Below are 144,179 nucleotides of genomic sequence, written 5' to 3' on the forward strand. Positions count from 1 at the left end.
AACAAAAATTATTATACCATAATTAACTGAAATAAATTCTGATAAAATTTAAACAAATACACAAAAATAATAAGTTACACAGAAGATTGCTCTAATTCTCTCAATTGCAAAGTGCCCGCTCTTTTCAGGAGCAGACTAATAGAGATCCAACCACATGTACACAAGTCTAAGTTGAATGATTATGTTAGGCACATGATGTTACCACAATGAATATCATTAACTAAAAACATATAAGGTGAGAAATTTATATTTTCAGATCTTCTTGAGCACCAAGATTTGCTAGAGTTTTTTTTATTCGAAGAGCCGTCAGACGTGCTGCTGAATTATGATACCAGCATTCCTTCATGACTTTGGATATAACTCTCAGGGCCTATTAAAAAGAAAAAATAATAAGTATCAATTAGAAATCAAAACATAATTTATTAATTTTAAAGATTTGACGTCAGAAAACAAAATGAAATAGTTTGAATTATGAACTAAAAGGATAAACTGAATAAAAATGAAAATAAACTATCGAAAATTGTCGGCACCATGCTAAAGTATAAATGTGAAAAAAAAAAAAAAAAAACACCATTCAGGAGTGCCAAAAGAATATTTTTTTTGCCACCTGATGCATTCACTTATTTTCAATGTTTTAATTTTTATAGATAGCTTTAAGGATTATGGATAAATGATAAGCCTTAAGGCTTATCATTTGAAATAGTTAAAACCAGTAAGTAGGCCATTTTTCATCATGCTACATCAAACTGAATGCAGTTTTGTGGGAACCTGGAATTTTGTAGCGTCACTTTCGCGCAAAGCAGTATTAGCAGGATGCCAGCTAGCAGTGATTCAGAGATTTTGAAGGAAAAGAAACGTCACACAGTGTTTCGATTAATACAAGCTAGTTGGACAAAAGTCAAGTTTAGAATTCATCATTTCATCACACTAAATTAAAATGCTCCTAAATTCACATGATTTAATTGTTCAAGATAAATATCATTTATACTAGTAAGTGCTTTTTCTTTTTCATAATTTAATTACTCTATCTGATAGTTAAACAATATTTGAAAAAATTTTAAGGTAAAAAAAGGAGTTTTTGCTTGTTTAAAACCTTTCAAGTGATGGTAATGATTTTACCTGTTTGTAGAGGGTAAATTTTCTCTATATGATAGCTTCACTTTTCCCATTATTAATAAGGCGTATTATAGTCAGCACACACTAGTACAATATTTTCTTTCGAGTAAAGATTTCTTTGAAGAATGATTGAAGCACCCAAAGCTTTGGGTAAAAAAAGTATGCCGTACTCAAGTGTGCTGACTGTAATAAGTCTTATTAATAATGGGAAAGCTGCAGCTACTATATACAGAAAATTTAGTCTGGGTACAAATGGGTACAAGTCATTACCATCACTTGAAAGTTTTGAAACGGGCAAAATATCCTTCGTCCATCTTTAAAAAAATTTTTAACATTGTTTAACTATCAGATAGGTTAATTAAATTAGGAAAAAAAGCACTTACTAGTATAAATAATATACATCTTGAACAATAAAATCATATGAAATTAGTAACTTTAATTTTGTGTGATGAAATAATGTCTGGAACTCAACTGATTCATTCTATTACAAACGGATTCGTACTTTAGAACCTTATTACTCACGTGACGGAAGGGAGTTAGACATAAACAAATAATTAAGTATCATGTTTTGGTTTATAGTTAACGTTAACCCAGTACCAAAGTTTAGAATTTTGAAAATGACTTTTGCCCACCTAGCTTGTACTAATCGAAACATTGTGCATCGCTGTGAATTGATGTTTTAATTCTTGCAAAGCAGTATTAGCAGGATGCCAGCAAGCAGAGATCCGAAGATTGTGAAGGGAAAGAAAGGTTGCTGTGAACTGATTTTTTAATTAATTTCTTAGCTAATTAAAAAAGGTGAGATTAAGTTTATAACGTTAACTGAAAAGTTACAAATCTTTTGGAACAGTGTGCTTTTGTTGTTGAGGAGTTGGGATTACATACATACATACCGGGCGGTAAAGTGTAGTATCTGCAGAAATGCATTTTTGAGATATTTGAAGAAGCAAAATATGGATTCCAAATACTAACAATTGGGAAATGTTGAAATTTCGAGTTTTTTTCTGCTTTTCTTCAGGGGTAACCAAACAAGCAAGCTTGCACAGTAAAGTTGAAGTATAATATATGACAAAAATGCAAAGAAAAAAAAAACATTGCAGATACAGAGCTTTACCTTCCCACGGCATATATACAAATATAGACATGATGGAATTTTAATATAGCAGATAACACACACACACAGAGACTGCTGCAACAACTTAAGTAACTTAATATGAATGTTCGTTTAACATAGCTTTTCAGCTTCAAATTTACGTATCGTTATGAGAAAGCAATGCATTTTAAGTGAAAGTGAAAATATAAACATATGACAGTTAAAACAAAATAAAAATTTTTTATTTGAAATCAAATCTTGAACTATATAGAATTCAATAATGAACAATTTAAAGAAGATGATTACACATTTTTAGAATGATTTATTTCTAGGCAGGAATTAAAAACAAAAAGAAAATATTTCGGCAGGAAAAAATCTATCAACAGCTTACAATTGGAAAGAAAAATTGTATCTACAACACTTAAATTTTTTACACACTCAAAATGATTGCACGTTAATAAGCCTTGGATAGTTGTACACTGTTTAGCAACTTCCAAGGAGAACTACATTCTGTAGTTCAAAATGATGTGAAACAAATAATAAGGTGATGATATGAAAGGCAATATGTGAAACGCATAAGCAACATTATAAATTGGAACTTTTTTAATCAGTGCTTTCTAAAATGCAAATACAAAAGTGACGATTAGCAACAGGCTGTGGGTCCAGTTATGCTATTCCAAGTCAGTTTCAATCTTTTACTTATGATTAAAAATTGAATAACTTACTGGACTAAACTAAATGTTATATTTAGTCTCACCCTCCTTTAAATAAAAAAAATATCTTTCTTATGTAATACTGAAAATGCAAAGCAGCTGAATTCAAAACTAAAGATGCAAAGTAGTCTCCAAAATGAATGCACAAGAAGGAGGTATCTAAAACAAACCTTGTAGCAGGACAGCCCGTGAGGGCCAAGGCCTACTGTGCACAACTCAGTTTTCCTGACCAGGGGTTCTGGGGTGCAAGGCAGATATTCCGGTTAGGTGGTCAGCCTAATGAGGAACCCCCAGTGTTTGGTTCCCAAGCAAGCTTGGTACTCATTTTATTGACCCACTGAAGGGACGAACGGCTGAGTCAACCATGCCTAACTCGGGAAACAGAACTCCAGCCTGTGGCGTGGGAGTGCAAAGTGCTACCACTGAGCTACTGGGCTTTGAAGGAGGTATCAATTGTTTCAAATTTTTCGGAAGTGAGATCACTGGTAACATAGGAAAATATTACACTAAAATAAAATGAAAACAATTTAAACACACTTGTAGCAAAAGTGGGTAAAAAATTAAATCAAGATTTAATATAACTTAAAAAAGCAAAATAACCATATGTTCAGCATACTTTGCCAAGGCATGCGGCTTGATATTTTTATCTATTAAAAATGGGAATGCCATGAAGTATCAGACAATTTTTTGTCATATTTCAAATATGAAACCTGTAACAAATTTCCCCAATGCAAAAGGTGGTAATACTTAGTCCTTAAACCTTGTTATATCTCGAGAAAAAAATATTTAAAAAAAAAATCTCTATCAATTTTTTAAAATCTCTCTTAAATTTTAACTGGGAGTGAGATTTGCCCACTTTTTTTTCCTCTAAATAACCTAAACATTCTCTCAGGGACCTGTTATTCATGTTATAAGTATCAATAAAAAGGACGAAACTTTTTTAATGACACCCATCTTATTCGTACCTGGTAAGAGAATATCTAAAATCCATTAGCTTTTAAAAATTAATGTTACATGTATGTTGATATTATCTTACAAAATGCTTAGATGGATTTGTAAGAGGAGATACTTTTTGACACGAAAATTCATAACAATGCTTAGTAATCACAGTGCATGTGCATACAATTTAACGTGCTAACTGTTATACAGGGCCCAATTAAGGCACAGGCTGACTACACCTAGACCAAAGGCTCTCTAATATCGAGGGCCCTCAAATTTTAGTCATTTAAAATCTAATTGAAATTATGAAATATTTTGTATAATAACATGGACACAGTTTTAAATTTAGAATGGCATATAAAAATGATTCAAATATTTAACTGTAAAATTTATATAACATTTAATTAAAATTCATGAGTAATTACAATATAAAACACACAAAATTTGCTCAAAATTCAAGTATTTGTAAATTCTATAGTATTGATTTTCATAATTTTAATTTCAGCACATAGATTTTCCATGCCTTGCAACCTTTCATTGTTCTGTACTCCACCCGACTCAGTGACATCTCCGATGCTTGCATATCAAAATATGTTAACAAAAGATATAAGGGAAAACAAATAGTACAAAAAACAACCTTTTTTTAATGCATCAACTAAAATCAACTATTAAACAGAAAAAGCAAATCTAACCTCACATGACTGCCATCGATTTGGAATTGGCGGCCTTAGTCTATCAAAACAAACTATTTTCCTCATTTCATCAATGCTAGGATCTGAAGGCACCATATCATAATATGGTAATTGGTAATCTTCGTGAATTCCTAGAATGAAAAAAACTGTCAAACCATCATAAAAATTTTTTTACAAAAATCCAGAAAAAAAATTCTGAATGCCATTAGTTATGGGTTTAAATAAAATTATACATTTTATTAATCATGGGAGTGAATAAACCCAGAAAATGAAATTTTATTTGGGAGGACTTTGAAAAAAAAAAGGTAAGTAAAATAGGGGAATCAGGAACTTTTACCATTGAATTCTGTGTATGTACTTATTCATGATTTTTTAAATCCTTCTTTCAGAGTAAAAATTCACCTCCTCCCATCCATTAGTAATTTCCTACATACATTAATTATGACCCCCCCCCCCCTCCCTCGCCTTAAATGATTCTCCTTATATGCCCCAAGGCTGAGGCATATTAGTTGTTTAGTCAGGGCAAAATGTTTGGATTAACAGTTAATGTGAGTTGGTGGTGAAATTATTTTTTCTGTTGTTGATATGTGTTTCTGCAAAAGGCTCTTGCTCCTTAGTGCACTTTCTTTTAGGGTTCTTAAAATCTTTAGTTATCTGGAAGCATTTTTTCATTAAAGAGCAGCTTTGTTGGAGCATAAGATTTGCACATCTACAAAGTCTAAATCAGAATTTATTCACTTCAACATGTCAGGAAACTGAGTTGTGGCTGCATCATAAGCTGATAATGTTCCTCACGAAAAAAATTTGACCAACACCCTACCTTTATTGACACCTCTAAAATTACCCATTACAGGCTTCCAAGTCAATTTCTTCATTTGGTTTCAATTTTGCTAGTGTGTGCTCCTCTATTTCCAATGGACCTGAAGCTCCAATCTGCTACAGCTAACTCTGATTACTAAATTAACTACTTCAAAGGAATCAATTTATTCATCAGTGGAGTAATGAAAGGTTGATAAATGCATCACAGTGCTGTATTTAGGAGGAGTCTGGGCCTGCTTCCCATTGGCAACTTCAGAAGGTACCATATGGTAAAGCGGGGCTAGTTGAGCAATTTTTCACTTGAGTGGATATGTGCTCCTCAACGATACATCTCAATCAATTGTTATACAGCCTGATGGATTAGTAATGTATCGCTTTTCAAAAGTGTCCATAGTAATTTGTTGCTAATAGCACACGTTTAAGAGCTACAGCAGCTGTTGGAATGCAAAATGTCAAACTTGCTCAACATACCGCATACATGGGGTAAGTTGAGCAAGGGTATGGGGCAAGTTGAGCAGTTATAATATCTATCCAAACCATAGGATAAATGATAACTAGAGATGAAATAAAATTTCTGTTTGACAATCAACTCTTTATTTATCGTCTTTTAGTGACAAATTAACAAAACTTAAAAGTTTTTTCTTTTTTTTTCAAATAAACTGAAATGGTTCTGGTTTTCAAATGGATAGTTACGGATTTCATTTTAAAAACTTTGTAAGCCAATCTTTTCCGGCCATCTTATTTGAAGTCTAGGCGGATGGAATTTTAATGCTAAACTTAACAGCACACTCATTGGCAAGGCGACCAACGTCTTTTGGGGATATATCCATAATTGATGCCATTTGCAGCAAGTATTTTTTTACAGAGTCCTCTTGTTGAGAAGAAAAAACTTGCCTTGGTTTTGCATAACCCACGGATACATCACCAACTTTTAATTTCTTCAAAAATTTTGTCAAAGTCATCCGTTTGATACCGAATTATTTTGTGGCAGCATCCACTTTTTCCCCCATCATTGACAGCCTTTGCAGTATTATTCATGTCGTCAGTAATGTAAGAACATCGTGTATTTTTTCTTTTATAAGTTGGCTTCCTAACAAAAGCAAAAAACATATTACTACTTTTGTTTTGAGTTGTGGGGGTCAATTGAGCAATACTTGCTCAACTAAACCCAAACCAAAGTCTTAAAATAAAAGTGAGATTACGAAAAAACGGTACGAATTATACCCAGAATCTCTATACATATCAAAAGTACAGTAAATTTATGAAAAAATAAAACTTGTTTAACAGAAAACAGATAACATTGGACTAATACAGACGAAACTTGCAGCAAATGAGTTTTTTTATTTTTTTGTCACAAAATTAATAATGTGCACTTCACTCATTTTTTGAGCTGTAATTGAAGATTGTGAGATGAGCTCCCCTCCCATAACCCTTTCTTTCCGCCATTTGATGCATACACTTATGGTAAATAGTTTTCGAGATATATTGACTTCTCAACCTGTCCCTATGCTCTACTAGCTCCGCCCTACCCTATTCAAGTGTGGCTCATAGCCTAAAATTTATTTCAATTTTGAAAAACTTCCTCGGAAACTCAAATCTTCACTTTCACCTATCTTTACCAAGAAACTTCAATTTTCATCATTTTTTTTTCAAAATTTACAATTTTTTGCTTCAATTTTGAAACCATCAATGAATCCTCTCCTCCCAATATCCTCTTTTTTCTAATACTATGAAAGATTGACAAGAAAAAAATGGGGTTTTAAAAGTTCAAACTTAAAAGTTTGAAAAATTTCCCTGGGGACTTTCACTTTTGCCTCATCCTCCATCTTTCTTCTCCTGTAACCAAAGTCATCTAAATGAAAAAATAAAACTTAATGTAGAAACTTGAAGAAAGAGGAATAGAGTAGTAGTTTCAAATCTTGGCTCCACCTCCAAAAAATTGAAGATTTTGCACTGATGCTTCCACCTCCAATGGCTTTTCGATTGCCAAAAAAAAAGTGAGGAAAGCGAGGGTGGGAGCAAAGCTTGTTTATACTACCAACACAATTAAAATATATTTTTGCCACTGTAACGAAATGTTTTAAAGTTACCTTTAAAAGTTTTCATTAATTTCAACTATTGTGATTAGAAATCTAAAATCTTACCTCCAATATCACATCTTCGACCTACTTCCCAAAGGACTAATCCAAAAGCATAAATATCAGCACGTTTAAAGGAATCAAAGTGATTTGTGTTAATTGTTTCATCCAAGACTTCTGGTGCTAAATAGCGTTTTGTTCCAACTCTTGGATTTGGTGGAATGTCAACAGAGTTGGTGATAGAATCAAACCGCACTGCCAATCCAAGATCAGCAATAGCACAAGACCCTTTATTTTTTACCAGAATATTTTTACTTTTCAAATCTCTGTGGGCAATAGCTGGTTTTCCTAAAATAAATGGAAAGTAAAAAATTAAATCATGTGAAAACAAACATAACAAATTGCACATTAAAACACATACAATATTTATATCCACAAGCACCTTTAGTTTACTTTTTAGTACTTGCCTTCTGAACATATTTTTAAACATAAATAATCTGAATTCATGTCTGATATGTAAAAATTCACATGAAATTGAAAAGTGCAAGAGATTGACAAAAATTAAACCCTGGCAGAATAAGTTCTCTAATAGAATAGCCCAGGCAGAATAGGTAAAAGGTGTCTCCAACTTGATGGAAACTTAGTCAACATCATAGGACACCAAAATTCAAATAAAATTTTTGTAAGATTCAAAGCAATGAATGTCTTACCTTGAGTGCCTAGAATTTCCATATGCAAATGTGCTAATCCATTGGCAATTGAATAAGCCATTTTACACATCCCAGCAGTATCGACTGTAGTTTTATTGAGGTAGTCATATAGTGATCCATTTTCATGATAATCAGTAATTAGCCACAACTGTGTCCAAGTGCCATTGTCTGAAATTGAATTTAAACCAAAACACTTAATAAATAAATAAATAGATATTTATGAAACCAAATGTAAGCACAACAATTCAAACTTGAATGTGTATATTAAGAAAAAAATATTTAATTTTCAGTCTACACATAAATCATACATCTTTCTAAGATAGATTAGTTATTAGTTAGGACATAACGAATAGTATTCAGCAACAGTTATGCATTCAGAACAATGGAATAGAGCTGCTAAGACAAACCACACTCTCCTTTACTCCCCGCTAGTACTCAAAAATAAAAATTTTGTTAGTAGTACCTCATTTAAAGGTTGTTTAGTTTAAACCACATTGGTTTAAACCAAGTGGTTTTTCTTTTAAACAAGTGGGTTTTTTTTTTGAATATATGTGGTTTTTTTGAAAATAGTTTTTTGAAAAACTAAATTGTTTTCCCCCAAATGTTTCCATGAATTTTACATATGATTGAAGATGTAAAATCCAATTAATGCAAAGTAACCAGCAAAGCTTTAGAGATAAATTGCATATTAATAAATTTGCAAACTTTTTTTTTAATGTAATGCTAAAATTTGCTAAATATTTTTAATTCATTTCTTAAATCAATGCAACTTTTCTTATTAGGTACATAAATACACTGGTGGACAATTGCTAAGGATGGATCACAATGGGTTATGCAAGGTGCAAAAAAGTAAGTGTAATTTAATGCCAAGTGAAATAAACTAATGTCAGAACACTAGAACATTACAATGACGGTAATTTATAGTGCTCTGAAATCCAGAAAGCATTGAAAAGTGTTTAAAGGACAAAACGATCATTTTGTGCTGAATACGTAAAAGTAAAAAAATGTTTACAGTCCACAGGTTTTCTGGGATAGGGCCACAATGGACCCAGTAGCAGAAACTTTCTAGTCAATCTGCGACACTATTTTGGGCAGTTGAAAATAATCTGCAGCATTATAATTATTTTTAATTTAAGTTTTCATAAAATACACAAGTCCCTTGTAAAGCTCAAGATTCAGAAATTTTCCAACTGGCCAGTGGCCACTAGACCCGAAAAACTTAGTGGACACCACTGTCGCCTAGTTTTGAAGTATAAAAGAGAGGGGAGGGAGGCAGTCTTCACTACTTTCATAAAAATCAATAGAATTTTCACGCTATGGAGGAAAACAACTATTCAACGCATATTTATTAAAATATGGAAAATTTAAGTTCAAATAAGTTTTTGATTTTTTTTTCTTCAAAAAAAGTATAAATAAATAGAGTAAATGAGAAGTTGGCTGGAAACTGCATTTTGGATAAAAGTTTTAGTCTATAGCAAAGCTCCAAAGAAATGATCAAATACAATTGTGTAGATAATAATTCACATTTGTCATAAAACTAATTTCAATAAAAACATGATTTATTGAACATTTTATGTTATTTTCAATAGTTTACGTTGAGATAAACATCCTATTATTTTTTTGAAAACTTAGTAAGTAATAGTCTCGTCTATTTTCATCTTGCGAATGGCCAAACATGCCGTCTACGCGAACAATTCATGATTATAAATAGATTTTTGAACTTGTTACATCATAAAGGTAGTAATAAATTCAAAATCCTTAAAAAGCTACAATTTAGATGAAATAGTCAGTTTTTAGCATATTAGCCTCTTAAAGCAATGAAAATGATATTCAAAAGATGAAATTTTGCATTTTTCAAGATAATAATTCAGAATTATCCGAAAAAAAACCAGCACATTTTGCATAATTTTCAATAGTTTGCATTGCAATAAACATCTTATTCCGTTTATGAAAACGTGGGCACTTAAAGAGTCTTCCGTTCTTGCGTACCAACATCTTGGGAATGACCAAACATGGCGGCTACGCCAAAAATTAGGATATAAATTTCTAAAATTTGTTGCAAAAAAAAAATTAAAAATAAAAATCCTCATAAGACTACATTTTAGTTGAAAAGTTTTTAGCACTTTTGCTTACAAAGCAATGAGGATAATGTAAAATTTTAAATATAAAATTTTTCATTTCTCCAGAAATTTTTTTTTAAAAATCCAAAAAAAAAAAAAAAGGCCAGACGATTTACAGCACATTTTTCGTTATTTTCATAAGTATGCGGTTAAAACATCCAATTCTGCTTTGTTTTTGAAAACTTAGGCACTTAAGTATCTTGTCTACTTCGATCTTGTGGATGACCAAATAAGGCAACTATGTTTCTAGTTGAAACTCTGAAAGCAGTGCCTTTCCGGCCAAAAAACAATCTCCAAACGATCTTTGTCAAGTTGTATTTAATTTTTTTTCTTTTATTTATTTATTTTTTTTCTTTCTTTCTTTTTGTTCTTTTGTGAAATTATCTGCAGGCACCTGAAAAATCTGCGACGCACGTCTCGCGTCTCGCAATTTCTGCTACCGGGACAATAGAGAGCAATACAAGCTTCCAGACGTCGTTTGCTACTTTCCACAACAGTATCCAGCGGCTGTTGGGGTAATTTATCCCGTTCCTCTATCAGCCACGGATAAGGGTGTCCTTGTTTATAGGATGGTGTTGTCGACCAGCAACACTGCTCTACAAAGCATTCCAAACATTTTCAATAGAAATCACATCTGGAGAATGTGCTGGCCATCCAATCGGGTTGAATTTTCTTGCTCTCTAGACACTCCTGGACAGCTGCTGTACGATGACATGATGCGTTGTCATCCATGAAAACTAATTTATCACCCACAGCACCACGGAACATGTAAACATGAGGTAGCAGAACAACATCAATGTATCACTGGGCAGCCATAGTCTTTTTGGCAGAACATAAGCGAAGTAGGGCCATTGTCATAATCCCAGTTCACACCATGACACCACTAGTAGGATATTTGTCCTTTTCTTTATGTTCTTCAGGCCTGTATTCAGTATTACTCTTACGCTGGATCAGTTGTCATCCACAATTAGACAGACAGAACCTGCTGTCATCTGAGAATGGTACACAAGCTCAGTTGCCTTCTCTCCAATTGTGATGCTGATGACATCATTACAAACGGGCGAAATACTGACTAGTAGGCAAAAGGGTGTACAAATCAAGCTGTCGGGCATGTAGCACTACTGCTTGCAAACGCCTGGTTCCTTTTTTTTTTGTGATATATGCTTGCTAGTAACGGCAGGAACCGGCTTTGATACCTCAGCAGCTGTGTTGCGCCGGTTCATTTCTGTTGCTAGCATTATCGTACCAATCTTCTGCTTATGTCGTACCGAGTACACGACCTCCCCCATGACATTTGTTACACATTCCATTTGTTTGAAATGATTTTTAAACCTTTGATACTAACCTGCGGCTAACGTCAAACTCCATGGAAACAACTGATACTTTTCCCCTTCTTCAAACTTACCAGCAACACGACCACCCGTAAAATCATCTACGGGAAGTTGGGAAAGCATACTGAAAAATTAAAGTTCGTCAACTGATTCTTTCCCGCGAAATTCTGCCTTTGAACAACAATGGTTGTGACGGACCAAATCCTCTTTATATCCCTTATCAGCGCTATCACGTGACGAGCAACGTCGTGAATCTAAAATTAGCATATGCACAACACGTCTTAACGTATTCCACACTTATGCTAATTTTCATATTTCTTTGCCTTCCACTTTGTGGTTCCTAACGCTGCTATTGCTATCCGTCCTTAGCAATTGTCCACTAGTGTATAAGGCAGACCAACTAGGTTTTTTTAAAATTAGATAGGGAAAAAATCCTAGTAGTTTGTTGCCTTCTTTATCTATTCATTTATTTTTCTTTCATTTCTCCTTTACGTTTCAAAATAGCCCAAAAAGCATATTTCAGCCAAAATATCATTTTACTACCTAGTTTGCTGAATAACTTAACAGTTATAGAGATAAATCACAAATCATTTGAGCAATCTGTAGCGTATATAAATCTTAACTCTGTAGAGTATTTAGATGACAAGGAAAAAAAAAGTAAAAAACTTTGCACACTTTTTGACATCTATAATAGACAATGCGGTTAGAGGAAGAAAAAAGATGTATAAATTTTTGAAAGTAGAAAGTATTTGTGTAACTCTGTGCTTTTATAACAAAATGTAATGTCAAATTTTCACCTCTTAAAAACTTTTTGAATACCACTATAGTAAAAGGATGGTGTATGAACAGTAGAAGAATAAATTATCATTAATTTTTAATAGTAAAATACCTTCATTATTGAAATGTTGTAAAAGTATAGTTTCATTATTTGGATTTGTATTGTAATAAATACGGAACAAATTAGGATTGGGAAAAAAAACAGATTTTGACTTTTTATTTGAGGGTTTTAGTTGAAATGATTTTTAAAAAAAAAGAAATTGTATTTCTAAATGCATTAAACCAGGAGAAATAATGTCTATAATGAAAAACATAATGATTTTTTTGAAGCCTATGTGTCCTATCTGTATAAGTATTTCCAATTGATGCATTTACATAAATTATTAGGGGAGACTGGGGATACTTGATCCGCACTTTAGTTTTTTATTTTTTTCTCTGCTACAAATTATCAGTTTTTTTTAAAAAAAAGTACGAGAAGAAAGGTAATTTTTTCCTATATCTGACAGTATTTTTTTAGATGAAATGAAGCAGATAGTTTTGGTAAAATAATTTTTTTCAAAAATTTCATAAAGGGATCATGTATCCCCACATCTAGGGATACATGATCCCTTCATGGGGGATCCTTGATCCCACTGAGAAAATACATAGTCTTTTCATTAGATCGGCAATTTATTTATGGATTTCAGTTTTCTACATAATGTTTCTAAAAAAACACAATTTCTAATTTTCTTAATTAGATTATAATAATGTGAATACAAAATAACATAACTTCAAATTTCACTAGACATTTATAAAAAAGAAAAATGTAGACAACTTTCATGAACTTATGATGCTTTTGATCAGCTACTTATTATCCAATACAATTGTGAACAATACTATATTTTATAAATAAAACTAAAAAAATTTTTGAAGTAGCGTAATGAAGCTAAAATTACAACAAATAAAAAAAATAGGATGACAAGCACGAAAATCATTTTATTTGCTTCTTGTCTTGCAATAATAAAATTAAAAGAGTTTCATCATTTTAATTAATTTTTAAAAAGAGGGGAGAAAAATGTAAGTATCAGTGTACTCATAAAAAAGAAATCCTAACTTATATATTTTCAAAACTTGAAAAGTCAAATGCAAACAATTCGTTTGTTGTAGTTCTTTAAGTTTTGCTCAACCCAACTGGATGTGTGCAGCTTAACATATTTTGTCAATTTTTCAGGAAAAATAGATTGATTAAACATATTACCTTTTTGCTTCAGAAAACCTATTACAAACTCTAGAAATCCAACTTTGCAATTTATCCACTAATGGGTCAACATAATGGGCAACTCACTTTTTTGCTGTAAATCTAACCATAGTAAAATAATTTATTTTTTCTTTCAAACAACGAATTGACTTCTATTTCAACTTGTTCAAGCTCATTTGGCTGATCGGAACATAATTTATAAGTAGAGTTAGTTTATGTTTAGATGTTTGAGGTGTTATGAGGGTTACAAGTGAGAACTGATATTTCAATTGTTTAGCATATTTACAGTAGGGATTGTTTAAATCTATCATTCAAACTATGATTAATTTTATTATGTTAACATGGTTTTTTGAATGCTTAAAGTTAATGTCAACTAAGTAAACAACATTTATATTGTTTTTATTGCATTTATATTGTCATATGGATACTTGATCCCTGGGATCATGTATCCATATGACAATACCATACAATACCATATGACAATACCATATATTGTACCATATGACAATAGTGGACCATCTGGGATCCTCCAAACAAAGGGATCAAGTATCCCTAATATGCAATTTTTGCAAACATACTTATTCTATTATTAACAATCAGTGGCAATTTACTTAAAATATGTCTCAATTATTAAAGACTGTCTATACTTTAACATTACACTTTGGAATTTTTTTAAAGTTGTATTTAATGATTAATGTAAACTTCAGAACGCTTTCCTTAAAAAAAGTTTCCCTTGTCACAGTCAGACGATCATTTCTTGAGCTAAAACAAAATGGCTGAAAGAAACAAAATGTTGCCAGTTTTTATGTACAAGTATAACTTTAGTATGAGTTATACTTGTACATAAAAACTGGCAAACTATTTGTCAGGTTTCAAATTTCTACCTAATGATTTTGGTACATTTTTGGCTATGGGATCATGTATCCCTAGGGATCAAGTATCCCTAGTTTCCCCTACATAACCTGCAACTTTCTTTTTTATCTTTAAACAAAATATGTGTTAAACTTTTGATTTTTAAAGTTGCGTAATGTACGTCAGACTTGTGATTCATTCGTAGGTTGTGATGTAAAATACCTGGGTATTTATTTTTAGGGGTAAATACCCACTATTGTCATATGGTATGGTCCACTATTATGGTACAATATATGATATTATCATATGGTATTGTATGGTATTGTCATATGGATACATGGGTATTTATTTTTAGGGGTAAATACACAAAATGGGTATTTACCCAGGTATTTATTTCAAAAATTTTTATTCAACTAAAATACATTTCTGTCTATTCCACTATGTATATATATATAACCAACCATATACAAAACAATAAATTTTTGCCCAAAGATTGCATTTTGATCACATATTTAAAGAATTATTGTGTCAAACAACTTAGCAATCTAGTATGATATTCACATTAAATGTGTTGGATATGCCTAATCAATGTCCCCATCTTTCTTTTTTGTTTTTCACTTTTCAAAGCAAAATTTAAAGTTTTACCAATACAAATACAAAGTGAATGACAAACTAACGCCTCCTAAATACTAAATGCCTATCGCGTTCTCCCTTTTAACATAGAGCAAAATGATCCCAGTAAGCATATTTTCGGTCTTCTGGCTACTGCCAACTATCGAAGGTCGAAAGCATTAGAAATTAAAAGCGGAGAAAACAATTAGTTAACTTCTAAATTTAAATTTTAAAATTAACCAATTAACGATTTGATTTGAATAGTTTGGATCCATCGTCATAGCAACACCATCCATGTATTGCCGTCAGGTAGTAGCGTTGTTTGTGTACAGGCGGAGGATCACTTTTAAACAAATGTGATAGGCATTTAGTATTTAGGAGGCTTTGGACAAATTGATTACAACTCAAAGCCAAAACTAACTAGTAGCATGATATTATGAAAAATCAAAGATGAAAAGTTGTGCTAGCATCATCTATGTGACAAAATTAAACTTAAATCCCTTTGCTTTACCCCATAAAAAATTAAATTATCCTGCTATCCTATTTAAGTTTTAGAATAGTTCATTCTAAATTTTGACAGTTTTTTTTGATAAGATTTCATTACGCCTTTAATTAAAGAAATTATAATATATAAATTTTTATATTTTTTAATTCTCATTTTACAGTTTATGTTTTAAAAAGAAAATCATCACCTTTTGATACTACCTAAAGTTTTTTTTGGCGAAATTCGCAATTACTAAGGGTACTTTACGCAATTACTACTTCATAATTTACCCTGCTTTCGGTTAAATACCCAAAAAAATATTTACCTTCCCATCCGACATAACTAATTGCGTGCATTTAAAATAGTTCGAATACATTTTCATCATGAAGTACCGGGGAGCAAATGCAAATGAGCAAGGCAACAGAAAACAATATTTTTTTTTTTGCTTATTAATGTGAAAACTGTTTCTATATTTGCATGTTATCACTTAAACAGCAATAACATAAATAAATAAATAAATAACATCATAGTCTTAATAACTTCTCAGTTAATTCTTCCAAGCTTCCCTCATGCTTCCTTTTTTTTTCATTTTGGATATGACTAACCTAAATTGTGATTTTGAAACCCTGAGTTCATCATTGAATTGCTTATACTTGTCGAATTATGACATTGAAAAGAAAGATTCCTTGGTTCACGATTTGTTTCTTTCATAATTTCATCAAGTCTTCCAATAAAAAATATTATGAACTGTGTAATACATATGTATGTATCAGTTTTACCAATTATTTCATATTTAGATTTTTTAAAAAAATTCAGACTCACTTTTTGCATTTTTTTTGTAAAATACCCAGTTTTTGGGTATTTACCCAGGCTTTGGGTAAATACCCGGGTAAATACCCAAAAAATATTTACCTACCCACTGGGTATTTACCTGATCCACATCACTATTTGTAGGTAATACAAAATACAGTTGGCTCTCTATTTAACGGCTTTCAAGGGACCGCAAAAAATCATCCTTAAGTAGAAAACATCCTTAAATAAAATGCTTTTAATACTATAGTAGACTATCTGGGACTGTGAAAAGCCGTCGTTAAATAGAGCGTCATTAAATAGAGAAAGTCATTAAATAGAGCGTGGTTAAACAGAGAGTCAACTGTACTTTCTATGCTTAGAATACTTGATTTTAATTTCACTTTTACTTATATATTTATCACAGAAAGCTATAATTATGAGGAAACTGATTTACAATATTTTATTCTTGGTTGTTTATAACTATGTCTTAACTCTCATAGTAAATTATTGTTTTGATTATTCCTTTGTGCTAAGGTGAATTTACTAAATTTACAGTATATTTTTAGAAGATAAAGATTTTCAAACAATATTTCTCTAATAAAAAGCGCTACTTAAGAGGAACTGAAATTACGATATTTTACTTTCAATTATTTAATTAATCAAGTAATTAAATACAAATATGAATATTAAACATTCATTAACAAATAAATCATTAAATATTCATGAATTTCCAGAAATGAAATCGTTCTTCTAACAAATAATGCTTAAAACGAAAAAAACCTGGTTTAAATGAAAAAACTTGTTTTTTCCTACCTGCCTGTTTTTAAGTAACTCTAACATCATTTACTTCTGTTACATACAGACATTTAATATGAACAAATTTTATGGGCTATTCTTTTTTCATACAAAATAATGCTTTTAAAATTAAATACCTTTATTATCTGCAGCAATAAATCCTAATATATTGCTATGCCTCAACATTACAGTTTGGTATATTTCCACTTCTCTAAACCAAGATCTTTCATCTCTCGATGAAAATATTTTCACAGCAACAGGTTGTCCACGCCATCGACCCCTCCACACCTCCCCAAATCTACCTTTTCCTATGATTTCCACAAGCTGAATCTGCCTTGCAATGCTTCTTTGCACAAGTAAAGGAAGTCCTGTGGAACAGAAAGGATACATAAATAAGTTAATTTCATGTAGGAAAAACTAAATTAAACAAAAATAATCATAAACATTAGTTGATTTTTCATCCCTTATGTACCAAATACTTGCATATAAGTGCTCAGTAAATTTTGAAGGTTGAAACTTTATTAAAGTACATTCCACACCCAAACATCAAAGCCTAATTTACTCTAAGAGATCTCAATCTTTTACTTTACAAGATCTTAAAGCATGACACTGTATCCCCTTCATCAGCTGGCACGCTGCAAAATTTGAGGTGTACCAGGTGTGAAATAATCCCTGCCTGGTCCTTAAAGGCAGACCCGAGAAAAGGAGGTTAGAAAAATATACTTTATTTAATATAAAAATATATGCTTGATTTAAAAAGTCATGTGAGTTCCGTAAATTTTTCTTTCTATTATTGATAAAAGGTTTAATTTCATTAATTTATTAATTAACAATACTTTTTTCGTTATTCAGATGAAAAAAATCAGATTGCAAAAAACTTTTTTAAAATAAACTACAACGATTTGTACTACATTTGTAATCCTAAAATTAAAATATTTTACAAAAACATAAATTTAAAATAGCAATTCAAATGAATAAAAATAAACTTCTTCGAAAGGAGTTTAAAATAATTTATACAAAAAATGTATGACTGAATTACAATTACTTGTTATGATTGCTTCTGAGTCAATCATTTTATTGGCATATAACTGAATCCTTACTGAATGATCTACATTATTGACAGACATATGTCATTTCATTTAGCTTTTCATTTCAATTTATGTATTCATTAACAAACATTTTTTTCCAGTATATTTGTTTTTTCAAAAAGAACCCTGAATTACCTAGCATGCTGATCAACCTCGTTTATTTTCGGCATGCCGACTGATGAAGGGTAGTACGATAAACTGAGACTCAAATAGCAAGTAAATGAAGCATTTTTCTACAGTTGTTCAAGCACTAAACTATAATGGCCATTTTGAATGGCGTTAAAATGCAAAAAATTACGTACATGAACATTTTTTGTAATTTATTTCAATTTTTGTAATTATTCTAGTCTTTAAAAGGAAGCTATTTAAAATTCATTACCTCCAATTAATTCGAATTTGAAATAGTTTCATGATCATTATTTACTTTTTGTACTTTAAAATTAACAAAAAATTATAGCTCATTATTTGCTCAGTTTGAAAAATATTTTTTCAATGTCTTGAATTTTGAAAAATAAGCAAAGTAAAGAAAAAACAGAAACAAATTCTTCTTTTCTGTAAAAAGGAAAAAAAAAAACCTCTGCATTTTTACCTGGTCATATTGCAATAGCTATGTGTGTGTCTAAGAAATCTCTTGCTCTATAAATGTTTAGGTACAATTTTTTTTTCTTGTACTTTTCACAACTTACATAAAATTTATATCATCCAATTTTAAGAAATGCATTAGGTAGTGAAAGAATAGAAACAATTTTTTCTTTTCTATAAAATGGGGGGAAAAAACCTCCACATTTTTACCTGGTCATATTTTAATATCTATGTGTGTGATGTCTAAAACATGTCTCTTGCTCTTTTAATGTTCAGGTACAATTTTTTTCTTGTACTTTTTACAACTTAAAAATTTGTATCCTGTTTTAAGTCATGCATTAGGTGGTGAAAAAATTCAAAGAACTACTTACCTGAACCAGAGCCTGATGTGGTCATATCAATCATATCCTTTATTGAATGATCTGGAGGCAACATTGGCTCACAACTTTCTAGGGAATTCTCAGAGTCCATTTGATACCTACGATGTTTCTGCCTCAGCTGCCAAAAGCCCCATCCCATTACAGCAAAAATACACACAGCACATATAGGAGCAGCAATAATGAAGGCTAGTTCAAGTGTGCCCAGTCGAGGATCTTTATCAAGCATATTACTATCTTTAAGGGGGAAAGAAGAGATAAAACTTAATTTCTAGAATTTTGAGTTAAAACTGCATTAAGCATATACAGAGTACACTATTGAATGTATAAAAACTACATAAAAATATTTATGAATTAAGACATTTAATAAAAGTAGTGTTAGTTTATACTCATAGTAGGCCCTAATGCTTCAACTCAAATGGTGGCTGGCAGCTTGGTACCCATCGAGCAAACTATAGAAAGGATTTTTTTTTTCAAAAGTAAATTTCAATTTTGGTTTCCTGTTGGGGGCTTCTTGAAACCAGGTCGTGGCCTCTTCCTATATGGCAGGCTCTGTGGATCTAGTATTATTGTCAGTATTTCAATTTATTCTTTTAAGAAGTTTTAACAAAAATGCCCCTCATCACAGTCTACTTTGTAATGGTAAACGTATATTGGTGCATAAAACTGTGGAAGCGCAAAATATAAGAAAGTATGGGAAGAAGATGAACAATAATCTTATTTTCCAACTGAGAGTCAGAAGTATGCATAAATATGATAAGAGAAATATGTAACGGTAAACAAAAGTAAAATTATAATTGAAAAATGTTCAAAATCCCCTTAAAATAAGAGCGAAAACAGGGGGAGGGGATTCAAGGATAAAAAATAAAACCCTCTGAAATATAGAAATGTTTCATTTTTTGACCATTGAAAAGAACATATTATCATGCCCTGTTCTGAAAACACTTTTCTGGCTATGCATCTAACTACCTTAAAATAGGTAAAATAGGTGGTGGAAGGACTATTATCTATTCAGGGGAAAATCTTACAAAAAAAAGAAAAAGAAAAAAGGTTTGAACAAAACACAATATTATTTAAAATATCTATAGGGCTAAAATTAAGGGAAACTGGTAGAATTTCGATGGAAAGTTCTCAGATTCCTTCTTGATAATATTTCGGTTGAGACTCTCACCATGAAAGGTTATCAAAAAGGTCCGACAATATAGTACAAAAAATAAGGTTAAAATTGAGAGAGCTATCTGTAGGGGGGGGGGGGCAAAATATCTGAAATGTTTCCTGGACAACTTTTTTTTGGGTGGGGGCCCCTGAAATTTTGACAATTTCTCCAATTTTAGTCCAAACTTTTCAAATAAAAACCAAATAAATAAACACTGGCATAATTTCCTACTATCCAACCGTTAAATAAAGACTAATTATAGTAAAAGAACAGCTACAAGAAAAGTACAATAAACGTGGAATTTACGATTTTCCGTACAGTTCATCACACGGAAATTAGAGCTCTTTTAAAAAATGAACGTGAAAAGGTTGGACAAAATTAAATGCAAAATTGCAAACATTCAAAACAACAACAAACATAATTGCAAAAAAAAAAAAAAACTTTATAAAAACTGCAATTGCAAAAACAAAAACGTTTCTCACAAGAGCATAAAACTCATATTTTTCAAACGTAGGGGAAAGGGGGACATCATGCAAACAATTTTTTCCATTTCCTTAATTTTCATAAAATACTATCAATTTTTCAGAGCAAAAATGTCTCCATAATTGAAAGTGTCTTTTCTTTGTGACATGTAATTTTTTGAGATTAAAAAAAAAATACTTACATATTTCTAAACCATATGGTTAAAAAAATATTTTAAATTTTCAATATGTGTCCCTATAGGGGGTACTTGCGAACAACCCCAGGGCACGTATGAACACGATTAAAAATGCGGGTCAAGCATCATATTTAAAAAAAAAAAACTTTTTAATATGAAACATATAGGATATAGGTGCACAACCAATTACATTGAAGGGTTTGTAATCTATACAATGTCAGTTTAAATTGTACAGTAACTATGACATTAAGAAAATATTTTTTCCTAAATATTAAACTCTGCCTACTACCGATTTGAAGGTTTGTAGCATGTTCTGATCGCTGAATAGACAAGAAAAAAACTTATAAGCCAACATTGTAAAAAAAAAAAATATGATGTAAAAATTGTTCCTATACCTTACATACTGCTTTTAAACTTCATACAGAGTATGATAATGTATTTCAAAATTATTTTTAACTTTTTTTAATTGAATGAAAATATTTTGTCTTTTTAAGTATTGTGCAATGCTAAATCGTTGACCAACTATGTAGTAAGACGAGCTGATGTGTGCATCTCATGACTTCCTTTTACTGCAATTTAATGTCATTTCCCCATTACTGGCAATTTTAATGGGATTCAAGAGTTTACTCTCTAAATATCACAAACAGTGGCCAAATTAGAACAGATTTTTTTTTTTTAATCGCCAAATTTGTCGCCAAGTTGGCGACAAAACTTGGCGACCAAAAGACTGGCGATACATCGCCAAGTGTTCGCCAAATTATAACACCACTTGAGTTTACATCGAAACTAACAATAATTCTCCCCCCCCAAAAAAAGGGGGCAAAAGACCCCTTTAGAAATATCCGAATGCAACCAAAAGGGGAGGTGCACAACTAGACCCCACTAGGAGTCTACGTACCAAATTTCAAGTTTCTAGGACTTACCGTTCTTGAGTTATGCGACATACGTACGCACGTCCGCAATTACATAACTCGGGAATCGACATTATGGATATTTCGCGTGTCTATACGTTTTTAAGTACTTATCCACGTGTGGTCGAGTCGAAAAAAAAACTCATTATTCATTCGGGGGTGAGTAAAATGAAAATTAATGTCGATTTTTTAGTGAAAATTTTTTTGCGAATACTTCCTTTTTTGTAAAAGGAAGTAAAAAAAAAAAAATAAATAAAAAATAATCAAAATAAATAAATATTAAATGATTTCACTAAATTTTCTGTAAAATTTTCGAGGGGAATGCCCCCCCCCCCCCTCCAACATCATTAATGATCGTCAAGAAAACTTGTCTTCCTAACATCATTAAAATTCAACCAGAATTATGTTTTTAGCGCTTCAATATTGGAAAAATTGCCCGTTCCTCCTTAACGATTGTGAGTCATCGTTACCAACGATGACTTACAATCGCGTTTTCAAGTTTTCAATTTCGAAAAATTGCCGGTCCTCTTGACATTACCAAAGACGGCCAACAGTCGCGTTTTCAAGACTTTAATTTTGAAAAACTCTCGGGAGTGGGCCTTCTCCTCCCCCGAACATCACAACAGATCGTCTAAAACAGCGTTTTTAAAGCTACAGTTTCGAAAAATGTCTAAGGGAGAGCACCTGAGCCTCCCCCCCCCCCCCTCTCCTTAACATAATTGGGGGTTGACAATTGCATTTTTAACGTTTCAATTTCGAAACATTGACGGGGGAGCGCCATCGAACCTCTTTCCTCCCGAACATAACCAAATATCGTCTTAAATGCATTTTTAAAACAACAAATTTCCAAAATTACCGGCGACACCCCCTCCCCTATTTTGGAGTGAATATTATACTTACGATTAGATTCATATTTAGCTCCTTAAACCAGCAGTTGAAAACAGTATCTATGTATTTAAGATACAGTTGAAATGATTGAGAGGCCACCAATTTCATACTTTTTTACAAACATATTTTTAAAAGGGGGGCAGAGGGTCTCAAGGAATTTTATTTGCTTCCCATTTTTTGTCTTTTGATATCTGGTCACCCTAAATATCGGTGTTCAGCCTCACAGATAAAACTTGTTCTTTCAGATATCTTGACACTAACTCGAACCAATTAGTAATGATTGGTAATTGCCCTCTGACGCAGCATCATTCTCAAAAGGTCATTTTCCCCCCTCTTTCCAATTTAATAAAAACTGCAGAACATTTTACAAAGTGATGCAAATTTATATTTGTTATAAACATTTAAAGACTGGGATGCTCAACGAACGTATATTTCTTTGAAGAAGATCTTAACTTCTTCAAAAAACGCACGAAGTTATTGATACGGGCAGAAGAGAACAATATGTTGCCTAAATTTTGAACAAACAAATCATTATTTACCTTTTCCTACAAAATGAAAGCATAATACAAATGAGGCAGTCAGAAACAAAGGGATGTAAGTGCCAAAATTAAAAATTTGGAGATAACCAGTACAAATGGTGGGTGAACCTCTCCTCTGTCTTGGAGCAAGAGATAGTACTAGCAGCCTGGTAAGTTCTGCTATACAGCATGATTCAGTGGTTGGAAGTAGCGCGCTACAAGTAGCGACGCTACTATAGTAGCTACATTTTTTAGTAGTTTGTAGTGTAGCGCACTACTTTTTTAAAAAAGTAGTGTAGTGAGTAGTTAACTACAAAAAAATAGTAGTTTGTAGCGATTTCTGGAAACTACTTTTAAATAAACTGAAAAAAAAAAAAAAAAATCAAGGTTCAAACGAATTTAACTGGCGCAAATTTTACACAAGGTACATCATCAGATGCAATGAGAAATAAGACTCATAAAAATACCAGCTGACCTCAGGCATTTCATTTTGACGCCAAGTTTGTCATCGTAATTTTCATATTTCACCAATATTTATATGGAAAAAAGCACTTATTTTCGCGGAAAATGAAGATAGCGGTGATTTCGCAAGTTGAAAATTTTGTGAATTTTATATGAACAGACCGAAGATTGAAAAACAAAAATATTTTAGCGGGGCTTAAATTTTCGACAGTATTCACCTAATAAAAAGAAGCTACTGAAAATGTTATAGAAAAGGAAAAAATTGAACTGTTCTGGAGGACTTACAATAAATACGAGCATTACAGTGTATAAGAGTATGATAACGGGCATTTTTCATAGTGTCTTCTGATGAGCTAATTTATCAATCGTTTTTTGTTCAAACCTCTTACGGTGTGCGTGTATGTGTGTGTATTCGGGTGTCCCCCCCCCCACCAAAAAAAAAAGTCGAAAGTTGATTTTTCAAGTCGCACACTTTTATATTTTATCCTTTTACGTCAAAAAAAAAAAAAAATCATATAATTCGAACAACGGCAGCAAGTGCCGATTATGTCTGAACGTGAGAACCAGCACTTGTAATGCAAGGCAAAATTAAAATAAAATGTTTTTTTAGAAACTCAAAATGTATCTTGATAAAACATTGCTCCTATACCCCACATATGCACCACAAAAACATGTATTTAAATTAAAAGCCATTTAGATATCCCACACGTGGCCTAACATTTATAATTTTCATCAAAAAATTAAGTTTTTGATACACATTTTCAGAAAACTAAGATTTTACGAAATTATCAAGCTGAAAAAAAAAAAAAGTGAAATAGAAAAGTGGGTAATTAGCGTTAAATAGAAGTTTTTGCTTTTCTGCAATTTTTAAGTCTCCCACATAGTACTCAAAGATATGGATTTTTTCCAGGTTGAGTTAAAATTTTCATTTAAAATATATTATGTATTTATTATTCGTTTGTATTGATTTGTAAATGTGTTCGCCAGTAATTTTTGAACTTGATATTCTATTTAAATTTATATGTAATTTTTTAAAAGATAACTGACAAAAAAAAATCATTTTTTTTAAATAAAATTATAAATTTTAGGTCAAGTGTGGCATATCTAAATGTTTTTTAATTTGAATAAATTTTGTTGTGGTACATGTGGGGTGTTGGATGCAAGGGAAACGTTTTATCAACAGAAATTTCGAGTTTCTATTTTTTTTTTTTTTCTTTTTTTCGATTTCGCCTAGCATACACGTACTGTTTTACACTTTCAGGTGCAAGTCGGCACGGATTGCCGTTGTGCAAATTATATGAAATTTTTTTTTCACGATTGTTTTGGCACAAGAGGAAAAATACAAGAGGGTATGCGACTTGAAATATTGACTTTCATTTTTCGAGGGACAACCCATTGTGTATGCTTTTTATTTACTTATTCTTTAGAAAGTAGCGACTACATTTCAAAAGTAGTTTGTAGTTGCTACATTTTGAAAAAGTAGTTGTAGTTGTAGTTAACTACATTTGTAACAAAGTAGTTGTAGTTGTAGTTCGCTACAAAAAAAATGTAGTTTTTCCAACCACTGGCATGATTTAGAAAAACTTTTCAATGAAAGATGAACCTTGAACCGCTACTTTAAACGCGTTTTCATCAAAACTTGAAAATGTCCACTTACAACCCTTTGCTTCTCACTGCCTTAGATGGTAGAACTTCATGAAACAGTTAGATGGTTTAGTTTCATATATTTTTAAAAAGGAAAGGAATAAGAAAACATCAATTATTTACCAATTATGGATACTGGAGGCGCCAAAGTAGGTGATAAATCACGATTGCAGTAATCATATCCATGGCAACATTTGATTACAAATTGCGTTTTCGACTTAGAACTCTCCGAATGTTGACAAACCATGGGATGCTCAGGTGGTAGCAATTCTTTTTTGGGAAAGCATCTAAGAGAAAATTAAAGCAATAATTACATATATTTATTTTAAAAAAATTCAGAAAAATAAAGTAATAAATATTGCCTGAAACTGGTAGAAAGTTTCATCGCAAATTAACCACAAATAAAAATGACGAAAAAAGAAAAAAGTTCTAACGGTCGTTTCAAGGCTAAACCAACGAATTCCATCACTTTTTCGCTCTTGGCGGCAGAATCGACTCGAAACGGTTGCTATATTTTATTTTTTTACTTTTATCCCATGTAATTATGCTTTTATCTGCGCTAAAAATTCTCATTAGTTATATATTAGCACAAAGTTTTCAACTATTTTACATGCCCTTTACATTTATCAGGGGTGCACACTAAGAGCAAAGGCGCCTAAACATCGCGAAGACGCCCCCCCCCCCCAAAAAAAGTGAAAAATACTCCTTAAACCCCCTCCTAAAAATTTCATAGGCGCAAGCTGCGCCATGACTTCCCTAGGTGGGCACCCCTGCATCTGTAAAGAAAATTACGAACTATGTTTCCTGAAAACTGCAAACAAATCAATGCAAAAAGTTTTATCGTAAAAAATGGGTGAGGGGGAATAGTTACGTATCTCTTTTGAAACGAGTGGGAAAACTTGTAGTTATTAAAAATCAGCTTATTTTTCGGCCCTATTTGCCACTTGCTAAACGTTTGGTAGCAATTTGGCGGCCCTTCGCTCGTTTCTTAGATAAGCTTATAAGTACTTTAAGACGTCTTTATTCTAATGGAAATTTTATTGATTCTCGTCCTTTTTTTGTCATTTTTAAGGAATGCTTTTCTTAATGTCCTTACTCCAATAAGCATTTTTAAGGATTGTTACCCTTATTGTCAATCCTGTCATTTAGGGGAGTCCCTGGCTTTGAATAGTTAGTGCGTGCATCTACATATACGTGGACGAAGTTTTTGCTATTTCCCGACTTTATGTGCATAAAGCACATACCTTTCGATCCCTTCCCCTCCTCCCCCTGGAGAAATTTGAAATGACGGACCTGCTTATTGCAGAAAAAAGCTATGGAACATGTTTAGTGAGTGTTTTATAAAATAAATTAGGCGCACGATTTTTTTTTTCCTTTTGGCCGATCTTAAATTCTTCTGAAAAATTCACGCAAGCAACTTTCTTTTAAGTTCTTAGCATGGCTCGAGCTGCGTGGGTACTGCTAGTATGTAACAATAATCAAGTAATAAATTGTTAATAATATTGAACAAGAGTATTTACTAACTACTAAGTAGCATTGCGTTGTGTGTTAAAAAAGAAAGAACAAAAAAAATTATTTGAAGAGCTTTTAAAATTAGAACTCTCAGCCCGCAGAGTCCCGTGCAGTAATCGAGCAAGGCGTATACGGAAAAGTGTTTCTTAATTTGAGAACTAACCTATGCGTCATTTCTATCAATCAACTTAACAACTCTTCACTTACCCTCAGAAAAGAAAAATGGATCACATTTCTCGAATTGTCAACTGACTATATGAATGGCTATCCGCATGGAAGACAAACCAATTTTTCGGAAAGAAATGACACAAAATGTATTAATCTGCTCCCTAGCCCTTATTAAATCATGCGTAAACTAAAAAATCAATAAATATACGTCAAGTTTGGAGCAAAAAGTGGCGCCTTCTTTGACCAGAATTTTCCTTCTTACTTTCTTTTCAATCGGCTTTTCGTTTTATAGCAGGGTAGGTTCTCTGCAGGTATTGAGTGGTTAAACGTGTGTACCATTTAAGTGGACTAGTGAACTTCTTTTTAACTAATTGTCCTTTCATATTTGTTCTATTTATACGCATTACATTGAAATGGTAATGTTTTTCGTGAAGCAATTAAACTTATTTTCAGACACAATAATTGAAAATAACTGCGAAGGCAAAAAAAAAAAAAAAAATCAGGTTGCGTAGTTTGTGTAAAATGAGCAAAAGTTTGTCTAGGATTTTTTCACGGGGTCCGATTTCCTAACATATTTTTACTGGTAGATATGAAAATGCGATTAACTTCGTGCTAACGTCTTTATCTCTAACGAAAACCTTATATTTAATTTAGTAAATTTTAATTTTTCTAATCGTGAAGAAAATGGCAGGAGAATAAACATATCAGAAATATAAACGAGAAAAAATAAACCAAGAAGAAAAGTGTTATGAAACTGAAATAATAAACGATGATCGGCATTAGTAATCTTTTTTTTTAATAAATAAATCTTTGTTTTCGCCAAATTAGCCAATTATTTAAACTAAAGCAATATTTAAAGTAAAAGAAAAAAAAATAAATAAAACCGTCGACACTTGTTTAGAGGTTACAAGGAATCTTCTACAACGTAAGAGATATGAGCTTATAATCTGAAATGAAATAAATACTTTTTTCATCTTTAAACTATTAATACATTTTATCTCATTTATACTTTCGAAACATTTAGAACATCGTGCGTGAAGTCATTTCTTTTATAAGTAATTTTTTAAAGAATGATCAGGTTAATTGTCCAGTTCTCGTAGCTTTTCTTTAACTTAAAAAAAAATACTTAGATACACAGGCCCGTCATTTAGGGGGGGGGGAGTCAGTGGTACAGGTCAAGTGCCCCTCCTCCCCCCCCCGACTTTGAAAAATTAATGTTTTTAAATATAAGCAGGGGTGCCCCCCCAAGTTTAAGGCGCAAATCCCCCACCCAAAAAAAATATCGACCCTGATCCCCCCCCTTTTTTTTCAGCTCTTTTTTTTAATGTTTTTATTTATTTATTTATTTATTTATTTATTTATTTATTTATAATTATTATTATTATTAATAATTTAGTAGAGAAGTTTTGTGTTACGCCAATGACATACCACATACACACACACACACACACACAAACTAAATAAATAAATGAAATAAAATATAAACAGAATAAAATAAAATAAACAATTAAAATTAAAAATGAGTCAATTAATTAATTTAAATATACAAATTTAAGAAAATAAAAAATCCCCCTCCCCCTCCAAAAATTTGGATGGCACAACTTGAGCCATAAACCCTTTTCAAAGTGCAGTGGTTGCTTGGTGAGCAAAAAGCTTCCCGCCAAACAAGATAAACAATTCAAAGGATCTATCCATATTTCTGAGGAGTTGAAGGTGGGAGGAGGTTCAAACGGAAGTAAGTGTGATGAAAGAGGAGAACAGGGAGGATGATAGTTTGGCAGATATTTGGCGGGCAAACTAGATATCATGACTTTTTAAGGCAGGGGGTTTTTTGGTTTAGGATGAAGGCCCTTTTTTTTTTTGCAGGGAAGAGTTAAAGGTTTTCTTGGCGGGAAATTTTTACAACAGGGTTGTTTTTGCTGAGATATAAACATTTCACTAACGAGGTTCTAATGACATCGGGGTTTACTCTTTTTTTCTCACGAGGTAGCGAGTGAAAAAATACGTCGGGACTAGCCAACTAAGGGTTAAAATAGTTACTTTGGCAATAGTTAGAACCGTCATTTGATTTTACATTGCTGCTAAACTATCAGCAGTTAGAAAAACTAAAATAGTTATTTTGGAAATAGCTGTAGTTTTCAGAGCGAGGGAAAAAAGCAATCAATTGAATACATTATCCATTTCACACCAGCGTTCATTAGTGAAGTCCATTAGTTAATTAAATTAATGGACATTCAAGACTCGACAGAGATCAAGATATTCGTAGAAAATTAGTCTTCCACATCGATACTGTAATTGAAGCGACAAACTAGATTGGGGGAGCATTTAGCTTTCCTCCCATTATCCAAGCTAGGAACTTAGCTTCCTTTCTTAGATTTGTTTCTCTTTTTTGTATAAAAACAAGGGTTTATAAAAGAAAGTCTACTTATCACATAGCCATTTGACTAGCTAAATGGTTTAATTTTCAGTCAATAAATTATCAAATTTAATTTTTAATTTACGGAAAAAAGGAGCCAAATGCAAAGTTAAGCCACAATCTTCTCTATCATCTTGGGCAGTCCGTTTCTACGTTACATTAATGGTAGGCGCAGTCTATATTGTTATTGGTCTGAGGTATCTACAAGAAAGACAATATCAATGCCGTCAGCATAAAACAAAGATCAAAGATTTGCGGCATTATGCAATTGAAACTGTATCATTAAGCTTTTTAAAGCGTTAACTAACGAGATTGACGTGAGAAAGGGGTCGATTATTTTTCGAATTTAATAAATAATATAAAAAAAATCTGAAGTATTTAAAATGTTTTGAATTAAATGTTACAGAAATTTAAGAGAATAGCACACATAAATACCAAAAAAGGGGAAAGGGGGGGGGTAATAACGTGTTGTTTAATAAATTGATAGATTTATTTTCGGAAAAGAATTATATAAGGAGAAATTAAAAGAGATGCATTCAGAGAAACATTATTAACGCATCTTCAAGCATATTTAACCTATTAAAAACCAAAAATTAGTTTTGAAAAATTTTTAACGCGTACTTTTACTCATTGTGATTTAACTTTCTAAAAAATCATAATTAATTCGTACGGCGGATTTTTTGTCTATTAATATGATTTTATTTATTTAGGCGCCCAAAGCACATTAGGCGCCTAAAGCACATGGTTGAGCTGATTTCTCGATCTTCCTTTTTTTCTTCTTTCACAATCGCATTCCGTCACTAGGGTATTTTTTCACTGTTGCGATAACGACACGATGTGTTTGGATTTCAATAATAATATTAAAAAAAAACGAATTATATTTTTTCTATAATTGATTTAAACCTTCAAAATAAGGAAGAACACTAGTGAGTAAATAAATTAATGACTACTTTAAAACGCGCGAAAAGAAAAAAAGAATAAATAAATAAAACCGTCGACACTTGTTTAGAGGTTACAAGGAATCTTCTACAACGTAAGAGATATGAGCTTATAATCTGAAAAGAAATAAATACTTTTTTCATCTTTAAACTATTAATACATTTTATCTCATTTATACTTTCGAAACATTTAGAACATCGTGCGTGAAGTCATTTCTTTTATAAGTAATTTTTTAAAGAATGATCAGGTTAATCGTCCAGTTCTCGTAGCTTTTCTTTAACTTAAAAAAAAAAAATACTTAGATGTGCTTACATTTTGACCACGAAGCAAAAATTCCAAGTCTATTCAATAATGTTCACTTTCCACTCAATTTTCAATGTTGATTTAAAAAAATAATAAATACACAAAAACAGAAAAAATGCAATGAAACTAACATCAGTGACGGTAATTTTTTGTAGTATATGTAATGAAAGTTAAATGTGTTAAGAACTAAAAATTAGAATAGTGCACACGTCCTACCTCTCTTTTTTTTTCGCCCAAAAAAATTAGTTACTTTCATCAGTGGCGTACCTAGCATGGCTAGCATGGGTGACACCCGGGGCGATAATTTGTAGTGTCACTCCCCCCCCCCCCATACAGACGCAAAAGAAAAAAATATATATTTGTAAACATGAAATTCATGCAATTCAGAAACAACTACATTTGTGTCAAAACGAAATTTTAAGTCGGCTAATGCACAAAAAACAGATAAAAGCCCAGGGGATTATCCCTCAGAAAAATTTTCAAATTTGAAGTCTTAAAAATGCAGAAAAAAAAATGTTTTCCAAAAACTTGCAATTCCCCTTAGGGTGTCACCCCCAGACGGGTGACATCCGGAGTGAACCACCCCTCCCTCGTAGTGACGCCACTGCTTTCATATTTTTCGTTACTTTAGTACTGAACTTCTAAAAAGTAAAAAAGTAAAATTCACTCCTCCATCGTGGAGTATTTTTACATCTTAGAAAGAGAAACTAGTAATACCTCCCTACATTAGAAACAGGCTGAAGTTTAGCAAACGCTCACAATCGAGATCATTAACCTACTAAACCCCTCCCTTCAAACGGTACCAACAATTTTCATAAGAGCTTCGATGAAATTAAAGAAAAAGCAAAATAGAAACGAAAGCCACTTTGTCAAGATTGTTGCCAAAACCTCCCTCAATTTGTCTTCCCTTGACCAAGAATAATTGATCTCATAGTTTTAACCCTTTCTGACCTCAATCCCTACATTTTGCTTCGCTACTAAAAAAAAAAAAAAATTCTTTCACTTATTTTGCCTTTAGCCATTAAAATATTAATAGTACATAAGCACATATTTTTGACTTTCACTTTCTAATCTGTTATCAACGGCAGTATAGATATTTTCTAGGAAACGAAAAAAAAAAAAGCAATTCTCAATCAATCATTCTATTTTTTCAAGTTCCTCTAGATTTCACATAACTTTCTCATTTTCGCACTCACTGTTAAAAATATAAAATTAATTCAAAAATATGTAGTATAATAAATTGAAAACTTCACACATTTAAAAATGCTTGTATACTTGTTTCAAAATATACAAAGCACACTAAAATCTCGCGAGCAATTGTTCTGTTGACTTCAATAACCAATAGTCACACAGTATTTTTCTTTCCTTCTTTCAATTAATCTTAGTAATAATAAATGATGGTAGATATACTAGCAATTGCAAGATTGATTTTTGTATCGCAGCAATATTGACCAATTGCAGATTTCGCTTTTTCAAAGGCGCATCTTGACACTCAGTAAATAAATCACCTATATATATTGTGTGTATGCATAATGTAAAAAATTTCACTCAAAAGTCGACCTTAATTTCTATTTTGCTCACCCCCGAATGAATGTTGTTGTTTTTTTTTTTTTTCCCGACTCGACCACATGTGGATAAGTGCCTAAGAACGTATAGACACGCGAAATATCCATTTTGACGATTCCCGAGATAATTAAAACGAGTTTTCTCGTGACGTCTGTATGTACGTATGTATGTACAGTAAAACTCCTCTAATGCACACTAACGGGACAAAAATTTTTGTCCGCAACAGAGAGGTGTCCGCAGGACAGGAGTTTAATAATGTTATTTGAATTGAAAACGGGGAATTAAAAATTGTCCACATAAGAGGGGTGTCCGCATTTGAGAGTTGTCCGTTAGGAGGGGTTTTACTGTGCGTACGTGCGTATGTATGTCGCGTAACTCAATAACGGTATGTCCTAGAAAGTTGAAATTTGGTACGTAGACTTCTAGTGGAGTCTAGTTGTGCACCTCCCCTTTTGGTTGCATTCGGGTGTTTATAAAGGGGTTTTTTGTCCCTTTTTGGGGGGAAATCATTGTTAATTTCGATGTAAACTCAAGTGGTGTTACATTTTGTCGGACACTTTTGGTGCACTAGTCTTTTGGTCGCCAAGTTTTGTCGCCAACTTAGCGACAAATTTGGCGATTTTTTTTTTATTTGGTTTCAATTTGGCTACTGTTGGTGATATTTAGAGAGTAAACTATTGAATCACATTAAAATTGCCAATAATGGGGGAAATGACATTAAATTGGAGTAAAAGGAAGTCATGTGATGCACACATCAGCTCGTTAAGAATATGATAGTCTATAGTTGAAAGTGCACCAAGTTGAATCAATCAAGAAGGTTCATTTGAATGTACTGCCGTGGGAAGGTAACGCACAGTAATAGCAAATTTTTCATTTTTTCTTTTTGGCATTTCTCTCATTTATTGCATTTTAGCTTTTTTGTACGTACAAGCTTGTTCATTTCGTTTGCGCTGAACATAAAAAACGAAAAAAAAAAGTAACTCCAAAATGTCCGTATTGTTAGTATGGAATCCAAAACGCGTTTCTTTCCAAATGTCTCAAAAATTCATTTCTGCAGATACTGCGCTTTACCTTCCACACGGCAGTATAGTACACAAATAGAAAATCGGTGTGTGGGAATAAGCTTTTCGTGACGAACACATCCCCTCAAAAGACGAACAAGTTACGTTACAAGTGAAAGTCGAAAAGAAAATTTGGAAGTAAAGTTAGTGTAAAAATTAAAAATCGTGCTCCGTGTTATTGAATGATTAAATGCTCAAGTACTTTCAGGCCTTACAACAATACCAACAATACAAAATGATTCAAAGTGCAACGACATTGTGTATGGAGTTAAAATGAGTCCCCCTTTTTAGGGCATAACAATAGAGCTCTATTGTAACAGAAATAGCAATTCATAATTCATGCAGCTAAAACATATTACTATTACTCTATTTGACCCATAATATTACTTACGCTCTGTGTCTCGTAAAACATTTTCTAGCAAAGAGTACTTATCAACCAGTAAACACTTTTTTACAAAATAATAATTGAATATTAACAAGGAAGTAAAAGTAACAGTGAAAACAGTTTGATAGACAAAAATCAAAATAAATATAAATAATTACACACTAAAAAAAAATCAAACAATAATAATAAATAAAATACTAATAATAACAATAAAGTATAATAATGATAATTTTATTCTGTTTCTCTCAGTCAAAACGAATTTCCTTACACATTCTTTTTTACATGATCTTTAAATACTTTTTCTGGCTTCGTTCAACCAGGTAGCAAGTTTTCGAGTTTTGATTTTCCTTTACTTAGGTATCCGAGGGAAGGAGATTTTGTTTCATATAAGCTTTGGTCGTAGTACCTGAAGTCAAATCTTAAATCTTTAAGATGGAAAACTAAATCTGCTACGTGAACTTCTGTTCAATTTCGTGGATTATGCCGATTCCTTTAAAATGTCACCACTTAATTAAACAAAATCAATATCGCTTGCGTTAAGTTTCATTTTCATAATGTTAAATTTATGAGAATAATTTTCAGTTCATTTATTTTGCGAGACTAGGTAAAAAAAATTTAAATAAAAATTCGTACATATTTATCGTTTTAATATTGCATATTTTAATTGAGCTCTTCCATGTTTGATGGCTTGGAAGAATAAAAAACATGGCTTATTGCATTCTAAAATGAATGCTTTAATTAATATAAAATTTCCGGCAAAATATTTAATTATATTATTCACTGAGCTGGTTTGAATTCCCCTTCCCCCTTCTCTTAGTCGACGGTTTTATTTCAAAATCCAGATATTCTACTCTTGGCTGACACATAATTTGCATTGATATATAACAATTACAATTTGATTTGGTCTTTTTTTTTTTTTTTTTTTAAGATTCATGAAAATAATAATAATAAAAATTCCAAGATAGGGAGGATTACTGTTAGAACTAACTGATTTATTTTCAAATGCAACAATATGCTCAAAGCACTTTATGATGTTACGTTTACTAGTCGGTTTTTGTAGTTTAAATTAATAGTGTATGTAACGAATAAATACCTTTGTGCTTGAAAATTAATCAATTATCCAACGTTTTGATGCACAAAAATTTGCAAATTTTGAGCATCAAAACGTTGGATAATTGATTCATTAAACAGTGTATACTTAACACCGTATACTTAACTTAAACAGTGTGTTTGTAAGTTTCGTTTTCACGAAAAAGCTATTTTTAAAACACGAAAATTCATTTGTATCTTCTTGAAAACGTTCCAGATGCATTTGCAGAAAAATTATATAAGAAAGTTACACCATAGTAGCATTTTAGATCGTTCAGTATTTGAATTTATCCGTTGAAGTGTAAAACTTCCGTTTTAAAAATTTCAAAAGTAGTTGTGGAAAGGAAAAAACTTGCAATAATATTTAACTCCGATACGGAAGCATGGAACCTGATCAGTGACGGTCACGGGGTCTGCCGATCGCTAGTTAAGCCACTGAACCTGATTAGTATTTCAGTGGATACCCATGAAGCGCCAGATGGCTCATTCGATTATCATTTTGAGTCAACTATCAAAGAGGACATTTTTTTCATGGACAACCACCGGTGGCTCTATCGAGTTTCCCGTAATATCTCTTGGAACCAGTAAAATCCTGGTCATGTCTTAAATGTGTAGCCAGCCATAGAATCCGATTCGCTACACTGCATATACTATTATTTTATTTACTCACAGTCTTGATGACCCTTTCCTTCTTTTTGGGCTTTTTCATGCTTTTTTTCATCATTAGTACGTTTCAAACTACTTATTAATTATTTTTTGGCTTGGCGCTTAAAGTTGAAGATTTTCCTTAACACACTACAAAACGAGTGCTTTTTTCTTTATGTGATACTCATTAAAAATTTCAATGACATTTGCCCCCCCCCCTTCCATTTCGCGCATAATTAAAAATCCAAATTTTTTACTCATCCATTTCGATTATCTCAAGGTATGTCGGATAAAAGTTAAGAAATCGCATTCATCTTTTATACATTTTAATAGCAAAAAAAAAGTCATCATTTAAAAAATTACTTTCAGTTAGTACAATCTTGTATTTCATTAATGGAATGATACCGTATTGCAAATGCAGTACCATGCACTTGATAAAATACAACAGTTTTAAAAATTGCTTGAATGTATTTGGAAATGCCAATAAAAAGGTGCACTGAAAAAATAAATATTCATCGCAGCTACACGATTAGTAGAAAATCCCTTTTTAACACCAGCATTTTATTCTAGAATACTTCAAATAAATTCCATGAGATCAAACGCAGATGAATTTAACCAAGCGACCAAGTAAAACACAAATAAACCGTTTATTCCAAAACGTGATTTTAATTAGCTCATTTATCAAACTTTGATATTCAGTTCAAATAAGACTCTTATATCATTTGAAGCAGTTAGAAGCAAAGGGGAGTAAGTGCCAAAATAAGCAATTTGGAGATAACCTGTAGAAACGGTAGGAGAACACCCCCTCTATTATGGGAAAGGAGATAGTACTAGTAACCCTGGTAGATGATGCTATATAGCAGGATTTAGAAGAAGAAAAAAACCAATGAAAGCCAAGATAGATCTGAACTTTAAACACATTTCACTTAAAACTATAAATTTTTCACTTATATCCCTTTGCGTCTCACTGTCTCATTTAATGATGCTTCCTACTACTCTTAGACACAGACGATTATTTTCCAAATTCTAAATTAGATTTCGCTGAAACCGATTCAAGAATCTGCAAAACAAATTCTTTTGCGTGAAAATAAAATTCTGGAAATACTAATACATTTTACAGTATAAATTTATTATTTTTAGATCAATTACGCAAAATTTATGACTTCGGTATAAAAGTCCACTCATATCAGTTTATGCGACGTTTGTTGCAATAGGCTAAAATGGCAGGTGCATCCATGGTCGGTTCTAATGAATAGACTAGAAACGTTAAATTTACTTAAATCTTTCAATTTTCACTAGACGTCTGTTGTCTTGATTTAGTTCTGTACGAGTAGGCTGTCTTTCGCAATATTATTTTCGTAGTAGCATTCATTTCAATTTTTTATAAAATATCTTGACGTTTCAGAGTTTTTAAGTGCTTTGTTTCAAACTAAACAAATAAAGAATAGTAACTTGTTGATATAAAATTTAAAGACTTTTAAATAGCACTTACAAGTAACAAACTGCAAAAAATAAGGACCAAAAAGTCAAAATTAAGTAAAAAGTTTCATTAAAACGGGGCCTCAAAAGTGAAATTCGAATGAAATAGTTAAAGCGCCGTAAAGTAAATTATTTTTTATCACCGGAGTTTTCGTTAATGATTTCTTGGGTTGGCGTATTTAGCGATATTGTATAGTATTATGATATACCCAACATATAACGAGGATTTTTATTGCATGATATTAAGTAATTGGATGCCTGCCTTGTCTAGTGCTCAGAAAAGTGTGACTGCGATGGGGAGGTCCCGGGTTCGAATCCCGGCTTGGCCATGGATGTATACTTTCTCCCTCCTGTCCTTGTCCTTTCTTTGTGTGAATGGTTGCCTACCCTATAAACGGGTCCTTATGGCATGTGTGCACTGTGGAAGTCGGACTTCACACCAAATTACGGTACAGTTGTAAAAGTGAAGCAGCGCACCCCCAATTGCCAGCTTAGCTGGCACACGACAACAACAACAACAAGTAATTGGATGAAAATGACTGCAGCACATGCTCAGAAATAGATGCACTTAAATATTTATCAAAGCTTGGAAATGGCAGAGAGATTAAAAATTTGCGAAATCAGAGCTAAATTGATCAGAAATATAATAACCCATTTTTGAAAATTTCAGACATTGAGACAATTTAACAGAATCATGTTCAATAATCCGAACGATTTCTTAGTTCTGGCCTCTAATTTGTACAGTTGCTGACCATCCTTATCAAAATAACTGAACGGATAAAAATAAAAAATTCCTCCTATAAAAATTCCGTTCTCTTAAGAAAAACGACATTTCCACAGAACTAATGAAAATTAAAAAAATAAAAATACGATCCTGTGTTTTAATCATAGTTGGAGTTCATGAAAACAAACGCTACTACCAGAATAGTGGTAATTTTTGAAACTCAACTGCTGCTAAGCTAAGACGAAAGTAATATATAGAAGAGATTCTAAGAGTTCTGAGTGTTTCCAAACAATTTTGCAGCCGTCATCATTATTTGAAGATGACACTGTGGAAAAAGTTTTTTTTTTTTTTTTTTTTTTTTTTTTTAAAAAAGGTTTTGTGATCTTACATTTTCTTTTTCAGCAGGCCTAACATATGTGAAGTAACTGATTTCCACTAATTTTATTTGTCACGTGGAAAAAGGTTAAGAAAAACCTTTATTTATGAATACCACATTCCCAGCTATTTTTGATGTGCAATTGAGGTGTTTCCATTTACCTTATGAAAACTAATTTGGGGTGAATGGAAACACAACTAAGTTTTATATTCCTCCTATTTTTTGGAAAATAAAATTCCGATGTAAATTACACCTTTGTGTGCATTTTACATGAATTCGGTGAATAATAATACTAATAATAATAATAAATGATTTAAGTTTATATATGATTTCAGATTACATCAAGAAGAATTCGCCTACGGTCCGCAGATTGAGTATCGTTGGTGCAGAATTTCTTAAGCAACTAAACTAATTGTGTATATTGCAATTATCTACCAACATGAACCTGATTAGGAAACAAGTAGAGTGTTTCTACCTAACCCATTGTCTCTGGGGTAAAAGAAAACATGATTTCCATTCGCTAACAAATAGTCATAAAGTCAAATTTTTCATACCCAGTTACTCTCAGAAACTGTAGTCCTGAGATACAACACAAAATTTTGGCTCTCAATCTATCCAAAAGTTAGGGAGGGATAGAAAGTTGAAACAATGAAATTCTGTGCCCCTTTACACCAACAGTCACTAAAGACTTTTAAGGACCTAAAATCGTTCTACATATAAAAAGTAGGGGAATGTGAGGCAAAGTGAAATAGCGGGGCGAAGAGAAATAGTGAAATATTTACCCAGCTTTTTTAGTGCCACTTATCTGGTAATATTTTAACTATGTAGTAGCACATGTAGTCTGTTGCAGTCAGGAAAAAATACCGTCGAAGAATAAAGCATATGATGATACAGGCAATTTTCAAAAATCGATACTCATTTTGTAATATTTTAAGTCTTTTTTTTTTTTGTTAATTTAAAATGATAACGTTCTTGTTATTGACATTTTAAATATTAATTGAGAACTTCTAATATTCGCTGCAGTATTTATTTAGTTAATATTAAGCTTTTTCGTATTTTAAATATTTTGCACAATTAGTCTAGTACGTGCGGGGCAAAGTAGATAGGGCAATGTGAAATAGTTCATTTTGTTTACTCACTCAATCATTTACTAAATCACTTACGTATTCTTTTATTAATTTATTCATATACATTCCTCCATTTGGTGTAATTCACTTATTTATTCATTCATTCATTTTCTTTTTCATTTATTCTTTTACTCACTCATTTATTTTCCTTCATATACTAATTAATTAGTTAATTAAGTAAATTATTCATTTATTGTTTCATTATCGTTTCATTTATTCATTCAACCTTTTATTTACTAATTTATTTGATAAAAAATATTTTTTATAACCGAAAAAAGATATTTCATTAGAAATTTTTTTTATTTTTCCCTCTGCCTCCATGAAAAAAAAATTGAAAATTTTTCCTCTTTTTTGAAGGCGCAAATTTACAGCCAAAAATAAAAAAATATGAGAGTTTCATTATAAAATACTATGTTCTTTCTCTATGTGTTAGAATTTTCAAAACAAATTTCCAATTTGTTCATTTTAAAAAAGCTCAGTCATCTTAACTATTTCACTTTGCCCCACATTCCCATACTTAAGCATAGAAAAATTCCTGAAACCAGTTTTTATTTTCGGCAAATTCGCTGGTACTATTCTTTTTGAATATCCATAACTTTCCAACTTAGGTTAAAAAAAGAAAATAATAATAATAGTTATAATAATAAAAGAAACTTGATTCATTATAATCCAAATAACCATGAAATAGAAGAGTTAAATTGCTCGTATCAATATTTTATGAGCTCCGCCAAAATATGGCGTTTTCATAACGACTTATCTATACTTGAGATCAATTTTATGGCTCTTGAGAAACAGGTTTCCTTGATTGGACCTTTCTGAAATTGAGGCCTCTTTGATAACAACTTTAAGAATCAGGATTTATATTATAATTTCATCAATATGTTTTTCTTTTTTAATCCTCTAAAAGACCTCATGGAAGTTATAGATAGGGGACATTTCGAAGTTCTGCACTTGGTCAAATAAAAACATCACATTAATGATGAAGGATGATATCGACAAAATATCAACGTAAACAGAGATACTTACGGTATTTTATTTATTTATTTTTATTTTTTATTTTTTTCTTTTTCTTTCCAAGGAGTGAAAACACTCCTTGACATTTTTAGAAAAGAAAAAAAATCATGAAAAGAGTGAAATTTTCGAAAACAGTATTAGAGTATATAATTATAGTAATCCAATAAATTGAAAAAATAAATAAATAAAAACTTATTTTCGAAGGATAAAATGTTAGATGGCAGTCAAAGATGAGATGGTTACTATTTTGATTTTTTACATTTTAAGTATTTTTCAATTTGCATTAAAAAAATTATAAAACATTCAAATGTACTTTTTTCTTTTTTTTTTAATTCCAAAAGTCTTTTTTTTTCACGATGCTACATTTTAATCTCAACTACAAAGTCTGAAAAGACACTTGATTAAAATTTTAAGACATACTATTTCCGATTTTCACGGAAATACGTTTGTAGAGGCGTTTACAATATTTCTGGATTTAAAGTAACTAATGACGTTTTGCCAAGTAAAGATGTTTCTTATTTTTAAAAAAATCTGAATTTTTCTTCCTCTTTTTTTTTTTTTTTTTTTTTAACTTTTAGGGATCGTTAGGATGAGTTATCAATAATAATTTGTAAAATGTGAAAAAATTAAGAACCATTAATAACATTTATTTACAATAACAATTCAACTAGTGTAGATACGTAAACGTATTGACTGAGTCGATTTTGAAGTGTTTGAAAAAAACTACAAAACTACGTGTGGCCAGATACAAACACATAAAACAGCAAGTTTAAATTAAAAGACATAAAAGAAGGGTTTACACGAGTAGTTCGAAAACAAACTCTTTCGCGTCATGCAACAGGATTTATTCGTTTCTATAAAAATTGCTCACGTTTGAGTAAATCCTGTTGCATAATTCAGGAGAGGAAAAAACGGCTCCCACACAAAAAAATGTATTTTTCAAACGGAAAGTTCAGAAAATTATTAGCATATGAAATCCCCTTGAATGCGTTTCTTTATTACATTATTTCTACAGTCACATTCCGCTATTTCCTACATGTTTCTGGTAATAATAAATGAATTATCTCTTTCAAGTTTTCCATTAAAAAAATCATTTTAGAAAATCAATAGCATTTTTACAGAAAATGGACCCAGACAAAAATTTCTCTTTCCTTAGCAGAACCTCGAATATCCAGAAACTCTTTTAACGAATCCTCGTTTTATCGGCGTCGATTCCCCCCCCCCCTTTTTTTGATAAGTAACACCATCGGAGACTCATTCATACGGTATTCACAGACTTATATATGCATTCTTCATACTACTCCCACCCCCTCAAACCCACTAGTAAATTTTTGGCACTCTAAACAATTCTAGCTTTTAAATGGTATTAAATTCGAAAGCAGTTGAATCTTAAACATACGTACAGTTTTATTGAGGTATTATTTTATAACTACGCATTTATGTTTAAAATCAAAGCTTAAAAAAATACAGTTCACTACATTATTAATATTACAGATATAAAGATTACAGTTTTCTGCATTATGCCTTAAGGGCTGTCTCCATAAATGATGTCACACCTTTTTTATTTTCCTTAACATTTTGGAACCACCCCTTATTTGTCACAAGGGGGTCACACTTCACCTTACGCCCCCCCCCCTCATATGTCACGCTAGTTTTCATATATATATTCCTATTAAAAAATACGTGATGTCAAACTTCCTGTTTCACCCTCGATCCCTCATGTCACAATATCATGAACCCCTTCCCAGTGGCGTAGCGAGAAATAATCAATGGAGGGGGTTAATTTTCTCTGAAGTTTAAAGTAAAGTCATCCCCTCAAGTTTATACACTTATACTGTAGATATATATATATATATATATATATATATATATATATATATATATATATATATATATATATTGTTTTGGGGCTCATGGGGGGGGGTTCTGACCCCCTATCCCCCCCATGGCTACGCCACTGCCCCTTCCTCCCTCAAAGCTTGACATCATTTGTAACATCCCCTTACTAAAGCTACATTCCCTCTTCTGACTTGTAGAACAACTTTGCTAATAAATATAGTTCTGCAGACATGTAGTAATAGTAGTCATTTTATAGAGTGAAAGCTTCAGCGGTTTCCTGACAACCATTTTTAAGCGCTTTCTTTTATCCGGAACTTTCAATTTACCGAAAGAGTTCCGGTCTCGATAAGTACGGTTAATCGAGGTTCTATTATAGCTCTGAATATTTTACCACTCCCTCCATGTCATTTCTCTTGTTCGCTTGTACTGGTGATCAGAGATGCCCACAGGGAGGGGGGTTATGGCGTAATTTGCGCCATCAAAATGGGGGGGGGGTATTTTAATTTTTTTATTTAAATCATTTATTTTAATTTTTTTATTTAAATTATTTATTTTAATTTATTTTATTTATATTTTATTTTATTTATTTATTTAGTTTGCTTGTGTGTGTATGTCATTAAAAGTGAGAACTTTTCTAATAATAATAATAATTAAAAATAAATAAAATAAAAAAGAGAGCTATAAAATATAAAAAAGGGAAAGAGGGTTGAGAATTTTTTTTTTTTTTTTTTTTTTGGGGGGGGGGGGGATTTGCGCCATTGAACTTGGGGTTAGGGGTACCCCTGCTGTTGAATAAATTCAAGAAAAGGTATTTAATACGTTCAAAAAATAAAAATATTATTTCAAATTCGGATTATTTTTTAAAGAATTTTGCTCGAACAAATCATTTTCACAGTTCAATTAATGCAACGCTTACTGCGCGAAACTAACAACAACGATGCAATAAAAATAGCAATTTAGAATCATCTGAACAATTTGTAAGAGATAATTTAGTTCAGAGCCATTTCTAGAGAATGCTTTGGAACTCGATTTGAAAATAATTAGAGCAGAAAGTGGGAGGCGTTGGTAAAAAAAGGTGATATCCATACGACCGTTGTTGTTGTTTATCAGGATCTTTTTCAAACACAGAAATAAAGAGGGTTTCGACAGGGTAGTTTTAAATTGAATGGTTGACATCTTGTGGGTCAATTCATTTACGAAAAACAAAAACACGATATCGGATACTTTAATATCAGAGAAGATATCACGAAACATTAAGTATTTTTTGGATTCTTAAAAACCGTGCGTGCTATGCATGTAGTACAGTCGAACTCGCTTATAACGATCGCGAAGGGAACACGATATTTGCTCGTTATAAACGAATGCTCGTAAACACGGGTTCCCCCCCCCCCCCCGTGAAAAAAAATCATAGTTATTTTTATACTTATGTGCCAAAGAAGTTGGTTATATGCTTTAAACTGTCTTATTGTCTCTTTTTTGTTGTTTTCGAGGAACGTGTAGCCCGAAAAACATCGTCATTTGCATTCGTGGTTTCAAAATAATTTGAAGTTTATCTGCAATTTAGAAGCCATTGAGTATGTTGAGGGCTGTTGTTCTCAGGATTTTTCTTTTTTATAACTTTCGGCTGATTCATAGAATTTTTCCAAAAATAGGATAATCTTTTTTGACGTGGAAATCAGCAGAAATTTTGTGAAATGCAAAAGTTTTGCTCGCTTTAAGCGGCGTTTGCTCGTAAAAAGCGAATTATGTTCCCACAGACTTAACATTGTACCAACCAAATCTGTTTCATTTTAACGCTAAATCCAAGTTTTCATTAAATCAGGGCTCTTTATACGCGAGTTCGACTGTAATAACCAGGGCTGCGGAGTCGGAATGATTATGGGTTAAAGGAGTCGAGAGTCGCAGGTTTAAAATTGCAAAAGTCGAAGTCAGTCATTTTTCCCCCACACTCTGCAAATCTGCCAGTGCTTACGAGTCAGAGTCGGACTGATTTTGGGGGGAGGGACTCGGAGTCTCTAAAATTCCCGGAGTCTGAGCCGGTCCCCCTTTTTTTTTCCGTCTCCGTAGCTTTGTTAATAACTTGACAACACACAGAAAATAAAATTTTGAAAAAATCCTCGAAATTTATAAGCTTTGTTTATGTTATTTTCCCAGTACATAATTCAAACTTTGCGTTTTATATCGTAAACGCAAATAACAAAAATAAATCCAAAGTTAATACTTTTTAAAACACTTTTTTACACAAACCTAAAATAGAAAAAAAATTTTGATCCGAATAAAATCCGCCTTCAAATAGTTTATAGTGTCTTAAAGTCTGCAAATCTACTTATTTATTCTTTTACGGCTTTTCTCCTGAACTCTGCAGCTGAATCAGTGGAAATATATCAACAATTATAGACTCATTACATCATGCAACACAATGCTGTTTCATCAACTTTTAAACTAACTCTTTCAGATTTCCCGCTTATTTTTATGCGACGTTTATCTTCTTTTTTCGTTTATAATGTCTTTCTTTCTTTCTTGAGTAATTACAATGACGCTGTTATCTCTAAGTTTATTTTTATTGATCCTCACTCCTAAAACCACACTCGCCTGCCTATACGAAGACGCACCATTTGATTTTTTTTTTTTTTTAGTGGTACTTAACACCAACACTACAGGCTCACTGCCGTGGGCAGGTAAATGGCAGTAACTGCAAATTTTTAATTTTTTTTTTTTTTTTTTTTTTTTTCATTTTTGTCATCTATTTTACATTAGTTCTATTGTACAAGCTTGCTTGTTTGGTTTCCGCTAAAAAAGAAAAAAAAAAGCGCGAAAAAGGAACGTCTTATTCCAACATTTCCCAATTGTTAGTATTGAATCCAAAACGCGTTTCTTCAAATATATTTCTGCAGATACTGCCGTTCACCTGTCCACGGCAGTATAACCCTAAGGTGGAGTTATTACTTAAAACGCAATGAATCACAATTTAGAATTGATTTACTAAATCACTTATTTTGGGAGATGTTTCTCCCTTTCGGCTGATTTCTCCACTGGCCGTCTCGACTCCACTAGCCGAGCACAGGGGGGCTGGCTTTTTGATACAATCAATATGCATATAATATATGCTTTGTCACCCTCCCATCAAATATTTGAAATGACGGGCCTGAGGGACAATCAAAACGTATTCAAACGGGCACAAAAATATATGCGTCAGCTAAGCCGTTATCGTCACACTACTTTTACCATAAAGTTTAAAATTATATCTAACTGTCTGAACATTTACACGTTTCGTTTTTATTATTAGTTTCCCAACTCTTACTGGAATGATTTTACCTTTTTTTTTTTATATAAGTCATACTTTTTCCCAGGCCTGTCATTTCAAATTTTGTCAGGGGTGGCAAAGGGTGTGTACTAGATGCATTAAATCGAAAAACAACAAGAACCACGCCCCATATATAATACAAATACATTGGTTTCTTAAGGGGGCAATTGCCTTCTCCTAAATAATGGACTTACAATAGACAACCAAAGTAATGCATCAGAAGTGCGACGTCATAAATGAACCTGTTGGCATTTAAGGGGCTCAAGAGAAAGCAGTTGACCCCCCCCCCCCCCGGTTTTTGGAAATCATTGCATTTCCATATGAGTGTGCGTGGCTTTTTGTTTTGGTCTAAATATGCATTGAGTATATGAGGTAGTGAGAAGCAAAGGGATGCAAGCGGCAAAATTAAAAATTTGGAGATATATAACCAGTACAAATGGTAAGTGAACCTCTCCTCTGTCTTCGGACAAGAGATTATACTAGTAGCCCTGGTAGGTGCTGCTGTATAGCATGATTTAGAAAAAAAATTTCAATGAAAGCCTACCTAGGATCTGATCTTTAAACGCGTTTTACTCGAAACTTAAAATAGTCCACCAACATCCCTTTGCTTCTCACTGCCTCATATATACTTTGACTCCCCCCCCCCCCGCTAAAAAATGTTGAAATGGCGGGCCTGACTGTTTTTAAATTCAACTAGAATGCCCTTCTTTCACTGGTAACATGACCGATCGCAGTCTTGAAAGAAATATGTAAAACAAATCGACGCCACGAATCATTGATTTGTAGCGAACGAAGTTCACACGCAGTTCTTTCACGAAACGGTGCCAGTTCGCAATCAAGATCGTGCAATTTTACGAGTCAAGATTTTTTTCTTCGTGGATATATATCAGAGAATATACGGCAACAATTCGAGTCCTTTACGAGCTAATTTGTGAGGGCAAACAAAACTTCTACTAGAATAACTTTGAAATCCAGCAGAGAAAAGAATAGTAATGGTCTTTCGAAGTTTTATTTACAGTAGTTTTACTAAACCAAAATAAAACGCGAGCGTACTATTTTCTCGAACAAAGGAATACCATAAAGTTATTTTCAAAAAAAAAAAAAAAAAGATAGTATAAAACGATAGTAACTTAATGCGGCAGAAATCCTTTATAGATTTTTATTTAACATAAAGGGTCAGTTACTTCAAATGGATAGCTCGCGGTAACGCTAGTGTTTAGTATACGAAACCGTTTACATTGACCAAAAAGGCGGCTCGTACTTCAAGAGGGGTAACTGCTTTTTCACTTCCAAAAGTAAAAGGATCTTGTCACTATGTAGAGTTAAAAATTAATGATCGATTGAAAAGTGATTTTTTACAGAGTAGATTGATTTATTTCACGAAAATAAAAAACTAAAAATTACAAATAAACGGACTTTTCACATGTTGTTTCATGATAATGGAGCTTTGCATTGGAAATAGGGAGTTTGCGGTGGCCATCTGTCCTAGTTTTTGAGGTCATGTCTTTTAGAGATCTTTTAATCCCAATTTTACGAAACAAAGCTTTAAGGACACCTTCCCCGAACATACCCTCCCTTTTTTTGACCGCCTACTTTTATTGTTGCACCAGCCACCTATGTGTCAGACAGAAGTCTAAAATTTAACGCGTTAAAAATTCAAACAGTAATGAAAATTTTAAAAATATGATTTTCACTTAAATACAATTTCTTTATCTTTACTTGTACTAAATGAGAAATTAGAATCAGTACGATACTCATACTCGTGTTAAAGATAGATAAAGTATATTACGTAACAGGTTTGATGAGTTTTTCTCAAGAGCTTTAAACTTGTCGGAAAAACTTGAGTAATTATTCCAAAAAATCATTGATCTCTCTCTGAGAAAATAATATATTCAGAACCTGCCCGTTTAAAAACCAATTTCTTGGTGATTCTCATTATTCTCTGAAACAAAAATTCAACCTTTCAGCAACTAAAAAACAACCGAGTCAAAAAAGTTTATTACTCTCAATTCGAGTTTTGCAAGATTCTCTAGCCCATTTTCTCTTTCTGTGAAAAATCCTAATTTGTTTTCTAAAGCTAGAACTCTCGTATGTAATCAAACTCTACTACTTCTTTTTAAATTGCTCCTCATTGAAATTTAATGCAAGTCGCATAAAATATCAAATAAAGCTCGTTTCGGAGGCTCAAGTATTTGCTCACTTTCTAATCAGGAGTAAGTGAAACGTATTTTCTCGATGTTTAATGTACGCTATGGAAATTTCCTCTCAAATAAGACGTCCATCGTTAGTTTCTCCGTAGAATTAATTATAAGCACATATTCCAAGCTGATAGCTGATTCGAATTGAATTTATAAGCCGATTAAGTGCCTCTGGGTAATATTTCAATCAATCTTAAATAAAACTGCACTGCTCTTTGCGTCCAGTTTCTCATTAAAGATCAATTCATGTGCATAAAATTACATGATTTTAAATTGGTATGAAATAAAGTTATGCCTTAAAAAATAAAAAATTAAGTAAAAAAAATTGAAGATAAAAAATGGAATTTTACCAGATCAGATAGTTCTTTCACCATTGAGAAATTCAGTTACTCGGAGTTTGAAAGTTTAACGTGAACAAACACAACATTGCAGTTGTTACCATTCCCCAAAAGCAAGAGCCACACCCCTACTCCCAAATACCACGAAGAACCCTAAAAACACCCCCTCAAATCAATGCTTTAGTCTGCGCCATGAGCCCCCCTCCCCTCCCCTCGGGCACTCCGGCAATGTTCCAATTTTGTGCATTCAGCAAAACGTTTAGTCATAGCTAAAAAAAAATGAACATGTACATGATTTAAACTAATATAACATTTTATGTTTCAGCACGAACATCAGTGGCTGCAGCGCGGGCCGTGGTGGCCGGATCGGTATGACCTCGGATTCGGGTTCGATCCCAGTCGGTGAAAGATCCTCCGTGTTCGTTAATTGTGACTGGGGCACGTAAAATATCTCGTGATCACAAAGATACCTCGGGGGGGGGGGGGGGTGCTGGACCAGGGATTGCTCATTTCTCGGCTTCTGGTCTGGATTAAAAAATCAGAGCTGTCTTCAGGGTCCCCATCCAACCGGTTAAACCAAATAGTAGATACGGGAGACCCTGGAGTGTGAAGTGTGAAGTAGCAGCAACGCCGCCTGTTTTCATACACGGGACTACAAACAAAAATAACTTTAGGGCGTGTTGGCTAAAGAGAATCTTGATACCAACATGTTGGCACAATAAGCAGCAGTTAAAATTGAACAGATAATATCAAACAGATACATTGAGATAAAATGACGTCCGATGTGCGATTGATTAAACGATTCCCTTTGGTAAAATAAGAGGGGTGAGAAAAGCCAATTTGCTTCACCAATAACGATTATTGGCGCTGTGCGAATACAAGACTTTCTCCTTTTTATATCTGAACTACAGTTAGGGCCCTGCATGGGATGTCTGCCATCCAAGCTAATTTAAATTAATATCACCATTTCATGTACGCATAACATACAATAAATAACACACGTAAGGCAGTAAAATAATCGCGACGGGAACGCTCCTTGGCGTTTGGACTCCTTTATGCAGGCTACAGTAATTATTCAGATAAGTTGACTATTAATCAAAGGGTTTTTTTAAAGGTCTTTTTTTTTTTCCTTTTTTTAAAAAAAGCTTTGACTCCGTTCAGAAAAACTAAGCGTAATGTAAGCATAAAAAAAAGTATCAGATTTAAAAATTCAGCCCTCAAGTGCAGAAAAACTTTTTCTTTGTATGATGAAATGTAGATTTTTCTAATAGCAGTGTACGATCTTTTGTATAAATAAAAAATTACTACCCCAAACTGAAATTACGCGTTTCATTCAGTAAACCTTTAACTGTTTATTAGAATACGAAGTAAAACACCAATAAATACCGTTTTAATGTTTCTTTTTTTTTCTCTCTCTCTTTGTTTCCGTCAGAGGCTCACAAAGGCAATATTGTATTGGTCTCAGCCCGTTTTTTCACATGCACAATTACTGCTTTTTCACAAGTAAAAACTTTTGATGATATTTATGTTTCCATTGACGATACGTACAACCAAAAAGTGAGCGATGATCACATTATCACTACCAACATTGTATGTACAAATCGCCAAAAAAACTTGAGATTTAGGTAAATTAAGCTACTAATAACCTCCCGGTGACAATGATTTAATTTCGATAAAATATGTAAATACTACATGTGTGCTTAGCATGGTAGACGAATAGCAAATACAAAAGCATAATGATTTCTTTTACATTAGAATTTTACTCATCTGGATTTTAAATTAATTAGCTTTCAAGTTGTGAACTGAACTGCGATTTAACATTTTAATGTCGTAGTTCAACTTATAAATGATACTAACTATTTTGTTTAATATGACTTGATATTTATGAGATAGGATAGTAAACTTATTATTACATAACAGTTAAGACGTGAAACTTTTTTTTTTCATTAGTTTGCAGCGAAAAAAAACCCAACTTGAAAACAAAAACAAAAGAGGGAGATAACTTAAGCAAACCAATCACATTTTTGTAAATTGCGCTAAAATGTCAAATAAATAAATAAATAAATAAAATAAAACATTTTTAAACGTCATTGATGTACTCAGTGTTGCCCATCCCCCAAGAGCAAGGGCGCACCCCCTCAAGTACCACGAAGACCCCCCACCCCAAAGAGAAGAGAATACCTCATAAAATGCCTTCAACTAAAAATTTCAATGGCGCACTCAGCGTCAGGACCCCCTCCCCCCCCAGTTGAGCATCCCTGGGTGTACGATTTTTGAGCAAATATTTGAAATAAGTGCAATAGTGAGTGAAAATTCTTTAAAAAATGTAAATGGCTCTGCAGTCAGTAAGCATGAAGATATAATGGTCCACTCAATGTTTTAGGCTTTATTTTTTAATAACGCCTAGATAGGAAATAAATATGTACAGTCATATATTGTCAATTTAAGCGAGAATTAAAACGCGCGAAATTTTCACCTGCACTATACCAGTCTTTTCCTCTTTTTTTGTGCACCCAATACTACAGTAGTAGAATCAAACAGTTTTTTTTTTAAACTAAAGTGCGTCAGATAGCAGGGGGGGGGGACTTTGCATCCTGTCGGGTACTTCCCCCAAATGTAAGCCTTTTATGTAGGCCGTACGTCTTAGGACAGCTCATCAGATTAGTAAAAAAAAAATTGAAGAAAAAAACGAATTGACGATCGAAATTGAAGCCGAAATTTAAGACAAACTTTAATGTTGTTGGCGAGAGGGGGGAGGGGAGAGCCGGACGAACCTCCGGAAAGTTTTTGAAGTCATCCCTTCAATTTTAGACAAGCTTTGGCAATGACAGTGGAGGGAGTTTTCTCCGATCTTAAAATTAAAATAAAAAATGTATTGTACACATTTATCTTAGTTCAACTAAATGTTTCAAAATATTTCTTTTCTCATCGAGAGTTTGAATACCGACCCGTTTCCGAAAACGAGGGGTCCTTAACCGCTCCTAGATACGCAACTGCTGTGCAGAAATATTAAGCTGAACCAAGGAATACGCTGTACACACAAACTCCGTTTTCTTTCTTTTTCTCTTGAGTGATAGGGATTGTTTCTTTTTCTCATCTAGCTCTATTCTTACTGATTATTCTACGAAAAAATCATTCAAGTATTTCCCTTAAAAGTCATAATATTTTTTCGAAACTAATCACGGCAAACTCGTCCCTCTTGCTGCTGCACCCCTAGCTAGAGTCACTTCCGCCAACTCCTAGGCACGCCACAGCAAAAGCACATATGCCCTACGCAGTCAGGGCCGCAGAGAGCCCTTGTCAGTTATGTCGCCAGGCCCCTCCCGCCCCAAGAAAATAAAAGAAAAAAAGAGAAAAAAAGGGGTTAAAAGATAAGGAAAAAAGGGGAAAAAATCAAAACTGTGAACTAGAAAACAGTTAACTCTACTTTAAGTGCCTCAACAGTAAGTAATAAAAGAGTAAATTTTACTAAATCTTCACGTTTTCTCTTATTAGGAGTCCACTCCCCCCTCCCATTTCTTTCTTTCTTTTCTTACTTCCTTTTTTTGCGTCAGTGTCGACGCGCCCCCCCCCCCCCCCCCAAGGCCCGGGCCCCTATTTAAGACTTGGCTGACATGGCCTCTTGTCGGGCCTGTACACAGTGCATATGCCCATTTTCCGCTTGCAAGCGAAAGTATTTAAAAAAGCAAAATAATAATAATAATAATAATAATAATAATCGAATTTTCAATACATAAAAAATATTAACCAAAAAATAATACCAAAATATTCAAAATTGAACTGGTAAAAAAATGAATAACTAATAAAACAAAGAAACATATAGTTGACTTAGATACTTGATCGCATCAAAATAAACTTGGAGGTTCTCAGACATTTTGAAAAGAGTTAAGAAAATTCTAAATTTTAGAGGAAACACCTGCAGATGGGTGCCACCCTACGCCCCTCCCCTCCCCCGGAAATATTACGAAGTTGAGAAATTTATCAAGAGACTAAAATCTGCTTTCTTAAATTTTACATACGAATTAAAATAACGCAACTTTTTTTTTTTCTGAATTAAACGTCCAGTATCGCACATTCGTCACACAAAATCTCTTTAGAAACATCAGAAAAAAACAATACTAGATTCGGATAAGAAGCCAAATTTATTTCACGTTTATTTTAACTGCGATCTGTCATGTCGTAAGTAACAAAATGGAACAGGCAGTATACTACTCTTTGTACCAATTTTTGTTTTGTAGAAGTCAATATTTGTAATCCGTTTTTTCCAATTATAATTTGTTGAAAATGCATTTTCCTACCAGAGAGAATTTTTAGCTAAAACAAAATAACACAATGTAACAAGCACCTAACAAAACTAAGTAAACCAATCAATTTGACAGCTCTTTTTTAGAAGCACATGTGTACTAATTCCTAGTGAAGTTTTGTTTCAGATACTCAGCAAGTAAAAATCTTCGATAAAGAAAAAATGGTGAGTCGGAGATTTGCTGCATTATTAAACAAGGCATTAGGGTTTTCTTTTTTTTTTTTCAAAAGTTTTGTATTGGGGACTGGGAATTGCAAGTAAAGCAATCAGTAAACAGCTTTTGGACATTCGGCGGTAATCTAATAGGCACAACTAAACTCATGGGTATTCGAATCTACATTGGAATAGAAAATTTTTATATAACATTGAGGGAAGAAATAAAAACTGAAAGGAGACAAGCCAAAGACTGAAATCAGTTTCAAGCAGGGGCGCGCACAGAAATTTTGATACCCGTCACAAACGACTTTTACGGGACCCCCTTCATATCGTTTACCCCTATGTCCCTACATATTTTTCACCACTCTTTTTTAAACTATCAGGTTTCCTTCAGGCTCGGGCCAACAGGTGCCCCCCCCCCCCCCCGTTCACGTTCCTGGTTTTAAAGCCCATAAAGAGAAAAGTGAAAATTAAGATTTTAAAGGAGAAGCATTCAGCGTCACATCAATAAAACTAATTCTATTTCCCTTTGAAACAAAACATTTTCCAGTCAGTTTTGCAAGGCCTGCCAAGAATAGATGCATTCCTACACTTCAAAGTCAATTTTGACTGGTTTATGTTGCCCATCGGCCAGAAATTGGAGTGAAAACGTGCTATTTTGAAGAACATTTTTTCTCGCTTACATTCGCCGCGTTGCAACAAACTTGAAAGAGTATTTTGATACAATTTTAAAACCTTTTTTACAAGCATGAACAAAAATAGTTTTAAAAATAATTGGTTTTTAAGGTGAAGAAAAAAAATCAAATTTGAAAGTCTTAGTTAAACTACTGAAGCCAAGCAGTTGTGTATGGACATATTTTTGATTTTCTTAATTTTCCACTATTCCAAGTTGCTTCAACAAAAAATTTTCAAAACCGCAGAGGAGCCTCTGGAATATCTATTTTCCAAAGAAAGTGACATAAAATGAGGACGAAATGAAGTAGCCAACGAAGACTGCTTTTACGACAATGTAACAACACATTGGTCGATTTTTTCATGCGAATTATTGATAAAGCAATTGTGTGATCTGCAAACACGCGTTTTGCTCACTGCTAACAATAATAATAGGGGCATGAAAGTAAAGGTACTTAAAAAAAACTATATGGACAAGAGTTGAAAAACGATTCTGCACAGGCATTAAAATATTAATAATACTCGAATGTCAAATTAGATGAGAGAGGTCATAATTGGCAAAACAGATTGAAAGATGTGGACGATTCCACAATCACAGAGGAACGTTTTTTATATTTTGTGCAGTATAACAAACTTGTAAGTGGTGCTTAGTAATTATGTGAGCATATTCTCTTCATTTTATTTTAAATACCAAAATTATAATAATAATTATTATTAAATGTCAAAGATGCAAATAGAACTACAGAAGTAGTATGTAAATCACACATACAGTGGAACTCGTCAATATGGAAGGAGACTTATTCCTTGATAACAGTTGAGGGTCTTTACAATAATAAATACAAAAATGCCAACAAGCAACAGGCCCTGACCCAGTTAGATTGATTCTAGTCAATTTATCAATACTCAATGAAGTTCAAAAACCATCTTAAAACTATTCACACCATTGCAAGTTAGGGCCAACGAGAGGCCATGCTAGCCTATACAGATGAGACGGGCTCAGCCCGAGCCCGAGCCGGCTCGGATTCTAGAACTGAAAATAGGTTTCGGGTTTGGGCGGGTTCGGACTCGAGCTAAGATATTAATTCGACAGTCTCCAAACAATTTCAAAGCAAATAAACATTGTCCTACTGCGTTACAAAGAAAGGAACATTTAAATAAGTTCAATGTTAAAATTTAACCAAAAAAACACACACACACAGAAAATAAATTAACGCTTATTTATGTTTTTTTTTTTTTTTTTTTTTTTTTTTTTTTGCGATAACTACTGCAATGTGTCATACAGTAATGCATTTGAAGTGGAGCATTTTGAGAATATTTAGAAACTTCTGTTAATGAAGAACATTTGACGTAACATTTTTCATTAACAGAGAGATTATGTCAGACTGTAGAAGGCTCGGTTTTTGATACAAGAAAGTTTCCTTCGGGCTCGGATTTTGGTCCGAGAAAATATCACCCGGGCTCGGTTACAGGTTTTCGGGCTTTGTCGGGCTCGGGCTCTCAAAAATGAGCCCGAACTCATAGTCGGAAACTAGGGTCCCGGCTATTTGGGGGGGGGGGGATCGGAGTAGCATAAATTTTAACTGTTTTATGGGAAATTGGGCCCGGCGATAAAACTAACAAAAGGCCTGCTTAGCCCCTCGGCGGCCCTGTAGCAAGTAACCTTTTTTTTTTCTGTAAAATATTAACCCAATTCAAGTAAAGTTGTAATTTTACTAATTTCAAGATTCACCCGGAATTTTTTACTATCTTAAATAATGACTTAACAAGTGAACAACTAAGTACGGAGTACGCGAGGCGTTTATTTAATACAATAGGTTAGATGTACTAGCTCAACCTGCAAAAACAAAACCAATAAAAAAAAAACATTCGTATATCATGTAACTAAAGATTCGACAGTAAGTCAAAAAATAGCAAGTCAACACCAAAGTGCATACACAAAGCGATTCTTGCGTAAAATACAATGAGCAAGGTGCATTCAAAAAAGGAAAAGAAATAGACGGAGAGCTTCAACGACAATGACAAGTTTCCATAGATTTTTTTTTTCAATACTAAAGACCTAATAAAAATTGAAAACATAACAACCTGAATCAATACCTGCTTTTGACGCAAATGATTAGCATAATTTTAGTGTAATGGGAAATGCTAGGAAGGACAATAGAATTTCAGTTGAGACAGTTTGCAGTTGCCAGTGAGAAGGAGATCTGCAGTGGAAAGGTCAATGGCAGCAAATACGAAAAATGATCTTTAGTGACATTTGTTGAAACGCGTATTTCATTTCCCACCAACATCAATAAAATATTGAAAATAGGGTACTGGTTAAAAAATGCTTCATTTTCAGCGAAAACCAAATACGCATGTTTATACGATAAAACTAAAGTAAAATAGGCGACAGAAATGCGAAAATGAAAAATAAAAGGGAAACAAAAATCCGAACGAACTGCCACGTAGCCTGGACTTGATAAACATGGTAGATGACAGCAACAATTAGCAACAACACATTTTTTGATCAAGAACAAAGGCCGAACTAATCTCTGCTCCAGAAAATCTAGAGCAGTGGTTCAAAGTTCAAAACCTTTCTGGGCCTATCGCCCCCTTCAAGAGGTTGACTGACACTTATCGCCTCCCTTCCTTTCTTGATGAAACCAAAAGTCAACGCTAGTGAACAGCGATAATATTGAAAACATAAATGACTAATTTTGATTTGAAGTGAAATCTACAAAATATGTGAGGTCATTTTATCCAATCACTCTGAAATTTTTAAAAAATAAAAAATAAATAAAAGTTATTTTTGGCGTTTTATTTATTTGTTTGTTTATTCTTTTACTTTCACAAACCGAACTGATAGGTAAAGTAAGAAATAACGTCAAAAAGCACAAATTGCAGATTTGCAGTAATCTGAAATTTGTGCTTTGTGACGTTGTTATTGGTGAACTGGGTGATAGGTATTTGAAGAGAAATACTCAACGAGGAGACGTACTTTTCCAAAACAGATATACATATTTTAATAAAATTTCTTGTTCAAACTGGACTCTGAGGAAATTAAAAACATTGACACTAAAAAAAAAAAATTAAAAATTGGAAAATTCAGAAAGTTGTCGATGAATGATGAAATAATTCCACAAGGTTCAACCAACGGAGATGTGCGGAGGAAACCCCTAAACTTTTGATTTGTTTGTTTTTTAACTTGTGACCCCTTATCTGAACTCGTAACAATCGGTTTCGTGTACGTTTGCATTTACGATATTCGCTGTTTTTTTTATAAATTATTATTTTCTCTCTTAATTTCTCATAAACCTCCTATCGCAGCTCACACGTTTATCGCCCCCTTGAGAAGGCAAATTGGCCCCAGATTGGGAACTACTGATCAAGAGGTATTTATTGGGCCATTCCACCGTCTCGTGCGGGACAAAAATACGCTTAAATTTCAATAACATTTCGTTATATCTCTTAATATTTTAATGAAACAGGGGTAAGCAATTTTTTTAATCTTAACATTTGATGCAAAGATACTCCTGACAAAATTATATTTTTATAAAACAATTTTGTTATTTGAAATAAAATTTATTTACATGCGTCACGTGCAGGACATCCAAAGTCAACCTCTGGTAACTTGCTTATGAATAAGCTAATATTTTTGCTCTATTAATACAGCAATGACGAAACAAATTGTAGATTTTGAAAGCTATGGTTCCAACGTAAGGAAAACATATCTCATTTGCTTAGAAATAATTATTTAAAGAATTGAAAAAAAAAAAAATGTATATGCCCATTCCATTGAAAATGGTCATTTTGTCCCGCACGTGACGGTTCCTATATTTCATAAAAGAGAAATAATTTTTGAAGAAAGTTTTCGCTTAAGAAGTCACACATGCGTTTGTGATTTCTTAAGCAACAAAATTTTGTTCATCATCCTATTAAATTATTGTTTTTTATGAAATGTATGAAGCATCACGTGCGGGACAAAATTACCGTTTTCCGTGGAATGGCCCTATTCGCTAGGGGAACATAGAGGGCATTGGGACGAAGATACGTGCACCAGTCACCATTAATGTGCTGGTACATTCAATTTGCTGCACGAGCCACCATTAATGCGCACGGAGGTTCGTCGATCCTGCTAGCACCGAACCTGCTACTCTAAAGGCACGAGTACAACGCCTTATCGATCAAACCGCCACGGCTCGTCATTTTAGTCACGAAATTTGTACATTTATTATTATTATTATCCCTTACCATCTTACAATTCCGTACACATCTAAAACTCATACTGAAAATAAAGGGTTTCTCAAAACCTTTCCTTCACATAAAAATTGCATTAAGGTAAGAAGATTGAAAAGAAAGGGATAAAAGATTGTGAAGAGAGGCGTCTGAAAAAAAAAAAAACAAAATCAGGTAACTTTAGCACTCTACCTCTCCCAGATTTTAATAGCTTAGATGAGAGTCCAAATATTCAGTGGGCTTGCAGAGACATAGCAAATTTTCATGACAATTATATGAGGAGCATTATTTTTTTTTAAATTTTTCCTCCTCAGGAATGCACCCCCTGTCAAGTAATTGGGAACACAGCTAAGTGTCCTTACATTGAGATTCCACTAAATAATATCAATCATAAAACGTATCTACATGAAAATAACTAAACACCTACAAAAGAGACAATAGGGTTAATGATTTGAAAAGTTACGCAGACAGTCACAAAATATTCTATTGTTAAGCCATGATAAAATAAAGTAAGAAACTCAAAGTACACTATTATTCTGAGGCGACTCTTTCACTAGTAAGAATGGAACATTTATCACAAGTAAATTATTAGCTCATAGTTTAGTTATTTTCCTCAGCGTCCTGCAAAAACTAGCAAAAAAAATATGTGACATCTTCTAGGGCATTTATTCATTCTTACATCATCTTGAGATTTTCCAGCATAAAAAAAAATAATAGCAAAACCAAAAAATAAAAAGTTTTTACAGCCCACTGAAGTATTAAGGAAAACAAATGTTCAACGACATCCATTTATGCTACCGTTGACTTTTTTCTTAAAACGCAAATTTCGTGTAGGATCATTAATGAACCCGAATTTCTTTAAAATGGATCCTCAAAGAAATGCAAATTTTAATTGGTTTACGAAGAACAAGAGATAGTAATTGTAAATGCATAAGAAGTAATCTCTTAAAGAACAGGAGAATTCTTTAAAAAAAATTAGACAGACTAGATTTAATAAAGACATAAGAATAATAACTTTCCATTACAACTCAAAAGGAAAAAAAGTTACCTTTTCCTTTCGGTTCAAATTGAATTTATTAAATTTAAACTACACTCAAATTGAATGCTAATTCTCTCTGCTATAGAATAAGAATCCTAATTTATTTGAAGTATTCCACTTCCCTTTTCATTCGTTTTTATTTTTTTTCTTCTTTGTTTGCTTGCTGAAGATATTCCCAGTTTTTAAAACTGGAGTTTCGCAAAAATTAAATTAGCTTCATGCATCCTATGCTGAGACTTAAAAATGCCACAATAAATTTAAATTATTTTTTTCACAATACTCTGCACGCAGTGGAGCCGTCCGCTTTTGTAGAAATATTATCTGTCCTTGAATACATTTCTCAAAATATTATTGTCAAAGAGAACAACTAACTTATTTAAAAACCTAGAGAACCTCGAAGGGTTGAATGATATATCGATGTATTCAGAAGAATACGTATTTTTTAAAAATGTTTACGCAAAAATATCAAGGGGACATACCCTTATCAAGAAGAAATAATACTTGAGCAATGTCTACATGTTTATGCAGTCAATAACTTTATTGATCAGTTGTTACATTATGGCTTAATTTCGACTAAAAGAAGTGCGGGAGCCTTTACGCGTAAATACCCCGAATTCGCCTAAAATGTTAAACTCCGCATATAATTGAAAACAAGGGCAGAAGCTCGGCTCCCGTGAGCTCCTATGCAAATTAAGCCCTGGTTTCAGTTAACTTTCGGTTAATCCGATGAGGTACGGTAGCTTAGCTTGAGGTCACCCCCCCCCCCCCCCGAGTCAACTGTTAAATCCAATGTGCTAGTTGGCTGCGGAAAAAAATAGTTTCAAACGAAGCCATTGTGCCAAGGGTTTAAGAAGACATTCGAATAAAAAAAAGACGATTTAAATCCTGTATTTCGGAACAAATCATAAAATTTGAATCACATTCCTGTACAAAGCCTACAACAACCAAAAATGCACCAAAAGAAATCGATGTTTTCATTTTAATGAACTCCGCAATCGAATCTTATTTTTGCAAAAAGCTAATTATTTTTAATACGCTTAAAGCTTGTTTATTACATTACAATATTTTTTCTAAAAAGTTTGTCAGAGCGCACAGGCGAAAATAAACTAAGAAATGCCTTGATGTTCCACTCACACAATTACATATATTTTATATTCTCTAAAAATTATTATTATTAAAGTTTTTATTTTTTTACTCAATTTAACTTAATATTTACTAAGCGAACAAGAAAATCTTATGGTATCCGTATTTCGTTTCGCGAAAGTATGGCTGCTGAGTATTATTTGAACTTTACTTAAACTCCCCCCTCCCCGCCCCCAACCCTTATTTAATGTTTCATTTCTGATTATTTTCCTAAGTTACACTTAATATCTGAAGAGCCGTTTTGAAAAAAAAAAATATAATTTTCGAAAGAATCAACAGTATACAGTGCGTGTCCTTGTTAAACCTACAAGACCTCTATTTTCGTGCAAGAATGGTCGAATGAGAAGCAGAGTTAAGATATGAAAAGTTTGAATAGAAAAAATGATTTAGAGAAAAATCAAACTAATTTTTATATGGTCCCCAAGTTCCCTACATAGCAATTAGGGGAACCACAAGGAGAAAAAAGCAATGCAAAATATTTCACATCAGTGCGACCAACATTTACCCGAGATTATGAAACTGTTTTGTGACTCATACCGCCTGACGTACGTTATTACACCCTTTTACGTTACCGCTTTACGTTATTACACCCTTTTGGGGAGAATACCACTTAACACTTGCAGTAAATTACACTTTTTGGAGAGAGCGTCTAACAAGTGTTTAAAATGATATGTTTGCATCGCACGATTTTTCAAGTTTTACTACTTATTGTAGTTTGTTTTTACGCATCATAGCATAAAATTTGCCTTCATTTTTCAATAGCTATAAAATTTTTTTTTTTTTTTTTACTTCTACAACATATCATTCTTCTGCTTCTGACAGAGCGATAGATTTCAACTCGTCTTTTGCACGGATCCTATAAATTTTGAATTCGAATACCACCTTGAATTTTGGTCGCACATGTTTCTTTTTTTTTTTTTTTTTTGGCGGGGGGGGGGGGGGCAGTAATTATTTTTTAATGGAGATTATTTCCTTAAATGCAATGTAGAACACTCGGATATTATATGAAAAGATGGTTTCCGTTTTTTTTTAGCTTCAAACTTTTTATATCTTTACCCTGCATCGTATGTTAACCATTTTTGTGACTGGAAGTATGAATCTAGGACTAACGGATGTGTAAATAAAGGACTTACAGGTTAAATCGGGAGACACTGTATTTATATATGGGAAAATATATACACAGAATTAACAATTTGACAATTATTCAGGACTTGAATCTTGTTCAACGTGTTTGTGGCCATACATTTTGTAATTTCCCTAGCAATGAAAATAAGCACCAATTATGTTTGACCAAGCAAACATTCAAATGTAGAATTCTATTATAAAAAAATAATTAATACCTACACTATTTGACCAAAATATTGGGACACTTTCAAAAATTCACATTTTTTACGGATTTCTCAAGAAATAAAAGACCAATTGGTCTGTAATTTTTTTCACATAAAAGGTATACTCCAGCTGCTATTTTCCAATAAAAATTAAGTCTACTATTCATTAAGGGGACGATCAATAAATTGAGGAAACAAAAAAAAGGGTTTTTGATCATTTTTCATTGTAAATAGCTGGGAATAAGCTATAAATTTCAGAAATAAGTTAAAAAAACTATCAAGAATTTATTTTTATATTTTCGTGAAAGTATCTCTTGTAGCCACGGAGATATATAAGCATTTCTTTCAAAAATGCAAACTTTTTTTGAAGGTTTTCGGCTCATACCACGCAGAGTTTTCTGTCAAACGTTACTAAACTTTCAGAATATTTGACAGCATATTAGAGAAACATACTATTAACATTTGAAGTTAAAATATTGAAAATTTAATGAAATATGAACGTTAAAATCAATTAATTTTTCACAGCGCATGCGCGAAAGATAGCAATTTATTATTTTCATACATTTGAAAGCTCAGATTTTTCCTACAACTCATAAAAAAATTCTACCTCAATATCTTTAAAATTTAGAAAGTTATCAGCGATCTAATGAGCCGAATTTCAATAATTCTTGGCTTGACGACGAATCGTTCGCAAATAATCCGTTCTTATCATGAATCACTGCAACGATAATAGGAAAGTGTTTCCAGTTTGCGAACAACCCCTTAGGCCCCTTACCATTCGTCGTCTATCCAAGAATTATAGAAATTCGGCTCATTAGATCGCTGGTAACTTTTTAAATTTTAAGGATATTGAGGTGGAATTATTTTTATGAGTTGTAGGATGTATCTGAGCATTGGATTAAGAAAGTTTTAAATTGCTATCTTTCGCGCATGCGCTGTGAAAAATTAATTGCTTTAAACGCTCATATTTCATTAAATTTTCAATATTTTAACTTCAAATTTATTGTTATGTTTCTTTAATAAGCTGTCAAATATTCTGAAAATTTAGTAACGTTTGACGGAAAACTATGCGTGATATGAGCCGAAAACCTTCGAAAAATGTTTGCATTTTGGAAAGAAAGGCTTATATATCTCCGTGGCTACAAGAGATACTTTTCACGAAAATATAAAAATAAATTCTTGATAGTTTTTTAACTTATTTCTGAAATTTATAGCTTATTCCCAGCTATTTACAATGAAAAATAATCAAAAACCGTTTTTTGTTTCCTCAATTTGTTGCTGGTCCCCTAAATGTAAACTAAACTTACTTTTTACTGGAGAGTCACAGCTGGAGTATACTTTTTATGTGAAAACAATTAGAGCAATTGCTCTTTTATTTCTCGAGAAATCCGTAAAAATGTTAATTTTTGAAAGTGTCCTAGTACTTTTGGTCATATAGTGTATTGTCTGACCAGCAAAGACCGAAAAATTAATAACCTAACTCTATTTATAACAACAGCAAAATTCATTGGTGGCTCGTATGGGTGGGGGACAAGGGGAGCAAGTCCCTCCTCACTTCCAAAGAGCCTCGAGTTTTCAGAGCTTTAAGTTAACGATCGACACAAAAATAATTTTTTACAAGGTGACTTGAAAGCAGAAACTTAATTTTCGCCATTCGAAATAAATAACTATTTCCCATATTATTATTTCATAAGAATTGAAATGGAATTTCGAATTGGAGGGCGGGTGAAGGGGAGGGGGGGGGCGAATTGTACGTTGGCGAACAAGCAAATATAATGAACAAATAAAAGAAATTAATGTTAATTTATAGTCTTATTAATTTGAGATCGTTAATAAAAACAAGAAAAGAAAATTAGCTTACCGATTGTTCTTAAAATAAAGGGAAAAAAAACCTAGTTTAAAATATTTTTATTATCTTCTGGTGAAATCAGAATCTCAAGTTAAACTGCAGGCTACAGCGCATTCAGATAAATGGAAATCATACATCAGAATGCGCAATATACTAGGCACGACGCCTAAAACAAATGCTTAGAAATAAAACTTTCAGATGTTTCAACTAGAGGCAACAATAATGATCCTGTAACGATAGATTGCAATAATATTGAGTGATCCTTGGACTACATTTTAACTTCCAAAACTTTGTGCTCACTTTCGCCAACAGTAAAATTGAAAAAAAAAAAAAAAAGCATGAACGAAGGTAGGACGCGCGGTTAAAATATCGCTAAAAATGGTTAAAAATAGTTTTTAAAAAATGAAATTACAGAATAACTTGGATTTAACGATGCGCGATTTAACGATTTCTTCAATTTAATGATGCATTTTACTGGTCTGGATTTGACTGCATTGAATGTCTATACTCCTTGATATAAAGATTTCCTTGATTTAACGAATTGTTTATCTTGCTTGGTGGGAAGCTTTTCAAAGTGAAGTGGTTGCTTGGTGAGCAAAAAGCTTCCTGCCAAACAAGATAAACAGTTTAAAAGATCTATCCATATTTCTGAGGAGTTGAAGGTGGGAGGAGGTTCTAATAGAAGTAGCTGTGATGAAAAAGGAGAAGAGGGAGGATGATCGTTTGGCAGATACTTGGCGGGCAAACTAGATATCATAACTTTTTATGGCTGAGGGTTTTTGGGTTTAGGATGCAGGTTTTCTTTTTTGTGCGGAAAAGTTAAAGGTTTTCTTGGTGGGGAAATTTTTACAACAGGGTTGTTTTTGATGAGATAGCCTATTCCAGTCCCTTGACATTCGCTAAATCGGAGTTCATTTTCGGAAACTATAAGGAACCCTTCCCCTCCCCCCGTAACATCCTGAACGATGAAAAAAAATAACATTTTAATAATTAAAATAGCTTTGTACTACAGTTCAATATGCTTCATCTGAAGATAAAAGTATAAAAAATATCATAATCAGAAAGCAAGTGCTGAAAATTGCTGTAAAATTACAATTAAATGCTAATTTTAACAAGTTGCATGGAAGAAAGACAAAACTGGGCTAAAATCACTATGTTTTCAACGTTCAATAGCTATATATGATTTATATATTAGATTTGAAAAAAATAAAATCCAAAATAATTTAAATTATAAACACTGAAAAGTAAAAATTTCCTTATCCATCGATTATGGTAGAGGGAGGCAGGGCAAGTTGGTTCACTTTTCTACTTATCATTTTTTTTTCTCTGTAAAAAATTAAATAAGCCGTTTGATTTTCTACCATTAGTTTCATTAAATTTATAAATGTTGTTCTAAAAAACAATTTTTTTCTTTTAAAAAGCATAATAGAATAAGTAATTATCGTCAAACTTGCTTATAACGAGCCCTGATTTAACGAGGAAATCGGAAATACAGTGGAGCATCAAAAATCCGCACAAATTGGGAGAAGTGGTTGTGCGGATTTTTGATTTTGCGGATTTCAGGCCACTAAGGAAATAGGTGTTAGTTGTACCTTTAAATTGGAAAAATAAAAACAACAAGGAATAAAAATATAATAGTTACAGTTATTTACATTATTTAATATATACAAGTTTACAAATCATTAGCTATTTACATTTTGAAAACATTTCAGAAATTGGAGCTTGTTTCATATTTTTTGATAGTTTAAGCTTAGGTCTTTTTTGTATGTTGTACAGCATTAGGAGTTCTTGCTCGGACACAATATCTTGTTGTTATAAAAATTCCACGTAGTTTTCTCCTACCTGCACACCCTCCGAGATTAGAATTTTTTTAGATTCTGCCTCTCCTTCATCCTCATCATTTAAAAAATTAAGTTTTGGGGAAAATCGAAGCGGGTTTTGGATGTTGGCGGATTTTTGATGCTCCACTGTATTTGGTAGGTACAATGTTAAGAGTCAGGCAGGTCAGATACATGCCATTTTTGATTTCAATAAAAATTTTACACTGGATTCTTTGAATGATTTTAGAAGACACATATTATTTCTTTTTTCCCAAAAAAATTTTTTGTGACCCACAAAAATTCTGAAAGTTGGTCCCCACTTAGGGTTTTTCTCAAAACGACATTTTTTAATATTCAATTATCTCTGCGCATTGAGCATCAGCAAAAGTAATCTTTGTGATAACAACATGATATTTAGTGCCTCAACTGAAATATGTCGTAAATTTTACGGCTGACCTTCAGTGGACCCTGGCAGGGGTGGCAAACCTGTGCCGAAGAAAGTAAAAATGTAACATGTTTGAGACCTCCTGGTTTCATGCACTGAAGCTCCATTATGTTTTTTGTACGTAATTTGCGTAATAATATATATATAAATTGTTCAATACCTTCAGTAGTTGCATTGCTCACCCTCTGTGCTGTCAAAAATGGCAGTTTTTGTATCAAAAAAAAAGCTAAAAAGTGCAGTTTTCATGAGCCTTTATCTCAGTGCACTGAGGGTCAGTGTAGAACTGGATACCTGTATTTCAAATTAGAGTATGTGCATTTTTACAAACAAGTGACAGAACTATGGGCACTGGTTCTGCAGGCTCATAAAATGCACTTCAAGATGAGGAAACTGCATACGAGCTAACGACGCATCCAGTTAGTTATACTCAAGTTATATGCTTGGTCTTGCATTTTTTTACTGTCCCCACTAGTCAGTTAGGCAAGTGTACCCCTGTTTTATAATGTCCTAATATTGCTTTTATCATAAGTAATATATATATGTTTAGTGCAGAGAAAATAATTTTTGTCAGTATAATGTACAGCCTAAAATGGTAGAAAATAAGTAATAATCAAACGAATAAATTTATCTGAATTAAAATATTTGAAAATATGCCTAAAACATCTTCAAAAGAGTGTTACAAATAACTTATGTTTTTACTGCAATAACAACCTTTTTTTTCTTTTCACTTTGCTTCCAGTTATAATATTATAAAGTATGCAAGTAAGCATAGTCAGCCTACTTGCAAGTCTATAACTCTTCTATTGCAAGTTTTTGATCATACTAGTTTTTAAAACAGTATCTGGAAGTCCCTGGGAGAAAGTTTAAACCCGGATATGTTGATTGCACTGAAAACTGAATAGTTCATTTTACTGTTTTGAAATACGTACTGTGTTCTTGAAAAGAATTTGCTCATAGTTCTGTCCCTTGTTTGTGAAAATATACATATTCTACTTTGAAATGCAGGTATCTAGTTCTACACTGACCCTCAGTGCACTGAGATAAAGGCTCGTTAAAATTGCACTTTTTAGTATTTTTCGATAGAAAAACCACCAATTTTTGGTAGTGCAGAGAGTGAGCCAAGCAACTAATGAGGGTATTGAATAATTTATATATATTATTACACAAATTACGTACAAAAACCATGGTGGAGCCTCAGTGCACGGAACCAGGAAGCCTCAAACATGACACATTTTCACTTTCTTTGGCCCAGTTTAGCCACTCCTGCCAGGGTCCACTGAAGGTCAGCCACAAAATTTACAGTATATTTCAGTTTAGGTATTAATGTCATATTGTCAACACAAGAATCTTTGGAGCGAGGCTCAATACACAGAAATAATTGAATTTTAAAAATCTCTGATTTGGAAAAACCTCTATGTCGGGCTCCACTTTACGAATTTTTACAGGTAATTAAAATATTGTTTTGGAGGAAAAGAAAAAATACATATCTCCTAAAATCTTTCAAAGAATCCACCATAAATATTTGAGCAAAATCGAAAATGGTAATGTAACGTAATTCTTCTCATTGGAGTGCTCAAATTCTAGTAAAGCCTCTTCTAAAACTAGAAGCTGAATCCAATCTCTCCCTTTTATATTTGAAAACAACTTGAGGGATAGATCCTCAAATTCACACAACCACCCACCAGTTTTTTGACCTCCTGTCGGCCATGATATTGTAGTTGGGTTTTTTTTTTTTTTAGTCTGGATTTGTGTTGAGAAGTTAGATTTTTCTAATTTTCCTCTATAATAAGCAACTCTTATGTGAAAAAATAAGAAAAGAAAAAAGCTTGCAACTGATTGAGGATAACAAAGTAAATTCTTTATACTACCGTGTGCAGGTAAAAGGCAGTAACTGCAAATTTTTCTTTTCTTTTCTTTTTTGCATTTTTGTCATCTATTGTACGTTATCTTTATTGTACAAGCTCGCTTATTTGGTTTCCATTGAAAAAAAGGCGAAAAAAAAAAGTCCAATTCCAACGTTTTCCTATTGTTAGTATTGAATCCACCACACATTTCTTCAAATATCTCGAAAATTCATTTCTGCAGATACTACCATTTACCTGCACACCGCAGTATAGTCCTGTCAAACATGCTTTATTGTCTTAAATTAGTTATAAATATTATACTCTCACATACACATGCACACATATGTGAGCTACTGTCAGGAACCAGTTTATGCTCTTCCATACGCCACTAAGTATGCTAAAAAGTCCATGTTCTGTGAAATCAAAAATTTTTATAGCGCAAAAGTCTATTATGTACATAGTATCCATGATATGGGTGGAAAGAAAGCTCAAGGGGGCTAATTCCTATTAATTAACCTTAAACTGAGGTAAATTTTTATTTTAAACATGGTAGGAAATGGGATGAAAAAATAAAATTTTTTTTAATCATACTTTTCAACGGAGGAAACATTTTTTTTTTTTTAAATTGCCAAAAAACATTGAATTGTTTTTCTTTTTCATTCAAACACAAAAAAAAACATTTAGTTAAATTTAATTAAAAGTTATCTTCATACTTTTATGAGCGAAATGAATTCTAACAGTTGTTGTTTTTAATAAGTATTTTTTATTCAAATATAATATGAGTACTTGTTTCAGAATCACAAGTAGAGAGAGAGGGAGGAAAGTAGTCAGCTAGTTTTCAATCCCCCCCCCCATTCCAATTTTCAATGCTAAAGGTTTCTTTTCTTTTACTATACTTTAAATGCCCAGAATATTGTGCATTCAGCTATTATTTGTTGAAAACGTTTTTGTTTTGGTTTATTTATATCCCTCTTTGATGGTCATGCACAATGAACAAAATCAACAGTTTTTCGTAATCATGCAAAAGTTTTTAGCATTTGTTTTGCAATACTTTTTTATATTTTCTCACTGGTATGCAATGCAAAACATATTGAGCAAGATTACAAAACTATTTTAAAAAATAGTAATATATGATCTTTTCCCAGCATCGATTGGTATGACGTATAATAAATAATATAAAGCAGCCATGGATTATATGCCACCTCATATTTATCTGGTATCATTTTTTAAAGCATAATCAAGTTTTAAACACATAAACAGAATTGATTAAGAATTGCCTTGTTATTGGATCCATTGTCTTATATGCACAGATTTAATGCATCAGATAGCATTCAGCAGTCAAGTATATATGTCACTCAACTGGACCCAAAAGTATTTGTAAGAATGCAAACCACATTTTATGATTAATCGCGCTTACTAGTATTTTCACCTTCTTTATTTTGCCAAGAATACTACTACTTTTTACTTTCCGCAAAGTAATGGTTACAACTATTTTTTATTAGTAGTAATAACTCTTAACTCCTTGAGGCATGGTAGCTTTGATTGAGGAAAAACTTTTTTCTTTTCTTTAAATGTTCCTCAGGAAATTGTTGAAGCCAATATGTAAGCTAAAAACAAAAAATCAAAATGACGGCCTCAAATGAATAACTCAAGGGGTTAAACTACACGCATAGTAAAATAAAAGACTGAAAAACTGAGGATTAAAAAATTGTGGAAAAAGTCTATTTGTATAAGTTGGGGAAAACAGTGCAGTGCAAGACAACAACTATGCATGCTCTAACTTAATCCCTTGCTCCTCCTTGCCCTTTGTTCAACTATGCATACGGTTAATAATACATATATAAAATATTTCTGCAACCTTTCTGACAAATTTCAGAAGGCTTTCAAATATTTGAAAAGCACTAATATAGTTGAAATTTTACTAAAAATCTATTTTAAGCTAGCTGACTATGTACGCATGATCGAGAACTTGAAAAGTTTTAAGAAATCTTTTTAAAAATCAGAACAGTTTTAAACTTAGCCAAACGTTTTTTGTCCCTTAAGACTTCCAAAACTCAGTAATTTAAGTTTCTAAAGACATCAAAATACAAATGTAATGGATTTTGAAGCACTTCAAAACTCAAAAAACCTTACCTGTATGAATGCTTAACAACGCCATTGTCATCTAAAGAAGTCGATGTAAAGCAAAACCCATCTGTTTCACAAGTATGGTTATCAAGCTTTGAGCAGATGTCACACTGACACTTTAAAGCTAAATTGAATGGAGAACAAAAGAACAAATTTAGTTTTAGAATTAGAATTCAATGTTATAATTTTTAGAAAACGACTTGTTTGAATTAAATTCAACATCTTCCAGAAACATTGTGGAAATGATAATATATTCAGATATAACAATGATGTTCGGACTGGTGAGAGAAATGATGTTAAACACTTGAAAACAAGAAGTGAAGGAATATATAAATTAGACTATGTTCATTATCCACTATAATATTAAAACCTGTTTGCATCCGTCTGTCTGTCTGAAGATCGATCTTCTCGAGAACCGCTGCGAATCGAGAGTCGAACGAGATACCGATCAATTCAAAATTTTCCAAAGAAAAAACAATAGGACCAATCTCGTAATTGTGCGACTTTAATTAGCGAAGATATTAATTAAAACATTAATTAACAAAACGTTATTCAGGAATTTTTATTTCTTTCCTGTTGCCATTTTCCATATGCGTGAGCAAGTAAAATTCTAATAATTGTTTTAAAAGAAATTTTTTTGGCTGCTGTCCAAATCTTAAAACAACTTTTCCATCTAGAATTTCATTTTAAATTAGTTTAAAATTGGTTGCCCTATTCGGACATAGCCTTTATTTTATCGTCTGTCCTTTTTTTATTTTTTACATTCAACGTTCTTAACACTTTTCAGCATATGAAAGTTGTTCCTTTAGCTATGTTTATTGATTGTAGTGTAAGTTTATCATTCACCGGCCTCATATTTTGGTACATTTAGGATGTGCGACTAATTATGTTTATTTTGTTGGACTTTTTCCCGTCACATGGGTGAGTTTTCGAATTGTAATAACTCTCTTTTTCTTTGCTGTTTCTGTTTTTAAAATACAGTTTATATCGTTAAAAGAACATGTTAAATTAAGATTGTTTGGATTTATTTGAAACAGAGTTGAACAAAAAAGATTGTTTTTAAGGATTTTAACTAAGGCTGAATTGGAATCTGATGACTTGGTATTAAATTAAAGCTTATTGGTAGTTATTTAGTCTTGGTACTTTAGTTTCACGTAATCAACCAAAAAGTGTGTGTCATTTTATGCAAAAAGCTGATTGTAATTGTACATAAATAGTTCAGATATAGTCTATCAGATGTAATTCATTTTAACCTGAGCACAGATTATAGTTGATAATGCATATATTTTCATCTTTTGTGCTAATTGAAAATACTTATAACTTGTATCATTGATAACTATGATTAACGTTAAAAAGATTTTTGACAACAATATGCTCTATTGGTGTTTTGCAAACCTTGCGAATTGCGCGTATTTATTTACTCCTTTAGCGCTTTAGAAACTGATGTCAGAGTAATACAAAAACATCAATTGAACATCTCTTTCATTTTTTAAGTAGCTCGTGCAACGCCGGGCACGCAGCTAGTACCTATTTATTTGTATTTCAAATTAAGGCTGACCCTAGCAAAAATGATGCCCCCCCCCCCCCCACACAAGCTTCAAAATTTCAAAAAGAAGTAAGATTTGTAAACAAAAAAAAAACATGATAATCAGAAACTTATGCTGACATTTCGTTGAATTAGGCCATTGACACTCATTCGATTCAAATTCCACCTGAATTTTGAAACTGATCTATAGTGAAGAAAAATAATGATATTTTATATTCCTTTTGGATCTTGCATCAGTGGCGGCGCTAGGCGTCGGCAACTGCCGACAGCCTCGCACAGAAAGGGCCGCGCAAAATTCTCAGAAATAAATTCGCAGAAGTTTTAAGATGTTTCCAATTTTTGATTGAAGCTCTTATTAAATACAACAGACGCAAAAGTAATCAAAATACTGTGTGCAGGGGAGACTGCACAGAGCCCAGCCTTAGCAAATGTTTGTCCCAATTCTGTCAGGGCCTGAGTCAAAAATATTCAATGGCAACAGCTTATTGATCAGCTAGCTAACTCTATTCCCCGCCCCCATCCCCCTTCTTTTTGCTCTTCTTTTCAGTTCTTTTCTTCTTTCTCTTGTTTCCTAAGTTCACCTAAAAGTAAGAAAATATTCAAAATGCTGCTCCTCTGAACTCCCCCCCCCCCTCCACACACACACACTGAAAGCATTATGAAGCAACTGGAATATTGTTTCCAGATCTTAAATTTCCCAATATTTCCAGCTTAAAGCCCCCAAATACTCAACAACATCGAAAATTGCTTATCATTGCGTTTTTTTAGCCTGAATTTCAAAAATTACTGAGCCTAATATTACAAAAAATGGCCCTACAATCACATTTTTAAGGCTTGACTTTCAGAAAATATTCGGACAAGGGTCCCCATACCGTCTTTCTTTTATATCATAAGCACAATTAGGCTTTTTAAACTACATTAACAAAAAGTTTAAGTGGAATGGCTCCTAAATATAAAATATTGCTAAAGTTTTTAGTACTATAATTTTGAAAATTTTTCGAGGGAAGAGCTTCCTTCCTTCCCGTGAAATCTTGTCGTCTTCCCGTGAAAGTTTGTCTAAAATTCCGTTTTTGAAACTTCAATTTCGAGACTTTGCAGGAGATTAATTTTGACCCTCCCCCCCCCCCTTTTTTTAAAGAATCTATCTGGGACAGTCTCTGACCCTGAAGTCAATAAATATGGCCTACAACTGAGTTTTTAAGGCTTCAATTTCTAGAAATTTCCACTGAGACCCCCCTCTACTTTTTTTCCCTTAACCCATTACCCGCTGGTGTTGCGTTGATGCAACGGTTATAATAAATATCCATAGAAACTACACTAGAAATCTAATTTTTTTATCGATTGCTAATTTGAAAATAAGAATATTAGTAGAAATATGTTAAATAAAAAAATTGCTTTAAATTTCTTTTTTTATGTATGATAAAAATTGTTCCTCTCACATGGTTTTTTTGACTAAATTTGTGATCCAGTTTTCTGTCAGAAAAAATAAAAATAAAAAAAGTTTTGGTTTAGACATGAAATACTTTTAGTCAAGGTCACTTTTTATCAGATTATTCCTCAAAGAAACTGCTTCTGCTGGGGAGGAGGGGGAAGTAAAAACTGGCGTTGCGTTGACGCAATGTCAGCGAAAAAGGGGTAGACTGACTGTCTGTCTCAATTGCTTTAGGGTAGAACTATATTTCATTTTTATTCTGCGCGTTTTGACTGTGGAAGCTTCTTTTTCGTCTCTGCCTTTCGAAATGCCCAGAACAAGATATCTAACTTTGGAAGAAGCATTGGAACAGATTTTCGAACAAAACTCAGATGATGATGATAATGAAAATGAAGAAACAGATATTGTTGTTGTACCACCAGAAATAACAGAAGCTAATGATGAAGAAGAAGGCAATGACAACATTTTAAATAATGATAATGAAGTTTTACCGGGCGATAGTGCAGGTGAAGTTGAAGTCCACGTAAAAAAAAATTCAATTGTTCCAAATAGTACCGATAGTGATAATCAGGGTTCATACTCTATTCCCCCAAAGCAGAACACTTTACGATGTTGTGCAACGGAAAATCATTTGACTAAAATTGTTCTGCAAGTACTTTAAGCATTGTACACGAAAAAACGTGACATTTTAAACAAGTTGGGTGGCAAAAATCAAAATCATTCCACATAGTTTTTTTTTTAACTGGACTGTTACTATTTATTTTTGTGGAAATGAGATATTTCCGGAAACATCACAGCTTTCAACCAAATGACTAATTAAAGAGCACTGAATTTGGAAAATTAGTTGATCATGAAAACTATAAAATCAAAAAAACTTTAACAAGGTGCCAAACCTAAACCGATTGGGATTCTCCAAAAATAGTTTATATGCTTTCCAAAATGCATAGAAAGAGCAAAGATACAAAATTTTATAAAAATCCGAACCTAGGTGTCAAACTACATTTTTTGGTGAATTTTACATGGCATGAAGGAGCAATTAAAATAATGTTACTAAACAAAGAAATTACTGAAATAATAAATAGAATGAGTTGAGTTTGGGTTGCATGTAATAAAACACTTCAAAACAATTAAAATATTTTCTGGATGCAAAAGGATTGAAATCTTAAACAAGACACGCAATTACCAGCGATGGACATCTTGGCATGTTTCCTAAACATGCATGGCAGAAATTGTAGTGGATGAAGATCAATTGGGAAAAACCTACAAAGGACTAATCGAATTCAACATTGCGAGCTTTCCCCCAAATTATCGTAATTTGAGACAATTTTAGTTTTTCTACTAATTTTAAGAAATTTGCAAACTCTACAGATTTTCTGCACCGCAGTTTCTGCAGATTTTCTGCACCGCAGTTTCTGCAGATTTTCTGCATCGCAGTTTCTGCAGATTTTCGGCACCGCGGTTTCTGCAAATTTTCGGCATTGCGGTTTCTGCAAATTTTCGGCATCGCGGTTTCTGCAAATTTTCGGCATCGCGGTTTCTGCAAATTTTCGGCAGCGTGGTTTCTGCAGAAATTTCAATGAAATTTGCAGAATTTCTGCAGAAAATTTGTCAGTTTTCCTCTCACATTTGAACAGAATTGTTCTGCAGCTCAGGCATCTGTTCTGCGACGTATGTCGCAAATTTAGTAGTATTCTGCTTTGGGGCTCTATTCAGATTAAAAAATTCCATGACTTTTTCGTGACTTAATAAAAATTTTCATGACCTTGTTACACAAAGAGAATAGCATTATTTAATATCAAACTAATTGCTAATATTTGGAAATGTGAATAAGCTAAACTTCTACGTGAAGGCCACTACTCGTAATACAAGCACTACTTCATCAAAGCACTCGTTCGTGATTGAAAAAACATCAGAGCATACTGCAAAAACTAAACTATTCTTATTTGTCTTCTTTATATAAATTTAAGTAAACTAAAAATGCAGCAAATGCAATATAATGATGCTCAAATGTCTAATATATTTTCATGAAAGGGCAGAATGATAAAGAATGGGACAAAAGGTTGAACGAGTGATTCCTAAGTATCAATAAATTTGCTTTCAAAGTTGTCTTTTAGTGTCAACAGTGCATCTACATGTAACCTGTCAGTATTTTGGTTCTTTAAAGTAAAGCCATTCTTCAGTAAATACATGATTCCAAAACAGATATTTACAAAAAATCATTCAGTAGTAAATAAATCTTCTGATTCAAATGTACTTGTTTAATAATTTATACATTTTTAATTGCAAATTAATTAATAGGTTTAGAATTTTCAGAACATAGTGTTAGATTTCTGACATTGAACGTAACATTTAGCCGCATGGATCAGTTTCGCGGGCCGTTGTTTTAGAGTATTAGAATTCCCCTATTTCTATACTCTATCGTCTTATTAAAGATCTTTATTTTCTAAAACCAACAACAAGATAAACTCTGATAAATTTAATAAGAAAGTTTTGACAAGTGATTGAAACGTTCTCGTATGCAAATGAATCGCGTTTTTGAGTGGGCGTGGCAAAATCAAGAACGTGTAAGTTGTTCAAAACTAGTGATGTCTAAGAAGTAAAACCTCATTGTAAGAAAGAAGGGCAGCTTCTACAGAAATGGATGCAATGGGATTTTAAAATTCAGATTTGTTTTTGGGATCCTTCATTTTTTAAGTTTTAACAGCTTTTATATGCAATGCTGTTAAACCATTCAAAATTTATAATGCTCTTTAAGCTACTGTTACTTTCTCTTTGTCCAGGACATTTTTTCATGACTTTAAAAAAATTTCCATGACTTTTAACGAAATTATTCATTTTCCATGACTTTTCCAGGTCTGAAATTGGTTTATTTTTTTTCCATGACTTTCCAGGATTTCCATGACCCGTACGAACCCTGGATATTGCTAATGTTCTTAATAACTTTTTTTTGAGAGTTTTTAACGATAACTGTATCTCAACAGTTGACACCAACAAGACACAAGCTATAGTACAGCTTGAGGACTTTGTATTTTCCAGGGATGACGTTTTACTTCATTTGAAAAAAATTAAAGAGACTAAGGCTCCGAGACCTGATAATATTTATCCAAAAATTTTAGTTGAATGTGCGGAGGAATTAGCAGATGTAATCGTAAATATTTTCAATGCTTCTTATAACTCGGGGACAGTGCCAGAGGACTGGAAGCTGGCTAACATTACACCGCTCTTCAAGAAAGGGTCTAAAGGGAGTGCAGGAAATTATAGACCTGTGAGACAAACTTCGGTGGTTTGCAAAATTTTTGAAACATTGATTAAAATTAAGATAGTAAATTTTCTAGAGACTAATAATCTATTGACTAGTTTTCAGTACGGTTTCAGGAAAGGTAAATCTTGTGCAACTAATTTATTACATTTCTATGACAAATGGCTTTGGACAATAAGAAGCCTGTAGATGTTGTTTACATTGATTTTCAAAAAGCTTTCAATAAGGTACCGCATGTTGCTCTACTTAGCAAATTAGCTGCTATAGGAATAGGAGGGAAAACTTTCATCTGGGTAAAAAACTGGCTGACCGGAAGGAAACAAAGGGTAGTTGTAAGGGGAAATTATTCTAATTGGAGTGAGGTTTTAAGCGGGGTTCCTCAAGGATCAGTGTTAGGGCCTGTTTTGTTCATTGTTTTTATGAACGATATTCACAAAAATATTTCTGGGAACATGAATTGTTTTGCTGATGATGTCAAAATTATGGGGACTGTAGAAAATGAAGAACAAGCAAAAACAGCTGCAAGAGGATCAAGATCATGTTACGGAGTGGGCTGATAAATGGGATATGGGCTGTTAATGTTGGGAAATGTCAAGTGCTACATTTAGGGCATGGAAATAAGTGTACAAGTTATTATTTGCAAGGTTCAGTCATTAGACAGGCAGACAAAGTTACTGATCTGGGGGTCTTAATAAGTCAGGATTTAAAGTTTAGCCAACAGTGCGGCATTGCTAGCAACAAAGCCAATAAGGTGCTTGGGTTTATCAATAGATCTATTTCAAACAAATCTAAAGAAGTTCTTCTGCCCTTATATAGAAGTTTGGTAAGACCTCATTTGGAGTATGCTGTTCAGTTTTGGTCTCCTTATCTTAAGAAAGACATTAATGTATTGGAAAGGGTTCAAAGGCGAGCTACAAGGCTAATAAATGGACTTTCTCACTTAGACTATGATTCCAGGCTTAGAAGGCTAAAAATGTACAGTCTTGAGCAAAGAAGAGACCGAGGGGACATGATTCAGTTGTTTAAATTTATTAAAATTAAAGATGTTACGGGGCTGAAGTTTAGCACTGAAAACAGGACAAGGGGTCATTGTTTTAAGCTATTTAAATCTCAGGCTAACATGGATGCTAGGAAAAATTATTATTTTAGCAGGGTACTGGAACCTTGGAACAGTTTACCGGAAGAGGTGGTAATGAGCAAGGGAGTAGATAGTTTTAAGAGGGCCATTGATCTTCACTGGGGGTTGTAAATTGACTAGGACCAGTCTAGCTGGGCCCAGAGCCTGTTGCTGGTCGTCACTTTTGTATTTGTATTTGTATAAATCCCGTAGTAAAAAAAACTAAAAAACGAAAAACAGAAGATTGGCGATAGACAAAACAGGAACCAATTGATAGGTATCAACCAAAAAATGAAGAACAGGTCCCCATTCAAACTGTAAGACTCACTCTAGAAGGTAAAGCTAGTGTTGATATTTTTAATCTTTTCTTTTATTCTGATGTTTCATCGCATCTTGTAGACCAAACAAATTTTTATGCCCAGCAAAAACGATGGAATGACAACGCTGTTGTAACTATGGGTTCAACCTATGGTAAAATTGAGCCTGTCAAAAATGTTTCTTGCTATTCCAGAAATCAGAAGAAGATTTCTGTTCCTCAACCTTGTATAATTGAGCAATACAACATGAAAATGGGGGGTGCTGATTTGTGTAACAATTTAGTTTCAAATTACAGAATTAGAGTAAGAGGGAAAAAATGGTGGTGGCCAATATTCTCCAATTATATTGATGTTGCATTAACCAATGCTTGGAAACTTTCAAGACTATCGAAAGAAGAAAATAGAAAGTCACTATTGGATTTTAGGCGAGAGGTTGCACTTCATCTATTACAGCCCCTTATGATAGTGACATGAAAAAGAAAAGTCCAGCGACAGGACGACCAGACAAATTCAGCTCACCAATGCCTGTATCTGGGGGACATTTTATCGTAAGGTCGACAGACGATAAAAGACTACGCTGCAAGAATTGCCACAGCCAAACTATTTATTGCTGCATTGTTTGTAAGGTTGCATTTCATCACGATTGCAGCGAAGCTTTTCATGTGTAACTATAAAAAATCGATGTTTCCTCAAAATTTAAAATTTCTAAAATGCATTTATGTGCTTTTTTTATATAAAATTTCAGTTTCTTCTAACGTGCTCGGCATGGTTAAGAACCATAACTAAGATTATAAAAATTTCCTGTGTATAAAAAGCATTGAAACTGCTGAAGAATTTCTGATAAAACTACTTAGCATTAATACTCCTTTTCCGCTGACGTTGCATCAACGCAACACCCTATATTTGAAAAAGTAAGTGCATTTTTGTTCTTTTTTAAGCATATTACTATTATATAAGGTTCAAAATGATAACTTTTATGATTTTTATCCAAAAAATATAACGATTTCGAGTTTCGGCGGTTAATGAGTTAACATCAGCACAGAAAGCCTAAAATGGCGTTTTTTAAACTATAAATTTCAAAAATTTTCAGGGGAGACCCCCCTTTCTATAAGTTAGTTCTTCCCTGTCAATGTGCCGCCTCCTCCCCCCACCAACAAAAAAACTTCTATTTGACTGCGCTACTAATCACGAAATGTTTTAGTCCTAGCAATTAAGTGAATTGGGAACCCTGAGTGCGAATAGTTAGCACAAAAATTAATTTTTATGAAATTCAATTCTTTGTCTGAGAATATTTTATGATTAAAAGGGCCTCGCAAAACTGCATCGTCAACGCCTACTTTTGCTCTCGCGCCGCCTCTGTCTTGCATAGCTGTGCCTACACTTTTATATGAAAAATTTTCAGCTCTTTTGTTGTAATGTCAAGGAAACAAGCGGAATGGTTTGGGAGCACTACAGCTTTTTTTTTTAAATTGAAGTTGAATTGAAGGATTTGGAGGTTCTCTCCAAAAAACTTTCTACATCAAGGTTCCAAAACACAATTTTTATATGTTATTATGTTAGGGAAAAGATTGGAGATTCAGGAGTTCTCTTTTATAAAAAAATATTTTAAAGCTATCTTTGACAAAGTTAAAGAGAGGAAAGGGGATTTTCTATAGAAGACTTTAAAACTGAAGCTTCAAAAATAAAATTTCAGAACACACTTGGCTTGGTCAGTGGAGAATGGGTAAGTAACTCATGTTTGAAATTTTATTGAAATTGAATTTCTAAAAAAAGCAATTCTGAGTTATGTTTGCTGATATTAGGGAGTAGTTTGAAGAAAAGGTGATCTTCTTCGAAAATTTTCTGAAATTACAGGCCTAAAAATGCAATTTTAGACTATTTTTGATCTTGTCAAAAGGGGTCATGACCCTGTTTTGGATCCATGCTTAGACACCACTCTTGAATTTGTCGCCACCTGAAGTTGCCTCTTTGGGGCATGGATCTCATATTGTTCCAAATCCTGCGCTGAATGAGCCTCAGATTTTGTATTAGATGGTGAAACTGAAAATCGTTTTAGAATAAAAGGAGGTCATTGACCTCTTCTAACAAAAAATGTGCGATCCAAGTTGCTTATTGCACCAGAACTGCATTCTTGTTTGCTTTTTTTCCCTTCAGGAGAAAGGGGGGTTGCAGACCAGTTGGCCCTGAATTTGGCCAGCAAAGACAGTTGCGTACCGCCTAGAGTTGGCCTTTTTCAAATAAAGCTGGGCATCGGCTCCTTACCATTTGCAGACCTAGCGTGTTCCCACTGGCGCAGATCCCTTCTTTCAAGTGCCCCACGACTCTATTACCAGATTGCTCTTTCCATTTGACAGTGTTGAGACTCGGTTTCCCACCAGACAGAGGCACTCATACTCTCAGAATGTGACATTTTGCCACTAGAAATTTAATGTAGCCAAGAGTGTCTCCCAGCGAAATTAACACTCAAGGGATCTCAAACATGCAACATAATCATAGGATATGGACAGTGATACTTTTCTTCATCTTGAAAATCCACAGACGGGAGCTAGGTTCGAATCCTCAACCGTATACCTAAGAGGCCAATGCCTAACCAATAAGCCACTCTGACAGCAAATTAGCTAATTATTAAAATTACTGCATCGCACGAATGTTTGTTTTCAGCTTGATTTCAATAATGAACAAATAAAAACTTGAGAAGATAAAAAAATCATGAAATTCACAACAGGTCTGGGGTTAAAATTCTGGAGATTTTTCAAAAAATCTAAAAATTAAAATTTTGAATTATAGCCCCAACAGGTGTAACAAGGAATCCCTATGCAGAAGCTCATATCTTTTTGTGCGAAAAGAGGGTTTTCTTGTGACTCTAAAACATGCATACGAAATTTTGGGGTTGAATTTGCATGACCGGCTCTTTTTTAGAAATATCCGAGCTGATTAGGGGCATATTATACAGAAAGTTTTTTCTCCAATTGTATGTTAAAGCAAAAAATATTTTAATAAAAATAAAATTAAATTCATGTCTTGAGCTTTTTTTTTTTTTTTTTTTGTTAATTTTTCCTTTTTTTTATGTCTGGGAAAGGGGAGCCATATGAAAAGAAAAAAGACAGTCAAAATTAATGATATGTTAAATATGAAGTTCAGAAAGAATGTCTTTACTTTTCACGTGTGAAAAAACAAATAAAAAAAGATAAAACTTAGATAAATACTTTCAAAACCAATAAGAGTTAATAGTCAAATTTAGTTTACATTTTTTTCATAAACACACAGCAACTGGTTAACCCTGCCATCTTTGATTTGATAACATCAGTTGTGAGCTTGACGTACGATTCACTAACTGGTTAACTCTACTAGAACGTGCCAGGTTTGTCACCAGTGCAACCGGTCCCTCTATTTGACCAAACCCTTAATTTTCTTTCATTAAAATTTGATAAACATATGTACTTGTAATATTTTTGAAATCATATTATTTAAAAATGATGACCTCAATTTTTAATCACAAAATTGTTTTCAAGCATATTTAGAGCAACTTCTATCTCTAACCACAGAAACCAACCAGTTTCACGTAAAACAAATGAAAGACTGCGAACAAAGCGCCTTGCATTCTTAGTGCAACTTTCAAGCATTGAAAATTTAGAGCCTGCAAGTGTTCTTAATACTAAAATTTCTTTTCCTTCAGAATAACCGTATTAATATTTCAACTGTTTAAAATATTCCTCAACCACATTAAGTTAAAATTTAAAAAATACTAATGAAAAAACCCTTATTTTCAAGCATAAAAACTATTTAATATTGTACAAAACAACATGCAAATTACTAAACACTTTGGTTTTGTTTTGAAATTTTCTTATAAAGCAGTAAGCAAAAACATAAATTTTATATTTCTTTTTGGAGAACGGCCAATTGTTTACTAAACACCTCGTTAACATTCAATCGTCAGATAGTAAAACAAATCTCATTATTAAATTAAAAAGCTGTATCTAGTATGAAAACTAATGCAGAAAATAAACACAAATCTTCGTTAATTCCTTGTTTTGAAACCAACACCAATAACTAAAATAATAAGTGCACGAAAAATTTCTATATTTGTTATTCCACAAAAAAAAAAAAAAAAAAACTCAATAATTCAAACTATTCATTACATACTAACAATCAATCGAATTAAAACGCTCCAAAAAGCACGATAATCTTTCGCATCAGTAAGAACTGTTTCATCTCAATGTAAATAGCATCACACATGCTCGCAAAAGTACTTATTTTTCTTGGGCAATACATTTTAAGCCATCTCGCTTATTTTTGATGTTATGAGATAAAATTCGAGGTCTCTCGAATGTTTAAATCACACAGGTAGAGGCAAAACATCTCCATACAAGTGTAAGAGCACAGCATACTAATATATCATGTGTAATGTATACATAAACACACAGGAAATTATTAATCTTACTCATATACTGCTCATTCACACTTTTCGTATACAACAACACACAGCAGACCGATCTGGTGCTAGTCGTGGCGACGAATCCCAATCCCAACGCAACGGTCAACTCACAGGGAGAATACAGAACTAGCAGAGGGAGGAGAAGGGGGTTGTTAAGAGAGAGGTACCGGATGTAGGTAGACGAGGCTTGCTCGCTCGTAGCTCTGTGACGTCATTGCTTTGGAAGGAGGCTTGCGGAGGAAAATTCATTTTTAAGACTCGAAAAGAGTTTTAAAATTGAATTTTTCTCTGTTCGAGAGCTTTGAGTTCCTATTCCTATTCAGAGTCACAACTGACTACAGCTGTATTTATGTCGAGGACTGCATACTAAGTGCATTGCCTCCATTATTTTATATACCGATAGGTGGCAGCACCATCACCGGATCGAACAGTTAATGAGTATTTAGAACTAGTCCAGGAGCTAATAGCTACCTGGTGCTAGCACCCCCAGAGGTATCGTTTCACTTGGAGGACATTGAGACCACGAGCATATTTAACGTCGCCCAAGCTTTGAGTTTGTTTGAGAAGTCAAAAATGAAGCTTATATGTTGCGATTGTTTGCTTTATCTATCGTTGCTGATCTGTTTACTTTGGGAGGGGGCTTAACGGAATCCCCATTTTGTGAAGACAGTCCCAACTTTGAACAATGTTTGTACCCACATACAAAAATGTATTGTAAATACTATATCATGAACTTTGCCCCCCTTTTCCCCATACTTTATGAACTTCAAAAACTTTTCATTGAAATTGTTACTATTTTTCGATTTTTTTCTTCTTGTTTTTACAATTTTAAAGTGTTTATCCATTTAATAATTACAACTACTATACAAGAAGCTGACTAGCTTCACATGCATCAGAGAACTGCAAATATAGAGTCCTGCTTCCAAAAAAAAAAAAAAAAAGCGCAAAAAAAGATTTCAAACTCAAAAAGAAGCAAGTAACATCCAGCGGGAATGTAACTCACGAGCTCAGGCAGCTGTCAGATTCTGAGCTGCAGGTCGAGGCCCCCATTCATTTTATTTTATGTACTTATCTTTTACATTTTTGGATTTTGCTTGGTATAAGGTCTCAAGGTCTTAGGTCTTAGGTGGTTCAGACAATAAAAAACAAATTTATTTACAAAAATTACATATAACTTTTCGAAATACAAACCTTTGGCTGCAATGCACTTGTCCATTCGGGAAAACCAATCTTTAAATGCTGATGATCACTCTCTTTACTTAACTGCTTCCCCGCATTTTATTTTTAATTTTGAAGAACAGAAAAAAGTCACAGGGTGCAAGATCTGGAATGTAGGGAGGGTGTGGTAGGGTTTTGGTACCTTCTGCTACAATATAATTCTTAGTTCTCTGTGCAGAATGAGCCGAAGCATTGTCGTGGTGCAGGACCATCCCAACGCGTTCTGCGTTTGGGCCTTTTTTGTCGCCGCTGATCCAGAATACAAAAGAACCCTTACGATTCGTCGCCTATCCAAGAATTATAGAAATTCGGCTTATTAGATCGCTGATAACTTTTTAAACTTTAAAGATATCGTGCAAATCCAGCGGGAATTTCATTATGAGTTGCAGGATCTTCTTGCGCTTTGGTTATATAGGTTATAAATTGCTATCTTTCGCAATTTATAACTACATGCGCAGTGAAAATTCAGTTGCTTTAAACGTTTATATTTCATCAAATTTTTAATATGTTGACTTCAAATTTTATTATTCTGTTCCTCTTGTATGCTATCAAATATTCTGAAAGTTTAGAAACGTTTGACGGAAAACTCTGCGTGTTATGACCCGAAACCCTACAAATAAAATTTGTATTTTTGAAAGATGCTTATATCTCAGTGGGTACAAGAGAAACTTTCACGAAAACATAAAAATAAATTCTACATAACTCGTTAACTTATTTCTGAATTTTACAGCTTATTTCCAGCTATTTCCAATGAAGGATGATTAAAAACCTTTTTTTTTTTTTTTTACTTTCTTAATTTTCTTGCTGGTCTCCGAAATGAATACGAGACTTAATTTTTATTGAAAAATGACATACGCCCGAGGACCCCCCACTCCTATCACTTATTGAAAAATGACAGCTGGAGTATACCTTTTATGCGAAAAAAGGGACAGAACAATTGGTCTCTTATTTCTCGAGAAATCCGTAAAAAAGAATTTTTGAACGTGTTTCAATACTTTTGGTCATATAGTGTATAAGAAAACTAATTGATTTTTAAATACTGTTTAAGGCTTTCACGGCCGGCGTCAATGTGGGGAGATAACATTTCCGGGCTTATTGGCCGTGGTCTAAATGGAGTAGAAATTCCAGACGTTTCGGCTTGCTTTGCTGCAGCTATCATCAGTGGTTTCAGTTTGGTGAGACTGATTCCTGGCTTCGGTGGCTCCGGTATTTAAGCAAACTGCTGCTGGGCTGCTGGTCCTTATTGGGAGGCCTCCCAATCAGGACCAGCAGCCCAGCCAGGAATCAGTCTCACCAAACTCAAACCACTGATGATGGCTGCATCAAAGCAAGCCGAAACGTCTGGAATTTCTACTCCATTTAGACCACGGCCAATAAGCCCGGAAATGTTATCTCCCCATAATTGATTTTTATCTTCTCTGAGATTCCCCGACTCCATAAAGATTAACGAAAACTAGTTTTTTTGTTTTTTTGAATTTAAAGGGATATATTTAATGTTAGAATAAATCTAATATGGTTTTCATTCTTAAATGAACATTTAAACCGTGAAAGCAAATCGCACTAATCTGGTAGCCGTAGAGCTAAAATTTGAAGTGTTACGAAGTTGTCAAAAACTAAGTAGTTGTGATGATACGTAAAATCCGATAATTCATAAGAAGGATACCGAAGAAAGTTTCTTGATGAAAAAAATGCTAGTTTCTTTTGCGATTTTTCGAAACGTTCTCTTTTCTGATATCGAATTTTTAATATTCTACAGTTGATTACTCGATGTTTCTAAAAGTTAGAGTTTTGCACATATCCTTTTCATATATTTGATTCACACTAAATAAAATGTGAAAGGAACAGTAATTAATCGGAAAGCTTTAAAACAACAAAACTGCCGTTAGCAAATTTTACGAAGAAAAAAATTCAATAAGATGCGAGAAGATTTGTCGTATGCAAAAAGTAAATAAATAAACAATAATAAGGTGTGAAAAAATGCCAAAAAAAAAAAAAAAAGAAGAAGAAAAAGAAATAGTATGTATGGAGGACTATGATAATGGCGGTCAGTGGGGGTAATGGCGGTTACTATGATTTCTCGTAAAGTAAAAAACTCAGATTTAAACTGATTGATGCTGCCATTTCACGGCAGTTTATAGATTAGATGTACTACTGAAGCGCTGGCCATCATGCCAGTCGTCGTTTCCTTGTTGTGTAAGAAATACTATTTTAACGTTTTGTCTCATAAGAAAGACAAAGACAATAATTTGATCCCCTATCAGCTCTTACTATTAACCTTTCTTGGAACGAAACTGATCTCACAAGAACAAGGTAAGCCGTATTGTTATATCACGTAGTGTTTTATTAACGTTTTAACCATTGGTATATGTTTTTTTAGCCGTTGAATGAAAACATGCGGTTGGGGTATAATGGTGGTCAATACACTCGGGACTTCTGAGAGGTATTTATGTGACATGTGTTCTTTAAAGTAAAATTAACTAGAGCTTCTAAAAGAGCTCATAAACTTATGTAAACATATTGGCATTGCCTTTATATTTGTAATCAATTTTTTACCATAGAAAGATGCTTTTTTAAATCATTGACTTCATATAATGTCTATACTTTTAATTTCTTTTTGTAATACAGTGAAACCTGTGTAAGTTGACCACTTGCGGTGCCCTACTTTAGTGGTCAACTTAAACAGATGGTCAACTTGCAAAGGTTGATTTATATGATAAGAGCTAATTTCGTACCTGAAAAAAGCGGTCAGCTTACAAGGGTGGTCAACTTCACAGGTTTTACTGTATCTAAATAGCGGAAATATGTAATAAAATAATAAACATAAAGATTTCAGTTGCTTATGTCACTGAAAATCCTCATATTTCTTATTTTACAACCATTAAGTAGTAGATGACATTATTGACTGCCAAGACCCTAGGGTAGGGGTAATACCGGTCAAAGCTGATTTTGCAATATTTTTTTTTCTAATAGGTATATTAATTAAGGCTCAATTGGAGTCTGAAATAGGTAAAATATACTATATGTGAGCAATTTTGCATGATTGCGCTTCAAATTTAACGCAAAGTAAAGTTTTGTATTCATTTTTCCCCTAGGTGACTGCCATTACCCCAGACTCTCCTAGTATTACTTAATAGCGCATTTTTCTATCGTCCGTAAACTTTAACAAAATTCCTGTAAATAGCATTAGCAAAAAAACAGTAGGTATTAACAAAAAATGTGAAAAAATTTATCGCCTGCAATTAAAATAAAACAGATCTGTGACCCCCACTTCCCCCAATTAACTTTAATTTGAATTCTGAAACTTTGAATTCAAATTATGTTTTTCGCAATCACGAGTTGCGACAAGACCCTACTCATTGGAGTTATTGTTTCTAGAAATAGCTCCCCCCCCCCAAGCTTATCCCTCCTCCTGGTTGGTTAAGTGTGTAAAGTGGAGTGTGTGTGTGTGTAGGCTTACGTGTGTACACGTAGGTGTATGTGAGTATGTGTGTAAAGGCCCGCGCATGTGTGAGTGTGAATGTGTGTAGGACATGGGCGCCACCTGCGTGTGTAGGACATGGGCGCCACCTGCGTGTGTAGGACATGGACGCCACCGTCCAGCAGAAGTGGATTCTGGGGTACAGTGCTCAGGACGAGAGGAGCCTGCCCCGGTGGGCGGTGGTGCTGCAGAGGCCCCTGGTCCAAGCTGAAAAAGGAACCACAACATCAAGGACGGTCAAGTGAGAACAATAAGCAATCGTGGTTGCTTAATAAAATCATAAATGAGTAGCAGTACAAAATAGTCCATTTTCGAACGACTGTGAACTTTAACGAAACGTCCGCAAACTACTACTGCGAAAATACAGAATCAACAATAAACCGCAAAAAGATTTTTATCGCTTACAAAAAATAAATAAACAAACAATAGTAATAATATTAGCAATAGTAACAAAACCTGGAACTGCTAGTATAAAATAGCTTCGTTTTCGATTGTCTGTGAACTTCATCAAAACGCCCAGAAATATTGCTTATGAAAATAAAAATTAGCAATAAGAAGCAAAATGAATTATGCACGAGGACGTGAAAATATTTATCTAATGCAAATATAAATACATAAATAAATGAATAAATAAAATAAAATACAAAATAATAAAAGAAAGAATAATTAAGATACGAAAACGTTTATCGTCTGCAAAGAAAAAAAAATAAATAAATGAAAATAATAATAAAAGAATAAATAAATAAAAACATACGACAATGGATCACTATCTACCTTACAAAAAATACGAAAATGAAAATATATCTCAAAGAAAATTAAAGTTTCGTTTTAAATTGAAATTTATTGCGCTCACTTACTAGCAAAATGTGCTTTAATTTACTGGTCACCCGCATTTTTTTTTTCTTTTACATATTTATGTGATTAATCAAAGTGTTTTAACATGAATTGAATATTATAGTATTTAAACATATTAGGGTGTTTTAAAAATTAAATTGTGCGAAAGTGGTCATTCACTGGTCGGTCTACCTTAGTACCTATTTCAACTTTTTTGAGCATTAAAAAATAAACAAATAAATAAATAAATAAAACAACATTGAAGCAGCATTTTTTTAAAAATCACAAAAAGAAGGAAGACATTCTCCATTTTTTCAAATTTTCAAGCTTGTTGTGCGATAGGAAGATATTATCCGATTTCAATATGTATATATTTTTTAAAGTCTTCATTAATATAACAATTTTCCGCACTATAACAACTCACACATAAAAATGTTATATTTTTTGTACCTGCGACATCGATGAAAACACATCGATGTTTCAAAATATCGATGTTCAAAATTGAAATATCCATGGTATCGATCCAAAAAACATCGATATTTACGGAATATCGGAATATCGCACTTTTTAAATGTATATTACTGCATAATAACCTCTAAAAATATTTTAATGCTAGAATTAAATTCACAGTAATCAATTTGTTAATTTAAAATATTTTTTAATTGTCGAATAAAATCTAATAATAATAATTAATTATTAACATTCCAAATTAAGTAATGCAAAGGGATAAATAACTTATGTATTTGAAATACAAAAAATTAAAACATCAATGCAAGTTAACTGGCGTAATTTGCAGCATCTTTTAAATTTCCACCTGAATAATATAAAAACTTAAAGTAAGTTGTTTAATAAATAATGCGAATCAATTAGAGAAATATGTAAAAATGTTCAAAGTTGATAACATGCGCACACAAAAAGGAAAGTGAAGAAGAGAAAAAGAAGTATGATACATAATAAATGAGTGTTCTAGAATACTTACTTCCGATGGAATTGCATGGAAGAATTGTACAAATTATATTTAAAACTCAAATTAGTATTAGTTTCTAAGCTTATAAATTTTATAGCGACTTGAAAGGAATACCAAGTAAATATTTAAAGTAAAATTATATTTTTTTAAATCAACGACTTATGAGTTCTTTAATGTAGTTTTCCTATGACATTGGTTCAAAAAAAAAAAAAAAAAAATCTTAGAGGATAATTATGATAAAAGAACTTACGTTTATATTTGGGGAAAACTTTTAACACTCAAAATTCTTACTAACAGCGCACTAAAAAAAGGATTGCACACTTTTTTATCAATTTAAGTTTACTTCTACAGACAACTATTAATAGATCTCTCACATCAAAAAGTCTTTTTCCGATGTAATAGACCTCGCATTAATTAATTATTAATAGAGCTTTCGTCAAATGACAAATTGTAAGCATTCTTTTTTAGGATAGTTTTGTTTCTAATATAAAGCTTTGGCATCGAAAAATTATCGAACGCAAAACATCGGTGTTAGAAAAAACATCCATTCTCTAACTCTCAGCGTTTCTTAAATTGTGTACTGTAGAACCCCAGGGGGTTCACGATCTAAGGGTTTCACGAAACTTGCATTATTTCTTTCTTTCTGTTTCTTTCTTTTTTTTTTTTTTTTTTTTTTTGAACTTTCAAATTAGTCACTTTACGACTCTTTTACTGAAATGGCACTTGATCTTTCCTTGCACATCAGAAATTTGAAATTCTCACATTCAGCGAAATTTTGATGCAATTTAAAAAATATTCAAGAAACTCCTTGTTGGCAGTTTTACTACTTGCAACAAAATTCTGAACCTCAGAGTCAAACTGACGTAAGTAACATAATCGCTACTTTACAGGAGAGAGGGAAAACGTTTTCCTGGTGCAAACGAAGGATGGGAATAGCACTCTTTTGGCACTGGTAAGCAATTACAAAGGATTTTTCTTTTTAGAATTACGCTCATATGGCTCGATGCGAAATAGGATTCTACATACAATGCTCAAATAAACGGAAAATCGCAACTTTTGGACTTACGCCAGAATTGCTTTGAGGTACAGAATTTATGTCTAAACTTTTCTGTTGATAAAAACTAAATATCACCACAAACTTGGTGCGGAACCTCATCCGAGAATGCAACTTTCTTCCATAAAGTCATGCATCTGCCATAGCAAAAATAAGTAGGTACCACTCATGTCATTCAAATTAAAACTCAAAAATTTTGTTTGAAACGAGTTGTAGACGTTTCGAGAAGTCTGTGTTGAGTTTCAAATTACTTTTTCTCAGTCGAAAAATATACATTTAAGACAAAGTGCTTTTATTGAAACTAAACCATTCTTAGAATGTTGCATACAAACTAGACAATTGAGGAAAAAACAGGGGTTCCACGAAAAAAGTCGACATTTGAAAAGATTCCATTTATCAAACAAATTAAGAAACGCTGCTCTAACTCGATGTTTTAACAAAAACATCGATATCGATGTCGCACCATCCTGTACTAACTTGGCCTGTTCTAAAACAGATTGGCAAAACATAATAGCTACGAACGCATTTTAGATATTACACAAGAAAAGTAGATTCTTCTGAAAAACTGCTTAAAAAAACATTTATTGTGTTGCAAATATCAGATGTCACTGCATAGCCCATAACTATACTATGTTTGATCACACTGTCATATTTGTAGCCGACAGCTGCTATGAAAACCATTGTGAAATCAGAAACCGTGTGTACCCTTCACTTCTTTCTGCTGTCTAAAAGGCTGTCTGCAAATGATGTCACACCCGTTTTTCCAAAATCCCTCTGCCCTCCTTGTCACAAAGTGTCAAAATTCATCTTATCACTTCACCTCCCCCTGTCACATGTCAAGCTATATTACTTAAACAAATTGCTATAAATTGAGTCGTGTCATACTTCTTACACCCTCCTCCCCTTTTCAAACTGTTACAATTTCACAACCCCCCTCTAAGCGTGACATCGTTTGTAGACGACCGCTAATGGAAAAAAAAAAATCTATAAAATATTCAATAACAACAATATCATTATCTGACATAATATCTAAAATAGCGTACTATTATAGTCATCTGATGCGATCTAGAAGTCCAAAATGTTAGCTACCCCTTCCCAAAAATTTTTATTCTCCATTTCATTTCACATAAATTCAATGGAACCAATTGAATCGATTATTTCAGAAAGGGCGTAAGTCCTACGGCAATCCATTGGACTTACGCCCTTTCTGAAATAATCGATTCAATTATATTTGCAATTCGTTAATAAATATAAATAATGTACGTTCTTGAACGAAATGCGAACAAAACTTTTTCAGTTCCGTTTATAGCAATGTATTTATTACTTGTTTCAAAACAGCTTTAACTTTTAATAGAATTTGTTTCAAACCACTAAGAAAATGTACAATAAACATAATTTATACAGTTACTAAAAGATAGAAAGAAACCTTAATTTTTTTTTAAAGTACTGTATTAAATTCTATTTTTATTTAAAAATTCTACTATAATTAGGAAAGCAAAGCAAATACAAAAAGCATTGCTAATCTGAAATTGACTAAAAAACAAGATCATTTACGTACAGGCAAACTAAAAGTAACATATATTTGTTAGTTAAGGTCTCCCAATATTTTGTTCAAATAAGATTTTTTATGCTTATATTATTTATTATAATGAGAACAAATACTTAACCTAAGACAAACTATACACTTCAAATTTTACACGACAAAATGATTCCCGGAAAAAAAATGGAATCATCCAGCATAAAACGCCCTCCACCACCACTCCCTGGTATACAAATTGTGTGTATAAGTCTTTTGCTAACTGAATAATCCGATTAGAATTTCACGCCCCGGGTAAAATTCCCTTTTTTTTTCTTTTTTTAAATTAGAGATTGTGTGTGTGTGTGTGTTTCATTTTCCCTTCTAGCTCTTTTCTTGTGAGTTTATTTTTATTTATGAAAGTATTTTTCTCTTTATATGATTTTTTAAAATTTTCAAAAAAAAAAAAACTTTTTTTTTTAGATCAGTCGAAACATCGACCCCTGGCTGTTGCGCCCCTGGCGAGAACCACTCTTACCAACCCTTTGGTACGCTACTGGGTATAGTTAGACCAGAGAATGAATGCAACTCAATAAATGAGCAATTCCTAAATTATTTTTTTAAAAAAAAGATTATTTTTTTCCTCTTTTATTAGGTAAGAGTAAGTAAGTTCCTTCTATATAATGCAAAAAAAAAAAAAGGAAAGAAAAGGGAAACGGAGGGGGAGAAGGAATCTATAAATGAGAATAATTTTGAAAAGTGAATAGAGAAAGCAATGAAAACAAAAGAGAAATAATGAGTAGAGAGAGAGAGTGTACAAAATATATAAAAAAAATGAGTATAAAATACGAGTATAGATGCAGAACATGAAGAAGCGTCAGTGAAATTTGACTTAAAACCAAAGTTACGCATTTTCATTGACTGAAAAATTGTACGTTTGTTGACTGGTTAGACATGTTTATGTACTCGATTTCTGCATAATTTTTAATTACCACCTCCTCCCTCAAAAATGAAGTAGTGGTGGTATGATCATTCGTCTGCTTTCAACGTAACTGCAGCTTTATTTGTTTAGTCATCATTGCAATAACATACCCCTGTCACAACCAATCAACGCCTCCCCGATGCCCACGAGTGCCGGTAGAGGGTGCAATTTCACCGCCTAGCTTTTTAAAATGAAATTTAACTACCAAAAAAGGACGAACTACAAAGTACACAACGAAGAATCTTAATCTCACGTTTATATCCAATAGCGCGGATAAGGGATTGCGCTTTAATACCCTTTTACCTAGTCTGCGTCATGATCCCTTCCCCTTGTGGGATCCCCTGCTGTCTGTTCTGTAGCGGATTACGTCAGTATTCGCTTATAAATAAATAAAATAAATAAATAGTTAATAAATAAATAAATAATTATAAATAAATAATAATAATAATAAAATAAATAAATAAATAAACTAGATTTATTTTTTAGTGATTTACATGCGAGTGCACTCCTCTGCATATGATTCTGCCGGTGTCTTGCCTGACGCTTGTAATACCGTTTTTGTCAGACCCTGAAAAGTGATCTATATTAGTGGTGCCCAACCTTCGTTCCGCAGGCTACATGTGGCCCGCGAAGCTGATTCGTGGGCCCGTTATCCTGTTCAATATTACGAATCCAAAACTATGTTCTGGAAACTTTAAAAACAGCGACTCATCTTCATTCAGTATTAAAATACAGATTAATTCTAAATACAGATGGAAAATTCGTATTGATAAAATAAGCATGTAGTAATTTTGACAACAATATTGGTTTATAATTTTTTTCCCCTTTTTCATTTTTCTCATGCTGTCGAGACAAAAAATTCAAATATAGTTGTAAATTTTATGTGCGTTCTGGCCCGCTATAGAGGCATCTTCATATGAACTGCAACCCACAGTTAAAAAAAGGTTGGGTACCACTGGTCTGTATGTTATGTAACCATAAAGTTTTTGCGAAATATTCCAAATGCGCTTTACCGACATTCTTCGAACGAGATATTAGTTTTGTTATAACAAGAAGTTGACAAAAGCATAAATAATGGAAACTTTCGTTTCCACAACATAAGAGAAATAAAACGTTAGTTTACTACAACTTTAACAGAAAATATCGCTTGTTATACATTCTTATCCGAGTTTCTGCATCATGCTGCCAGACGAAAAAATTATCATTGCATCAGCAAAGTTTCTGTAGCTGAATTTGCATGGGTTGTTGAATTTAATAGGAACGTTTTCGTCCTAAACACGGAATTTATTCATTTGTCTGAAAAGTGTTATTTTGTATCCTGAATATCTGCAGATGCTCAGCACAATCGAAGCGAATTCCAGCGGCTATAAATAACAATATCTTTTTCTCTCTGATAACCAAGTGCGACACCGAAAGATTAAATTAAGCATTATCCATATTTATGAAGAGGAAGGGAATGTAGTTAACCAAAAGAAAATTATTTTGAGCAGAAACTTATAAATTCTACATAAAACTAAAATATTAACGAAATTTGCTGTTCAAAAATAAATATTTTGGATTACCCGGAAAATTTTTCAAACGAATCTAAATTTATTACAAAATAACAAAAGCATTGAACACTATAGTTCATGTATTTTTTAGAAGAGAATTTCAAAGCTATGTTTTTTTCTCACATAGAAACCGCTAATTTTTGTACATAATTTGCGTTTCATGCCATTTATGTTGGGTTATTTATTTTTATTAGCAGAATAAGGAAGTAAATAAATCCAGAGTTTAAAGAATGTATGCCTTAGAGATAAGATGGATTTTTCATATTAGCCGCCGAGAAGTGTTCTATTCAATTTTATAAAGAATGTCTAGACAAATTTATGAGCGTAAAATACGCGCCAAAGGCAAAGCACAAGAAATGTTAGAAGGGAAAATATTTCGTTACGGTTCGTAAATATATAGCCTTTCTAGATAAAATATTTTTGAAGAAGTCCAGCGTTGGATTAATTTTCACGATCTAATAGTAATTGCTTTGTTTCATTTACCAGTATTTTATCTTTAAAATATTTCAGCTGGTTTTTAAATTAAGTAAAAGTATATTTTAACATTAATTTGCTGAATTGCCTCCGCGGCATTAAGAGTTAGTCTCGTTTTCGTCGTTGCTCTGGAAAGGTGTATTAGCCTTTGCGCTGTTTTTTTGTGTATTTTGATTTAAACACGTGTGTGACCGTTGAGTTTTCGGTGTTAATTGTTATTTGCTTGATTGCTATGGTTAATTTAGCAGTTGTTAACTACCTTTCTTGTACATAGTTGTAAATAAATCTCTTGTGTTTTTCTCAAGAACTGCGTCGTCATTAAAGAATTTCTTGAAGTGGTTGGACTCGTAACAATATTTTTGAAGAAGTCCAGCGTTAGATTAATTTTCACGATCTACTAGTTATTGCTTTGTTTCATTTACCAGTATTTTATCTTTAAAATATTTCAGCTGGTTTTTAAATTAAGTAAAAGCGTATTTTAACATTGATTTGCCGAATTATGCATGCTATTCTCTTTCACGATTCTTGTTTAATAAATTTTATATTTTTTTGAATTTCCGAAGCATTTCGAAGTTTCCTTTCTGTAAAATAATTATTTAATGAACTTGATATCTTCGAAAATGTTTCGAATTTTTAGTTACAGAAGGCATTGATGGGACAACGAATCAAATGTTATTAAACTAATTTAACAAATGATCACAATCATAGCAAAAATCACTCATAACATAAGTATCTAAGAAACAATTATTTTTATTTATATGATGAATACTGACATGATTAAATGACATGCAATGCAAAACTTGTAAACAATATCAAAAATCTTTTCTTTCTTTGCAAACTTTTTCATTAACTTAGATTGTAAGTAAAATAATTTACAATTGATTATCTACAATTAAGATTTAAAATAATTAATTGCGTTGTAGGGCTTAAATACTACTATGCCGAAGCTTTTCCAAAGTACATATTTCAGAATGTTTTTAAATTTGATCTGTTACTTTAAAATCGGTGTTATTGTGTGTTTTTCATTTTTTTTTCCAAAAAAGTTAAAGCATATGACTTGAGGTAATTAGATACCAAAGCTCTATTTGAATAATTATACAAGAACTCAGAATTATAAATAGAAGCAGTAAGCATATCAGTAATTACTTTAAAATAATAATAGCTAGTGTAGCAGTTTAGAACAAACGATTTCAATAATGACCCCACCCAAATATTAAAAAAAAAAAAAAAAAAACTACTAAACTTTTTTTTATCTAATATGACTCAAAATAATAATAATAATAATAATAATAATAATAATAATATTTTTAAAACTGTCTATGCGTAATAGGGACAAAAGCTTGTCCCATTCATTACGATCTTGTGTCCCAGGTTTAGAAAGAAAGTGAAAACTTGTTTTTTAAGCATATTCTTACTAATTACGTCCTCTGAAAAAAATGTTTCAACTCAGAAGAACAATAATTTGGTAAGATTACATGAATAACTACTGCTGTTGATTGGTACCAAAAATAATTAAATTTTCAAAGTATATTTATAGAAACCAGTAGTGAAGTGACCAATTCAATCTCATGTCTCAATCACTCTTCTCTACTTTTTTCTTTATTGATTTCAGTTTCAAAAGTAAGCAATAATCCTTACTATAACTACAGATATTTTTAAACCCTTTTAGTACGGATATATTCTTCTTCTTCTTTTTTTTTTTTTTTTTTTTTTTTTGAAATGTGCCACTATCGTCGCCTTTGAGCGATTCATTCTTATTAGTGTTACTTTTTTTTGTTTTTATTGTTAATTATTATTATTTTCAATTTTGTACATTACTATTGACGGTTAAAGAAAGGTATTAACTGATCAGAACTTCGTTTTTACTTTCCCAGTAAAAGTCAAAGAAAGAAGAAAAAGCATGAAAGAAGGTTTAATGCATCTTGAAAATATTACAAAAAAAAAAAAAAGGTCAAAAATAAAAATAATAATTAAATAAATATCGAAAAATTAAAAATTGGAAAGTAGGGTATTGAGATGGGGGAAAATGTCTGTCGGTCTGTCTGTCTGTCCTCCCCTTATAACTTTTGAGTGAATAGTCCGATTCGAACTTTTTTTTTTTTTTTGTTCGAAAGATCTCGGCGAGGACACCTCATTCCTGTATTTCACTTTTTGATTTGAACTATTTTTTGTTCAGTTTTTGAACAGTTTAAAAAACTTAACATTAGTGCCCACGGAGAAATTCAAGGTAATTCCGAACTTAGAGGCGAATTTGCTTCAAACAAACTTTGTTGGAAAAGCTTTTGATGAAAAACTTGTATATAAAATATCTTTTTGATTTGAACTATTTTCCGTTCAGTTTTGAACAGTTCAAATCCCTTAACATTAGTGCCTACGGGGAAACTGAAAGTCAATGTAGATTCCGTACTTGAAGGTGGATTTACCTCAAACAAATTTTGTTGGAAATAGCTCTTGACGACCAACTCCCGACTCCGACTCCGAGAATTTTGGGGCACCTGACTCCGACTCCGACTCCTGTGCCCGACAATTAGCCGGACTCCGACTCCCCGACTTCGACTCTGACTCTTAGCTTTGACAAAAATTTATACACGGAGGAAAAATGACTCACTCCGATTCTTGGATATTCGACTCCGACTCCGACTCCGACTCCGTAGCCATGGTTTTAACTGTGAAATATTTATAGTTGATATGCCTTGTTTTTATTTTCACTCTAAATTTAGGTACTCAGTTTTCGGCGTATATAAATTTCAATTCATTTATGTTTCTACATAAAGATATACGCAGACGATTTTTTTTTTTTTTTTGACAATGAAAATTATTTCTTAAGTTGACATTTTATTGTTTTTATTTATTTTGGTAAGTGCATTAATTCATTTAAAAATATTTTTGGCAACAGGGGAAAAAGAAATGATTTTTTTTTTGATATGATGTATTTTTATTTTAATAAGCTAGTTAATTTTAATTATTATTTTTTCCATTTGAAAGCGGTTAAAGAATTTTTTTAACGGGAAAAAGGGCATTAGCTGCTTTGTTTAAAAGTTGTTGCTATTTTATTTGTTCGTTTATTCATTTTTGTTTACGCATCTAATTTTTTAGATGAGTGAGGCATATTTTATTCCTAGAAATCAGCTTAAAAAATTAAAAAATTATGTTTGAAACACTTTGCGATTTTAGCTATTTTTGAGAATATTGATCAGGTAGTAGAAAGTAGATAGGCTCGTTTAGTTCTAGACGGAACTTCTTGTTTAAATCGTTATAGTGGTTGTTACGCTTATCTAGAAGCTTGTTCAATGCAAGTTAAAGTTAGATATACAAAGCAATTACAATTTATATTTAAATTATTTATTTGATTTTATAATTTGTTATATTTTTGGTCTCTCCGAAACTTGGCATAGGAATAGGAAAACGAATTTGAAATTAATCTATAACTTGCTCAATCCATTGTTGCAAATGTGAAATTTTTACCGATAGGTTTGCACTTTAGTTCCAGAATTTTAAACATTGGCTTTTATGTTACTTTTTATTTAAATATATAAGTAACCTTTGTGATTCGCAATAAAAAGTATCGAGTTTTTTTTTTTAACTCAAAAAATAATGATTTGTACGTGTCGTAGGTGTGAGTTTTTATATCCCACCCGCAACGAGTACACATCATTATTTTCATTTTTTTTTTTTTTTTTTCAGAAAATTGATACTTTCCATTTAGATATATTATGGTTAATAATATTTAAATGTATAAATATGAAAAGCTGAAGTTCGAAATTCCTTGAATGAAGTGCAAATGTAAAAATGAGTAAAAATGTCACGCCCGCAACAATAGATTGAGTAAACTACCGTAAAGTGGGGCTACTTGAGCCTCCAGGGGCTACTTGAACTGACCAAGAAAAAGTGTTTAAAATCCGTTCTGGTCCAATATAACTCAGTGTATAGACTCAAAAAACTTTCTCCATGACAGGTAGCAGTACTAGATAGAGGCTGGAGCATGAAACAAAGTTTCTGCTATTCCCGCCTTTTTCTGATTGAGGTTATAATTGCAAGTTGTCTAAACACTTGTTTTTTGTGTCTGCAAACTTTCACACGTAAGTTCATGGAAACATCTGATATCATCAAGGTCAAGATAGTATTTTGTTTGCATTCTTTTTCTTAATAGAATAACAGTGTTTTAAGGTTATAGCTATAGAATTAACACAGTAACTAATATAAGTTAGTAAAAGTGCACTGGTTGCCTTAAAATGGGGCTACTTGAACCCAGCGTTCAAACAGCCCCAAACCACATTTCATCACTAAATTATGTTAAGTAAGTTTCGTAATTTTTTAAACTAAAGAGGTTAGTTACTATTTACAGCCGTTTTTTGCAGATCTGGGGATAAAAAGGGTCCAAAAGTAAGAGGTAACCCCTTTAAGTAGGAAATAATATGGATTATTAAGAGGAAAAATTACAGTTGTGTCCAGATTCAACTAATTCCGGAGAAATGCCTTAGAGAGGGGCATCAGCCCGTTTTGACTGACGTATATCAACTCTAAAAAGGAAATAAAAAGATCGTTCAGGAAAGAAGCCTGGGTATCCTGTAGTATTTAGTAGCTAGGAATAGCAGGTATTAAATAATATCAGAGAAAAAAAATCCACCCAAGCCATTAAATTGAGGGATTTTCATTCTTTCTAATGTTTAAATAATGAGCATTTCAATTGGTTTTAGCTGTAGTTAGATTATGTTTCTATTTGAGAAATTACGTTTGCTTAAAAATATATTTTTATGTATACGTTGATTTTAGATTAATTTATATAAATAATTTGCAATTTATATAAATAGTTTGCTCACTAGAATGTACGTTTTGAGTTTATTTTTCAAAATCATTGGTCCTTCTTGATACCGCCACCTGTTTTATAGCTTTTTCTAATGGATTTGCTGAGTGGGACCAAGTAGCCTCAGCGCAGGGCTACTTGAACCGAATTTTTAAAAAAAACAAATAGAAAAAATATATAAAAAGTTAAAATTGTTGCTTAAAAAAGGCTTTAGGTGGTAGCAGAATGTCTGAAAAGTGGTAAAAACAAGGTTATCAGTTCACATTATGGGTTTAACAAAGCATTCAGTGTAAAACTCGCAAAAAGTATGAAATTTCGGGTTCAAGTAGCCCCACTTTACGATAATGAAATCACGAATGCAAATAAAAGGCACGAAATGACGCATTTATACAATAATTTAAAACAAACTCGATTTAAAAAAATCCTTTTGAGATAGTAACATGTGCACTTTTGTGTCCCATATTTGTTAAATAAGCATTCATCCCTATATACGTTTTTTTTTTTTTTTCTTGTCATCAGCACAGTACTAAAGATGTTATTCTCGTCAAAAGTAGGACTATTAGGTCTGAAGAAAAAAAAAACTGCATAATTACCGAGGATTTCACCAAACGAGCTGGCACAGAGGTATCAAAAAGGAGCCAAAATTTAAGATTAATTATGTTTCCCAGGACATGCCGGTAGCGCAGAACGACCCGGAAAAGAAGATGTTTCAACGAAAACAGAATCTTAGCAGACGAAAAAATTAATTTTAGGAGTTATAATGAAACCGAGAATTATGTGCTATTGGATGCTTCAATCTTTTCCAAACGCAAATGCCGTTCTGTACATAGTTGCGGAGTTGCGGTAAATGTGATCAACTGGTGATTGCATATAATTACCTATGATAATTCATAACCACCAATCAACTTGGTAATTGTAGTAAATAATTCAATATTTATCAAATTGACAGGCTTATTTATATAATCCTCGACTCGTGTATATCCTCGACCTCGAATATAAATAAATAAATTCGATTTTTTCTGTGCAGTAATAAGGGTTTAATTTTTAAAAATTAGTATTTTCAACAATGAAAAATTAGTTAGCAATTTAAAAAAAAAAACGCTATGGTAGCTATTAAATCTTAGAAAACTATTTCAGTTAAATAAATAATAAAAGCTGCTTTACTTTCATAAGGCATCTTAGAAAAACAAATTATATCATAGATAATGTAATCAGTTGTATCAGTGGGAGGGAGGGGGTTCGCTCTGGGTGACATCCAAAATTGATTAATGAGCTCACAAAAATTATGTATAACTCCAATTCTAAAAAGCTCAACAAATATACTTTAAATTAGTTAATTTATTAAATCTCAAGGGAAATAGAGCACAACATTGAGGGGAGATGGAGATCACATATGCATCTTGGAAAAATTTTACGCAAACTTTGTTCCTAATTTGTGATTGTCTTTTAATATAAACTTTCAATTCATCACATAAATAAAAATTTTGATATAATTACGTTTACATAAAACATTAAAAGTTTTTTTTCATTTCTGTTTTTTTTTTTTGGGGGGGGGGGGGGTGAGATGAAGGGGGTGAAATCCCAAATTATCGTGTTAGGAACTCCATTAATATAATATATGTTGTAAAAAGCATTGACAAAACAACTTTGAATTGAATAATAAATAGTTTTTCTTGATAACATTTCTGTCTAGTTTAACCTAAGACCTGAATAAAGAGAACAATTTTATCATTCTAACAGTTCGACATCAACAACAAACTGAACCCAAATACTTCTAGAGTAAAAAGCATTTACTCACAGGTACTGGTAAGCTTACTTATTTTAACTCATTCTGGTTCGGGGGGGGGGGCATTGCCTCCGAAGAGGCTGCCAAAGCCAGGGGTGCCCCCTTAAGACCAAGGGCGCACCCCCTCAAAAAGTAAGAGTCCCCTCAAAGTTAAAATACCCCACAAAACAACCCACCCTAAAAATTTTAATGGCGCAGTGTGCGCCACAACCCCCCCCCCCCAGATGGGCACCCCCCAGGCCAAAGCAGTATTTCGTACCTTTAGCTCCCTCCAACCTTTCGTCCTATGGACACGTCAACAACAGCAACAACTCATTCTTTAACGATATTTAGAATTACAAAGTTACAAACCAGAAACAATATACATCGTTGATATTCTCCTTTCGTCCAGAAGAGATGACTTTCAAACACATTCTCGAAGTGATATTTCTAGAGCTATAATATCGTCAAGTACAATCAATTTTTCTTCTGAAACGCAGATGTGTTTGACCAAGCTGGACTAAACATTGACAGACGTTGCAAAAGAAAACGAGATCAGCGTTCCCTCGAATTGCTTACTGAGACGTTTTAAATTTATATTTGATTAACAAAAACTTAAATTACCAATTAAAAAAAAAATCTCATTTTTAATTTAAACTAGTCGACCCGTGCGGAACTCCGCACTGTGTGCTTCGAATCGTTTCATAAGGCATTTCGCTCTTTGAAAATTTCAGAGAAAGAACATTATGAAGAAGAACCGAAAAAAGTAAACGGAGAAAAGTAAGCGCTCAAGATAAGGCATGTAATTTGAAGACATCAGTAACAAATCATCGTTAAATACAACGTTGTGATAATTTGATCATCGCTCACTTTTTGGTTGTACGTATTTTCAATGCAAACATAAATATCATTAAAAGGTGACTGAGTGACTCGTGAAAAAGCAATAATTTTGCATGTGAAAAAACAGGTTGTGGCAAATACAGTCCTGCCTAAGTGAGAATCTGACGGAAAAAAAAAGAAACATTAAAGAGATATTTATTGGCACGGATTTGAAATGGCGCCATTCTGATCAATAACACGACACTCCAACAAACCTAGCAATTGCGCCTTCCTTTTCGAATGCTATTCATTAAAGGAATGCGTAATAAAAAAATGCAAAAAGCTTTTTGCCGAAAATAAAAATAAAATCATACGTCTATGTTTTGTCATTAGCCACCATGATACTATTTAAAATTATTCGTAAAACATGGAAATTGATTAAAGAATGAGGAAGATCTCACGCAGCGATTGAAACAAACATTCTAGAGAAGTAATAAATTCGATTGAAATTAAGTGTGTTTTTATTTTTGAATATTGAACAATTTCCCATAGCAGGCTGCTTTAACCTCTACGGCTTAAATGCCCGCACATGTTTTTCTTTTAATGGAACACTTAAAATTCAAAACCAAAACCAGTTGAACTGCGTCCGTCTTTTAAGTGTAATTCTTCAAACGTAGACGAAATGCTTTTTTTTTTCCAGCCGAAAGCAGAGGAGCTGAGGAGTTTCTTACTCCTCAGCTCCTAATTTTATATTTTATATCGTATTCGAATAAATAGTTAATGGTTTACTGGGTGAAACTCGTAGTTTTAGTTTGGCGTAGTATTTTTTTCATTTGTACAAGAGGTCGAACACTGCTTTTCAAAACATCTACATTTCAGCATACAATGAAAATGTTTTTTTTTGCACAAAAAGGATTCCCTTGAGGTAAATCTAATACTTTTTTATGTTTACATTATGCTTAGTGGTCTGGACGAAGACAAAGCTTTAAAAAAAGGAAGAACACCCTTCGAACTGTAAGAATGTATGATAACTGTAGCCTGCATAAAGGAGTCGAAACACCAAGTAGCATTCCCACTGCATTAATTTTATTACGTGTGTTATCTGTTGTATGTTATGAGTACATGTAATGCGTAATATTAATGTAAAATTGCTATTATTTCGGACAGCACGAACTCGCCCGAAGTTCAGATAGTTTATAGCCGCACGCTCTATGGAAAAAAATTATCAATTTAACCGAACAACTAAGTCTAGTGCTTTTTAAGCTTTATAAAACACACACACACACACACAGGTTATTTTTAATTTTTTTTTCTTTCCGAAAGCAACGCAAAAAATTGGAAAATTGTATTAGAACTTTGCTTAAAAAAATGCATAAGAACTATAGGCTGCATCAAGGTTTTGCAACAGCAAGGGGCGTTTCCGAAAACTTGATTTTTAGACCGTAAGTCTATTTTTTATCATTAACCGGTCTAATAAGTCTTAAAATGAGGGGGGAATTTCTTCAAGACATAAGAAAGTTCTCGCATAGTGACAGAAAAATAATCCACAGAAATAATATCTAAGATAGGATATTGAAGAGAAGTGTTTTTATTTTTGAAAATTTATACAATTTGTTATCGCAGGCTGCTTGAACCGTTATGGCTTAGATGGCAGCACGTGTTCATCATTTAACAGCACGGTTAAAATACAAACAAATTTGAAGTAAGTTTTTTTTTTTAAGCGTAGCTTTTCGAATGTAGTACAAATGTGATAGGCTGTTTGTTTTTTTGCAAAAAGAAGGAAAAATATATATTTTACCCTTCAAATTGAGGTAGTAATTTTTTTATTTGTATGAAGAGTCAAAAACTCATTAGAAGAATCTATATTTCAATATATGATTTATTATTTTTTTCTGAACAAAAAACAATTCCATTGTAGTCTGAAATCTTAAACCTGATACTTATATTTTCGCTTACATTATGTTTTAATTTTCTTACCGGAGTCAAAGCTTTAAAAAAAAAAAAAAAAAGCCTTACAATTAAGAATCAGTTTAGCTCCATGTTGCATCAAGTTTTCATAACAGCAAAGACCGTTTCCATCTCATATATTCCCTCATATTTGTTATTCATTGAGCGCTCACGTAATGCGCGATATTTTTCTAATTTTGTGATGCAGATTGTCCGGACATGAGCCCGAACACTCATTCTCCTGGTTGCCAGTCGAATGCTCTGCCGATCAAGCTATTCAGCTCTGTCGGGCTTAGTGTAAGTTAAAGTTATAAATTGAACCGAAAACCTCATTCTGGTTCTTTAAAACAGGTTTTTTTTCACAGAAAAAAAAAAAAAAAACAATTTTTAGACCGTTGGTCTATTTTTCGTCAGTAACCTGTACGATAAGCTTTAAAATAAGGTGTAAATCAAAGAAATCGATCAAGAATTGAGGAAGATCTCGCGTAGAAACCAAAAACAGGCTACAGAAATAATAAATAAGGATTATTCTTTCGTAATTAAACCTTAACTAAGAGTTTATTAGCAGCGGCGTAGCGTAGGTTTCTGACACCCGGGGCAGGCACCAAATTTGTCTCCCCTCTTACATTCTCCTGCTAGATGCCCCCCCCCCACACACACAGAAAAAAACGACATTTTTAATTTTACACAGAACGAAAATAAGATTTTATTATCCAAAAGATGTTTCACATTTTAATACAATATTATGTCAAACAGAAAATATTGTTGATCAAAATATTTTTTTAAAAAAATTATTGCACTATGAGCGATAATATTTTCCTTTAATCAAAGCATTTTCGAAAAAAAGTCGACGAATAATTCTTTTTCACTTCCTTTTACAAAAAAGGAAGTATTGTATTCGCGAAAAAATGTTCACTCAAAAATCGACCTTAATTTCCATTTAACTCACCCCCGAATGAATGTTGAGGGTTTTTTTTTTTCGACTCGATCACACGTGGATAAGTGCCTAAGAACGTATAGACACGCGAAATATCGATTTGACGATTCCCGAGTTAATTACAACGAGTTTTCTCGTGACGTCTGTATGTACGAATGTGCGTATGTATGTCGCATAACGCAAGAAAAGTATGTTCTAGAAAGTTGAAATTCGGTACGTAGACTCCTAGTGGGGTCTAGTTGTACACCTCCCCTTAAGAGTCTTTTGCCCCTTTTGGGGGGGGGGAATCAGTGACGTAAATATGTTTTTATTGTGGAGGGGGCCCATATACCACGATTGGCTCCCCCCCCCAACCTTTTTTTTTCTTGTAATATACATTTTTTTAGGGGGAAGAGAAGCAACAGTGCCCTGATATTCACATTTTTTTTCCCAGGTGGGGTAAGGACTTCATACTGCCAACCAGTGCAGTGTTGCCAAATGGTCAAATCCAGATTTCCCCAATTCCCTTCCAACTTTTCCCCAAAAAGCGATGTTTTCTACCAAAATTCCCCAAATGCAAAAATTATTTTTCCACTAATATTTTCATAAAATGAATCGACTTCCTCTAATATTTTTGTCTCTAGAAAAAAAAAAAATTTCCCCAATTTTTCAAATTTTCGTATAAAATTCCCCAACTTTTTTTTTTTCTTCACATTTTCGCTTTTTTTTTTTTTTTGTCTTCTTTATCTTTATCTTTATTTGTCTTTACTAATAATAAAGCTGAAAGTCTCTCTGTCCGGAGGATGTCTGTAGGATGTCTGTGATGCGCATAGCGCCTAGACCGTTCGGCTGATTTTCATGAAATTTGGCAAAGAATTAGTTTGTAGCATGGGGGTGTGCACCTTTAAGCGATTTTTTGAAAATTTGATTTTGTTATTTTTCTATTCCAATTTTAAGAACATTTTACCGAGCAAAATTATCATAAGATGAACGAGTAAATTACCAAGTTATCATAACGTGGAATCGTAACATGGGCAAGCCAATTGGCGAGAAATTCATCATGCATTATTTGTAAATATACAGGGGGACCAAAAGACCTTTTAATTTTCTACTACGGGCAAAACCGTGCGAATGCCACTAGTCATAAATACAAGCGCCTGACCGAGAGATAAGAAATAACCAATTTTTTTTTCTACTCGCATTTACTACTCTGCTTCTGTATGTACATTTAAACTATGATTTATATATATATTTATCCAAGAACACTCTTCATCACACTTATTTTTACCTGTTTTACGTACCAACTAGTTACTCATGCAGAACATTAATGCGAATTTCATAGCATAATACTCCACATAATGCGAAATGCGAATTCCATAAAGTTGAGCAAAGCTAACCCAACGCTGTTTGATACAATGTTCCAACTACTTATTGACGCGAATTTAAATACGAAATTTTTTTTTCCCCCGAGGTTTTTTTTTCCCCAGGTTTTCCCCAAGGAAAAAATTTTTCCCCAAAGAATTCCCCTCAAAACCCATTTCCCCAAAATTTAACCAGAAAGCACCAGATTTCCCCAAAATGGGGAAATTTCCCCCAATCTGGCAACACTGAACCAGTGGCGAGAAACCAAAAAATTCTTTTGGGAGTGCACTCTTTAAAAAAAATCTCGTTTCTGGGAAGGGGGTCCGGAGGTCTACCCTGAAAATTTTTTGGAATTATAGTCCTAAGAAAGCAGTTTTAGACGGTCTCTGGTGATAATACTGAGAGAAAACATTTGGGGAGGATTTTGCGAAAATTTTTAGAAATTGAAATCTTAAAAACGACATTATAGTCTATATTTTTTGATGTTAGTATTATGAAAGGAATGAGACTTTTTGAAGCTGCTCCCGATTGATTTTTTTAAAAAACGGAGCGAAATCCATCACCCCCTCCGTCCATTTTTTTTCGAAATTGAAATTGAAAAAACGCAGTTTCGGACGAACTTTGATGATGTTACGGGCATGGCGGTTTTAGGGCTCTTCCCCAAAACAATTTTGAAATTAAAGTCCCAAAAAACGAAGTTTTAAAGCGATATTCAGTGATACTAGTTGGAGAGATTTAAACGCTCTCCACCTTACATTTTTCGAACTTGTAGTTTTTTTATTTTCAGCGTTCATACGGGAGCAGTTGGGGCCCTCATTCGAAATTTTTTCGTGATCGAAGTCTTCTAAGCGCGACTGTGGACCATATTTGTAACGTTAGGGAATCGGTCATTTGTCAAAATTGAAGCTCCGTAAAAGCAATCTTCAACTATTTTCGAAGCCAAGCCGTTTAGTAATTATCACCTGGAAATTTTCCCGACATTGAAGCCATGAAACCGAGGTTTGAGAAGCTCTTTAGTGGTTTTAGCAGGTGGAGGGGAGCTTGCGAAGTGTAGCATTTTGTAGACTTTCTTATTTTCAGAGCGACTAGGAAAAAGGAAGTAATTACCTCATCAATAGTCAGTAACTTTTGAAAATTTTTATTTTAAGGGTTTTTTTTTTAAAGCAATTCAGTTTTTTTCCCGACATTAGGTAATCTTTAGAAAGGAAGAGTTTGAGAATCCTCCCCTAAAAGGTAAATCGCATTTTCAGGTCATCTTTGCAGACCTTGAGAGGTAAGGAGCGGTTTTATGGATCTTCCTCCGAAACTTTTCGAAATTGAAATTTTAAAGGCACAATTTCACACTATTTTTGGTAGTAACCTTAGTGAAAGGGCGTTGGTTCGGAGACCCTCCCCGGTTTTGAAACCGATGTCCGAAAAACGCCTTAATAATTGCGTTTTTAGGACATCCACTGCTATTGTTGTCTAACCAAACTATTAAATTTTATTTTAAATTTATTGCAGGGGACGAGAGTTAAGGCGAGAAATATTTTGAAGACCCTTCTTTTCAAACTGACTAGGAAGAAAAAAAAGGCGGGGGGGGGGAGAAAGAGAGGGTAATTTAATTTGCTAAACAATAAGCTGCATCTGTTTATAAAAAAATTAATTTAAAGATTTACTTTTAAAATAATTTAGACTTTTTTCCCCAACACTATTTGCTTTTCTTTTTCTTAAAAAATCTTCGTTTTCCCAAGGCACGTTTTTTTTCTTGAGTAAGGGGTACGATCCCCTGACCCCTTTTGAAACACCATTGCCTGGTGATATCTAACGCAGGGTCCCTTCACTTTAACGACTCGCGGTATCCTTTGAAGAGTTAGAATTTTCTCACGGCATCCTTGAGTAGTTTTATATACATATTATAGTTACCATGGACACTTCGTAGCACCCGTCACCTCTTCCTGCGGCACCCAGTTCGGAAATCTCTTATTTAATGTATTATAATAAATATTATTACTATTATATTTATTTATCCTTTTGTAGCTAAAAGTTTGGAAAATATTTGTGAGAAACTAAAACCAAAAATAACTACCTTTATTGAAATTGTTTTCCAGATTTTGGAGGGGGCCCGGGACCCCTCAGCCCCTCCCTTATATACGCCCTTGGGGGGAATCATTGTTAATTTCGTTGTAAACTCAAGTGGAGTTATAATTTGGAGGACACTTGACGATCTATCGCCAATCTTTTGGTTGCAAAGTTTTGTCGTTAACTTGGCGACAAATTTGGTGATTTTTTCAAAAAAAATATATATTTTTTAAATCTGGTTTCTTTTGCCATTATTGGTTGACTATTGAAGTAACTATTGAATCACATTAAAATTGCCAGTAATGGGGAAATGACATTAAATTGGAGTAAAAGGAAGTCATGTGATGCACATCAGCTCGTTTTATTTGAAATTGACGTTTTGGACCCAAAAACAGATCTTTCTACTAGGGGCGGACTGGGTGCCCTAAGAGGGGGCCAACCTTGACTCCCAAATCCCAAGTCCCCAAAAAAAGGTGCAAAGATTTAAGGGCACAAAAAGAAACTGGTGCACAGGTTCGTGGGGCAAAGAAAAAAAAGGGGGAGGGAAACGGGGGCGGTCACCTCTGAGAGCGAAAAAAAAAAGAAAAGAAGACGCTATCAAGGGAGCGAAAAAAACCACGGGCGCGTAAGGTTTTTGGAAACACGTGGAGGCACACTCTCGGAGTTAGTTAAGGCAATGACTACTTACAGGGGCGAACTGGCCGACTGGCCGATGCACCCTCGAACGTCTCTAAGCCTTTGCTTTTTTTGAGGGGTGGGGATTACGCCCTCAAACCTGTGCACTTTTTTTTCACCCTAAAAACATTTGCGACATTGAACATCACCTCTTTCATTTTTTTTTTGGTGCCCTCGAACCTATGCGCCTTCTGTTATATATTTTTTGCGCCCTCGAACCAGCGCACCCTCGGGTTTTTTTCCTGCTCCCTCAAACCTATGAGCCTCCTTTTTTATTTTGCGCCTTATTAGGGTGCCAAATTTTCGTAGTCATGGTTAGAAATCGTTTGTGTTCATTCCAAGCTTTCATTGCGTTCATCTCAAGCCACTAAGTTAAGGCTTAACTGAAGCATAAAACATAACTCGATGAACTCCACCTTCCACTGGCCTCAGCGAGCGAGACTAAAACTGGGTGGTGGCTAGTGGTGGTGGAGTCTGTCCCCTACACACGCACACAACACACACATTCGTGAATCTTGATTGCAAAAAACATAACTTGAATTCAAGATGTAAAAAATTCAATTTTTTTTAAACATTTTATTTTATTTTATTTGCGTCCTTGAACGTGTGAGCTTTTTTTTTTTTCTTTTTTTACGCCCTCTAACCACCTGTGCAGATTCGATGTTTTTTTTTTTTTTTTTTTTTTTTTTTTTTTTTGCGCCCTTTGGTAGTCAAGGTTGGCGCCCTCTTGGGGGACCCAGTCCGCTCTTGACTGCTTGTCGATCTTTGTGATTTAAAATCCTCTCGAACGAGGTTGAACGCTCTCTTTCTCGTCCTACTATCTCAGCTCCAGTGATAAATGATCCGCATGCATGTTAGTATCCAGTATTTTGTGCTCGTTGCTTAATGATAAAAATTTCCTGAGACAATTTAGAACTGAAGAGTAAAAAAAAAAAACGTTTTTGATGTTAATTTAACGAGACAAAATTCGCCATCCATTGCAAAGCGCCATCTTAAAAAAAAAAAATGTAGTGTTACAGAATTTGCCGCCCCTAGCAAAGTGCCGCCCGGGGCGAGTGCCCCTTTTGCCCCCCCCCCCCCCCCCCCCCACGCTACGCCACTCTTTATTAGCTAAAACTCTATAACTACGAGTAATATAATACATTCCAACTAAACCAAAATGCTTTTGTTGATGCCCAAAAGGGGTAAGTTGGAAAAGGTTGAGAACTCCTGATATAGAGGTTTTGCATGTTGTAAGCAATGCTCGTATTCACTATTGCTACATTAATAATTCGCATGAAAATTGACGAATGCTGTTTTTTTACCGTTTCATTATCATACAAGTATTCTTCATCAGCTAAATCATCGACTTCGGGCTGCAAACTAGTAATTTTGTTTCTTTTTATTTTATTTTTATTTATTTGTTTGGGAAATAGAGATTCCAATGGCTCGTTAGCGACTTTTTCAGTGTTTTTGCAGAAAACAATTTGGGATAACTAAAAGGCAAGAAAATCAAAAATGTTTACACAAAACCACAGCGCCCAATTTCATATTTATAGAAAAGCAGTTGCAACAAACTTGAAGTTTTTCATGAAAAATCAAATTTTCAAAAGTATTTGCATTGATATCCATAAATAAGGCTTCAAAATGTAATAAAATATGCAAAAAGTAAAACTGAGTTTCAAATTTGCTTTAGTGCGGGTGCGGCGAATGCAATCGAAGGAAAAATAATTCTCCAAAATAGTAATTAAGTTCGTATTTGTATTGATATTGGTAAATAAGGCTTCAAAATGTAATATCATATGCAAAAAGTAATGCTGACTTTCAAATGTGTTCTAGTGCGGCGAATGTGATCGAAGGAAGAATAATTCTCCAAAATAGCAACTTTTTACTTCGACACCTAACCGATGGTTATCATAAACCAGTCAAAACCGACACCCCGGAAGTGCAGTAATACATCTATCTCTTCTTAAAACGGATTTCAAAACAGAAACATTGAAAAGTAATTAGTTTTGTTTGAAAGTGAAATAAAACTGTTCCATAAATGCTAGATAATGGCCATTAATGGGTTTAACTAAAAGTAGTTGAGAATTACATTCACCTCATGAATGCGAAAAAACGCTAAGTAACATGTCACTTCATACATAGTACAAGACAATTTTACTTCGAGAGGGACACAGAAGATCCCAATCGCTTCCCTAGGATCCGTTAATGTTTTATTATTACCAGACACGGTATTGTAGGCAAAAATTCTGTATTTGGATAAAGCAAATATCTTTTTACTCTTATATTTATTGGTTTAAGTGTTTTATTGTAAACAGTTGGCCACCAAACTTTAAAGTTTACTATGTCTTCATGAGTTACTATTTTCACTGTAAAAGGTTTTTTCCTCTAAGAGTACGGATCATGTCTCAATATTCGTACATGGGGGTTTCTTAAGGGGTCGTCCATAAATTATATCACGCTTTGCGAGGGAAGGGGTCTCGTGAAATTGAGACAGTTCGTGACAAAGGGGAAGGAAGAGGAACCAAGAAGTGTGACATCACACCTTTTTTTATAACAAGATGATTAAGGAAAACATTGTGACTTGTGACAAGAAAAGGTAGTAGGTAAAATAAAGTATGACACTTAATGACAGTGAGGAAAGGGGTCAAATTTTTTTAAAAGAAAGTGTGACATTATTTATGGCCAACCCCTAACCTTACCTTTTGATCATTCCAAAATCCCTGTTACAAAAAGAGTGGGAGTGTCCTCGAAGAGCTAAAGATATGCAATGTTGAGCCGTTTGCTCGCCTGCAAAGACGTCTAAGTCTCACTAATGTGAGATTTAGATTCTGTCCTGATGGGCTTGCAACCGACAATCGTGTAGATCTTGGACGTCAAACAAATATTGTCTTTTTAATATATGTCTTTCATAATATACATAACAGTATCACCGATTTTCCAGCAAAATAAACATCAGCAAATTACGATGTTTTAGTTTTGTTATATATATATATATATATATATATATATATATATATATATATATATATATATATATATATATATATATATATATATATATATATATATATATATATATATATATATATATATATACTAGCCGCCTGCGGCGACCAGCTGGTTAGCCTTCTTACGCCATTCACCTTTCTATGCAAGCAGCCAACTACGGCGGCTGTTTCGCTAACTTGTCATTTACCATTTTAATTCAAGTTTGCCGCCTTTGGCGGCTGTTTAAATAAATTTGGTAGCAGTATTAATCAATCCATCTCTATCTTTTTTTGTGCCATTCACATTTTTACGCCAAGATTGACGCCTTCGGCGGCTATCTACCTTTACGATCTATTTCTAAGTTTTCTTATCCATCTCTATTTATTTTAACTTCCCCGCTCATTTCCTAATAAAAACAAAGATCACTCAAAAAACCACTTTTTTTATTTAAGTAGAGCAAAAAAAAAAGTTATCTCCAAAACTCCCTATAGTGTGCAAAAAGTAACAAAGTAAAGTAAGCGACAAAGAAAAAAAATCTCGCTGTTTTTATTGAATTAAATGCGCACAACTATGAAATGTAACGTAATATGGATACAGCAAAACGTCCAGCTTGAGGGGGGGGAGGGGAGAGAGAGAAATAAATGCAATCCATAAATTAAACAAAAATAAAGGAAAGAAAAAAAGCAAGCGCTGTCGGAAAAACACGTGGTCATCACGTCATAAAATTAGAAGTAAGCTATATAGTAAAAAGAAAAAAAAAGATTAACGTTGTTTGCGATTAAGATTCCGTCGTAAATATCGAATCGAAATCCAAGTAGTGACGTCAGAGCCATAGAAGATTGAAGAACGCTTTTTTTCGACTGATGCGTGGAAAGACATGATGTGTTCAGCATTAAAAAAATTGTAAAAAAAAAAAAAAAACTATTGCGTATTTTTAAGAACTTTTTTCTTCCGAAGAGGGCGAAATGTTTTTACTATTACCAACTTAAATTTTAGAATTGAGGCTTTGATACTTCTCGCAGGATGATATTAGAAAAATATAAAACCCAGAAAAAAACGCAAAATAAAAGTTTTTTCAAAAATTTATAAAAAAATACAAAAATTGCTCTGCTTTCAAAATTTTTTTGTTCATCATATTTAAAATTAAATTTCCGACCCTATAGTACAAAAAATATTTGTCTGGCGCGATTGGTTCGGGGTCTGTGAGGTTAAAAGTATTAAAAAGTGCTAAAAATCACATAAAACATTAAATAACTTTTTTTCTAATTAAAATATCAGAAATCGAAGCCCGAGGTGCACAACTTCAGCAAAAACTACACCTGTATACCAAATTTCATCTTGCTAGGCCTTACCGTTTTCCCGGGATGCACGCCACACACACATCTTATTTTATTATATATATATATATATATATATATATATATATATATATATATATATATATATATATATATATATATATATATATATATATATATATATATGTGTACATATATACGAAGATGAAGAACAAGAGGAATATGCAGGGTGACTATTTAAGGGGAAATTAGAAAAAACTAAATAATATATATATATATATATATATACTCACACAAACCAGGAACCTTTCTTCGAAATTTATTGCTTTAAAAAAATCGGCGATACATTTTTGTTTTCTTTGTTTGTTTAAATTGTTGCGTATGTCCGTACGAATTTTTTTACTGCAATTATTTCTCCGTAATCGTAACTTCTTTCACTCATGTAATCCAATAAATGTTCTACAGATTGTAGAGCAGTAGAATGTGAAATTGTATTTTCTTCATGTTCTTCATCTTCGTACTTTTTGTTTTCTTTGTTTGTTTAAATTGTTGCGTATGTCCGTACGAATTTTTTTACTGCAATTATTTCTCCGTAATCGTAACTTCTTTCACTCATGTAATCCAATAAATGTTCTACAGATTGTAGAGCAGTAGAATGTGAAATTGTATTTTCTTCATGTTCTTCATCTCCGTTTTCGGTATCATTACCTGCGTTTGATTCAGTAACAATATATATATGTATATATATACAGTACACTCCCGATTATCCGTTCTAATCACCGTGCGGCGTAGCACGGATAATCGAAAATCACGGATAATCCGAAAAATCATTTAAGGAATATGCAGGGTGACTATTTAAGGGGAAATTAGAAAAAACTAAATAATATATATATATATATATACTCACACAAACCAGGAACCTTTCTTCGAAATTTATTGCTTTAAAAAAATCGGCGATACATTTTTGTTTTCTTTGTTTGTTTAAATTGTTGCGTATGTCCGTACGAATTTTTTTACTGCAATTATTTCTCCGTAATCGTAACTTCTTTCACTCATGTAATCCAATAAATGTTCTACAGATTGTAGAGCAGTAGAATGTGAAATTGTATTTTCTTCATGTTCTTCATCTTCGTTTTCGGTATCATTACCTGCGTTTGATTCAGTAACAAGTTCAATAACATTTTCGTCAGTTAGACATTGAAATCCTGATTCACATTCGTCGCTTTTAAACCACTCTTCGACATTTTCAGCGTCAATTGATTCAAAACCTTCGATTTCTTTAACTTCCTCAATGATGTTATCGATAATATCGATAACATCATCGAAGCTTTAGAAAAGTATGATTCCGAAATGATGCACGGATAATCCGCACACAATAATCGGGAATATACTGTATATATATATATATATATATATATATATATATATATATATATATATATATATATATATATATATATATATATATATATATATATATATATATATATATATATATATATATATATATATATATAGAGAGAGAGAGAGAGAGAGAGAGAGAGATTTTAAACAAGCAAAAAATTAATATAGAAGAGGCGCAAAACTGCAGCACTTAAAACTATTACTTAATATACGCTAATGAATTAATGAAATTTTGTATCTTTTGCAAACGTTGTTTGATTATGTATATTATATGGTTTACTTGCTGACTCGCGACGCGTTCCGAAACCTGTGAGGCTCGGTTAGTGTATGCTGCTCCCACCCACTGACGAAGAAGCAGGTCAATTGCTTATATTGTTGTTCTTGTTTTTGTTCATTTTTAATAATGTTGTTCATTTGTCGTTTGCATACCTACAAGTTATCACAATTTTTAAATCCTATATATATATATATATGTGTGTGTGTGTGTGTGTGTGTGTGTGTGTTTAAAAAAAGTCGAGTGACTGCCAAACGCCCTCCTCTCAGTTTTTTGACTTTCTTGACGGCCTTGTTGAAAAAAAAGAAAAAAAATGGTGTCATTCAAATGAATCAAAGTTGGAGACACAAAGACACGATGTAAAACTTTTATGGCCTCAACTCCTCCGAAACCAGAACTTGCATTCGCCACTGTTAGAGCGCAAGATTTCTGAAAGTGTCGAAAGAACATTATACCTCTGTGACTATATTTTTCTTATTCTACAATTATTGTGTGTTACCCAATATAAGCATGAAAAAGGAAAAAAAAAATTTCAAGCACCTTGAGTTATCGTGTAAAATGTGCACAATGCACATACGCATGAACACAAACATATATTTATGGGGAACACATATGGGGTCATGCAGTGGCGTAGCTTTGGAGGGGCGGAGGGGACGGTCCGCCCCGGGCGGCATATTTTTAAGGACGGCGATTCAGCACATTTGATGTGGGAAAAAAACTCTAAATAAGGGAATCATACTTTAAATCTATTACTGGAAGCAAAGAAAAAAAAAACGTTTCGAAATGTAGATTTTGTTGTGACTACAACTGCGCTTCTCAGTGTTCAAAGGTGAAGTATTTCCGTAGTTAGCCCCTGAACCTTCTTCATCCCCTTAACGTCCACCAAGACATATTTCAATTATATTTTTAAAACGTAAATTTCGCAAAATATTCGAGAAAAGACCCTGACTTCCTAACGTCACCAAAAGCTGAAACTGACTTCAGTTTTGGTGAAGATTCGGGAGAGAACTCAATTCCCCTAAACGTTACTCTTAACTGCAATTTTTGATGTAAATTTAAAATATTTTTCCGAGATAGGCGCCTAACGCCCCCCCCCCCCTTACCCCCCTTTTTTGTTGGAAGAATACGGATTAAATTAGTTTCCCTTTTGTTCCTTCAATGAAGTTTTCAATTTGTTCAATAGTTTTCGAATGTTTAATGCATTAGATATGTCTCAATGAAATGGCGGCAAATAGATGAACCGCCCCGGGCGGCAGAAACTGTAGCTACGCCACTAGGGTCGTGGGTTGCTTGATTTGTAAAAAAAGGGTCACGAGGTGAAAAAGGTTGGGAGTCACTGTCAGAAGGTGTCATATGAAATAGTGAGAAGCAAAAGAATGTAAGTGGCAAAATTGAAAATTTGGAGATAATCAGTACGAATTGTAGAAGAATCTATCCTCTGTTTTAGGGCAAGAGATGGTACTAGTACCTTAGGTGGGTGCTGCTATACAGCACGATTTATATATTAAAAAAAATTAATAAAAGCTTACCTAGGATCAGAACTTTAAACACGTTTTACTTGAAATTATAAAACGTACACTTCCATCCCTTTGCTTCTCACTGCCGCATATAGAAACTTCAGATTGATTTTGTATTTAATCCTTACATTTCACCATTTAACCATATTTTTCTTGCAATGAATTTTAATCTTTTTAAAGTTATAAGTTTTTTTTTCGAATGTTTGACAAATCATACATTCACTTGTATAAAACTAAAGACTTTGTTAAAAATTAATTACGTGTTCCTTTTCGGCCACCTCCCCGTCATTATTACTTGTTTTTTCCCTCTAGTACAGGTTGTATCATAACAAGTACACTGTTAAAACGACAAGTTGCGTTTGGTACCTTTCAGGGGTGAAACGCTTGTTCACCAGCGGCACCCGATAGAGAGCTGAAATTGCTACCTTATCAATTGTGAAAAACTTGCTCCCTTCACCCAACGTGCACCGTAGGTGAAAGGTGGTACCCTAGGCGAGAAAAATGGCACCTTTATTGCTTCCTATAGAGATCCCCCCCCCCCCGTGTTGTGTGCGTTTTTGAATACAATTGTGTTTTATTTATTTTGATTTATATATACGAAGGCATTTGATCACATTTCAACTTTCGAACATAGTTTAGAAGTGTTCATGACTTGTTCGTGCACTAACTTTCTTACATTCACACTTGAACTGCTCAGTAATTAATATGTTGTTGACAACTTTTATTGCATGATCCGTACTGAAAATGAACAGGGAAGGTATTTATCAATCATTTGCCGGAACAACCAGAAATATTAGGTAACATTAGATTAGAATCATGGGAAAATAAAAGCGTTTCATTAACGTTTAAAATTTTAATCGAGCGTAACATATCAATACTTATTGTAAGGTTCGATATTTGAGTATCCTTATGCGTACAAGATAAATACTAATTTAAAAGCCCTTCTTTACAATGTCAAGTTTTCCGTCAGATTAAAAATAAAAACGAGTATATAACTACATTCGCTTCATGCAATAATGCCTAAGAAAGGTACGTTAACCAAAACACGATGTGAAACTCATGAGTCAAACTCTGAGTGAGAGAGATTTCTTTTCACGCGTTCCCCCCCCCCCCCCCCGCCTTCGCTGCTCTGTTCGTTTCGACTACGTAGTTATTTCATTGAGAAGAAATAGACATTGGTATATACACTGGTGTGCAAAAATTAAGGACGAAGTCGAAAAATTAGCATATCAGCTGAACGAAGAGGCAGAGCGGACAGAAAGACCGACCAAGAGATTAAGTAAGGTGATGTACGGTAGCACATGCGCAGATATGCTGGCAGACGTAATGGGGGAGTGTCTGAGTAGTATAAAGCATGTTGCCGGTGTAAGATCAGTATTTCTGGCAAAGAGATTGCACGCTGTATAGCATTTAAAATCACACCGAGTTGCTGCCTCAGCGAGAAATGGCGAATAATCAATCTGTTAGACGACATCTGGATGCTTTTACCCGAGGTCGAATCATTGGTAAGTTGGAGGATGGCCGCAGTGTGACAAGTGTGACTGCAGAGTTCGAAATTGCTCACAGCATCGTATTACGACTTTGGAGACAATTTCAAACTACAGGAACAGTTATCCGGGGGTTCAGTAGTGGTTGTCCACGAGGAACCACACACGCAGATGACCGATATATTGTCTTACAGGCCAGAAGAAACAGGCGGCAGACAGCGGGAGAAATCGCTAGACACACGACACAGGCGACTGGACGTCCGATATCGCGTTTTACCGTGGCCGGAAGACTGCACGGTGGTGGTCTGTTTGCACGACGCATTATACGGTGTGTACCTCTAACGCCTGCCCATCGGAGAAGGCGTTCTCTGTGGTGCCGGGAACACCGGAATTGGAGAGACAAAGAATGGGGACGAGTACTCTTTACAGATGAGAGCAGATTCAGTCTGAGTAGCGATTCTCATCGCATACTCATCTGGAGAGAGCGGGGAAACCGCAATCATCCCTCAAACATCATTGAAAGGGACAGGTATGGAGGTCGCGGTGTTCTCGTTTGGGGAGGCATCATGCTTGGTAGTCGTACAGACCTTCACATCTTCGACGCAGGTTCAGTCAACGGGACCCGTTATTGTAACGAGATTCTTCTTCCATATGTGCGTCGTTTTAGAGGCGCTATGGGTCCGCAGTTCCTTTTCATGGACGACAATGCACCATGTCATCGCACAGTAGCTGCCGAACAGCTCTTAGAGAGTGAGGATATTGAACGTATGGATTGGCCGGCACGATCTCCGGATCTCAATCCCATCGAGCATGAATGGGATTTTCTAGGCAGACGCTTGGCAGCTCGTACCTTACCACCAGTAACGATTCGGGAGCTTCGATTGGCGCTGCAAGACGAATGGGGAGCAGTGCCTCAACAACTCATTGACACCCTCATTCTCAGCATGGGCAGATGCTGTGAAACCTGCCTAGAAGTCGAGGGAGATCATATCTCCTACTAAAGACCGGATGTTTCTTGCTGGACACCCATCACAGGGATGTTTCGGCCTTCAGTCGCATTGCGCTCCATGCTACTTTTTCAATAAAGTTTCTTTTTATCCCTCTGATTTCTCTTTTAGTAAGTGTTGCTTACATTGCACATGTTTTTACGTATTGAGGATCTTACGATATTAAATGTGTGGATTTGGAAAGCTTTTGTACAAAGTTATATTGAAAAAACCGTCTCGTCCTTAATTTTTGCACACCAGTGTAGGCTGCTCACGTCAATGCATTTTCATTCCGGAATTAGCTATTCAATTATCAGCTGATTTAAACGTTTTTATTTTTAATGTTGTTGTTGTTCAAGATAGTACTGATAGATATTTTTAGGTAACAGTTTTGCAGGATATAAATAACAAGACATTAAATGTTTAATAAGGTAAACGGAACAATAAGCAGTTGTCAACACACTTTAAACACTTTAAATATATTCGAAAGCTCTAAGAGCTACAATATGATCAAATGCCTTTACTTACGCGAGATTTCGAAGATTAATACACGAAATTTTCAGTTTTGTACTTCATTGAATGTGAAAGTAAATTTCGTTGCAACTTCCTTCGTTCGCCATTCAAACTGAAGTTGTCGTTGGACTATTAGTCAGAGCGCATGCGCAAGGAGTCGCTTTCTTGTTGAATGGTCTTTTAGCACTTTTGTTAACGTCGTTCACCCACTGAGGAACCAAAAGCACCTTGACGACACTTCCTAGCCTCTGTTGCACCCTGAGGCACCGTTTTTTCACCCTAGGGTGAAATTCTTTACCCCTGTGGCACTTCTGGTTTTAACAGTGTAAATATATTAACACGTGCTCGAATTCACCCATTTCTGCGGTGTAAATCGGAACACCGCCAAAAGATTGTATTATATATTATATAAATAAAAACTTTCAAAAAAAATTTTTTTTGCTTAAAATTGTAAAAACAAAATAATACTGAAATTTCTAGACAAAACAAAATAAAATAGTCTCATCACTCATTAGTTAAAAATAGTCATTAGCTCTTGATCCACTTCTGTCGAGTGTTCCTATAAAAGAGGATAAACTATAATGCTAAATTTACAAATATGAGTGGCTGTGCCATGGTGAAATGCACTAATGGTAAGCAGAAAATATTTTGCAACTTTAGATTTCAAAATGAAGAAGAAAATAAAAAAAAAATGATGGTTCAAAAAGAAAAGAAACATTTATAATAAAATAATTCCTTTTATTACAATGGCACTACCTATATTTGCGTGTTTTTCAACTCATAAAATTTTTATTTGGTTGTGAATATACTTTTTGCTGAGTGCCAAGGAATGCTATGTTGCCGAAAATAAAGCTAGTTTTCTTTCTTGGAAATTCAACTGTAGTATTAATAAACTTTTAGTTAAGCACTAATGGGCATTAATAGCAGTTTTATTAAATATCCAACAGTTTTATAATTAATTGGATGCTTCAGTTGCCAAATCAATTAGCTCCACTTTTAAAAGAAATCATCATTTCTGCTTTAATAGTGTTTAATCAATGCTTAGCATGTGAATTTATATTATAAAATTTTGGTTCAGTATACTTCTGACCATGTGGTGGCAAAAAATGTAACACGAGGTCCTATTTACTCCTATGTAAAACAATCTTTTTCATAACTTTTCTCGACTTTTGGTTTTATGGAGTTAATCGATTTTGCAAGTTAGGCATCCAATTAGCAGGCGAATAAAACATACGCTAATAATCGAAATTCTCATATTTCGCCTTTAGAATCTGCTTGTTTTGTTTATTATTATTACTATTATTATTATTATTTCATAGTTGTTCTTCTGCTAAAAATATTGTTGCTGAATTCTTTCTCTCTCTCTCTCTCTTTGAAATCAGTTTCGTATCATTTTTTAAAAAATGAAATGTTCATATTATACGCATGTTGCGTAATATGCATTCAGTAATTAAAAAGTCAGCAAGTAAATTACACTAAATGTACATTCAATTCTTAAATGTCACGGAAATGTACGTATAAAGGGGGGGGGAATCCCAAAACGGAATACTGTTAAGAGTAAAAATAGGAAATGAAAATAATATACACTCGGACAACTTAAAACATGCCTTACAGTAAATAACAAAATAAGTACGGTACTGGAATGCAGTAGATCTCAAATAATATTTTAAATGCTAATTACAAAATCGTTATCATTTTATAACAAAAATTATTTTTTTATAAAGCACACAATATTGCAATATATGTAAACATTTTATAAATGATTAGTATTATTATATACCTTGATCTTTACAGCTTTTTGTTTTCACTGGAATCAACTATATGTTTTTAGAACATGGTTAAAATAGTGTTCGATAGGTGGCGCAGCAAACTGCGAAAATATTTTACCATTTCATTTCGCCCCGTTATTCGACTTAACATCACATTCCCCTACAATTTAAAAAGTTATAAGTCCTTAAAATGTTTTCCTTCTCTTAGACGATATTTTCACTTTTCCGAGAGAGACTGATGCAGGCGTTGTCTCTCTTTACTTTCCTATATCCATCAGTCATCGGCTAATATATTGATGTTCTTTCTTCCTTTGATAACGCGTTTTTATTACCTTAATATCTTAGTTAATCTATAGTGCCTAGAAGGTGTAGTGTTCCGATCGGACAAATGATCGTCGTATGCTACAAATATCGCTCTTCAAAAGAGGAAACCGCGAGAGGGCGCGCAAGTTCCCGCAGGTGTTGATATTTTGATTTTAGTATGCGAAATTATGCCGTACCCTCTTGTGCTGTATCGAAATTGTTATATTGTAACACTTGTTTTATAGACAATTGAAATTGCTAGTAAATTGCTACAAATAGTAAAAAGAACGAGCTGATGTGTGCATCACATGACTTCCTTTTACTCCAATTTAATGTCATTTCCCCATTACTAGCAATTTTAATGTGATTCAATAGTTTACTCTCTAAATATCACCGACAGTGGCCAAATTGAAACAGATTAAAAAATATATATATCGCCAAGTTTTTCACCAAGTTGGCGATAAAACTTGGCGACCAAAAGACTGGCGATATATCGCCAAGTGTCTGCCAAATTATAACACCACTTGAGTTTACATCGAAATTAACAATGATTTCCCCCAAAAAAGGGGAAAAAGACTCCTTTAGAAACATTCGAATGCAACCAAAAAGGGAGGTGCACAACTAGACTCCACTAAGAGTCTACGTACCAAATTTCAACTTTCTAGGACTTACCATTCTTGAGTTCTGCGACATACATACGTACATACATACATACCTACATACAGACGTCACGAGAAAATTCGTTGTAATTAACTCGGGAATCGTCATTATGGATATTTCGCATGTCTATACGTTCTTAGGTCGTAGGTCGAGTCGTGTGGACGAGTCGAAAAAGAAACTCAATATTTATTCGTGGGTGAATAAAATGGGAATTAAGGTGGATTTTTGAGTGAAAATTTTTTCGCGAATACAATACATACTTCCTTTTTTGTAAAAGGAAGTAAATAGTGCGATAGGACATGCTTTGTTCCTGGATGTACGAGTGGCTACAGTAGCATGGGAACCCATATGCAAAATTTTAATGGGGGGCTCAACTATTTTCCCGGTGGTTTAGCAGGCTATTCTCCCCATAGAAACAGATTTCAGTACATATTACAGTTATTAAAGTTTTACAATTTAAATAAATTATTCATTAATGGCTGGATAAGAAATGTTTTTACATTTTTGCAAAGAAAAAAGTACTAAAAGCAAGGAAGTTCCAATTTCAAAAGGGGGGGGCGTGAGCCCCGACTTGCCCCCCTATATGGGCGCTCTTCTACAGTGGTTAAAATATTTTCAGTTTCAATATTATAGATGATTCTATCATTTGTTTCAAAAGTCATGTCTATAATGAACTTCAAAAAAAAAAAAAAAAATCACAATTATTTAACTTTCATTACATCAAATTTATTTTCATTATAAAAAAAGGGGGTATGCCTTCAGATCAGAGGCGGCGATTGAGGCTCATAAATGGGTGGGGGGAGAAAAAAAAGGAAAAAAAAACGGCAGCAAAAAAAAAAAAAAATGGAAAAAAAAGAGAGAGAGAGAGAAAAAAGTATATACAAATTTTGTTGATGCTAGTTTTGAGAGCAGATAAGTGGAAATTGATTAAAATCTAACAACTTAACTCACCTTTTTCTTAAGGTTTTAATGAATTACGTAAACAATAACTTCCCTCGAGACATGAATTACACTTACATTATTTATCCCGAAGTATTTTGAGATGTCACAAACACTTGGTAATAACTTCATTAAATCAAGGATGGTTTGTTTAAATAAAACAATTGATTTACTAATATCTAAACAATTAAACATAAATTAAAAGTTACTGTTTGTGCTAAATAATGTTTCATAAACAGATCAACTAAGTAAAATAAATAATTATGTTCTGAAAATTTGACATTTCTGCTTCTTTTTGTGATTTCTAAATTTGGTTCTTTCGTTGGAAAATAAAATATATTTCTCATAAAAAGTGGGGGGGGGGGGGTCTCCCTCCCCCCGAATCTCAGCCACTGCTTCTAATTGGTACATACGTATGCAAGTGTGTAAACTGCAAACAGTTTTTATATATTAGCTTTGTATATTTACTTTTTTTACTTGTGAATTACACAAGGTAACCAAATGAGCTATAAAAATAAAAACAAAAATGGTTTTAACAAGTTAGAGAATAATGTAAATGTGCTAATTATTTATTTCAAAAGAGGTTTTAGCTATTTGTATTAAATGTGTAGAAAAAAAATCATTTTAATGTATAAATTTCAATCATCTATTTACTTTGTAAAATAGTTTTTCAATAAAATAATTTGCATGTACTGTATCACCTTGTACTGATACAAATAATTTGTCTCATTTGTAAAATAATAAAATTTATTATATTTTCCTGGGAATGTTGTGTGCAATGAGACTTGTTTATTCAAAATGTTTGAATGCTTTGTTCAAATACATGCAAGATTTATTTGTTTTTATTAACGCATTTGCTGTAGAAAATAGTTTCATTTTTTGTGTAGGGTAAGGTGGGGCATTTGTGACTGAAAAATCCATTGTTGATCTTGTATTATTTTTAACTGGCAAACTATTTATAGCAAAGTATTAAAATAAAAACTGTCAGGTGATGTACATATTTATGTACATAATATGCTATTTGTGGATGCACTTTTGAATTATGGTTAAAAATGTGTTACTTTTTTAAAAATGATCTAAAAAGTCACATTTGCCCCGGGACTGGGGCATTAATGATTTTTTGAGGGGAATTTGTGATGACTGCCAATTATAGGTACTTATTTTAGTGCTTTATCATGCAGGGTAATTGTGATGAAAAATTTACATTCTGAACTGCAAGTAGCTACATTCTTAGTTTTGATATGACAATAGTTTCTTGAGAAATTAAATTTTATTATGACTCACAAATTAGAACATTTTTCAAAATTAAAAATGATACATGAAAAAAGATGTTATAACCTACAATTTATAAAGGAAACAGTGCAAAAATGTCATTTTTGAATTTGTTAAGTTTTTTGTACATTAAATAAATCATTGCATATGTTTTTGAGTCCAACGTGAATGGTCCAATTCCTATAATATTTAGTGGACCAGCAAATATAAATGGCTTATTAATTTCTGGGATATCATCTCTTCTTGGCCATTGGAAAGTTTGGTTTTCAGCCTTTTGAAGAAACTTAAACATATATCCAGTTCCAGTTTTATTCTCTGACAAAACTCTCCCAATATAATAACACTTTTCAAAATATAGAGCATAATATTTCTCTAACTCGATTTGATACCGAACTTTATTCAATTGTTGTTTGAGTCCATCTAAAGTCCATTCTTTTAAATCACCTAGTAAATTTAGTTGAGTTCAATGAATTTTGCCATCATCTTTGTCAACTGAACTATTTTCATTTTGACTCTTTATCTCAGGGTAAGATTCAAGTGTTTCCCTATTTCTTCATATTCTTCTAGTTCATCAATAATAAAGTCACTCACAGATATATCACCATCACTGTCCTTATTCAACTCTCTGTTAAGTTCTTCTTCCAAATCTCCGTCTACTTCGTCACTATCAGAATCTGCTTGATACACTTTAAGCTTTTTTTTTTCTGTATGTGTAAATTTTAATAACTTAATAAATTAAAGATACTTTAGAATAACAACAGTAGAAAATTTTAAACTTTTAAACTTACAAGATAGGTAGTATCTAGGTAATGTTTAAAATCATGGCTAAACTCAAAACAAAAACATGGCTAAATGCAAAATAAAGTTTTATCTCGGAAAGAAAGAAACTCATTTTAAATAAACTAAAGACAAACAAAATCCATCAGATGAACACACATTAAAACAAACACCATACATAACTAACCCTATTTTACTTTTTACAATATATTTACTATTTTATTAACTGTTTTAGTACTTATTATACACTATATTTAGAGTCTTATGAATTAAATAAATAAAAGATAACACTTTATAATAACAGCAATACATTTGAAACTAAAAAACCAAAGATCTAAGTGATGTTTAAAAACATGCTTCAAAAGAACACCAACTGGTAACCATATTGGTATCACTTTTGCCCCACACTTGTCATCACTATTGCCCCCTCCCCCATTTTTAAAGGAGCATAAGTGATTTCACTTAAAATAGCTGTTATAAGTGTTATAAAATTTATATTATTATAAATTTATTATGTAAAACTTCATTTAAAATAACACAGTACAAAAATTATATTTTTTGAACAAAAATTAAAAATTCAGTGAAAACCTTTGTAGATTATCAACAAACCTGAAATCCATGTTCAAAAGTAATGTAATAGGAAAACTCCATCCATCAAAAATTATAATGTAAATGCATCCGAAATACTTTTGAGTGTTATACAAGACATTTTAAGGTATAAGACTGAGGTAATTTCATACAGTAAATAATAATATCACCGGAGTAATTAACTCTGGTCACATTTGCCCCAAATCACAATTGCCCCACCTTACCCTATATGGTTTTAAATTTCCAGTAACTACGTTCTTTAATAAGCTGTTCAAAATGAACTTATGCTTCATGTGTGATGTGAAAAAAAAGGAGCAAAACTGAATAACTGCTATATAAATCAAAATATAGTTACTTTATTATTTATTATTATTTTTTTTAAATTTTTTGCCTGAAAACATTTAAGGGCATTAATTCCCTTTTTGAACAAATTTGGTCTCCTCGATATTGAGGGGGGGGGGTGCGCCCTTGACCTTGGGAAGGAGGGGGTAGGCACCCCTGTACTAATGGAAATAAAGTATCTGCATACTTAAAAATTTGCGAACACTTTCGAGCTGAAGTATGAAGTTATTTTGTTAGCATTTTTTAAAATTCTTTTTATGGTGGGTGTTTCATTAAAACAAATTTAAAAAAAAGATAACTTTGGCAACTTTTAACAAAAATGAGTTCGAAATATCTTAATTATTTTTCTTTCGTTTGATGCACCGAAATGATAAAAGACGTACACAACGAAAACAGAAATTATATACCTAGTCAATTTTTCATAAACTGCATTTTTTATTAATTTTATCTCAGTTTATCATTTTTTAGGTGATATATATTTTCTAAATTAGCTTTTGGGGGGGGGGGGGGGTATTGGTTTTTCCCTGATTGATAAGATTTGTTGTAAATTTATAAAATAAAGCACGATGAGAGATTGTTCGATTGATACGATGAGAGAAACAACATAGTTCTGACGCCGGCGCAGACATCAGCGCCATCTTGTTGTTTCCTCCTTTTAGGTGCTACGGTTTCTGTTTGATTGCAACACTACCCCTTTTAAGTAGTATAGTTAATCTTTCAGCCTGTTCCTCGTTCACGGCACCTATATTTTCAGGAAGGAACTTCAGTTGAGAATTAAGAAAATGATCAATCGAACCCCTTTGGGAGTATGTCTGGATGAGTTCACGTTAAATCTGTCATGATCACTAAAGCGTAATTCAGACATCATCCGCACATCACATTCGCCGCGTAAAGCGGACAGACAAACGTTTTCCGAAAAGGAAGAAGCATTCATACATTAGTCCAGTCATTATAGTAAATTCACCTCGGAATTCGAGATACCCAGCTGTAAGTCTGTAAATACTTATATATTGACAATTAAATTTCAAGGTCAAAGGTTACAAAAATGGGTTTTTTGCGGTTTTTTTTTTTTTTTTTGTAAATATCTCATTTCCTATGGGTTTTTTGCTATTTGTATTTATTATCAATATTGTAGAATACAAAATTTTCTACAAATTTTGTTTAAAAATTTTTTTTATACGGTGAACCGTTTTCGAGATAGAGGGCGGAGAGCGCGCGGTCACAGGATCACTTCAGGTCAACCGGTGCCTCCGGTCGAAAACGCGCCATATATAGTTGATGAACTATCGATAAATCAATGATTATAAATATTTGTCAATTTTTATTAACTATTGTATTATATTTTAACATTTTTTTCCTAACCTATCCACTTTTTATTCAGTTTTAATTTATTTAACAACACTTACCTGACCATGTAATTGCAGAATTGTTAATGAAAATATAGGAATTATATTTGAATTTTAACCTAATTAATATTAATAACTTCTTACATGATGAAAAAAAACACAAATAAATTATGAATTAATCTTTTTATTAAAAATATCATTCAATACATTTATTTTTATTAAAAGTAAAAAACTGGAATAAAGAGTACAAAAACTACAATTTATAATTTTAACCATCTTCTTCCTCTTCATCGTCGTCTTCCGGCTGCTGGTAAATTTCAAACTGGTCTTCATTATCGTTTTCAACGACATTTGTCTCAAGTTCTTCCATGATTTCGGGGTCAAAGGTTCCATCTTCGTTAATGTCGCTCTGATATGGTAGAGCATTGAGACAAGCTTGCCCATTACATTGGCCACAAGCTAAAGAGCATTGCAAGCCCGCTTTCCTGCATCCGCATCGCGAAACACAACCCCTCTTGCAGTTGTAGAAAATAGTATTTAGCAAATCTTCTGGAGAGGTGGTAAAATTGTTATGACAGGCTCCAGAAAATCGTTTCGCATTGCCCAACCCCATACCTGGTTTTCCAAATCATACCCTAACGAAGTTTGAACTTGATAATATACACGCATTTGAAATGTTGATGAGCAGCTGTACTTGTTGGTCGAATATTTGAAAGCTGCACAGGTTTATTAAGTTTGTAGATTTGACGTAATGCATATAACGAAGATGATCGAGACTTTTCACAGATTTCGGAGCATTATAGACTGCCAATAAAGTTTGAGTTCCACTCTCTAATAATCTCTGGGCCGAACAATTTTCCTCCTTAAATGCTGCAGCTAGTTCATCATAATTTGTCAGTTTCTCAAAAACTTTTAAAAATGATTTTTTTTCCCTTTTTAAAAAGCGCAGAAGTTGTGTCACAGCCACTTAATGCGTGCAGAAACAAACTATGTGTTTTGGAATGAGGATAATTATCAAAACTTTTAGGCGAGTATATCTCCGTTTTTACATTTCCTTTCCCAACTTTTTTAAAGAAAATTATCAGTATTATGGAATAGATATAGATTTAATGCATGAAGAAAATGATAAAATATAATATAATAGTTAATAAAAGCTGATAAATATTTATAATCATTGATTTATCGATAGTTCATCAACTATATAAGGCGCGTTTTCGACGGAGGCACCGGTTGACCTGAAGTGATCCTGTGACCGCGCGCTCTCTGCCCTCTATCTCGAAAACGGTTCACCGTATAAAAAAATTTTTTAAACAAAATTTGTAGAGAATTTCGTATTCTACAATATTGATAGTAAATACGAATAGCAAAAAACCCAAAAGAAATGAGATAGTTACAAAAAAAAAAAAAGCAAAAAAAAAAAAAATGATTTTTGCGACCTTTGACCTTGAAATTTAATAGTTGCGTACACCCTACCATATGTAGGTTTCGAGACAACTTTTAGGGTGTCAATATACAAGTATTTACAGACTTAGAGCTAGGTATCTCGAATTCCGAGATTCTTACCTAATTTAAGCTTAAATGACTGGACTACATTGCGAACGCGCCTAAAGCACATGTCAGTATACTCTCATCCAAAAGAGCGAGCGCGCTCATCTCGTGGGGACCAATGAAATGCGACTCCCAACTCTACGGACGTCAGATATCTGGCTTCTCGTCTCGTTGACGGGTTCCGTACAATACGGCTTGCTGTCATGGCAACGCCGATAGGAAACTGGTTTTAGGGAGAAAAAAGCGGAGCTCACGAGCCGTACGGACGCAGTCTGAATGTTGCTTAAGTCCTACAAGTTTCCATTCCTAACCAATACCACTAGGGGTGCTTGATCAGGGGTTGCTCGGCTCCTTGTGTAGATCAGAAAAATAGTGCTGTCTTCAGGCCCCCATTCAACCGTTAAAACCCTATTTGGTGGTAGACACCGGGTTTGCTGGATTGCAATGTATGTCTGTGACTTGTCTAGGTGTAATAACTTTCGGCAATTTCATGAAATTTGACACAATTTTAGTCTGGAGCATAGGAATGTGCTGCGCACCTCAAAGTTATTTTTTAAATCTCAATTTTGTTCTTTTTTTTTTTCTTTGCTCCAATTTTAATCAAAAAAAAAAAAAAAAAATGACGCAGAACTGCCTTTTCTATGCGAAGCAATTATCACTTCGTATCGAAATTGCCCCTTACAAAATTACTGTGAATGAAGTCTGTGTGATATGTCGAAAATCTAACAACCTAAATTTATTAGAACAGGAGCTATAGCGTTTTTATTAAAAAGGAACTTTTATTTAATTAAAGGCATACTGACCTCGAAGTGTTTTTTTTTTGGGGGGGGGGTAGAATATAAGAAATCAAAAATTAAAAAGAAGGAAAAGTAGGAAAAAAAGCACTTAAAAAAGTAGGAAAAAATAGGAAGCGATAGGATTACACACACGTCAAGAGGAAACAAATTTAGCGTAAATTTTATTTCTAATGTAAAATAAACTAACAGTATTTTTGATTTAAAACTGTCCCAAAAATAAACTAACAGTACTTTTGAAGTATTAAAGGGATTTAATGATAGAATAAGTCTCAAAAACAAAACGAAAGAAACAAGCTGACAATCATCAGTACGAAAAATAAACTGGTGGAAACAAAGATATTAATGACAAAAATATGAAAATAAAATTCAAACGAAGATACAGTAATAAAATTTTTAAGTGTAAAATAATAATAATAAAAATAAAAAAACTCATATTTTTTTTGGTGCAATAAAACCATTTTTGTTAAAGATTTGTTTTGTCAAAAACGAAAACATTCCTTTGAGAGCATCCTTTATCATTTGAAAATACTAAAATTTCAGCTCCTGTTGTCATAAACTATGATACAAAAAGCAAATGAAATATAAAATTAGTTTTAGTTAAAAATAATCAGCAGCTGACATGCATTCTTGCATAAACAGGAGCAAACGTTTGAATTTGAAAAAAAAGGGGGGAGGGGAGAGACTGAAAATGCAGAACTAAAATTAATTTGTTCTTAAATATGGGATATAAAATTTGTAATGAAATAATTAAACTAAATAAATAACGAAATAAGTAAAATAAAGGGTTTGTATTATGTTATGTATTTTTAGCATTCAAGATAAATTTTTGTTTCAGGCACGTCATTTATGGGGGTCAATGGGGTCAATTTCTCCCCTTCTTGGCTTTGGAAAATTAGTGCTTAACTATACATGTTTGTGCGGTTTTTTGTTGTTAAAGATAGATAAGATACAGATAAAATTTGCATTCAGTATACATTGTTCGCTAACCACAACCGGGGGAGGGGGGAAATAAAAATGACGGGCCAGTTTTAATTTTAATCAAGCAATAAAAATGAATATTGTTTTATTGTTTTGATGATTTTTTACCTCCTTGTTTCAAAATTTTTGTCACGGTGAAGAAAAAAGAAAAATCCATGCACATGGTAAACATAACATTTTTATCAAAGACAAAGATCAGTTACTAATGTTTCTCTGCATAAAAGGGAAGGCATGTAGTTTCTCTCTCAATCCTCACCATACAACAAAAATATTCATTCGGAAATTGTTCACGAAATTGAGAGTGAAGAGGGAGCACCTGGCATCAAATGCCTGTATAATATCTCTTTCTCCCCTATCTCTTTGATCAGGTGCCCTGAGTACAATAACTTACAGTAGATATGCCGCATCAGTATAATTGCTCTACCCCGAAAAGAGTAAGAGCTTGTCAAAAAATTTTAAATGTTCAGAAATACCGCATTGCCATAAACGCAGCACGTAAAAATTATGAGCAACTTCTCGATATTGATGATATATCAGAGTAGAAAATATGCATTAAAAAAAAAAAAAATACAGTACATATTTGCTTGTGACTCTATCCCCCAACTTTTAAAAATGTGAAGAAATAAAAACGGAATCTCGCATTGAAATTGATTTCCGATTTTTCTCAAAAAATTGAGAACGTTTTGCCCATCTATGTTTTGCAGTGTTTTTTTTTTTTTCTTGCAAATACTCTTTGCAAGGAAAGAAAATGAAATTTTATAAATTTCATAATCATTAACTCCAAGGACTTCTCTTAACAGGGACACCGCCATGAGGTGCAGCTTGATATTTTAGTGAATTTCAGCATCTCTTCTAAAACGTATTTCAATTTTGGATTTGTTGTTTCTAAAGAAATTTAGTTAAAATTTAAAAGATTTCCATGCATTCCTTTCGTTTGTATTCATTTTATTTTTAAAATTTTTCATTACTTTCCTATCTCTGCCGAGGAGCTAAATTTGAATGGAAGCTCAAGCCGCAAGGGAGCTCTGCTCCTGTATTTTGTCATTACTCTCCTATCCTTGCCGAGATGCTAAATTTGAATAGAAGCTCAAGCCTCAAGGGAGCTTAGCTCCAGTATTTTTTTTCAGTTTGACGGGAATTTTTACATATTAGACGACATTCGGGCTGTTTATGCATGAAAAATAAGCTTCAAAAACCATAAGCCTGATCCGGAGCTAATATTGATGGAAGCTCAAAGGAGCTCAACTCCTGTATTTATTTCAGTTTCACGTGAATTTTCACATACCAGACGACTTCGGCCTATTTATGCATGAAAATAAGTTTTGAAGACCGTAAGTTTCCAGCTCTTCTTTTGGTAGAGTTTAAGACCTTTCTTTTTTCTTCCCATAAAGCTCTTGAACTAATATTTTTCGGAGAAGCCATTTTTTCTCAAGGCAATGCTGTTTTTCGTTTCTATTGTCCCATTCGCAAAGAAAACGGGGATCTTTTTTGTATCCACTTTTTTTTTTGACTAAGCAGCATAGAAATCGCTTACAAATCTCTGTAATTTGTTCGTTTATGGTCTAAAAAGGAAATTTTTTTCTCTGTCAAAAGACTTCTTTAGAATGAATCAATGAAAGGTCAACATTTATCAAATTTGTGATGGATTTTGAAAGTTGATATGAGCCAAGGAAAATCCGAGTGATATACAAGTGCATCATCTCAAGAAAAACGTGGCTTCATTTCTATATCATTCTTCTTGTCGTCAGTTACTACTTTTTGGTTCTTGGATCACATGACCTATGGCAAACGGAACACTTGATTGCAGTGATTTATTTTTGAGAAAATTATTACAATTCATAAAATACAACCATCGATAAATTGAATTTAACTAATATAAATACAAATAATTATACAATATTTTATTCCATACATATATAAATACACACTAGATATAAATATTTAATTTAATAAATTAATTTATATTCTGTGCTGACAGCAATTTGAGATGAAACTAGATACATGATAAAACTTCTTTATTATTTTCTTGTTATAAAAACATCCGAAATAACTATAAAAACCTTTAATTCAAGAAGTTTTTCATCATTGACCTGTTTGCAAGTGATCACATTTTTGGGGAAATAAAGAAAAGAATTGTCTTTGTAATTCAGATATTACTTTCCATAACTGAGCAGCGATTAGTGTGATATCAGCAGAGCCTCAAATATCCGACACTTGATTATCCGAAACTCCTTCCGATGCAAACAAAGTAAGATCAAAATCAATAGAAATCACTCCATCCGACTTAGATTTAGCATCAATAGTGCTAATTATCTTTGTTACGATGAATCCAAAATATATTTGCTAGAAAAACTACTAAACATGAAACAAAAATGCATCACAATTTTGTCTTCCATGATTGTATCGTTATTTATGACAGAAAAATTAAAATGCAAATATACGTGGTTTTTTATCATAGGTGCTACATATTTTTAGTTCTTTCACTCCCAGTTTAATGTTATTGCACTTAAAATATATCTCTAAATGTCTCCTCCCTCTCCCCGTTCAATTTATAGTACGATTTCGATTTTCGTCACATTTCTGGTTCTGAAGGTGTCGGATAATCGGGGTTCGACTGTAGTGATTTTTCGATCATTCCGTTCTATGCATCATAAGGTTTCTGTTAGATACGATAGCAGCAGAATTTAAGTCATAATGTCCGTGAAGCCTTGAAAACGCATTAAAATGTTTCGACCGACATAAGTGCTGCTCCCACATAAAATAGCTAACGATAAAAACAAATGAACGTCTTTTTTACTGCTGCGTATTAAGATTAATGGCCAAAAGTTTTATCTTTGAAGTTAAACTTGAATCAAAAGGAAAGAATATTAAAACTTAGTACCGCGCTACCGGAAGATTCCACTGTCACGTGTGAGACAAACTGGACTAAATTTTTCCCTAAATGTTCATTTACAAATACAGGAAATTTGAAGTATTTGATGATGGTTAGGAAAATTTATTGCTGGTTAAAAGAAAGATCAATAAATAGACGATTAATGTTAGACCTCTCGAAAACTGCTCTGAGACTTAAACATTTAGATGTATTCTGCAGTGGGCAGGTAAAGGGCATTAACTGCAAATATTTTATTTTTCTTTTATTTATTTATTTTTAGCATTTTTGCCATCTATTGTACTTAAGCTTTATTGTTCAAGCTTGATTATTTAATTTCCGACGAAAATAATACACGAAAAAATCTCAAAATTTAGCATTTCCTTATTGTTAGTATGGAGTCCAAAACGCATTTCTGCAAATATCTCGGAAACTCATTTCTACAGATACTTACGTTTGCCTGTCCAAGACGGTATTGTCTTTATACAGAGCACCTTTCGGTACCATTTTCTAGGGTAGACTTGGTTTCGTTAGTGCTCGAATAAAATTAAGTAATTAATTTAATAAAGTTATTGGAACACGTGCAATTAACTGCTTTTGCATGCTTTTTCCACCTTGAGTGTCGATCCCTTTTGTGGAGACGCATTAAAATATATATACCGGATGTTTCGTTTTAACCTGCAAGACCTTTATTTTCGCAACCGTTAGTCCTAGATGTATATTTCTAATTGCAAACATGTTCAAAATCAGATGCAGAGTTAAAATATTGAAAACTTGAAGTGAAAAGAAAAATAAGTCAAAAAATACAAAATTTAACTTTTTATACGGGCCCCAGGTTCCCTAACTTATATTTAGGGAAATAATCTCCATTGAAAAATAATTCCAACACAATAAGTTTGAAATTAGTACGACCAATATTCACCGAGGTATGAAACACAGCGCTTTGTGACTTACACCACTTTTCACTAGCCGTCAGTAACACCTTTTTGGGGAAAATATAGCGGTTAAAAAATGCTTGAAATTATATGTGTGCATAGAGTGTGGTTCTTAATATTTTCAAGGCTTTGTAGCGTGTTTTTGCGAATCAAGGCATAACATTTGCATTTCTTTTTGAATAGCAATGAAAAATATAAATACCTTGTTTTTCTTACTTCAACGACCTGTCATTCTTCGGAAAGGGAGATAAGTTTGAACCTCATTTTCTGTATGGTCCCTTAAAACTTTGAAATGGAATAAATATCTCCTTGAGTTTTGGTCGCACAAATGTTAAATTTCTTGTGTCAGGAAAAGTTTTCAATGGAGATTATGTCTCTAAATATTAGTTAGGGGACGTGGGACCCGTATAAAAACTTACATTTTTTTTTCGACTCATTTTTATTTTAACTTCAAACTTTCAATATCTTAACTCTGCATCTTATATTGAACATTTTTGCATTCGGAAGTATACATCTAAGACTAACGGTTGCGAAAATAAAAGTCTTGCAGGTTAAAACGGAATACCCTGTATATTTGAGACTGGGCGTGCAATAATGAACTCACTAGCGGTTTGTGTGTTTTAGCATCTAGTAAATATAAAGTAAATATCATTCCTATATTCATGATTGTAATTAATGGCAATGACTGTAATTATAAATAGAAAAGTACCAAATTCAAGTATAATAATGTTTAGCTCCTTATGATATTGAAGGACTCGTTTTAGGTAAAATTTAGATTGATTGAAATATTGGATGAAAGTTTTAATAGCTATTACAGAATAAACTTATGAAGAAGTTGTTTACTGGACAATGGCACAATCCAAATGCATCATATTGTTTAACTCCCGTTTACACAAGACAGTGATTGGTATAGATTTTATTCAGGGTGTCTAGATAGTTTAGCTTCTCTGACCTTTCCATGCCGACAACACATACACTCCTGTTTGTGAAAATTGCAACACCATGAAGGAAGCATCATAGTTGAATGAAATTTAATACACAGTTGAGAGGCAATGGTACAAATAAATGATTGCATTTTCAAACCAAACAAACAAAAAAAAAGAAATAAAAATTTGTATTTTATGTGGCCCAATCGCGCCGCAATAAGAGCTGCTGCACGATTCGGCATGGAGTGAAACAAAGTTTGAATATCTGCCTGCGGAAGAGTATATTGTTTGTATGTGCAACCAAAGTTCGTCTGTCGAAGCAACAGGACGAGGATCACGAGCGAGACGCTGCCCAACGAAATCCCACACGTGTTCAATCGGCGACATATCCGGGGAATATGCAGGCCCATGAAGAAGCTGTACCTGCTGTGAATCAAGGTAGGATTTAACAGTCCTGGCGACATGTGGACGAGCATTATCCTGCTGGAATACAGCCCCTGGCAACCCTCGCAGGAAAGGAATAGCTTGGAGCTGTAAAACTTCGTTTATGTACCGAGTACTGTTCAAATTGCCTACAATTCGTAGCAATTGTGATCGTCCATGATATGCTATGGCACCCCAGACCATAACTTCGGGTGTTCGTCCACTGTGGCGTTCGATAATGCACTACGGAATGTGCCGTTCACTGGCATAGCGCCTGACACGAATTCGGCCATTATGGTGCCACAAATTGAAGCGGGATTCGTCAGAAAAGACGACCTGCTGCCAATAAGCACGCCAGCTGATATGCACATTGGCCCATTGTAGCCGCAGGCGGTGATGGTTTTGCGTGAGGGGAATCCTGTATAAAGGAATCCTTGCGCGCAGCCCACGCTGAAGCAGACGTCTCCGAATTGATGAAGCACACAGTGAAACACCTGTAGCTGTGGACCACTGTGCTGCTAATTGTCTAGAAGAAGCTGTGCGGTTCGTCAGCGCCATACGCACCAGGTGTCTGTCATCGCGAGCTGACGTCACATTTCGAGGTCCACTCCCGGATTTCCGAGTTGTCCGACCCTCGTCCGTCCACTGCTTCCAAACACGCATGATTGTGCTGCTGTTACGCTGCACACGAGCGGCTACTGCACGATAAGACAATCCAGCTTCGCGAAGGCCGACGATTCTGCCCCGTTCAAACTCCGAAATTTGCTCAAATTTCGCTTTATTTCCTCGAAGAGGCCTTAGTAAAGATTCAGTTAACGTTTACTCTAGCATATAACCGCCGATAATCATACACGCCTCGCTACAGCCGTCTATTTATATTCGGTTCGATCCGCCGTTCAGAGGGCGCTGCTCAGCATACGCATGCGCTACCGGTCTGCAATTCTAATCATTTCCATATCATGCCCTACTTTACCATTTCCTGCAATTTTCAGCTCAAGTACTTCGTGTAAGTACTTCGTGGTGTTGCAATTTTCACAAACAGGAGTGTAATTTTCGGTTATCGAACTGTAGATGTGTATAAAAAGTATCCTTAAAAAAAGATGAAAGAACATTTTTATTTTTTTTGTAATATTTATCATTGATTTATATTGTTTTCAGTCTTTTAAATTTAATACCAAATTATATTTATATATTAATATCATTGTACTTCATTTTGTAAATTTTATTTTCTCATTTTTATGGCACCAAAATAAATAAATAAAACTATTTATAAAAGTGCATAAAAATCGTTAAGTTAAAATAACTTTCATACAATCAATGGAAAATGCAAATTCATATACATGAGAAACAAGCACTTATACTTAAACAACTTATATTTACACATATTTACACACACACTATACTTTGGCTCAAACGCAAAAAAATAAATAAATAAAGAAAGAAAGAAAGAAAGCTTCGATACACAATTTTCTAATGCATTTCTTATGATACAAAAATTTTTGAATTACCAAAACAGCAATGGATACTGTTGATCTGAAATAGAGCAAAAACATTCTAGTAAAAAAAAAAGGAAAGACGATATTATATCCGACTTTTTAAGCAGAAAAATACTTTCTATCATTTCCCCAGGAATTCCAAACATTCCTCACTTAGCAGAAGCAGAAACTTAAAAATATCCTGATTTTCCAGATGCCTTTTTCTTAATACAATTGTTAAAAGGGCAAAAAAAAAAAAAAAAAAAAAAAAAAAGGCATTTTATTGAAACATATTTCTCCTATCACTTAAATATCAGTCAATATGCATTAGCCCGTTTTTAAGATAATCATTGATTAAAAGAAAAAAAAAAGAGGCCTTATTAAATTCTAGTTTTTCATTAAAAAGAGAAAAGCTTATCTTTAGCATTTACTGAGTATAAAGATGCTGAAAATCTTTGTTTTAAATAACAACTGCTAAAAGAGAAAACTTTGTTTCTTAAATAATAATTTTGCACATAAAGCAAGCTCTTTTCCTTAGGGTTTACTGTGTCACAATGTGTCCAGAAACAATTTTTTGTTGATTATATATTTTAAAGTAACAATTTTTGTAAAGAAAAAATAAACTCTTATATAATTCGCTTTTTTACCCGCTCATCTAGCTTCTACTGTGGGACATTATACTGAAAAACACTCCTTAGTATTATTTATATAAGAAGGGAAAATTAATTTTTATTAAATCGTAACTTTTTAACACCAAATAAAATCTTGACATGAAAAAGACTTTTTTAGTTATTATTATTCAATATTATAAATGAAAAAAATAATAATACGTTCTTGTTCAATCATTGTTCTTCAAACTCATGTCTTTAAATATTGAGTTAGCTGCAATGAATATAAAACAACTTATTTATTTACAAAAATATATATACTAAAGAAGATTTCTACGAACCGTATAACATTTTAAAATATTAATTTCACATAAGGAGCGAGTTATCCTGTATTTAAAGTTTAAGAAATTCAAACTTAAAGAACAATTATAATTCAAAACTTTATTGAATGGTAACGAAAATTCTTTTAGCATCCAGAAAATAAAATATACCACTTTTCCGTTTCATTTCATAAGCATAAAAACTACAGTAATTGCCAATAGTTTTTCTAAAACATATTTTGAAATATTATTTTAATAAAGTTTTTTCTGTGACTAAAATAAAACGGAAAACTTTTCCTAGTGATGTAGCCCTTTTACGAAACATAATTAAAAAATTATTAAAAATACTGCAAGTAACTTTTTACACTTAAAAAAGCAAATTTTACGAATTTTTGAGTGGCTTGATTCCCTCCCCCCCCCCATTTCTATTATTGATGTCATATCAATATTGAATCAATGACTGAAATTAATAAATGAGCATTTATTCTCCATGCGCTGAATGTTTGAAGAAAACTGCAGTTGATGGCAAATTTCAAACACTATAAGAGCAGCCATACCAGTCTTCGGTGCTTAATTTTCTCCCCATGGCGTCGTTTGATGACTAAACTAACACTGCAATCCTGTGTACGACGTAATATTTCGTAATAATAACATCTGCTCGACGTTTTACATCACAGATTACGACAGACTATAGTATATATGGTCTATATATACTATATAGACCATATATAGTATATGGTCTATATATACTATATATGGTCTATATAGTATATATAGACCATATTTTTAATGACATATAGTATTACTTAGTCATTAAAAGCTGTCTTACGAATAAAAAACTTTTGGAAGGATTTGTGTAAGCATCCTCAGACCAAGAAAGATTACAAAATCTACATTGCCGATGTTCAGGAATAACAAAAATGTATAACTGAGATAAAAAAGTTAAAGTTTTTTTTATAGACATCAGGCACGTAGCTAGAACTTTGTTAGGGGGGGGGGGGGTCCAAGGTTGAACGAGCTTCAAAAAGAGAGAGAGAGTTAGGTATGCTGCAGTTTATTGATTTATTTTTTTCATCGACGAAATTATTGTAATTCTGTTATCATGATTCTATATTGATCTTCATCAAATGCTTCAGTAATTTCTTGATAATACAGGCACGTAGCTAGAACTTTGTTAAGGGGGGGGGGGGGTCCAAGGTTTCACGAACTTCAAAAGAGGAGGCATGTTAAAGCAAAATTAGTAGCTCATATTCACGTTAAAAAAATAAATCCAATTAAAACTAATTATTAAAATATGATAATTAACTAAAATTAATTAAATAATTGAAATTGATGGAGCAATTGTTAAAATTAGTAAACAAAAATTTTACATTAAGTGGCAAAGAAATTATTGACAGTTTATAAAATTAACGTTAAACTAAAAGTTATCCCATACTAAGTTTCCAAACATGGATAGAAAAATTCCATCACATAAGCTTCCTCTGTTCTGATACTTTGAAAATGAGGGATAGTATAATAATTCCTATTAATAAAAAAGTCACAATAAAAAAAAAATCGGAAAACGAAAACTGTTCTAGGGATTACTTGGAAAATGCAGGTGATAATTTAATAAAATATTAAAGCTTTGTAATATATTTCAAAAAAATATGTACAAGTCATTTTATTTGAAAAAATAAAGAAATCTATATCTATCGCGTCGAATGTATAACTGTATGAATGCTAAATAACGTAATTCCGCCACCCTGCCCGATTTGATCAAGATTTCTAGCAAAATTCAACCACCCTCTCGACGAAAATATTAGCAAGGTTTCATTTAAAAAGCTTGAACTAGTTCTTTATTTATCTACGTTTATAACATTCTTTTGATAATACGAAATTGAATGAAATTTCTAATTTTATCCGTTTTCTAATTATCATTTCTAACCATCATTTAAAATCTTGAACAAACAATTGTATCTCTTTGATGGACGGAGACTTCCTTTGCTGGAATCATTTTTTTTTTTTAAAAGGCGTATTGCCGTTTCTTTTTTTTTTTTTTAATCGTTATTATTATTATTATTTTTTTTTTTTTTTTTTGCAACGAATTGGTAAAATAAGCTATCTTAGGATCCGCTATGGTATTATTTTTTCTAATGGGGCTTCGTTAAGAGGCTTTAGCCTTTTCGGACCTAGTGCGAACCACCGATGTGGCATCTAGTCTTTCAAATGCTACCATTAAGGCGCAGATGTGACTGGCACAAGAAATTTTGATGCCGAGTTTTCACCAGATGGAGACACTTGAGCTCTCTTCGATGCGAAACTGCACTAGGGGTTCAATTTTGTCAAGCCAAACGATTACCTGAGAGATCTTTTACCTATCGAGTAATGGAATGTATAATGAATGAAACTAAGCATCTGTGTATTTTTATTTTAACAACATTTTGGAAAAAATGCAAATGATTGCTTTTTATAAATGTTTTTTATAAGGTCATGAATGATTTGAACATTATTGGCGATTTTCCTCTGATGTTTTCAATTTTATGTTTCATTTAAAAGATCAAGAGGAGGCATCGCACCCACCTATCTCACCACCAAACACGAGTTCTGTTTATTCTGCTGATACAAAACAACTTCTGTACTTCAGTCTTTTTCAAATTAAAAATATAATTGTAAACAACTACAGGGAAAATGGCAATATGCTCCATTACGAATTATCGTGACAATATTTGATTATAACCTGGTTACTTTACTGTCTTTATTAGCAGTAAGCAAGTGTCAGACTCGAAAATTTCATGATTTGGAGTCAAACGTCAAATTTTGATCATTAAGGTAATCTTCGCCCCGTTTGAGATTGCGATAATACCGTAGCATCAACTTAGATATATTTTCAACTATATGCAATGAATAAAGCTAGCCAATTTTTGGAATCAAAACTTATAAGTTTCTTATAGCCTCTGTTTGTAAATTTTTTGCTCCTCAGTCATCTGATGTTCCAAAGTCTAAAGACAATCTTTTGTAAAAAATTCTTAGAATGATTGTGGTTAAAAATCCAGTAATGATTTAAATCTACCTTCCAAAATTCAAATAACAATAATAACACTTCTGATTCTCTCATTTTCAAATTGGTATAACTTCCATTTTAGAAGCAATTTTGTAATCATTCTGTATTCTCGAAAGCATATCATATTTTATAACGTAGGTATTGACTTTTTTTTCTTTCTTTTATGTCATGTTAGTAAAACATATTCTATTGCAAGAAATAGCAAAAAATTTTAACTTGAAGAAATTAAGAGTTAAAAAGAAATCTAATATAGAAGTGAAAAACACAAGAAAATTTACCTCGCATTCACCTTTTTTTAATTATTTGCTTGTAACTCAGTAAATAGCAGAAATTTTCACCAATTTATAGTTAAATGCACATGTCCGTTTTTTGTTACATTTAATGCTACCATCGCAATTTACTAATGATGGATGCATAGATGCTTAGTAAATAAATCCTCAGTACAATGGCGGTAAATAACGATTAGATAATTTATTCCAATGAAGCAAATACAAATATGCTTCTCTTGAAAAACGGAACAACATCGAAGAAAGATTTTTTTCTTCAGTTAAAAATGACTAACCGCTCTTCTCTTGGGACCATAGACTCACAATTCAGTAAGATTTAAAAGTACGAATTTCAAATAACTACTTTTAAATTACATGTGTTTATATGGCCGAACTTGCAATTTCATAAACTGATCACAGTAAAATATTTGAGTAATTTTCAGTTTCATTCTTCGCTTTATAAAATTTTGATACAGCGAAAAGTAATTTCGTTGCAACAACTTCAAATTTTATTTATTCACTTATTTTACCTTCAAACAAAAATACTTTTTGGACATTTAATATGTTTCACGGTCATGTTTAAATATTGAGTTGAAAAACATCCGTAAAAATCTAGTTTGTGCTAAAGATAAGACACAAATGTTCAAAAAAAAAAAAAAAGAATTTTTCAGGATTACAGTTTAAAAGTTGTAAGCTTTCGGGGAGATAATTAATCTATTATTGTTAAAAATAAACTAAAAGTTTAAATAGGTATATTAATCAAAATATAAAATAAATCTGAAATGAATCATACCAAAAATATAAAGAACAAAAATTAGTTAATTAATAATTAATGTTTATTTTTTTCTCATCCTCAGACACGCGAAATGTGTAGAATTTCTTTTTCGTTGCTGTCTGAACTTAGTTTTTAAATGGGAAAACAAATTAACACATAAAATTGCTCGTATTATTAAGAAAACTTTAAAAGGAAACACTACAACTTACCTAGTTTGCGTAAACTTAATTTTCTTCTGATTACAATTTCGTTCAAGATATGTTTCCTGCAGGGGCGTAGCTAAGGGGGGGGTTTTGGGGACAAAACCCCCCCCCCCCGAAAAGTTATATATATATAATATATATATATATATATATGTATATATACATATATACATATATATATATATATATACATATATATATATATATATATATATATATATATATATATATATATATATATACATAATATATATATATATATACATATATACATATATATATATATATACATATATACATATATATATATACATATATATACATATATACATACATATATATACATATATATACATATATATATATATATATATATATATAAAAGAAGTAACCCCCCCCCCGAAAGTCGGGTCTAGCTACGCCACTGGTTTCCTGTAAGTGTGTGGTAGAAAGATACTGTGTGTTAAAACAGAAAATAATAGGAATTTCAATTACTGATTCACCAGGGATGCACCTCACTCTGGCTGTCCTTCGTGCAGCATGTGTCTAGGAAATCAATTCCAAACGGGAAAGGAGTCGAAACAAAAAAAAAAAAAAAAAAAGAAAGAAAGAAAGAAAGAAAGAAAATAACCCCAAAGAGACTGGGGAATGTTTGTTGACAATTACTTTGCCGATGGCAATCTGGTGGACTGAGGGAAAGGGGCCGAATTTCAAGGTCACAACCCTGCTGGGTTGAAAGAATACGGAAATTCTTCGTTTTCGGACGCAGTACGCAACACAGTAAAAAGACAGGCGGCAACTGGGAAACTGCAGTTATTGCACGAGGTTCTCGTGTTCTGAATTGACTCGGATGCGGGAAAACTGCTGATTAATGGGAATATTTAAGGGGAAAATACCGGGTTTCATAAAATTTCTCTCTTTGGAAAATTTTTGTTGACGTGAGGTGCAACAACCGAGAAAAAGCAGACAATGTTCTTTCGGGAAGGGGGGGGGGGGGGTCCGGACCCCGTGGACCCCCCTCCTTGGCTACGTCCTTGTAGACATTATATGTTCGATATGGATTACCTAAGCCTTGCCGCCGTGGATTGAGTGGAAATAGAGCATATGACCCTTGTGAAAATTTTCAGACGAGTCAAGGAAAGTCGGCGTAAAAGATTTTTTTTACTAGATATATCAATTTTAGTGAAATAAAAAATAACTAATAACTGCTTAACTGTATTATCTAATTAACAGCTCAACTGCTTTAACTAAACTGCTCAACTGCTTTAACTAATTAATATTAGTTATTAAAAATAACTAATTAACTGCTTTAACTAATTAACAAATCATTCACATAAGTAAATAAGTAACTAGAATGAATTACATAAAACTAGTTGTTTTGTGTTGAAAATTCGATGAGCAAAAAAAAAGACGGTTAACGGAGCCCTATTTCGTTCATCTAAGCTATTTTGAGTCTCCGATAACCATATGTTACGATCAATTAATCCGAAAAAGAATTTACTAACGCCAACTAACCCTACACATGGTTAAGAAATTAATCAATACCTTTGCGCCGAGAAGTAAAAGGAAATAATTAACTTTTGGATGTAAAAGTTCACAATTTTGCATTGATAAAGGGTTTTCCTTGAAACCCCGAAACACGTGTCTGCAGTAAGTAATCTGCATGTTTGTGATACAAAACGTTGGTTATTTTCTGTTACCTACACACGGTATTTTAGCTAAAATAACATGAAAAACTTCTTTTCCGTCAAAAAAAGTTTTTAAATAATGCACTTTTCCGGAATTGAAAATGTTTATCCTATTTTTGTTTCCCCTCCAGTACACCCAGTAAAAGAGGTAATAATGGTTTAAAAATCAGATTATAAAAATAAATATATATTAAAAACTGTATTAAAGAAAAGTATCTCAAATTACGCATTATTTCAGTTGTAGAAAATATTTAATTAACAATTGCAAGACTTATTTTTTACTCCCCCCCCCCCCCCCCAAGCAAGCGTCAAAAATGATTATTTATTTATTTTTCGTTTTTAGCCCAGGAGCTCATTTTGAGTAGCTTTTTTTTCTAAGACACTAGTAGACACTTTTATCTAAGATTATTTAGATTAAATCATAGGAATATAGGAAATAAAGTATAGTAGTAAAAATATAGAACGCTTTTGACGTTTTTTTTTTTCTTTTTTGGAAAAGTAGGTAATATAGGACCACTTATAAAAACTTTACCAAAATGATTTATTTGTCTCTAATGTCTGACCCAGCTGTCAAACTGGCTTTTTTTTTTTTTTTTTTTTCACAAATTCATATTTTAGGTTGAACTCCCTGATGTAACTTCTTTCCCATCTTCCTTTCAGCCTTGGACCCAAATGCTGGGTAAATTCCCACAAAGCACCTGAAACACAAGTTAAAACTGTAGTCAGTTAAAGTACGAACTTAATACAACAATATTTTAGTATTGCAAAATAGCAAAATCAACAAATATAACTGCAAAATTACTTTTTATCTTTTGAAATGTTTACCTCAATGTACATTAGAACATACTGATTTGTCAAGGAAACCTTAGTACCAGAGGGGTTGATTAAATGGAGGTTCCCAAATCAAACTTCGAAAATTAAATATACATAATATATATCATAAATTACAAGTTGAAATAAATTTTGCAGTTACGCAACATAAAGGAAAGCAATGAATCTAAACCAAAACAGGTTCTCATAGATATAAAACATGACTTTATACAATAAAATGTAAAACAATTATAGCCGCTTCAAGTTCTAATACATGATTATTCTGTAATACGTCTTTTCAATTAGTGATCATAAACTTATTAATGTTGTAATTTTAACTTCTGTCTCTAGATCACGTTTTATAAGATATAAAACTTTATATAACACCACTTATTTTCCGTAGACAATTCACTATAAAAAATGTGTAAGGTTATCAGTATTAATGGGTGTAATGTGACACGAATTCTGATGTAAGTAGTATCATTGTTTTAAAAAGCTCAAATTGTAGGAGAAACCTTGCACCATGGTTTCAGTAGAATTCAAAGCGCATGCGTGAAGATCAAAATCGGTGCAAAATAGACAAACTCTTAATAGTGAAACGAAAACCGACCTTTGTGGCCGAGCCGTAAAAGCTCTTGTTTTGTGACCCATCAGTGAGATTCGTGTTGTGAGCT

General features: G+C 33.0%; 1 protein-coding gene and 1 long non-coding RNA gene across 2 annotated transcripts in view; both read right to left on the reverse strand.

Annotated features, from left to right (window-relative positions):
• Positions 1–244: 244 nt before the first annotated feature.
• Positions 245–72,311, reverse strand: LOC129231083 (TGF-beta receptor type-1-like). Its single transcript, XM_054865329.1, has 10 exons — positions 72,146–72,311; positions 71,929–71,952; positions 68,875–68,992; positions 25,568–25,731; positions 19,202–19,444; positions 17,298–17,528; positions 8,161–8,328; positions 7,517–7,798; positions 4,554–4,684; positions 245–370 (listed from the first exon to the last, which is right to left on the reverse strand). Exons 1-10 carry the CDS (start codon positions 72,309–72,311, stop codon positions 245–247), a joined length of 1,653 nt encoding a protein of 550 aa, XP_054721304.1.
• A 70,718-nt stretch (positions 72,312–143,029) lies between these two features.
• Positions 143,030–144,179, reverse strand: part of LOC129231596 (uncharacterized) — a 195,543-nt gene continuing 194,393 nt past the window's right edge. Inside the window, exon 3 of the long non-coding RNA XR_008581274.1 lies at positions 143,030–143,393. This is a non-coding gene — a long non-coding RNA (uncharacterized LOC129231596). The remainder of the gene's footprint in view (positions 143,394–144,179) is intronic.

This window comes from Uloborus diversus, chromosome 10, assembly GCF_026930045.1.
Source record: "Uloborus diversus isolate 005 chromosome 10, Udiv.v.3.1, whole genome shotgun sequence".
Taxonomy (NCBI): domain Eukaryota; kingdom Metazoa; phylum Arthropoda; class Arachnida; order Araneae; family Uloboridae; genus Uloborus; species Uloborus diversus.

What these genes read in the sequence shown, in the direction of transcription:
- LOC129231083 (XM_054865329.1), bottom strand. Translation starts at nt 72,311, where the DNA reads ATGTTGTCATTGCCTTCTTCTTCATCATTAGCTTCTGTTATTTCTGGT. An exon ending in CACATCAGGCTCTGGTTCAG is followed by an intron (nt 17,529 to 19,201) that starts GTAAGTAGTTCT and finishes TCTGTTCCACAG; the next exon opens with GACTTCCTTTACTTGTGCAA. An exon ending in TCGAAGATGTGATATTGGAG is followed by an intron (nt 4,685 to 7,516) that starts GTAAGATTTTAG and finishes TTTTCATTCTAG; the next exon opens with GAATTCACGAAGATTACCAA.